The sequence below is a fragment of the Manis pentadactyla genome, chromosome 6 (assembly GCF_030020395.1).
Source record: "Manis pentadactyla isolate mManPen7 chromosome 6, mManPen7.hap1, whole genome shotgun sequence".
Lineage (NCBI taxonomy): Eukaryota > Metazoa > Chordata > Mammalia > Pholidota > Manidae > Manis > Manis pentadactyla.
The window spans coordinates 14,512,830-14,657,008 of NC_080024.1; the positions used below are offsets into that span (position 1 = coordinate 14,512,830).

Here is a 144,179-nt window from a genome sequence, read left to right on the forward strand (position 1 = left end):
TTAAATGGCCAATGAAGGAAATGTGTACAAGAGACTGACTGAGACCACTGTCATCTCCCATTTACTCAAGTTCTCAAAAAGGAACAATTCAGCAAATACTGTGTCTAATATATTCAAGGCATGAGCAGGATTCTTGCAAAGCCAATTCAAATCCTAATGCAAATATTGACGTCCTTGCTTCTGACTTAAGCTTCCTTTGACCACATCTTTCACCACAGTGAAAACCTAATTCCTACACAAGTGATCAAGCTTCACTTCTTACTGCTGCAGGCGACACTGTGAGCTCTAGGCCTTTGAAGACAGATGTCAGTAGCCTGTGTCACACAAACTTACTCTCTTCAAGAATGTCATGGCTCTTTAGTGCACCAGTGGAAGTCATCATATGACACCTTCATGAATCCTAAAAATGAGTGATGAGTCCTAAGACATAAAATAAATAGAGATGCTGGGTCTCCCTAAAAAACTATCCAAACACAGAGAGTAAATTCCAGCATTGTTCAACAAACTCTGGCAATTATCTCTGACCCCATCAACAGAAAATATTATCAACAAAAACCATACCTGGACCTCTCAAAGAGGATGCTATGGTATCTAAGGTACTGTGAGCTACAGAAGAAATGCTGGTAGCTATTAAATAATTACTTCTACCGGTAACACTGTCTTTGCTTGCACTATTTAAGAGCTGGAAGATGCTTCTCATTTTGGTTTCACTTTAACCAAATCCCTGGCTTTGGTGCAAACCCTTGATCCTCAACCAAGGGTGAGTTTACCTTCAGGGGTAAACCACCTGCTCCTATGGTGACATTCTCCACGTTGTCCCTGGGGAAGGGTTGTTACTGACATCAAGTGGATAGAGGCCAGGGATGTTACTAGGACATTTGACAACACACAGAACAGCACTCACAACAAGGAATCATCCAGTTCAAAATGTCAGTAGGGCTGAGATCGAAAGACCCTGATGTAACCCTCTTCCTCATTTCTCAATTCTCCATTCAATGGTGAGAATGCACAATGGTGAGAAATTTCAAAATCTTAAATGTTTTGCCCAAATGCATGCCACATGCCATGGAGACCTGCAGAACTCTTTTTCAGTCCCCTTTTTGGTGTGGAAGTGACACATGTCCTAAAAACTGGGTTGGTGGGAAGGACATGTCCTAAAAACTGCCCACCAGGCCCTCCTGTTTCGGGGCTTCTCTTCTCCCCATCTCTGGTTTTTACTTTTTCCTACGTCAGCATTAGGTCTCTTCTCAGAACAGGCCTAGTCAAGGCTCAAAGTAGAAGAACCCAGTTTAAAACTGCACAAAATGTACAGTTCCAGCCTCTTCACAATCACAGAGCTCAAGGAAGGAAAGAGAAAGACAGGAAGCCAATTTATCCATTTAGAGTTTGGTTTGTGTAACTCTGTAATAGTCCAAGGCCAAACTAGGGCCTCCTTGATGTCCCGCCATCACAGCCCTTCACAAAATGATATACTTTAAAAAAGTAAAAAGAGTATTACCCCAAGTCATATTTATAAAATTTGAAACTAGGAAATGAAAAGCTAGTGTTTTGTAATGAGCTTCACCTTGGATCCCTCAGACTTAAGACATGTACTACAGTCACTAGTCACATAGAGTAAAAAAATTAATTTATTTTCAAATGTCATAGAGAAGCTGGGTTTTTTTTTTTAAGACAATTCCTCCTCTTGTCTGTACACTGGTCTGTACATTCCTTGCTTTCTTTCCTTTTCCTTCAGCTTGCTTCCCATTCATTCATCCTTTCCACAAACATTCTCTCGTCCATCTTGCTGTCTTCTGCAGAGAATCTGGAGAGAAAGTGGGAACGTTTCCATCTCTTGGGAACCCAGAGAGCCATCCCCTTCCCCTTCCTTGTTTAAAGAGGGATTCTGTCTTCATAGGGTGAGGTCCAAGCTGGAGAAACAGGGGAACACAATTTCTGGTTAAGAATATCTGATCAACATCCCCTTAACCCACTACTCCTGTATTCTACTGAGCGCTCCTTCAAGAAATGCTATTTCTTGCTAATCTATTCACCTGGGTTCCTGTTAGTTAGCTTTAATAATCAGGAAGACCTGCCCCATGTTGCTCGTGGAGTGTCCCCCCCTCTACATTTGCGTGGTAAAAGTTTAAGTGCACAATGAGGGTGAGTGACGCCAGAGGCTGGCTTAAAGGTGGACTTTGAAGTTCTCTGAAAAGGTTTAACTATCACAAGTCCCCTTCGCTGCCGTTTTAAACGGCTGAGCACCAACGACGAAATAGTTACCTCCATCCCTTGTGGTGGGCGTCAGGGAGTCAGCAAGACCTGGCTGTGAGTCTCTGTCTCTGTACCTCCTTCAATCTCAGCAAGCACCATTTCAAGGGGAAAGAAGGATCCTGTTTAGTTTCAAAATTTCCTCCAATGGGTGAAAGGAAAATGCCACCTCTGCTTCCTCCCCGAGAAGAACGCTGCAAGGCTGCCTGGGCTTTGCTAGTGAAAGCGGAAAGTGTAAACGGCTTGGTGGTTACTGGCTTTCGCTCTTGGACGGAGAGATGAGATCACGGTTTTCAAGGAGGACAGGAACCGCCGCTGCCAGGCTGCTGCTTCCCCTGCCTGCGCGGGTCCCGCATTACATCACCGGTGAGCTCTGGCTGGGGGGGGGAGAGGAGGCTTCGCCGGGGACTCGGCCCAGAGTGGGGAGGATAGACACGGAATAACAAGGATAAAGGGAGAGGAGGCGGAAGGAGCAGAATCAGGGAAAGGCAGGGCCAGGTTTCCCATCACCTCCCCTTGGGTGTGTTGGGGGTTGGGGGTTGCAAGGACGCTACCACCTTAAGCAGCCGCACCCAAATCCCGTTCCCGCACCACCCCCAAGAGCCCTCAACTCCCAATTTCAAGTCCAACGACACCGATATCCAAAGACATCCAAAGGCCAGGAGCGCTGCCTTGAGAGGCCCGAAGGGGACGGCAGAGAGACGCCGGGGGACTGGGAGGGACCGCGGCGCCCGCGCCCTGAGGGGGTGGAGGAAGGCGGTCGCCGCTGCGCCCCCGCCCGGCCTGGCCCGCGGTGCCTCCCCTGCCGGGCGACGGCAGCCAGAGAGGGGAGGCAGAAGCGCCTCCTCCCCACCAGGAGCCGGGGCGGCGGCGGAGGGGCAGGAAGGCTCCTCACCTGCCCCCGATGAGGGGCGGATCATGCTATGGCAGCGCCGGCGAGCGACAGCAGCGGCGGTGGCGGCCGCGAGCGGAGCCCGACCGGCAGCTCCGGGAGCTCGACAGGAGCCGGGGGCCCCGCGACGGGAAGCCGGGACTGCGGGGACGCGAGAGCCGGGAGCGCAGCCGTGACGGTCCCCGGCCTCCCTCAGCTCGAGGACTACGAGTGCAAAATTTGCTACAACTACTTCGACGCGGACCGGCGCGCGCCCAAAATCCTGGCGTGCCTGCACACCTTCTGTCAGGAGTGCCTGAGCCAGCTGCAGCTCCGCGCCGCCGCGGCCGCCTCCACCGCCGCCGCGGCGCCTGAGCGCCCGCCGCCCTGGCACGGCCCGCCCGGCGCCATCGCGTGCCCCGTGTGCCGCCACCGCACGCCGCTGCCCGACAGCCGCGTGCACGGCCTGCCCAACAACACCAAGCTCGCCGAGGCCTTCCCGCTGGCCTTGCGCGCCGCTCACGACCCGCTGCCCCAGGACCGTCTCCCGCCGCTGCCCGCGCGCCGCCCAGCGCCCGCCGCGGCCCAGCCGCCCGCCCCGGTGCCCGCGCCGCCGCCGGCGGCGGAGGATGCAGCCCGCGGGCCCCGCGCCCGCGCCGCCCTGCGCGCCCCGGGCGCCTACGAGAGCTGCCAGAACTGCAAGCGCGCCGCGCTCACCGCCGGCTGCGTGTGCGTCGTCTTCTCCTTCCTCTCCATGGTGGTGCTGCTCTTCACCGGTCTCATCTTCGTCAACCACTACGGCAGCGGTGGCCCCCCCGGGAGTGGGGCGCCCCCTGGGGCTGCCCCAGCAGCTGGGACGCCCTCGCCGTCGCCCGTGGGGCCCATCTGCCTGTCGGTGGCCAGCATCTTAGCGCTCTTCTCGGTCGTCGTCACTTGGATCATCTGCTGGCTTAAGTACCGGCCCGAGGGCGCGGCCGCGGGCTCGGCTGGGGGCGCGGGCGGCGGTGGCCCGAGGGCACGGGCGGCAGCGGCAGGTGGAGCGCGGAGGAGCGATACGTAGCGGGGTCGACGTCAGGCCTGAAGCCCGCACCTTTAGCCCCGCGCGGCCCGAGAGGTGAGGGCCTCTGACTCCGTACGCTCGAGCTTCATCGCCCGCTCCCTACGGCCCGTGGTCGCGCACCGCTAGACGCCTGGCCACTGCGGGGCGTCGGTTTTCCACCTCTCCGGCCCTTGCCGGCCCGCCGCCTCCGCGCTGGGTCAGAGAGCTAAAAAGAGGCAGGCACGCTGGGGAGTCCCATCTCCACGGACTGTGCAAGATCAACCTCCGCTTCATGCACCACCCTCCTACCGCAGAGTGCACTGCCGCCCTCCCTAGGGTCCGAGGATTTGCAGAGAGAGGAGAAAAGAGGAATGGGACCCTGCCGCCCTGCCTGAATGCTGGTTTTCTGGTGGCTGTGACTTGAGAGTTTCTTCAAAGATAAAAGTGCACGCTCACACGTCTGCAGCAGTTGTGAACGGACTTGAATTGTCCAGAGGACGAATGACTGAGATGTCAACGGGAGAGAAGGGTCTCCCCGCTTCCTCCTGGCAGACCTGGAACGTGCGTGGGCAGAGCGACGCTTCCGGGGGGCACAGTTCGGGAGTGAGTGAGCCGCCGCACCTACCCACCTCCGGCAACTGCTCCTCATTGAGCAGGTGCGCGGCGCGCTTGCGCGCTGGGGGCCGGCGGCAGATTCAGCGGGCGGAGAGGTGGCGGCGCGCTCCAGGCACTGGTTCCTCTGCTCGCCACCCCTCCAAGTACAGAAGTCTCATTTCCTGGGAATCTGTGGTTTTATTCACGGTGTTACTAGCAGGAAGTTATTTCATCTTCTGTAACTGGACTCAGGGAGCTTAAAGAGCCCGTTCTTTCTTCCCTTCTCAAAACTGACTGACTGTTGCCCCCACCTGGAAGATATTGAAAGCTATTCGTGCAGAATACAAACTATAGACATCCCCCGCCTTCAAAACTTTTATTTTCAAGTAATTTATTTTAGAATACATAAATATGGAAATTTTGTGCATTAAAATTTCCAGTAAACTCTGACAAGCAGAAATATTTTCCCCATAGCTCCAGTCCAGGTACATTTCGAAATTAAGAGCAGAACATAAAGCCGTGCTGGTAATTGATTCAGGATTTTATACTGTCAAAGAGCTGACTCTCAATTATCTGATAAAATATAGAGCCCAAACACAAAGTTGACAAGTCTTTCTTCCTTTGATTACCAATATATATTGTATTTATCAGAAAAGAATATTATTTTGAATTTAGCTGTTAGATATTGCTGGAAATCACAGAAATGTTAACATCCCATAACATTAGATGAGAAAAAAATACATATCTGATTTTGTAACTTAAAAAATGAATTACAAGTGTGTGTTGGAAATGGATTATTCCTTTTTAAAGACAAAAGAAAACCTACTTTTCCAAATGTACTTTATATGAAAACATTCTTTATTCCATCATTTGAAATTTGGAATAAGATAGTTTTCATGCCTAAAAATCACAGAAACATCACAGAACCTACTGAAGGTATGCTGTTATTCCTCATGTATTTATGCAAGCTGTCTGCATGATATCCTGACACTATTCTATTAACTGAACTTGAATGGAGCATTTGTGTCTATCATAGAGTGAAGTAATTTATTGGACACTGATAAGTGGTATGGCTGCAGTTGAAGAACTGCAATATGGTGTGTTTTATGTCTTACATTGTCAATAAAAACAAGCATTTATAGAAAAACCTATTTGTATGAAATTTATTTCATAGGAAAGCTGCTCCAAGTTAATTTTTGTGGCACTTCTATGAAATATACATCCCCATTGAAATCCTAATTTCACATTTTGAATGGGGCTAAGAGAGAAATAACTCACATGGAAATGTATACTGCTAGGGTAAGCATTTCATGGAATTATTTCTAGAATTTAACAGGACTCCTGAAGGCCAAGTGAGTTCTGTTTTATTCTGAAGGGAGAAGCAGCTTACCCATACACTACTATAACACTCACTAAAACTAAATTCTGTTGTCAGAGTTTGTTCTCAGTTTCTGAAAAATGTCTTTGGGTTCCTATTGTTTTCAGGTTCCTAGTGCTGGGAATCACATTTCAGAGATTGGTCTTGATTATTTATACCTACAAGAAGTAACTTGTGCTATTTCTATATTCATTTTTTCCATCTATTCCTTACCTTTAGTGCTGGGATTCTCTTTGCATTCACAACTGTTGCGCAAGTGTGTCTAAACATGTATATGTGTATATGTTTGTATGTATATGTATTTATACTACTAACAGCTTGGCTTTGTGGATGTAACCATGTATACATGTGTGCACACACAGTGTTATTTCACTCCCTTAAATTGGCAGCCTGAAAGTCTGTCTAAAGTTTGCTTCTTACAGAGTTTACTTATGTTTCACAGAGAAAGGTACTCCAATGACATAAACTGAAGTATTTCTCATAAATGAGATGGATATCTTTGAACCCCCTACTCACAATACAAGCTACATATTACTTCTTTTATAGGTCACAAATGTCAATTTCTTATAATGAGAAATTCGGGTTAGAATACTTTAACATCAAATAGATAACAATTAGTAGCTCAGTATCTAAACGTACCAACATTTTTTTTCTGGGCTGACTTTGTTTCATTGCTAATTTCTAACTTCCTTATCTGGAATTGAGTGGCAGGATGGGGTGATGGTAAATACTTGGGTGGTTTCTAGTGGTTTTCTGGCATTTGGGTACTCCCCACTGCCCCCCTACAATTTTGCAGATGTGATTTAGTCACTCCTATATCATGTCAAAAGTCCTGGTACACGAGCACCTTAGACAAAGCAGGAGTTTAGGAAGCAATTGTTGAAATGGTCACTGAGTTTTCTGGAGGGCTCCTGGTGACAGTGGAGTGTTTTTCTCCTTCTCATGAAAGTTTCCATCTTCTTGGAAGAGCTTGACTCAATCCTGGATACCTCTTCATCTCATGAGTATAAACTGCCAGTAATTTTGCTGCAGAAAAGTCTGAACTGGTCTGGCCTGCACACCTGTTCAAGAATTCGTGGTTCCCATGGCCCAGGTTTGGGGGCTGCAGGTTAGAATTATCATCATGAGTCTGCAGAGTTTGAATTTCAAGTTAAAGAAACTCATCCTCTGAATGCAATAGGATTTAGGAAGCAGTGTCCAAATTCAGAGAGAACATTGGTTAGGGTTTAAAGACCAGTAACTGCACCCAGGAGATGACAGTCTGCAAGCTGGCTCTCTCTTTTCTTGGAAAGATCTTGGTAAGTCATTTAACCTCTTTGAGTCTTGGGCTTCTCATTTACAAAATGGGAACACAAAGTCTCAGCCCTGCACACCTTATGGGGTTGGCTTAAGGATTTGTACACTCAAGAGGGTTATGTGAGTGGAAATGCTTTGGAGCCTAAGGCCCTATGTGGATCCATGGACTTGTTTTCATTCAGGTTCCCAAGAGTCTAGTATCACCTTCCCAAATAGCTCTGTCCTGACCGCTCTATCCCAAGGAAACATCTATCAAAGTTTTACTTTCTTCTTAACACTTCCTACTGTCTGAGGTAGTCTTATTTGTTAACATGCTTTGTCTCAATCGCCAACAAGAAGAACGTAAAAACAAGGGCAGAATCTTGTGTGATCAACCCACTCTACCCACACTGGAAATTGCAAGTACCCACATTCGGAAATAGCCACAGAGGTTTAGCCAGTTCTCCACATACGGTAAGTGGCAGATAAAGTAGTCTGTTAAACTGGCTGAATGAGAACCCCTGGACTGAATGTTAAGCAAGTTGGCCCCCCTTATTCACACTGTCACTCAATAACTCAGATCCTCAGGGTCTGAGGTAAATAGATGCTTTTCTGGAACTCGTAAGGATTTTTGAAAGGTGAGAAAATACACCTGAAAAGCACTCTTTGAGTTTTGAGAAAAATCAGTATATCACAGTGAAACTCTTACTGCATTATATTCAGTGACAGAAGACACTTGAGAAACTAAAAGACCTCTGGCCTCCATTTCTGATAATTTTCTACATTGTAAGGTTTCAAGGTATGGTTCCTTTTGACTTCCCTCCTTTATGAGGACGTCTGCACTATTGCCTCCAAAGCTAGCAGTGTCTGCATAGATGGGATAAACTTATATTGCAGTAAAATTTCCCGTGATATTGAGATCTATTACATTTCTCAGTATTTGTTACTCCCTGTTGTATTCTCCAGTCTTTGACATTTTAAATAAATTATCCTTCATAGACCTGCTATATTTATAATCTCAACAGCTGAGTAAAAGCCCCCATTATTTCATGATCCAACTCATCCTCTTTAATCATTTATTTCCCATTAGCTAATATTAATTTTTTAAATGTCTGCTATGATACAGAAAAAGTCATATCATGGACAATGCACTGTACCCCTGCTTATGCATTTACATTTCTTTCTTTGAAATAATATGCTTTTATTGTATATGTTAGAGTGCAAATTTGAGGAATATCTAATATTCACTACAAGAATTATTTCTGAAATGAGTGTTAGAAATGACTGCAGCCACATCTTAGTTTGAAGCTAAGTGAATGAAGAAAGTATGAGATTTTATCAATCTTTGACTAGATGTCCTTTGATTGTCCATTCAATAAAAGCTTTATAATATATACCATCAGTATTGTTTCTGAAATCCATCAATCAAGCTTGAGGCTTCTCTTCTCTTGAGCATAACTAAAACATGCCAAAGAGAAGCAAGTTTGTTTCTGTGATGTATTAACCACTATTCCTGATTATAAAATACATTGGAGGAAGTAAGTGTTCAATGTCCGATTTCCAAGAATATTCCTAGGAGCTCAGGGAGAATGCGCACATTTCCTTAAAAAAAATTGTCCTTGCATGTCAAATTGGATTATCTTTGGTTTAGAAATACCACATCTCCATGGGGTGGAAGTGGGAAGAGAGAGGGTAGAAAAGACATGCTCCTAGTTCCTAATATTATAAAAATATACCCACAAAATTAACAGAAGAAAACGTGTTTAATCACTGCAAGAACAGAACTCTTATTTCAAGAGTTACTACTTCAAGAACCATGGTTTTATATATATATATAGGCAGGTCAACTCTTATCACAATAACACGAGATTCTCCACCCTATAGAAATAATACATTCATGCGATTTACATGTCTACTGTGTGCGTATTTTAGGATATTTTATAGTCAAACTTGAGCAATTGCACCTGATTTGTAGTTTTGGGAAAGGATTAGCTCCTAATGAGAAGTAGATATTTACTGCTTGCGAAAAAATTGAGGGTCAAGGTCTGGGAGGCAAACGATTTGTCCCTAGAGCCCATTTCTTATTAAATTCACTCAAAGCAAACTTACTTCCTGACGCGAGCTTTAGCGTTGGTTATCAACGCTGGCAGCAGGTTAGAATTACCTGAAGAGTTTTTTTTAAAAAATGCAGGAGCACCGGTCACGCCCCCAGAGACATATATTTAATTGGTCTGCGGTGGGAGTGGGGAGGAGAGGCGCATCAGTATTTTTAAAAGGCGCCCCAGGTGATTCTACTGCGCAGCAAGATTTAAAAGCCATTATGTTTCACAACGTTTTTATTGAAATGCGACGCTTTCTCTAATCTCACTTTAATGAACTGAACGCCGCCAGGTTTCTTAGAAACTGGGGGGAGCGTGGGGCTGTGCTTAGATTTGGAAGTGGTTGGATAACTATTTAATCGTGGCTCTGGTCTCTGACATTCACTCACACACTCGCACTCCTGTAGACTTTGTATTCCCAGAAGAGTTAAGTAAGTATTTGCATCCCCCACCCGGTGGGGAGCGCTGCTATCATTTCTGGCGGGCGGAGGGTGGAGGGGAGGTGGGGAGGCGGCGAGGGGATCGCTGCGCGTCCCCGCGTTCCGGGGCTTTTCTGTGGGCTCTCCTTGCCCCCGCAAAATTGGTGAGCGCTTTCCAAGTCCCCTGAGTCATCAAAATTCAGTGACAACGTGGGGATTTGAAGGCGGATTATGTGGATAGCCCGGAAAGTCTCGAGGTTAAATTAACAAAACCTCCTCGCCAGGGGCAGCTGTGGGTGTCATCTCCAGTGACAGCTGAAGGGGAATCTGTTGGTTGCCAACAGGTGTGGATGTGCGAACAAATCAGGCGCAGAGAGTGGTGTTTTAAAATACTCACTAGGAGAATTATTACCTTCCTTTAAAAGACCCTTCTGAATGTTCAGCGTACAAATTAATTCCACGCTCTTGGATCCAGGTGTCAATGGATTGGCGCTGAGATCCAGCCGCCCGCTGTGGGTGGGAGGCGGGGGATTACCTCGATTTCTCTCCGTTGGGACGCGGACACTAGCGGTGGCTCCAGGCCGAGCAGGCGGACTCGCAGGGCGGAGGCGGGGCGTGCGGGGCGTGGACTGCAGCCCCGCACACTCTGCTGGGACCGCCGCGGGGCGGCTCCCCGGTCCTTGTGGTGGAATCCGCATGGGGGCTGGCCTGTGTCCGCAGCCCCGGGGTCCCCTGGGCCCGACAGAACCCGAGGCCGCCCGGGGTGACAGGCTGGACCCCGCAGGGCTGGGCCAACGACTTGAGCCTGTCCTCTTCGCCGCCGCTTGCCCCGTCCCCAGCCCAGTAACCCGCGCACTGGCGATCCGGAAGGACAGGCGGGGCCCGGAGGAGAAATCCAAGTCACAGGGACGCTGGCACAGCCCACTTGCGCAAGGCGGGGACCAGCTGGCACCTTGTCTTGCCAACCCAGGCACTCAACATCACCGCCTAGCTTTGTCGTCGGTGTGTTTCGTGTGTGATGGAACCTGGTCTTCAGCCTTCATCTCCGGGCTTTGGGACGCTCTCGGATTCAGGGTGACGGCCTTTTATTTGTGGTTTGATGGTTTATTTACCGGGCTAGGATGCCCCGGACCCCTGCCAACCAAGTCAGCGAGAACACCCATATTTTAAATAGCGGGGTAAGCCCCAAAACTACGTGAAGAAGGAAAGAGACGCCAAGTGCGGTGGCTGTGGCAGGCAGCCTGTGCGCCGCGCGGAGCCGCAGTAGTTCAGGCCTTCCTTTCTCCGGTGCTGCCCGGCGAAATCCCAGCCAGTCCCAGTCCCGAGGGGCTCAGGAAAACCCCGCTCCAGCCGAGCGTTCCGCATGTCCCCCGCTGCTTTCAAAGATGCTGCAGGTGTCCTGACAAACCCAGTCGTCGTCCGAGGATGGGTCAGTGTGACGTGGACAAAAGGTGGGGGAAGCGGTGGCGGGGTGGGGGCTTGGAAATACCTCCGGAGTCTGTGGGTTTCCGCTTGTAAATTCCTCGGAGTTCCCCAGGCCTTCCAGGGCCACCTGGCAGTCCGGAAAAAGGCGAGGTTCTCCTTAGGCGCCTAAGAGAACACCAAGAAGCCCCAACGATGAAACGTCCCAAATACAGAGCTGATGCACAGGAAGACAGGAAGACTTGGATTCTTTCTGCAAATGTTCAGCCGCCTACCACGTTTCCGAACCGAATTAGAGGCGGATGGTTGATGTTAAGGTGTCTCAGGTTCTTGGCACGGAAATACAGGCTAGGAAATTCTCCCTGGAAATAAGAGAAATGATTGTTTAAAATAGCAAAATTTAAAAAGTGGGATCACATCAGTAAATGCATTTTAAAAGGGGGCTGAGGTGAAGTAAATTTATTATTTTCAATAGAGAGAAGATACATCAGTGCCTCCAGAAGCATTAATGGTAACTTGTGTTGAAATTTCCTTACAAAACCAGAACAGGGCGAACAATGCAGAGGTATTTTGGCAGCCCCCAGATCTCCTCCTTTCTGGGTTTGATCGGAGTGGTAGAAATTTAGGGCTTTATAACCAAAGAAGTTTGGCAATGTAACATTTCCTGGGGTTAAATTCTAGCTCTGCTGCTTCCTAGCTTTGTGACTAGGGCAAGTTAATTAACTTCTTTTGTACCACCCCCCGCACACACCCTTTTCTCATTCTAACTGGTTGTTTTAAGAAGTAAATCTCTGTATAGTTCTGAAAACAGTGCCAGCACCTATGAAGTGCTCAATAAATATATACTATCACTATTAATGTTATGTAACACATAATATATAACACAGTATTACACAATAGCAGTATAGTAACCACAAAGTATCAGTAACATAATGAATTACATAATATATTACTGTAAAAAATTATGTAATGATAATGTGCCAGTATCATTAAGTACTGTTGTCACCACATAATTTCCCCTGCTCTCCCAAGATAGCTTATTCAAGATGGGGAACCCAAGCAGCTAGCCCAAGAAGCACCAGGCCTTCTGAGCTCTTATGCTGTCAACCCCAGAACTCCAAACATGTTCACTGAGGAATCTTCTGAAAAGTGTGGTGTCGTTCCTGGGAGGGAGGGAGGATAGGTGGTGGGAGGGATGGCTTAGCTGCCTGCAGTGGTAAGCAGAGGAAGGTGGCATCCTTTTTGCTGATCACCCCACCCTGGCACTTCCATAACTGGTACATTAAAGAATTTGTTCCTAGTGTTGATTTTATTTATATGTCTACCCTTTCTCCCATCACCCTGCACTTCTGCAATGTGTAAGTTGGCAAAACCACGCCTCCACTTCACTTTGTTTTTAACATAAACTAATTTGAAAATCTCTAGAGCAAACCAAATAGAGTTATTCTTGGGTTACTGCTAAGGGTGTATGTGACATATATGGCATACAGTAGGATCACCTATTGTATTTTCCTTCCTAATGTCATTTTCTTCCTCAAAACTCTATACACACACACAATTATGTCCTCTATGCCCACATATTCCAGAACAATGAAATGGGGATTCAGATAATTTCTCCCAGTGCAAATGAATCCTTCAAATCAGAACCCACCTTGATTGACATCAATTAGCATTCATTTGATCAGAAATATCTTAGTCATACTGTTTCTTCAGGACTTGGCCATTCTCATTCCATAACCCCCTCTTTCAGTTTTACAGCAATCTTCTCCCTTTCATTTTCTTTTTTTCTAAAACCTCCCATTCTGACTATACTTCAGTTTGAGCTCAGAAAGCTGCTGTCGTTTCTCCCTCCCAGGGTGACCTGCTGTTTTGTTCCCAAGTGCTCCAGTGTCCGACTCCTGCCCTCCAGGGTCCTTCTCCTCCAGTGAGAACAGATAATTTGCTCTTATGAAACTGGGGCTTCCTCACCAATCAAAGCAGAGGAAGGTGGCATCCTTTTCCCTGATCACCCCACACTGGCACTTCCATAACTGGTACATTAAAGAATTTGTTCCTAGTGTTGATTTTATTTATATGTCTACCCTTTCTCCCATCACCCTGCACTTCTGCAATGTGTAAGCTGGCAAAACCACACCTCCACTTCACTTTATTTTTAACATAAAACGAATCGTTTTTCACTGCCTCCCCACCTTGGAAATGGGACCTTGTTACGGGATCATTGTTTCTATTATAGGGGTGACTCTCATGACCCCATTGTGACAGGGCAGTCTGGGCTTTCTGAGACCCTGCTCAGCCTGGAGACAGAACACTTAAGTCTGGAGATACCCTGGGGGGTTCTCTTCTCACCTGAGCCTTCTCACCTCTGCTACAGCTACAATTCTGTTTTTCTTTTTCCTCTGCTAAGTAGCTCCAAAGTCTTCTACCATTTTACTCTATTAGTTTTTGTGACAAATAAGAACAGCTCCCTTTGACTAAGCAGTATTTCTGCGTACTGTTCTGAGATGGCCTCTTTTCTTGCCTTTCTACTGCAGAGTTGCATGCAAATACCTCTGTTTATCTTGTTGGGTCCCTTGGTCCCAAATTTCCACAGAGAAAGAGGTTTGCAAAGCTTTTATGTTAATAATTTGTGAAGCCTTGTGAAGACATCCTAATTGAAAGGCCTTGCTGGTTTCTTTTCTGCTTGTCTCACAAGTGCCCTGGCTGGGGAATGATGCCTGATAATCTAGGATTTGGGGCTCCTCTGCTGTCTTTCCCTTCCCTTCCCCTAGAGGTGGTGGCGGCTGCTCAGAATCACTCAGGAGAGACATGCATGCCTGCTTCCACAGTGTGGAGCAGGGCACTTCTAGCTTGCCCAACATTTCTCCTGCCTGGAAGGAATTTCCTCCTGCTTGGGGAGTGGGAGTGACAGTTCCAGGTGAGCAGGGGTCCTAGACACCAAGAAGCTAGGCATTGTTTTTCTTTCCAAATAATGCAATTTGCAGACAATTGGGGTCAAGATGAAGGCCTCCAAGCTCACACCAGTTTTCTGAGCCACAGCCACAGGAAGTGGGGAGGCAGGGTTGCCCCAATCCCTTCACTTCCAACAGTAAGGAAGCCAGAGGTGGAGAGAAGATGGCCTCAAAGAAGGTTCCATCTGTTTGTGGGAAGATTCAGTCTCCCCATCATCCCTTCCAAAGCCTGAAGGAAGTGTCTTCAGAGACAGTGGGAAACCTCTCAAAGAACATGGAGCCCTAAGAGGACCGGAGAGCAGCTCTCTGCTCTAGTAGACCAGGCCTTCAGCATGCCCACCGGGCAGTGGATGCTCACTAAAGTGCTGTCCACCCTTCACTGTCCCCTTTGACCGTTGTCCTCCTTTACCAAATGCTCCTTCCTACCTTCTCTCGTGGAAGCTCCCTCTCTGAGCCTGTGCAGACTTCTGTGGCTGAAATGGCAATGCCGCACTGCCCCACTTCCAGGCCAGGCCCATACCTGCCTCTCCTCACTCCTCCTCCTTCCACGTCCTTCCAGCTTCTCCAGAGCGGAGCCTCATCCTTACAACTAATCTCCAACAGGGCGCATTTATACTCTTCTGGTTATGTACTGGAACCTCCGCTCTGCCAAGGAGGAGGACTTTGGTTTGTTTCCATCACTAGTGTAAACCCCGCACTTGGAACAGCATGTAGTAGAAGTTCCATAAGTATGTGCGGAATGAACAAAAGGCCACGTGTGCCAGGACTGTGATCGGGCTCTGGGGACATCGCCGGAAAACAGGCCCAGCCAACCAATCAGTGGGGAAAGTGGGGGTAGAATAAAATAATCAAAACTTTCCCCAGAGAAGGGTCTGAGGGCCAGGTTTGCAGGTGTGTCTGGCCCTGTAGGAGCCTGGGCATTTAAACAGAATTTCCAGGAGTTGGGGTTGGGGTGAGATAGAATGGGAGCATGTCGGACACCGGAGTGAGCCCAGCCGGGCAGAGGAAAGCAACAGGAAAGGGAGATGCTCGCAACATCAGACTTCTCCGCAGGCCATCGGGTTCCGCGGCTGTGCCCCGGGCTCGGCGGCTCCAGGCCTTGAGTAAAAGAGAAAAGCCCAGGGTTCCTGCTCTCAGCGGACAAAGGTGCGGTTGGGCTGCCAGGAGGAGCTGAATTCGGCGACCCCATCTTCAGCTAGCTTTCCCACACTCTACCTGCAGGCCTCGAGCTTTCCTGGGTTTCTGCCAATAACTGAGCCCTCCCCCACGCCCACCTCACCCCACCTGCGCCAAGCACTAGTCCTCTCGCACCCTGGGCGCCCGGAGGGAGTTGGCCACCTGGATGGCATGTACTGTCTTCCCCACCCCCAGGGAAGCTTTCCGGAGCGTTCTCTGGGCTACGGGACTGGGTTTTCTGCCCCGTCCACCCTCATTGCCTCGCCCCAGGAATAAACCGAGGCTCCGCGGGATAGTTGCTCAGCCAGGTTTGGGCTCTGCAGCATAAATTTTTTTTGTCCAGGTCTTTTTGGGAGCTTTCCAGGGAGGAGGAGGTGGGTCCGGCGGATGGCCAGAGCGGGGTTGGGCCAAGGAAACGCTCAGTGAGGCTTGGATGTAGGAGTCTGAGTGTGAGTTTCTCCATGTATGCGAGCGCGTGGGTCCCCCAAGGGGCGTGTAAGGGAGAGCGGGACTTCTCCGGGCTGGGTCTGGCCTTTGGGATCCGGCGGGTGCGCTGCAGGCTCTGGGCTGGGGAAAGGCGTCCTGCCGCGCGGCCCGGCGAGCAGCGTCTCTTGCCACGACTGCAACCCGAGCCTGCAAGAGTGGATGTAACCGAGAAACGCCGTCTTCTGGGCTTCTCCCGACGCGCTCTGGGAAGGGATTAGGCGCCCCCTGTACTTTCGCTTTGGGAGTGATTGATGCCAGCGGCGCACTGGGGGCTGCGTAATTAAAAAGATTACAGCCGTTTTGTCGAATCGTCCCTCTTAATTACTGGAGAGGAGGGCGCGAAGGGTGATTTATTTGCATTTGGGGAATTTCCTCGGCGGCGCGAGCTTGGAGGGAGAGGCGGCCAATGGGACCCAGGACTAATTGGCAAGCACCCGGCTGAGGCGTTCTTCTTCAGGATCGAAGTATCCCCCATCCTGTTCCCCAACCTCGCTGTCTCCGGGACCTACTCCCTGGGACTCAAATACTTTCTTCCTTACTGCACCCCCTTCCCCCATTCAGAGGGGCCTGAAGGATGGAAATCTCGGGGTCCTTGAGGCCTAGGGCGCGCAGAAAACGCTGGCAATCTCCAGCTGGGTGTGAATGTGGGTGTGTTGTGAACGTATTTCTGAGTGTATCTATGGATGGATGTTGGTGGGTCTGTGTGGCTATGTATGTGTGTGGATTTGTGTGTCTGCATGTGTGTGAATGTGTGTGCGACACGTGTATCTGCGTAGGTCCCTGTGTGGGTCTCAAGTATCTGTTTATAAGTGTCTGAATAGGTGCACTTTGCTAAAATACCACCCTTTGTCCCGTCTTGCTGTCCACCTGCTACCGCCCAGGAAAGAAGTGCCGCCTCTCCCTCCGGCGCCGAAGCCTTAAAACACTCGCTTTAGTCTTCCCCCCGGGTGGGGGAAGCAAGTGCTTCCCACCCAGCAGGGGCTGGAGGCGGGAGGGTGGGGGGAGCCGCGTGGCCGCGTGGAGGGCCTAAGAGTTGGGTCTCGGCTTCAAAGGTTTCGGTAACGACTCTTCGTCCTTTATTTATGCCCCTATTAATACAATATCCATCATGTAGATATCGATCTTTATCCTTTAAACTGATACGCTGGGAATCAATTAGCCATGCAGATTACATTTCCTACATATCCAAATGTTAATCTTTCAGACTCTGGGCCAGTGATATATATTTTTGCAGCCAGATAGTATTAGATTTCGTTTAGAAATGAAAAGAAGAAAAAAGGCTCTCTGAAGGTCATTCCTCTTGGGGCTACTTGTCTTAACTCTTGGTCGGGGTCTGGGCGTTGGGGGTCTTGGGGTCGGGATGCCTCCGCTGGCTTTTCCGGGGAAAGAAGCAAAACCGCGAGGGTGACCTGCGCGCGGGGTCCCCGAGGGGGCCGGGACAGCTTTCTGTGACAGAACTCCGGGCAGCCAGTTAGTGCCCGGTCTGCACTTCTGTCGGGGGCTCCCTCCCGCTAAACCACCCCGTCTGACCGGCTCCTTTCGATCGCTTTCTGCTTTCAGAGTGGTCAGTTTTCAGCTTTTCATAGTTTCTCTCGTTCCAGGGTTCTCCCGTCTCCAAACTTAAAAATTATTCTTCCACTCCTCGCTCAAAAACCCAAGGCTAGTTTAAAGATTCAACTCCAGAAAGAGAAACCTGACTTAAAAGAGGAAATGGGTGTTTTCCTGGGGTAAGGGATATGGAAAGTTTAAAGTCTAGTAAAGAACCTAATGAAATTCATGTCTGGAGATTGGAAAGGCTGAGGAGTCCTGCTTCGGTTGTCTCTGCCTCCCTCCGTCCCTCCTTCCTTTCTTCTTCCTCCTGCTCCCCTCCCTCTGACCCTGGTTCTCCTTGCCACCCCCCTTCTCACCTCCCCACCCCTCCAGTCTCCCTCGGCTTTGAAAGAGTGTTGGGGGCAGGAGGGAAAGTTGTCTATCCCAGGGCAGGCGGCTCTCCAGTTGTCCGTGCGCCTTGGGCTCCCAAGGGCCTCCCGGGAGCAGGGGCCACGCAGCACGCTTCCTAACGACTGTCCCTCCTGACCCCGGCCCTTTCTCCCCAGGGCCCTGGCCAGCTCCGGTTGGGCTCTCGGAGAGCGGGGCTCCTCCACCTCCCTGCGCCTGCACCTGTTGCGCTTGCTCCAGAGTTGGCTGCTCAGTCTTCCGCTCTGGGAGCGCTTTTAAATACCTGGGGACCGCGGATCCTGGGCTTCCACAGAGCTCTGCTGCTGTAGGCTCCCGTGACCCCATTGTGGCGTGCGTCCAGACTCAGCTGGAGACTTTGGGTTTGAACGAACATTCTTCTCCCAGATCTCTCCTTGTTCCTTTTGTCACCCGCTTCCCATCAGTAGTTGAAGGGATTCAGGTCAAGAAGCCGCGGCAGCTCCCCGCGCTGGCTCAGGCACTGGGGTCACCTGGAGTCAGAGAGAGACCTGCCCTCACCCAAGCCCTGCTCTGTCCACCCCAGCCACCTGGCCATTCCTCTCCCCACTCCCTTCCATTCCTGGCCCAGGGATCAAAAAACTCAGTCGGGGCTCTTTGTGTCCGGACGCGCCCCTGCTCTGGCCAGGAGTTCCTGGAGTGGTCATTTGCTTTCCTTTTTGCTTCAGACGTCAAAGAAAACCCAAACGCCCGCGCTTCCCCAGAACTCCAACCCGCGTTTTTCAGCTCTATTGCCGCTGCCACCTCGGCTCTTCCTCCTGATCTAAGCTCTTCTTTTCTTACCCAAGGCCCAGCTGTTCCCACACCAGCTAAGGCCCCTCCAGGATCCCTACAGACAGACAGACACACACACACACACACACACACACACACACACACACTCACACCGCACACACACACCAGCACTGCAGTCCCTGAATTTCTCTTCTAAACTTCAAATACCCTGGTGGACTCTAGTCGAGTTGGGCAGAACATTTTTTGAAGATTAGAGAGGACTTTTCTTTCTTTTTTTTTTTGAGACACCTTTTCCCTAGAGGATCAGCTCAGGTATTTTGTCTTCCTGACTTGCATGAAAATAATTTTGCAGAACAAAATGAATGTCTGTAGGAGACAAGCTGCCCTGAAATGTATTCTCTCCTTTCACTGCCTTTCAAAATTTCTTCTTTTCTATCTCTTCTCTCCCCTCCCTTCTTTTTTCCTTTCCTCTTCTTTTTTCCTTCTTTTCTTCTCACAAACCATATGTTCTTTATTGAGAACCCACTCACACATTCTCGGCCCGCTCCCCCGCTGCAGGGGCACTGCAGGGCAAGAGCACTGCGGCTGCCTACAGCACATTTCAGAGCGGTGCACAGAGCCCCATCCAGTCCCTAAATCCAACCTCATCCCGACTGATTTTCCAGTAGGGGAGAATGGTGGCGCCACAACTTTTGACAAACAACTGCGGGGGTCCTACTGATGGTCGCTACAGAGCGCGCAGCGATGGGCTGCCGGCTTAACCCAATTCACTATTATCGCATCCGGTCTAGAAGCGCTTGCTCAAGAACTTTTATTTCCCTGCAGGAAAGAAAGACTTTTTGCAGAATTGAGGATTTCGTGGCGTTTGCTCACGCCTTGGACTGCATTCGAGAGTGATGCCTGTCAGCCAGTGGGGGCCAGGCGCGTTCCCGTCGGGCTATGCCAGTTTGCCACAGCCTGGCGGTCAAATGGAGCAAAGAAGCCTTGAGCGGCAGACCCTACCCCACTCCCCGCACTTGTTCAGGGACATTATTTTACATAGATCGGGATTTCCTCTTAAGGCTATGTCCATCTAGAAATGAGGTCACCTCTCAGAGGCCGGGAGAGGTCCGTGGAGGCAGGACACGCTAGCTCCTGAGGTCCTCATGTGCTGGAGCTACGCGCCAAAGGGTGTCTGGCGGCCCAAGCAGACTCCACTCAACCGCGGTTGGACAGTAGATCCAAACATCCAAATGAACGCAACGCGCTCCCCCCAAGCTTTGGGCAGGCAGCTGGCCGTCTATCTCACCTGATGTGTCTGTGAAACTGGGGACAAGAAGGCAGAGGCAAGTTACTTTCCTTTTTCGTTGGTTAAAATTATCTTACTACTGTCCTCAAGCTCCAGTTGCCTTTTGCACTTGCACAGCACGGATAGACACCCACACTGTTTCACAAAGTTGTTATAGAGACTCTCTTGACTGCTTTGTGGGTACTTTGTTAGCCTGAGGAAATTACATTGCCTCCCAAACCCCTTCCAGTCCCCTTCCAGGCCCCTCTGTGGGGTCCCTTCTTTGTCAGTTAGCACCTTCCTTGCACTTAGATTTGGCGCTGGGAATCTGGCTCACAGGCTCTGAGCAAGGGAAGGAGCCTGGGTGGAGACTCCCTGCCTGTTCTGAGGAGAGACTTTGGAGAGAAGCTAAGGGAGGCCAAAGCTTCAGAGACGGGCTGGAGGATGCATGTGGCTGGAGGATGGATGTGGCTGGAGCATAGGTTTCCAGTGCATTGGAAAACAGTCTGGGAAACCTAGATCCTCCCCCTCCGCCCTTCTGAGACCAGCCTGCCCTCCCGAGACCTGTTGCAAGGCTGTCCCAGTCCCTGGCTCAGGGCCGGGTCTGGCTAGCCTGCCTGTGAGTGGCCGCCACAGGCCCGAAAGCCTCAGCCAACATTACTGGCCCACCCAGGTTGGACTTCGGGGATACCAACCTCAAGGGATTTGTACTCCTGAGTTCATTGGAAGTGGCTTCTTGGCCATACTGGCCCCGCTGCCAGGAGCCTGAGGGTGTCCTCCCACCCTGCTCTGGGTCTCCGGGGTCCTCGGTCAGCTGCCCAGGTACAGAAGGGCCGAACTTATTCTCTGGCTAAACCTCAAAGAGCTCTTACAGGGGAGAGGCCGGGAAGGAGCGACCTTGGAGCTATAGGCCGCCAACCCCCACACACTCTGGTGGCCTCCATTTGTGCACTTTTAAGCAAGAGGTGGTCGGTCGGCTTGTGGATCCACATATTGGGCAAGCACGCATGGGCACTCGAGATCCACTTCAATCAGCAGTATCTTCAGTCTAAAGTACGCCCACCGTGCCGATAGGCGAGGACGCACAACCCGGGACAACGAGTCTGCAGCCAGCACGTCCCTTCGCGGGTCCGCCAGCTCTCGGGAGAATCCCCCGCAGGAGAGTGCCGGGACAACGCAGAGTTTGGAGACGGAGCCTTCGGCTCAAAAACAAATGAGACAGCGCTGCATTTTCTTTAACTGCTCACCTCCGGTCCTGGCTTCCTTTTAGCTGCTGGTGTAGTCTGCATTTCCCCCTTAAAACACAGTTTGGGTACCTCCCGCCTCCCCAAGTGCCTAACCTTAGAAAGGGCTGTGGTCCACTCAACTTTCTGGAGACAGAAAAGTTGGAAAACGTCTAGTTCCCGAGATGCAATCCCTGAGAAGTGGCTTAGGAAATAAACACACAGCCTTTGGTAACTCCCAAATGTGCGAGAAGAAAATGAGAACATTTCCCTTTGACAAAATGAATCATTTTTTTCTAAGCAGCACCTCTCTTTTGTACTATGCACATGAGGCACTCCCCACCTTGGAGGGATGGAGGGATGTCCATAGTTTTCCGGGTGTCTCCATAGCCCTGTCTCTGTACCTCCGAGGGTCAACCACGCCTTTTGTCATTGGGCCCAGCAGAAAGCGGCCTGCTTTCCCCACTTGAGAGTGAATTTTTAAAGAGCCAATTCCAAGGCGGTTGAGCAGTTATACATTCCCCTCCCCCCACTAACCTTGCCTTTTGAGTTTGCTTTTACTAGGGAGTGGGGAAGTGGGTTTTTGGGCCACGTCAAAGGAGTTGAGGAATAAGTGATGGAAAGAGGGATGGAAAACTCCAGTGTAGGAAAAATTCAAAAATCGTAAAGGGAAAGGGGGAACTTGAAGCCCAGAAGTCATTGTTTCCTTTATTTCAAAGGGAAAAACCTGCCTGATTCTCATCCTTTTGATTGATTAAGGCCTTGAATACCTCGCAGCCCCAGAGTGACAGTCCCTGAATAGACTTGAGCGAATAAAGCGCAGAGCAGAGCGCGGGGCTGGCACTCGGGGGTGTAAAGGAGGCGAGTTCGCTGGCACTTACCAAGTTATAAATAAAAGGCTATGCACAATGGTACCTTCTCTAAGGACAGACAGTCTTTACAACACTCCTGGCGTCATATCCTGCTGGGGACACTTCAGCTCCTAGCCAAGACTTCGCTCCTTTTATTTTTCCAGCAGTTTAGTCTGAATACCATAATAAATTCCTTAGAACAAACGCTGCAACCGGGCAAAACTTTAACATATAGATGCATCTCTGCTGACGCACTGGGGATCTCTATGAGATTTAGAGCTGGGGCTTCCCAGAGCAGATTTTCAATCAAAAAGAGGAGACAGTTTTCTTGGTCCTCTCTTCCCCAGCCTTCAACTAGTGAATGAGTTCCCCCACCGCTTCCTAAGCTTCAAGCTTCCCCTGCCCCCAGTCTGAGCAGACAAAAGAACTTATCAGCACACCCTGCACTCCTCCGGGGAGGAACCCCACAGGCAAGAACCCTATAATGAGCCTAGGCCAAGGGGCATCGACCACAGGAAGGAAGGCTAAACATGTCTGGGGGCTCCCAATGACTTCTTATTAGAACTGCGCCCCCTCCAGTGGTAATAAGCTGAGAAAAATGAGAGAAATCCCTAGCTAGATGTCTACCTGGAGAGGCACGGAGAGAGAGACAGGATGAAAGGGATAGGGTCAGAGAGAAAGGAAGGAAGGCATACAGAGACACACAGAGAGACACGGAGAGAAAGTTAAGGAGAGAGACACCTACACAAAGAGGGACAGAGACAGAGATAGGGGCCCCTCTCCACTCTGCAGCTGCCACCCCCGTCGGACTGTCTCTAGCAGTTAGAGTGAATCTACCCTTCTCTCCCGGGGAAGGGGCGCCGAGCGCGAGTTTCTCTCCGGGCCGGCCGAGGCCTTGGCACCGCCGGGGATGGGAAGAGAAAGTGGCCGCTGTCGCCCAATCAGCGCGTGTCTCCGCCACCCGGGACGGTCTCCCCGTCGGCCAATCGCAGCTCAGGGCTCCTGACCAAGCTTTGGGTGAAAGAACTAATAAATGCTCCTGAGCCCCGATCCCTGCACTCCGTGTCACAACGGGAGGAGACTCAGGCTGGCCGCGCTCCCGCCCCCACTCCCCCTCCCTGGCCGGCTGCGGCGCTCGGAGCCTCCTCCCCAGCTTCCCCAGCTGCGGGGCCACTCGTGCAGACGCGTACCAAACTTTTCCGCCCTGGGCTCGGGATCCTGGCCTCCGGGGCCGCCCTGCCCGCCCCTTTCCCCGGGTTCCTTCTCGCGCCTCTCTTTGGACTAGGAGTCCTCCCTCTCTCTTAGTCTTTTTGGGGAGGGGCTCTCCACGCTTGGGGGAGTTCCCGAGGGTCACCAGCGCCGCGCTTGCCTTTCTATTTCGCCTTCACCTGGATATAATTTCCAAGCGAAGCTGCCCCCAGGATGACCACGCTGGCCGGAGCTGTGCCCAGGATGATGCGGCCGGGCCCGGGGCAGAACTACCCGCGAAGCGGGTTCCCGCTGGAAGGTAAGGGAGGGCCTCGGAGCCGCCTGGGCCGGGTAGGGGTCTTCACAGGATCTGGGCAACCCGACCCTAGGAGGTAACAGTCGGGGCGAGAGCTTCACTCATTTTCTCTCTGCAAACCCTCACGGAGCTCGGCGACCCAGGCCTGCTTCGGGCCGGTCCACTTTCCCCCGTTGTTTTGGAAATGCCGTGGCAGGGAAAGGATGAACCGCCTTCCGAGCGCCAGAAAGCGACTTCTCTGCATTTTGTCCATCCAAAAGCGTCTCAAAATTATCCCGGCTGTGCCTCTATTTGCAAAACTCTTGCTATGGAAGAAGAATTTTCTTCCTGGTGCAAAGTTGTGGAGGTGAACACCGCGAGGCATCGTGCTTGGAATTTTTCGTATTAATAGATTACTTAGAGCTCCATTCATCTCAAGTGGCATCTCGAAGTTTCCATAACCCGTCTGGGAAATTGCCTTTCAGTCCCTTGGAACATTCTGGGAATCCCAGGGAGCAGGAAGATTTGCAAGCCCGAGCCCTTCCAAGTATTTTGCTGAGTTTGGGGCGCCCAGGCGGGGATGCTGATCTCGCTGGCGCTTGCCCTTGCCCTACATCCAGAGTAGAATGTAATACCCGGAACACGAATGGAGGCAAGGGGCCTGCGAGCAGACCCGGCTGTAGTCTCTGTCCTGAGGCCTAACAGGTGACACTTGCTGCCACCTGCGGCCTCCTTTGGGGACCCTCTTTGACCTCCCGGCTGCTGCAGCCTTAGCCGGAAACCCCAAGGGCTGTCGACAACTCCGAGTTCTTTAAAAACAGAGTAGCCGCATTGGACAGGGTTTGGTGCCAGCAGCTTCAGAAGGCCAGAGCCTTGGGTGAACTTCTTTCTGACAGGAGGATGTTTCTTGAGCAAGATACGCTTTGTACCAGCCCCAGGAGCTCTCCCCACCAAAGTTGCCGCTTTTCCTGGTTCCAAAGGGAAGAGACAGTTGCCCCGGGGCAAGTTATTTTGCCCCGGTTTCTCCTTTCACACAAGATTATGTGCCCCCGATTTGCTTAATGATTTGGACAAGCGTAATTGGAAAAAGGTCTGGGGCTGGGGGTGGGATGTTCAGCAGTTTCAGTGATGAGACTGTAACATGGGGATTGGCCAAGAGTGCGAAATTAGGTGGGCTCATCTTTCCGACCGCTCACTACTCTCCCCGAATGAATTTCCCGTTGCCTCTCTTTTCGCCTTCTGCTCTCAGTGTCCACTCCCCTCGGCCAGGGCCGCGTCAACCAGCTCGGCGGTGTATTTATCAACGGCAGGCCGCTACCCAACCACATCCGCCACAAGATCGTGGAGATGGCCCACCACGGCATCCGGCCCTGCGTCATCTCCCGACAGCTGCGCGTGTCTCACGGCTGCGTCTCTAAGATCCTGTGCAGGTACCAAGAGACGGGCTCCATCCGTCCGGGGGCCATCGGCGGCAGCAAGCCCAAGGTGAGCGCGTGGGCCTGGCCCTGGAGGCCTCCGGGCCTGCGCTTTCTGGGTTTAGGGAAGATAGGCAGCAGGCAAGGGGCTGCCATCTGGGGCTTTCCAAGGTTTTATTTTTAAAGTCTGAGAAGTGTTTGTGTGGGTGCGTGTTTGTGGTGAGAGTTGAGGGCACATGGTCGCTGCCTCGGCTGAAACTCCTTGATAAGTGCTAAGGGAAATCTCAGGCCCTTTTGCAAAGGAGATACAGCATTTGTTTTTAGCGCCGGGGACTCCTGGAATCCTCATAAAATAATTTTAATAGGCAGACGAACACCTAAAGCATGCAAGCCGTGTGAGCCCACCTGTTGCTGGTTTCTTCCCCAGGCATATGTCCAGCTTTCACCCACTCAATTACCTCTTCCAAAGTGAACTGAAGAGCCACTTTGGGCTTCCAGTGCTTTCTCTCCCAACTGCAGTCCCCAGTCTCCTCCAGTCCAACTGTCTTCAAGGAGTCAAAGGTTACTGTGATCTGTTCTCTTTGTAATGAATGGATGACTTGGCTTTTAAAAAGCAATTTGGTGCTCTCCAAAAATTACTTGGTTCCCTTTAAAAGTCGAAAGACTCACCCTGGCTAGGGCTGAGATAAAGATTAACATAGGGTCTGCCTTTTCTTCTGGATGTGGGGCAAACCCAGTATAACGTCTTAGTTGCCACAGGGCAAAATCAAAAGGAGAGTTCTGCTAAATGGAAGACTTCCAAAATACCCTTTTCCATTCTCCCACCCAACTCCCTTTGCAACCTCTCTCAGAATCTCTGGAAACCATTCTTATTGGGGGCAGGGAAGAGCCAGTCTCTCAAATTTATCCATTTGTTATCCACTCTAATTTGTAAAAACCTTAATACTCACCATTTGCATTTCATTCTGCCCTTCACTTTAGTTAAAAATCTGTGCTTCTCTGGAGAGGTACAAATTGCAGGCCTAACCTGATTTTTCTGCTTCTCTTTCAAACATTCCTTTTTTTGGTTTCGTTTTCATGTTGATTCTATGTAAGGAGTTGCCTTTGTTTATTTCCAGGGATCAGAAAGTACATCCTCCCCCGCCCCCCAAAAATGTTATAACTCTTCTCAATTTATCTTGACTGTCGGATCTTATTTGGGAAGGAGGAGGGTCCCCAGGCTGCTCTGGGGTGGGCTGATTTCCTGTTTGCCTTTTCCTAAAAGGAAACTGCCTCGGAGAGTTGGGGTCCCTTTGCTAGCAAGGGGGGGACCTTCCCAGGGGGTGCAGGAAGAAGCATCAGGTCAGGCCCGGAGATGTGGGGCCATCACATGTGGCCCAGAGTACTGGGTAAAACGCTGCCTGCCTGTTCTCTTAAAGCAGGTGACAACGCCCGACGTGGAGAAGAAAATTGAGGAATACAAAAGAGAGAACCCGGGCATGTTCAGCTGGGAAATTCGAGACAAATTACTCAAGGACGCGGTCTGCGATCGAAACACCGTGCCCTCAGGTACCAGACCCATTAACTAGTCCCGAGGCGCGGCAGTCAATCGCTATTACCCAGGCGCGTCCTAATCACCCAAAGGACCGATTTGGGAGATTGGGAGGCAGCCCCTCCCAGGGTCCTGATATACTTGCAAACAGGACGTACGCGGCGTTTTAAGGAGCAGGTGGTGAGCTGCCTGTCCTGGGGTTGAGACTGCTGCTAAAGGCTCCCCAAAGATTTCTGTCGAGGAGACAGGGCAGGAAACGTGAGGCAAGGCCAACGTTTATTAATATTGATGTTCCCCTTTTTAAGAGAAACAAATGTTTCGGTAACTCCAACCGAAGTGAGATGGGGCTGCGCGGGGCCAATGCTTTGCCGGGTGCCCGAAGGAGGGAAGGCTCGGGCAAGAGTCTTTTTCCCGGAGAGTCCCAGGGACCATCCGGCGCCCCCGGCAGCCAGCGGGAGGTGGAGGGAGACAGGGGGGCGAGCGCGAAGGCGCGCGGGAGAGTTTGTTTCTAATTAGAAGGAAACTCCCTTTCCCCCCACTGCGAGAACGAGATATTTCAGAGCATGGATTTGTTTACCAGACTGGAATCTGGAAAAAATAAATGGGGGATAGTGCATTTCCTTTTGATTTTTACAATAGGAAACGATTCTGCAGTTGAAATTTAAACCCTTTTTAGCTCCCCCCCAAAAGTTGGATTGCACAGGGAACGGGTCCGCTGTGGTTCTTCCTCCCTAATCACGAACCGCCGGGGTGCAGGCTGGAAAAGGGGGAGAATTCTCGTAGATGGGCGACCTCCGAGCCCAGTCTATAGAGTCGAGAAGGGAAATGCTTCCTGCCGGGAAGAAAGGGACCGAGACGGCGGTTCCCGGCCCTAGTTTGGAGACGAGAGCTTCATAGGCTACAGTATCCCAATAGCTAGATGCCGATTACGGAGGGGTTTGAGTGGGAGGGTGAGGGGGTGGTAGAAGGACGGGGATGCCGTCAGAGACAGGCAAGCCGCGAGGGGCAGCTGCTCCGGGGCTCCAGCTGGGGTTGGAGGGCCCCCTCTTGCACCGCCCTACATGTTTCAGTCGGATGCGCCCCCTCCGTCCTTCTGCCCGCAGTGAGTTCCATCAGCCGTATCCTGAGGAGTAAATTCGGGAAAGGCGAAGAGGAGGAGGCCGACCTGGAGAGGAAGGAGGCAGAGGAGAGCGAGAAGAAAGCGAAACACAGCATCGACGGCATTCTGAGTGAGCGAGGTAAGCGTCTGCGAGCTGAGGGCCTGCGCCGGGGCGCACACCCGGAGCTCTGATGCTGTGGGCCGAGGGCGGCCCAGTCCCGGCTCGTGTCAGCGCCCCTCCTCGCTCACATTCACTCTACCCGGGTAAAAGCATTCAAGTGAAAGACCAGAGACGCACTTGCAATTAGAAAACCTACTTCTTCCTATTTTATAAATCGTTCTTCCGCACCACTCCCAACCCCTTGGCGTCCAGAGGTGCGGATTGCCGTTTAGGTGTGGGGGCTACCCTGCCCGCCCTTAGGCATATGGGACTGGGTATCTCTGAGCGTTTGGGGGCTGGGAACAGAGTGTGAGTTGAGCCTCCCGGGCTGCAGGGAGGGGGGTGGCGGGGCGTGGGGTGGGGAGCTGTTGGTTGAAGGAACTTTTGCGTCCTTAGGAAAGGCCTGGATCTCCGGAGAGTTTCCCATACCAGAGGAGGCAGGAGAGACAGAGACAGAGACTCTCAAAACTTTTTGGGCAGTGGGCAGCCGCCCTGATCTGCTGCCTTATAAATATATATATATATATATATATATATATATGTAAGTTGGCTGTTTTTTCGTTGTTTTAACTTGGTTTTCAAATGAGATGGAGTTAGATCCCTGTATGTCTTGGAAGTACAACCAACCTAAGCTCTGGATCTGGCCAGCAGTGCTGGCACCCTCTCTCTGCCCAGGGGTGCAGTCACCCTCTTGTTGGCAGAGACCTGACAACATCTGGAGAAAAATCTCTCCCTCAGAGCCATCAGTGCAGCCTGCTTCCCTTTTACCTGTTTCTCCTCCTCCTCAGACTCTAAAGGAATTCCTGCTTTGCCTGTCCGCCACCCCCCAGAGAAAGGGATTCCAGCTCCTTGGAGTTGAACTGTAAAGGGACCACCTAGCAGGAGAGTCTCAGCAGTTTTGGTCTTGGGGGTGGTTGCTCCTCTTCAAAAGCACAGAAAACTGGGAGTCACCTGGCTTCCCTGCCCACAGCTGATGGTCCCTTGTGTGGGGCTGGGACCTCAGTGGCTGAGTTGAATTGTCCCAGAGGGCAGGTGGCTCTCTAGGTGAGCTTGGAGTGGTCACTCACTGTGACCAGCTGGGTCCTTGCCCTCACCTGGTGGCGTTCAGGGTAGGACTGTGGATCAGGAAGCTTGTTACTTCTTTTAGTTCATTGCCAATCTTGAGTGGATCGCTGGTCCTTCTGAGCAGCAGGTTCACATACCAATGCCAAATCTGTACACAACTTCAGAGGGACATTCCGATTTAGATATTACAAATCCTAGTGCTGATTTCAGGGATAAACAGAAGCCTACATGCTTTGGCACACACAGGAAGTCAGGAAAAGACACCAAAACCCACAGCGGGTTGGGCAGGGTGATACATATATTGTGGCTTCTCTCCCTGTAAAGCGGGAATTTCATGTGGCTCAGTCTAAGCTCCTACTTTTAGAGGGGTGCATTTTGCCCTCATCCTCATCTTCAGGCCTAGAGGCATCATGGAGGTGCTGAGGAGGGAGGAAGGTGAGAAACCGGTCAACCCCAAACCCAATGGGCCCCTCTGGGCAGCGGGGCAAGGAGCCCGGAGCATCCGAAGGGCTGGGAAGGGGAGTGGGGGTGCCACGGCTTTGGACTGGTTGCTGCGGCCCTGGGTGCGGCAGACCAGCCGCTCCCTCGCAGCACAGGCAACCAAGGCCCAGGAGACAAAACGCCCCAAATGAGCTGGTCAAACATTTGTACAACTTTTCCAGCTTTTACAAAGAAGGCCTTCTCTACACAATCTACACTTGGAGATGAACTTGGGAGACAAAGCCTGGAGAGTCCATTGAAACTCACACTTTAGCTCGGCCCAGACAAAGCTCTGGCTCACAGCAGCTTGATGTGAACAAAGGCAGGCAACCTTTTTATAATTCAAGGAGAAAAGAAGAGAAAACAGCCCCACAAAGGCCTGAGAATAGACATTATGGGCTTGCAATGAGGGATGAATTATTCAATGAGCCCCAATAGCTGCTGTGCCAGGAAGTTTTATGGACTCTCCAGCATGGAAAAAGTGGCCATTTCACCTACAAAATGTTTCTAGTCTTTTGGGCCGGCTGCCATTCAAGGGCAATTGCTACCATTTTAAAAATCAGAGTATTCTCCCCAGCAGGGGCTGTATTGTTAAAAACACATGCACGCAGGCACACACACACCTCGGAGGCTGAAGCCTAATTTAATTTGGGGTTGTCAAGGAAGATGCAGCGGCCGTCTCTTCAGCGCCTCTAGTGCTCTTTCCAGATGCACCCTGGAGGGCAAGAGGGGCCCAGAGAAAGAACAGAGTGAAGTGTAGTTTGAAGGGAAGTCTAGAAACCTCAAAAAATTCTCTTCGTTGTTTGGGCACCCAAAGTCACAGGCTGCCCCGCTCGTAAAATGGAATGAATGTTGATAAAGGGTTTTGAGCCCCCTGGCAGAGGGGAGGAGGCTGGCTGAGGAAGGAATTTTGGGTGCCCTGATCTGGGCTGTGTGCTTTCTGGAGGTTCCAACTTTCTTGCGGGCTTGTGGGGTGCTGCTGAGACTGGCTCTCCAGGGGACAGACAGCTTTCTGCTTGTCACACGCTGGGACACGGGAAGAGAGATAACCCTGAAAGAGGTCAGAAGTGCCGTCGGTTTTCTCTGCAGGGTCTTGCCCTTTCTCCCAGATGGCCCCTTTCACCTTCCCAAATTACCCCTGTCCCTCGCCCAGTCCAAGAGCAGGGTTGAGTGTCAACCCATGGCGCACAGGCCCACGCGCCTCCGTGCGCACTGGGCGCTGAGCACCCCTGTTGAGTCGGCCCTTCCAGCTCCTTTGTCGGGGTGGAAGGAGAGGGTTGGGCCGCCAGGGACACCCCCGGCCCTACGGCCGGCACCGGGATCGGAGCAGGCGCGGCCGGAGGAGCCCAGCCCCGGCCGCGGCATCGGGGGCTGTGGGCACGGCCGGCTCGGCGGCCACTCAATGGGCGCCTGTGTTCCTCCCCCCGGCGCGGCCGAGCGGGCCCGCGGGCGCCGCCACAATGGGCCGGCCCCCACTCCTGCGCCCTGCGCCAAAGCGCCGCGCCGCCCCTCCCCTGCGCCCCGGCCGGCTCGAAGCTTAGCTCGCCGGGCTGCAGCCGACTCAATTGCCTCCTTTATGTCCTTCTCACTTTCATCTAGACACAGCCCGCCTGCCCCCCTTCTTCTCCCCTTTTTTTTTTCTCCCTTGCCTGAGGCTCACATTAGTGAAATTTCTGCAACCTCCCCCCATTTTTTTTTCTTATTTTAAAGAAAGCCCTTAACACAAAAGCAGTGACTAATCAATAGAAACTGCTCCTTCATCTCCTTCTCCAACTCCTCCTTCTCTTCCTCCTCCTCCTTCTCCAGCAGGGTGACGCTTTTCCTGTTTGTGAGTTTTGGGAAACATTTTTGCTTTGTGCCGTAATGGCATTAGAGGACAGATGAGGACTGTAAATGGACACGCGACTGCAAGACTCTCCCTTAAATATTTAGATGCAACGCTACAATTACTGACTTGTTGCAGCGGCTTTGAAGTGGCAGCTCGGGTGTGCAGGGGGAAAGAGGCCAGATTGCCAAATTGATGTTTTGATTGGGGCTGGAGATACACTTTCTTAAGACTTTCCCCCTTTTCAAAATCACTAGTGAGCGTGGGAGGTTTTGAACGATTTTAGATTGAGCTACACTCCAAGGATAGTTCGGTTGGGGCTTATACTCCATTTATGTCTCTCCCTTCCCGTTTGTCATTTATGAACAACAGTGCTGGCTTTTTATTTGAGAAAATAGAAGTGACAAAAGTTTTGCTCCAGTCCCCGTTTTGTTTGTAAACTTGTGAGCTTTTTTAAAATAACGAGGACGACGTCAGCTTTTTAGCGGGGCATGTGATAAAGCAATGAAAAACTCAGAAAAGCGTTCGGGGCTTTGAAGTATTCCATTTCCAGTGGAAACACGAAAGGAGCACGTTATCATTAACGGGAGTGCTACCGAAGTCGCGGGGGACGGAAGACCGCGCTCCCCCAAGTTAGCAGGGAAGCACATTTTGGCGCGAGGCAAAAGAGAGGCGGGGAGGAATTTTCCCACATATTAAAATCCTGGGGTGTAAAATCTTAGGTTTGTAGCATCGGAACCTTTCCTGAAGTGGAGAGTCACTCTCTTTAAGTCCATTTGTCAGAATCACGAATTCGATGTCGTCTAATAGTCTTTTGAGTAAATTTCACATTTTCTGAAGCCCTTACAAAACTCAACAAGGAATACCACTCAGTGAAAAACTGGCATTATCAGAACATGACTTAAAACACCACGCGGCGTTCTTTTAAAGGACAGAGAGGTGACAATGTTCCTTTTGGAACGATTTAAAAAGAAAACCCCAGATTCTGGATCCTAGGTCTTTCCTTTTCGCTTGTTTTTTTTTTTTTTGTTGTTGTTTGTTTCGTTGACTGCTGTATGCTTACTTTCTGGCCTTACTGAAAACATGCAGATTTTCTAATTAATGCTTTAAATCGTGTGTTTATTTTGGGGCTTGAGTTGATTGTTGATAGCACTGGAATAGGGGCGAAGGGGCTTGAAATGCGTAATAATTACTGAAGGGTCATTTAAGAGTCCCCAGGGCTGCGCAATAAAACCCACCGGAGCGGTGAGGCCGAACCAGCAAGTGCGCCTGGGTTCAGGAGAGCGGACTCGGCGGAAATCAGTCAGGTGAATAGGAGCGTTGCCACTGAGCCCAGTTTCAACATCCATGAATACATCTGTTTTAAGGGGAAAAAAACCCTTTCTAACCATGAGGTTCAGTGTTTCAATTGTGCATAAGTAAATAATGAATGAAAATTAAAAGCCGTAGCAGCAGCAACAAACGGTGAGACCGAGAGTTTACCCAGAACTAGGGCAGAGGAGGTTCAGTTCGGTGGGATTCTAGGACAGGTAACTTATTTATGCGGGTAAATAAAGATTAAAGAACCATTAAGAATGTACATATATAACTAACAAGACACTAAAAGGCAATTAAGCAGTCAGTTTAATGCCTTATCTCACTGGCTGCTCTCAGGTTGTTTTACAACCAGGAATTAAAATCTGAAAAGGAAGTTTTCAGCAGCTCTGGCCAAATATTGATTAAGTAGCTGTTTGTTGATAGCATTGTTACGCATTAAAAGGCCAGGATCCGGTCCCTCAGTGACCATCTTCTATTGTGAGGGATTCTTAACCACAGAGATCAAAGCGGGATCATTTCAACTTATCTGTCTTAGAAAATCCTCCTTTTCCTCTGAAACCTCTAAGGAGGATTGACCAAATTCTCTTTAAGAAATAGGAACCCAAACCAGTTACTTGTCGTAGGTTTGCAGAGAAGAGATTCATGGGGTGTTTTTAATTATCCTATGGTGATTTCATGTTTAGAATTTAGGCTAAGATGGTGAGTTTATCATCAAATAGATTCTCATTTTGGGGGTGGGGCTGGGGGGTGGGAGGGGAAGCATGTCCCTGAATTTCTAAATATGGAAGTTTCACTGAATTTGCTTTCCAAGCTGGAATGAGGTAAAGGAAAGATGTCAGATTTTTATGTAAAACTAGGTGGGGAATAATTAAATACACAGGAAACTGGGAGTTATGTTGACTACATTTCTCTACATGTGTTTCCATAATTTTTGTGTTTATAGATGGTTAGATGAGTCTCGTGTATGTTTTAAAACCCCCTAGAAAGTAGAAGTAGATATGTGTTTGTGTGTAGCGTTTGTGCATCGTTAGAGTTTATTTATAAGTCGATCACTATGAATTATGCTGTCAGTAAACTATACCAGTTGCACAAAATAAAGGTTTATTTGTCCTATGGATTACACTCTGGAGAGTCATCTGAATTTGAGGTATCAACACAGCCTCCCAATTCATATTCAGTACTGCTGCTGAAAACTAGGAAAAATATTTTCCGAATGATTTCATAACTTTTTTGGCTGTGAGTTTTAGATGAACTACTACACTTTGTTTGTTTGTTTAAGAATTCAGTATATTTGGATAGATTTTTCTTTTATTATGAAAGCTAAAATTACTGCAAAGGCTTTTTTTGGAAATAACCATCTCCACACTTTGAAAATCCCAACACATCACTCTCACTGAGGTTGTGAAATTTATGCCAGATTCAAGCTTTGAGTATTTAAATGCACAGCATGGATCTGCCCATGCGGGGAGATTTCTGAATCCCCTTCTTTAGGACTGTGTTCATTTGCGTTCTAAATCATTGTGCATTGGGCTTTATTTGCATTTCATTTTATTTTTTACTTTCTTATTTACTCTTGAACAAGCTGAATCTTTGACAGAGTCAGAATCACTAGTGGGATATTTTCTATTATAATCTAACAGTTAATTGATAGTCCACCTATGCTCAAGTATTCTTTGATACAGTCCCAATCATTGGTGGTGTAGACAAACTCCCTGAGATAGATTAAGGTAGGCATGTGAGTCAACTCAGATCTGTTATGGTTACCTTGTCCTGGGTCCAGACACAGCATTAGAGAGTTCCTTGTTGCGTGATCCTCACGTACATGTACAGTTCATGTACATATGGCAGTTAAAGAGACTTTTCCCCCTTGGGTATCAGGCTGTGTTTTTTTACTGCCAGGGGGACAGAAGAGCAGAGCTCCAAGTTGGGCCTGATCTCGTACCAAGGCAGAACTACTGACTCAAAAAGTGTCCTATGTCGATTCTCATCAATAAAGCTGGAAAAAAGTAAATAAAAATTTGATACTATTATTTAAAAAAGAAGTAGTTGCATTTAGCTAGGGAACTGTGAAAGAGAAGAGTGATCACAGAAAGTGAAAGAGAATTTCCCAAGTTGCTCTTCTCTTGGAAGGTGCACAGCAAAGCAGGAGCAGAGGGCCAACCTCTGCCCTGTTGGGAAAGGTTTCCTTGCCCCACACATGCAGCCTGTGATAGAGTGTGGCATTACCCAGGGTTCAGCTCCATGTTGCAGTGTTGGACCAAACACTTGAAGAAAAAGGAAGCTTCATTTAATGCTTCATAGGTAGAATTTATATTTATAGACCAATGTATATTTTGAAACTAACTTTCAGGTGTGGGGAGTTAAAGCAGAAGAGAGAGGGGTGAGTATGAAGGGGCAAATGAAAGCTTTAATTTTAAAAAAAGCTTGAGTAAAGGATATTATTTTGATTAAATATATTTTATTTGATCTGGGTATTTTTGGACCACATTATAAATTAATTATTAAGCTGCAGTTCAGTCATTCAAGTGAGAGTTTTGATAAACCATGTATGGACCACATTGTGAATCCCTTGACAGTTGTACTTTATGGAGCTCATTTTATATTTAAAATACTGTACTGTACATAGGAGGTATGTTATCTTCTCCTTATTTGTATGTTTACCATGTACTTTGATGTTTGAAATGTTATGTCCTGGGAAGGCCACTTATATTTCTAGAACAGATTGGATTTTATGCATCTTTTTTCCTTGAATTAACAGCAATAAAAAAATGGAAAAAAAAGGATTGAAAGAGAGGAAATACCACTCTTTCTTCAAAGAAAGCTCAGATTATCTGGGTTGGGATTCTACTCCCAAATGAGCAGAATATATATAATTTCCAATTTGTAACCAGAACATGCATAGTTATCATAATGCCTATTAACATTATAAAGAATCTATTCAAGAGAGATGAGTTAGCGCTATGCCATTGTCAAAAGGGGAAATATGAAAATCATGGGAAATAGTTGTTGAAGACACTTGAGCAATAACAGCTTTTACGAATTCTTACCTTCAGTGTCTGTTTTCCTTCTTCCCTGATAAAAACTAAGAAAAGACTAAGATAATTTCTGCTATGGAAGTGGTCATTTCTCTTTAAGAAATAAATTGTATTATAAGAAAGGGCAATGTAAACTTTAGAATTTGATTGGATGCACAAATCTCCTAGAAAGGAAAACTGTGAGAAAGTGGTTTACCTGGCACATTGCATGTAGCAAAGTTTTGTAGCATTTAAGTTTTTGCTGCAGGATTTTAAGTAAAACAGCACAACAAAGAACCCTTTCTCTTGCGATGAACCAATTTGATCAAAGTAGTCTGAGGTTTTATGTCCTCCTTACTGCAGTGATTGGGAAATGAATCTTTCTCAATAAAACAAATGAGAACTTAAGACAGGCCATATAGCGAACTAGCTGTATATTTTTGTCCTTAAACCTGGTTAGTGATTTCCTGACTCTTATGTACATTTGTTTGGCCAGATTTACTGCATCTGTAACAGTGTATTAATATAAACTCTTGATTCTAAGAGCCAGTTTCCTACTCACCCTGGACCTAATTTTGGTGGATTTCATTTTAAAATAGCTGACCAAAATGCTTTGTGAGAAGGATGGGAGAATCTTCTTGGCTGACCAACATAGGATTGAAACAGAGGAAATACCACTGTTTTTCAGCATTTAAACATTTCCAAGATCGTATTGAGAATTCACACAGTATAGTTTCATGGAGATGTAAATGTAAATTTTGAAAATTTTCATAACCGGGTGGTAAGTGTTATTTCTGAAAACAACTGCAGAATTAAATGTACTTGGCCTTATGTCATTAGATGGAAACAATAAGTCAGGCTGGAATAGTTAGAAAGGAAAATTAATTGCAACATGAAATTGGTTTTGTTTTTGTGTACTCTCATAGTAAATATTTTTATGGTCACATAACAAATTTGCATTTTTAACAGAGAGCCTACATTTGTAGGCTTCAGATTTTTACGGGTACACAGGTATGCTAAAAGTAAACCATCATACCCACCTTATCTTATTTTTGTGGCTAACCCTAGTATAGGCACAACTTACCCAGTTATCAAGCATTTGAACATTATATAGGGGTATTAATCCTTACTTATTTACTTCAAAGGGTCCATTTTCTAAAAGAAAATATTTAATAATTTAAAAATGATTGTAAACTCATAGAGTCTATCTTCAAACATGTATCTTAAAATTCTCCCAAGATTCATATATAATATCATGATTAAGAAAATCTTGGCCAAAGAGTGTGTGTGTGTCTCCGTTACCATGGTTGAGCTTAACCTGAACTAAAGAAAATTAATTGGTTCAATTCATTTTATTATAGTAAAAGCAACAGGTTCCTTCCTTCTGAATACCCATTTGGCCCATTTCCTGATTGAGGTTCATGAAAGCAATTGGGTATTTCTACTTTGACTTAAACATACCTCAAAGTTCTTTTTTGTGTCTTTGCTTGCTTTTTAAAGAACACAGTACCCAAGATAAAGGTGGCCCGTTCTTGCTTCACGAATTTTGCCCCAGAATTGAAACCAAGCCCATTTCAGGTGTGACCCCTTGAACTTTACTTTTGCGTCTGTAAGATAGATTCCTTACATCATCCTACTAACTTCCTGGGGTGATATGAAGATAAAATGAGAAGATGCAAGTTATGTGCAAATTATAGGAAAACTCAAAATCTGTGGGGTGTGTGTGCAAAATCTTCTGAATGTGCAGAAAGTGACCAGCCTACTGGCAGATGGGCTCTGCCCAAAGGCAGATAAAAGCTTAATTCAGGGCTTAGGAGCAACAATGAAGACCAACACACACACACACACATATACACCCCCCCACACAAAGTCCACTTTCACTGAGTCAGAAAATGTTTGAATTTATATGCAACTATTTCATGTAATAGACCTTATTGATTTAATAGATATGAAAAACAATAACATTCTGAGACCATTCACTCAGATGTCAAAAGATATTTAGTTTTTCTCCCAGTTCTATAAAGATTACTTTTCTCTCTTAGATTAACTTGCTTTTTAACACTCCTCCAGATCAAACTTTCCTTTTTGTTACTTGGCACAAGTACTTTTCGTTCCATCAGAGATTGACAAACAAGTTGCTTTTTGAAAATAGTCTCATACAGACATTCTTAACTCCTTTAATCCTGTCATAATCCTTTGTTTTGTGGAATTGTCGTGGTGCAGTTTCTCAATACGTCTCCGCTTTGGCCCACTTCATTGTTCTTAAACGTCTTCATAGCTCCACACCGTGAGATGGTGGCCGTTCTTTCTTTGTGCGTTCTTACTCCCTCTCCTTTAAAGTTGAGTTCAGAAATATTAAGACTTTCCAAAACAGCGCTTTGTAAGCTGGGGGTTCCTTTGCAATGGCCTCTCTCTATCCAGTCGCCAAAGCCTGGGACTTCTGTGTTATCTGGGAGTGGAAAGAAAAGTAGCCTGGCTTGTAAGGTGTGGGGAGCTGGAAAGTGCCTGCCCCATGTGCGTCCCGCTGGTGCAGCTTGCCAGTGCAGCCACCGGAGAGAAGGAGGTTGTTTTCTTATCCCCGCATGCACTGGTCTGACCTGTCTCCGAAATAGGTCAGGCTGGGGCACAGCCAGTTTATGCAGCTGCTGCGGCTTAGGCGTCGCGGCAGGCAGCCGGGGCTTCTTGGCCGGCCGGCCCCCAGTGAACTGATAAAAATTCGCCGGCCAGTCATGAGGCCTTCCTTCTGGACTGTGCGGCCCCCTGAAGGCTTTTAGATGCAAGGAGACTCCTGGATTATGGGGGCCAACTCGCATCCTCAAAAGAGAAGCGTTCTTTTATTCCGAGATTGCCTTCTCGTCCATCGGAACAGTCATGTGAAATAAACGCTTTGTCAATTATTATTTTTGAATCATCATATTTAATTTTGACCGGGGAAAACATTCACTCTGGTCATAATTCAAAAAATATATAAGGATGTACAGTGAAAAGTGTCCCTCCCATCCATCTCCCTAAGTATCTTGGCTATCTTTCTAGAGAGTCTATGCGTAAACAAGCAATTACATTCCTCTGTCTTTTAAAAATGTCCTCTCCTCCCCTTAGGCACAAATGGTAGCCTACTGTAGAAACTATTCTGTGCCTTGCTTTCTTTTTTTTCCCCCACTTTTGAATATATCTCAGCAATTACTGCACATCAGGGTCTGATGAGGTCCTCAGCCTGTTTGTATAGCTGCATAGTATTCCACCGTTTTGGCAAATGATGATTTACTGAACATTAGATTGTTTGCAATCCAACAGCACCATTTGGTACAGGTGTGAGTTTATTTGTAAAATAATTCCTGCATGGTAGAGACAAAGGGAATGGCTTGTAATTTTGAACGCTCTGGTGTTGTTTGGTTCTGTGTTGAGAACAAATGGTGGTGTGCTTGGAAAAGCATGGAGCAGGAGCACGGGTGCCTCTGGCTGCTTGCACAAGAAAAACGAAACACTTTGCTTTACCACGGTATGCGTGCAAGAGCATAGGTTTTAAAGTCTCTGCTTAGGAAGTTGTTCTGTTAACAGTGATGACCCTCTGGAAATTCCTCTACTATTTTGTTACTTTTCCAAATGAAGCATTCTCTAAATCCAAGGAAAGCTTTTTTTTTTGAAGTGTTGGTTCCTCTTTTTATTCTTCCTCTCTTGTTGACTGCTTATTTCATTTCATCCCTACCAAAGATGCCTATTTATGTTAAGCATTCTTATTTTTCTTTCTAGTTTAAAAATGATGGGTGGTTTTTAAAACAATTTAGAGGCAACTCATCTTGATTGTTTAGTTAACAAAAGAGAAATTGCTTTTCAGGGCCACGAAATTAGGTTTGAACTAGCCAGAGAGTAGATTATGAGTAATAAAACAGGGTCCTGTATTTCTAATTTTTGAAAAGTGCTGGCCTGATGCTCTAGGGGTTTCTGGAGCTTGGTAAAGGCTGATTTTTAATTTCATGAACTTTTAGAGGGTTTGTATCCATTCCCTTCTGTGCACAAAAGACTTTTTATGTTTTTGCACATACCTTGCCTCCCCCAAATCACTTTGGCCTATTTTTCCTTAAATCTGATGCTCGGGAATTCAGTTTGTTGATGCTGAGTACCTGGCTTACCTAAGCTGGAAGCCCGGGTCTGCGACATGAGCCAGAAAGAACTGTGCTCCAACTCTATGAGAAAAACAACCCTCTCCCAACCCTCCTGAGATGTGAACGCCAATTAATATTATAAAGTAAATGTTTCAAGTCTGTCCTCTTTAGGAATGGGCCTTTCAGAAACTAGAGAAGGAGTTGAGGCTAAGGATTTATTTTTGAAAATCAAAATCTTGATTCAACTTAAAAAAAAAAAATAACACAAACACAAGTCTTCTTTCTGGACTGTTCCTGCCGCCAGCCCCAGAGGGTATAGCAAAGCTCTGCCAGGCAGGAAGGTGTGTTCTCCTAGTGCTAGAACTTTTGTTTGTGCTTAGATAGAAGGCGGTTGGCTGGCTGCTCTGGGTTCTTTCTGCCTGCCCTCCGACTTACTTGTGGAAATCGAAAGGAGTCTGTTCGGGGAGGTAAACAACCTGGTGTTAAAATTATCTGCGAAGAGACGAGAAGCATGAAATGCAGCTATTCCCCCCTTCCCTGCTCTGTGTGTAATATGGATTGAATCAGACCCATCATTGGTAACATCTGATTACTACCTATGAAAGTATGCAGCTCCCCACATAGGAAGGAGGGCCTAGGGAGGGTTAAACCCAATGAGGAGACTTTTGGTTTGTTTGTCAGGTTGCTGTGATGTTCTCGACAGAAGTTTAGACCATAGAACGTAAGTGTTTTTCAGACCCTGCATCGGCAGAACAACCAAACTTTAGATTCTCGACACATCCTCACCTGTTTCTCACTCACACAGGTATAGCAAACAAAGGCATTCTCCAGGAGAGTGGTTCTTTATTAGCAACAGAGGGTTTTGGTGGGAGAGCTGTCCCCTCTCTTCTGGTCTGTGGATTTGTAGCTTTTCGAAATAAAAAGATACCCTGAATTCATCTAGGGGAAATACTTCAACTTTCCATTGAATGATCCCCAGATGAGTGGGAGCTCAGTGTCTGGAATTGTTGGTTGTATTTTGGAAAATGGTGGAACTTCTAACCTCTTCCCAGACCATTTCTAAAGGGGGCTAGGAGTCCATTTCAGGGAGCTGAGCAAATAAATGGGATCTCCTCACAGCATATCCAACAGACTAGCAATATGCCAGAGCAAGATATGATTCGGGAAGCCATCCAGCATGGAAACTTTCCAGGTGCTGGATTTGGTTGGCTTTTAAGCAGACAGGGAACATCCGGGGCTTGGGTGAGCATGACACACATTTATCAGAGTGCAGCAGAAAGGCAACTTTTATGGTTTCTTACTAGAAGCCAATGTCTGCTTGTGGTCACTGACCCTGCCAAGCTCTGAATACTTACTGAATTTTTGTCTGAAAGAAGAAGGCAGATAGAGAACTGGGATTTAGCATCAGGTCAGAAAGTGCAAAGAGCCAGGCTTAAGAGAACAGGGACTGGGGGCTGCCCCATAGGACAAGGGAATTGTCCCCAGGTAGAAGGCCAGAGGGGAAGCTCCAGACCTGACCTATTTGGGATTCAGCTTCTGGGCTTTTCTTAGTGAACTTTTTGGGCCTTGGCTTCTCTCTGTCTTCTTCTTGCCTGTGGAAGGTGCCAGCTGGTATTTCTCAGGGAATTCCTGAGTACAGGGAGCCGGGAAGGCCATCTCATCTTATTTCCTCAGTGAGTGCCCAGTAGTGTAGGGACATACAGATCTTGAGCAGGTCAAAGCTAGTACTCGGCATCTGCCACACCCTTGTGTCATGTTACCTGTCCTTTGTAGGATAATTGAAACTAAGCCACCGAACCAGCTTTCATTTCGAATGGGGTATTAGCATATATCTTGGGCAGATAAGAAGAGGAACAGTTTCCTTATTACAAAATACAAATGACACAGAGAACCAAATTTTGTCTGAATCTTTGTTTGCTGGCTAACTTTCATCATTTTATTGAATTACTGTAATTTAATGTTAGTAGTTTAAAAATTTTTTCCCCTGAAATGAATCCTCTTTATTTTTTAAAAAATGGAAAATGCAAATTAAATTCATTAGGAAAGACAATGACTATCTTTCACATTGAAATTTCTGGTTCTTCAAAGATTCTTTCCGGGAGACTTTAGGAAGAATCGAACTGTCACTGAAACTGTAGTTTATAGGAAATGATGTTACCAGAACAAGTCTGGGCTGTCATAGGGATGTTTGAAAATCTCCCTACCCCCAATGCTTCTTTCAAGTCTGTTGAAAATGTTTTTCCCCTGCTCCCTGTGTAAAGACCTTGCATAAAAAGAGGGAGGTCCATCTCAGATGTTGTCCCCTTGTCTTTCCTGTCTCCTCCACCTGCTTATCCTACTTCCCTCTGGCTTGCTGTTCCCTTGCGTACCCCTACTACACACACACACACACACACACACACACACACACACACACACACACACACATTTCCACTAAGCTCCACTGCATTCACACTGAGACTCAATCAGTTACCCCTCCTAGGGATGTTTGTAGTTTCCAGAAGGACCCTGGGAGCTCATAATTAGCATGGAGGAAGGGATACCTAATGTTATCCATATAGGAAAGACTTTTGGCAGGAGCAAAGGGGTAAGTTTCTGATGCCTCTCAAGTCACACCCCCAGGATCCTATCTTCCCTGAGAGAGGGCAGGACCAGTTGTGCAATGAAGGACCTCCTAGCTGACAGGCACAGTCTGCCAGGGCATGGTGCACCTTGGAGCTAGCCAGAGGAGGCAGGGCCAGGTGGGAATAAGATCATCTTCCACCCACACTTCCTGGTGCCAGGGAAGGACCTTGGCTGGTATCCTCTGGCTTTCTGGCATAGAGCAGGGCTGGAAAGACATGAAGGGTCTGTTCTGGCTTGGAGCCAGAGACAGGGCACTGTGGGGACCATCTTGCCTCAGCGCTCAAGACCCTTTCCATGAAGCAAACATCTGATCTGAGTTCTTACATTTCTGGGGCTGCCTGGACAGTGTTTAGAGGTCAGAAGTGAGATTCCCTCCTCAAGACAACTAGGGCCCAAGGGGCATCCATCATGGATCCACTGGTTGGGAGAGCCTTTGGGAAGGGTTCTGAAGCACCTGTGGAGTCCAGAGAATCCTATACTCTCAGTGCTGTGGCCCCGAAGAGCCTCAGAAGCACGTTGTTTGGGAGATGTAAGCCACGAGGGTCCCAGTGGAACAGCTAGGATTTATTCTACCTGCAAAATATCGGGTTTGGAAAAAGCCTGTCTTGTTTGAGGACTGTTAAATGATCTTGGATTCCTTCTGAGCCCTCAAAGTTAGGACTTAGACTTGATCGATGTGTTACAAGTATTAGGTAATGACAATGGCTACAAGCATCTAGAAACAGCCCCCACCCCAGACCCCCAGGACCTCTCAACTGGAGGTGAACCTTGCCAGAGGCGGGTTCACCATGGAGCTAATGAACTTCAGCTCCAGGGCTCCTTACCTGTGTGGGCCCCTTGCAGGCTCTGGGAACAGTTCACACAAGGTCTTCATGCCTTTAGATTTTGCAACTGTTGCAAAATTAACATATTGGTATTTATTTCTCAGGAGGGGGTTCCTAAAGTATAAGAGCTTCTACCTTGTCCTAAGTCAGTGAAGGGTGGGGAAGTAGAGGTGAGGAGAGATGGGGTCCCTGTTCATGGAGGGTGGCCTGTCACATCCAAGTGTGAGAGCAAAATAATAATAACAATAACAATAATAAATGCTACTGTTATTATAAATTGGTTAATAATAAATACACTTGTTGGACTTTAGAGTTTCCGGAATGCTTCCTCATTTCTTACATCTCATCGTATTTACTCACGGAGCCCAAGTCTGTGTTTGGCAGTCTAGAGCAGCTGGGAATTTACTGGTGTGGCCCTTACACCCCACGGCATCCCTCAGTCCTGGCAAGGAACTCCTTAGAGGGGTCCTGGACGGCCTCCTCACAAGACAATGAGGAATCTCTGTCCACTCACTGGCTATGGGCAGGTGGGCAAGGCTCTTAAATTTGGGGGGCCTTAGTTCCCTGAGCTATAAGGTTGCTTTAGGCAATTTTTAGATGTTTCTTGGAGGACTTCAATACTATTACTGTGACCAGGTTGCTTTCCTTCTCTGGTCCTCATTCTACCTTCCTTTGGAAAACAAGACGCCGCCGTCCCTCCCAGCTCTGGCAGGCTGTGGCAGCTGCGGCCGTGTCCTGCTCACGTACCCTCAGCAGACTCCTAGAGACCCCAGTCAGCTGTCTGAGGAGACAGCGGGGCCTCCAGGCAGCCGGGGAACCAGAGCAAGGACGGAGAGACCTGCGGCCACTCGATATCCTAGAAGGTGAGCACCTCCTCCTCGTGTCTTTGGAGGGAGACCCTAGGTGCCGGGAGAGTGAGGGTGGGGTGGAAGCGTGCTGCGCCGTGTAACAGGTGGATGCTCCGGCTCCTCTCTTCCTCACCCTCGGGGAAGGGCCTGCTTTCTTGTACTTCCTGGCAAGACTGCGGCTCCTAGGAGAAGCTGGAAAGACTTGGAGGTATTGTTTAGAGAGCTTTCCCTTAAGTTAGAGTTGCTTAAGCAGGATGGTGACGTTCCCTCTTTCAAAAATGCTACATTTTCCTTGTAACCAGAGAGAGACACATAAGATTTCTGATAACTGACTCAGTCAAAGCTAGAAACCGTCTGGATTTGAGGATGAGAATCAGACAAAGTTACCTTCACGCCCTCTGATTCTGCTGTCATATCTTAAACTTAAATGAACTCCTTCGTTAATAGTTGTCACAAACTAAATTGGATAGACAAGACTTTTTTTTTTGGCCCATGGGTTAAAATACAGGTATATTCACAACTACACATATAATCACGAATTTTAAAATATCTTATTTGAATCAGTTATTTGTTTTCCTGAAAAACAGAATTTGAGAGTAAACTGGTGAAGATTAAACAGTAGATAATTTCAAATCCGAAAAACTGTATTGCTTTTGCAAGGATTTTGCTATGAACCATTTTAGAAACATGAGAAGAATGTGAGAAATATTTTTGTTACATGAAAACAATTCAAGGCAAGATGTCATAACCTATCAAGAGGAGATTTTAATAATATTTTCTACTCACTTTTTTACTTTTGAGGAAGAAAATTATTTCAACATTGACTACATATTGACTTTTTAGGTATATATTCTGAAAACAGAAAATAATTCATTCAAATGCTGCAATCTTTAATTGCAAAGACCAAATGATGAAATTAATTATATAAAATACATTGTGAAAATTTGTGGGTGGTGGTGGCTTGAAGAATTTTTAAAGCATGTGATAGCTAAACTAATATTTGCGTGCATAATTTTTCTCACATATCTGATATCTATAGTTCAAGAGTTGCTTTCTTTCTCAAACACAGATTTGTGAATCATATGTAAATAAATATTGCTACAAAATATCTACTAATCTTTTAAAATAGAAAGTGAACAGTTATAAAATGAGAGCATCAAGTAGAGGAACTATACCCCTTTATACATTCAGAATAATAAGTACTACTGTTTACCCTACGAAAGAGTTTGTTTCTATTTTTCTTAGTGATTATCCTGTCCTCAGATCAAATGTATTGCGATTTTGAACTTTGAATCACAAATTTATATTTGTATTTGATAAAAGAGAAAGCCCCTGCTTGACCTGCAGATTAAATAAGAAATCTGATCTTAGCTACTTTTAGCCAACATTAGAACTTTTGTTGAGTAACTCCATACAAATCAAAACAATTCAAGTTATCGACTCCCCATATCCATAAGCAAACCTCTGACTTATGCCCACATGAATTGGGTTCCAACAGGTTTGAAGAAGATGAATTTGTGAGAGTTATGGCATACATTTATTTAATATAGTTTGAATGGCAAGATAACCATGTAACTTTTAAAACAGCAGGCATTTATAATGCTTTGCTAAGTTTGGGGTGGTGAGCAGCATGCTATCTGAGTATTTGATTTCCTCTAGTTATTTTTTTTTCATGTTTTCTTAGGGAAGTGCTAGTCGAGATCCGAAGAAGAGTTGTTATTCTGTTTAACTATATAAAAACACTAAAGCAGTTTAGGGAATGCAAAAATACATATGTTTCAGGTTAAAATATTGAGCCATCTTGGATATTTTAATAACATTTCCACTATAAAGTAGCAAGAGCAAACTTATTTTTTAACTTCCTTTATACAGGAGGTTACACTTGCTGATTAAAGTAATTCGAGCACTTTGGAAGTAGACTTCCAACTTTCTAGTAGCCAGACATTTACTGTTTTCCACTGCTATTAAAAGAAGTATATTTTATTTATAAGATGGGTACTATTATGATTATTTTTGCAATTTTTCACAGGGATTTTAAAGTCAATATGAATACAAATTTATACACATTGGAGAAAACAGATTTGGATGCTAAAGTGAAACTACAGAATGACATTCTATAATATAAGGTAAATATAACTGAAACTAGTTATATTAATAACACTTAAAGACTCTGGAGAAAATGAAACTGTTGCTATTTGCCAGAAGAGGGACCAGCAGAGCAGAACACATTCTAGAAGGGACTTATTACAAACATTCTTCAAACGCAAATGTGATGGATCCTGTATATTTTAGTTCACAAGTCCTCTGTGAAATTAATTTTGCACATTAGGAAGAAAAAGATAATTTCCCTAGGAACCAAATAAATGCCAAACTCCAAATTCACTTGCAGGGCAGATTACAATTGAGACTTGTTTTTATTCGAATGAAGTAATTTTTTAATGAAGGAAATGGATTGAGGAAAGACTTTATGAAATTATAGCACCTACTTTGTTATATTGTGATTTAATTTTAATTCACTTGTAGTCCCAAGAGCTGCCCAATTACCTAAAGGGAATAAGGGGTTTTTCAACATTAAAGAAAAAAAAGAAAAAGAAAGAAAGACAAAGAAATTACCCAGAGGTGCTGTGACTTACAAAACAATTGTCTCTGCTAAGCTTTGTGCAGCTTTAAATACAATTGAATATTAATTCTATCAATCCTAGTTGACTTAAAAGCAAGGATGGATCAGGAGCTGATTTTTTTGGCATTCCTTCATTTTTCCACCCTTTTGTTCACTCAACACACAACTTTGTCCATTGGCTTTGTGGGAACTACTGGCATGATCTTGGGACAATCTGTTCGGGGAGGAAAGGGCTCCTCCAACCAGCAGCCAGAGTTTTAATTAAATACTGTTCATCCTGTCTGTCTCAAACAGCTGAAGAAATAGCTGTTGGCATAAAGGTACCAATAAACGTATGTTCTCTGGTGTTAATAGGCAGGGAATCTTCTTGGTGGTTAACCCCCTCCCCCATCATATGATTATTATTTTTTAAGTTAAGAAGAATCGCATTGAAGCAACAGTCCCATTCTGTGGAGCTAGACTCCGTATCATATTGTAAGGGACATGCAGGTTGAAGAAATTATTTTGTTTATTAATTCAGGGTACATGTCCTGTCAGGCTGGCTGGAGGAGAAAGGAAAGAGAGGTGTAATTTTAAGCACACACTGATTTGTTCTTATTACATAACAAAAGTCTATTTCTTTATCATGTTATCATTCAGTTAATAAAAATTAGCTACAATAACAGCATCAACTTAAAAACCCCTCAAAGTCCAGGGGATTTTCTTTCACAATGAACATGAATACTGTTCAGAAATACAAACAGTCAAAGGATAACTTTAGGTCTGAAAGAGAAACCTGGCAAGGGTAATTGAATAAGCCTGGGTCCCTTGACTGTGTCATGGTGAGGGCAGTCAACATGTCATAATTAGGTTTATTGAGGGCCAGTCCAACAATCTGCTTCTATTCTTCCTGCCTTATTGTCCACAGCTAGGCAAATAGCCAAGGGACAAAAGGAATCAAGTGCTGACAAAACATGAAAGAGGAAAAAGATTTAGCTGCTTTTATCAAAGAAACTGAGAAGGACTTTGTGTAAATAAAATAAGTGACTGGCCATCCTGCATTTAGGCAATGCCGTTTTCATTAGAATTAATTCTTGACATATTGGAAGAATTCCAAGGGAAGGATTTCTACTTCTGACAAGTTTAATTTGTAAATTAAAAACAGTTGGTTAAACATGAGCCTCCATCAACAAAAAACTTAACCAAAGCCATACACGGCAAAGACCTAAGCAGGTGAAAAAGAGAATTACTTTGAAAACAGTCTTCCCCAAAATTATGCAAATTCTTATTACTTCATAGCAAATGTTTCCCATTGAAGCCTACAGCAGGATGTCTGCTCTGAGAGGTATGTTTAGATCACATTTTCTTCCCCTTTAAGCCTCTTTTGTTGACATAACACTTACTCCGGCGCTGGTTCTTGGGAGAAGCGGCAGCAAGAGCAGAAAATGTAGACTCACACTTTTTAAGAAGTCAGGCTAGTTCAACTTTTCTAAGTCCACAGATTTCAGGACTGCCTTCTCCACTCTTTCTTCACTGAAAGTGAGAGCTTCGTCCAAGTGTGCTTCTGATTCCAAATGGGGATAAACAGGGGACGCTACCAAGCAGTGCTTCCTGAGCTCAGTATCTGTCAGATCCCACGTCCGTGCTGTCAGGTTGGAGGGTTACTCGCAGCGCCAGCGGCTTTGTGGTTATGACTTGGTGACACAGCGACAGCGAAAACCTTCAGGAGATAAGTTCAGCTGGCAACTGGATAAGGCTTTCATTTGAGTCTAGGAAAACCCTTTAATAAAACAGCTCTTTGTGAGGTTGGAACCTTTCCTGTTGTGTTTTTGCTGTTTTGCAGGTTAAACTTCAGTGAAGGGTCATTCACCTGAATTTGAATTTCAGAAGCACTTTTTTTCCAGCTGCAAATGGGAAGAGAGCTAGAGAACAGAATGTAGTCATGAGCGATTTGGCCTTCGGAAATATAAATTTTATTTGGGTATCAAATGCCCCATAGTTTTATTGACAGTTACATAGGAAATAAGAAACCTATTACTGGGGTAGCTTCAGTGGCGAGGCTGTTTAGGTGTAAAAACTTCACATTGCTTTATTTTACCTGATGCTAAGGCATCTTAGAGACTAAACATTGTCTTATTTCTTGGCACTTGAAATTACAGTGAAAACTATTATTATTATTATTATTTTTGCTCATCATAAAGAATCATATAATTGTATCAGGTGTGAAAAAGAAGTGTAAAGCTCTAGACAGATGCAAGTTATAACCATTATCATCAATAGCATCATTACCATCAGCATCACTCTTATTGCTGTGTTTGAATGGAGCTTATGGATGTTTGTGTTTATATGGCTGTAGCATCCCAGGGAAGCCCTAAAATATAGGGTCCAAACACTTTCTTGTGGCTCATTAGGCTGGATTTGCAGCGTCTTGAAGTTTATTCCACTCATGGATACTCGTAAAGAAACACAGCACATCAGACTGCCCCAGTCCAATTCTACACCAGATGTAACTGTGGTTTTATGAAAGGTTTGGGGGTTAAACTACTGCTTTTTGTCCCAGTTTACTCTCTAGCTGTGTGATCAAGGGAAACTCACCAGCCATTCTGAGCTGGATTCTTCTGAAGTTTGGCTGGTAATACTTGCTCCACTCCCTCAAAGGATTGTTGGAATGTATTAGTTGTCCTTAATACTTTTGAAGGTCTAAATGAACATCCAGTGTCATTTACTTATAATCTTCTCATTACTTTTGTATTCATTGAAACAAGATTTGGTAGCTGATACTGATTTGTCTCAAGCTTTTTCAGAGTACAATTTAACAAAAATTAAGTGGATCTTCTTGTGATCAGTGCAAAATACACCAGAATCCTTCTGTGTATACAGGACATAAACGGTACCTTGTTGCTGGGATAGCAATGCTTCACTGCAAAGCAGCACATTGGTGCATATGTAGTGGAAAATGTACAGGAGAATCTGTTTTTAGGGTTTTGGATTTGGGCAAAATAAGTCTTGATTTCCACATTGTTCCAATGCCTGTTGGCTCATGTCACGAAACTGGAAGGCCCAGCAGGCCAGGAAGGAGTTTCTCTGGAAGGAGCTGGAGATTTATGCAGATTGGCTGACTCTCTGACATTTATTCGCTGCCCTTTTCTCAGTCTATGTTGGCAGCTATGCCCAGATGGACAAGCTCATGGAAAATGAGGCCAGTGAAGGGAAGATGCTGTTCATTTCTTCAAAGATAAGGGAGAACTCTTTACTTCTCCTTTTCTCTTAACAGAGCAGTGGCAATTTTATGTGCACAATTCAAAACTGGGAACTCACTTTTGGAGACTGCTGGAAACACAGGAACAACGACCTTCCTTGTTAACGTCATTGACAGTAACATAAACTCTGTTCGCCAGGCATCTGCTAAAGAGAGGTGTCCAGGTGATGGTCTGAATGTTATGTCTACCAGAGGCCAGCCATCCACTTTGTCGCTGGGCACCGAGGATGTTGTCTGAGCTTTAGCTAAGATGGTAATTCACTAGGATTGAAATCCTTGCTTAATCATCAACCTCTCAGAAGGGAGAATGATAATGAGGGGAAGCATGGCTTACTATTTCACTCTGTAATCATTTATGATTTGAGCTGTATTTTACCTCACCTTGACCTCTGGTGCTCATTCTATAGTTGCAGCTACAGTATCACAAGGGGACAATAAGGATAGTGGCCACTAAATGGTGATTTCTCTGGGAAAAATGGAAAATATGGCCCACAGGTGTAAGAGAGAGAGAGAGAGAGAGAGAGAGAGAGAGAGAGAGAGAGAGAGAGAGATAAGTTTTACTATTTTAGGCTCAGACTAAGTTCTCTGTACTGAAAAAGTTAGTGAAGTATCAGTAATTTAAACACAAATGTTCTCATGAAAAGTATGTCTTGAGCACTGGAGCCTTTTTTTTTTTTTTGGCGAAATTTACACTTTTTTTCCTGCATTTTAAAGTCATAATATTTTCCCTCTGTGTTGCTCATGTCACAAAATTTCAGACTGAAAATACTTCATCTCTAGTCTGCTGTTGAATCCTGCCCTTGGAATTTCAATGATGAAATATGGGATTAAAAATGTGAATGGGTTTGCTAATTACATGCAGCTTTTTTTCCTTTTTTCAAAGGGAAGTATGGGAGGAGAAATGTGTGGCTCACGAATTTAGCCTTATTATTTATTTTATGTTGTCGCTTTTGTAGACTTTTTTTTTTTTATTTGTTTACTCTTGTTTGTTTGAACTAATCACTGCTTAAGGAAAAGTCCTCTCTGGACAGCCTCCTCTTCCCGAAGCCTTAGCTGTGGTGACCATTCAGGCATAAAAACGTGCTTATCTGCAAATGAATGGCAGCTCTTTGCTTCATTAAAGCCCCTTTCTCTTTTGGCACTCGCATTGTGACCCTTTGATATTAATTCAAAGGGCAATTAAAGAATGCGGCCCATCTTTGAAGTAAGGCATTCAGGGCAAGGGTAGGGATGAACCTGGGCCTCTGATGGACTGTGTGTATTCAACAGGCCTTTTCAAGGCAGTTTGAAGTGAGTCAAAGAAAATGGGCAGGAGAAGGTCAAAGAGAAAAAAGGGGCTAAAGAAACAGTCTGTATTTGTTCGGAGTATTAGCCAAGCAAACTGCAAATAGCAACAAAATGAAACAGTTAATAGAGCAGCCAGACAGAGCCATGTCAATCACTTAACTTGAACAGCATTAGGCCTAAGGAGGTTCCCTCCACTGTGTTACCTAATTATCTTGGGAAAGGCAGTAACTGGAAGTAATGGTATTGTATTTCTTTCTGCTTACTGCCCAGAAAAGGTGATAAATACTCACTGCACCATAATTATGCAACATATATACATAAAGGAGTGGGGGGGGGGGGGCGGGAGGGGAATGGTGGTGATGGTGGGGTTGTACTGAAGCCAAGTTCCTAGTAAAAGGTCCAAATATGGCACGAATATGGCATTTTCAAACATTAGCACGCTGGAGAATCACTTAACTCGTTTCATCTGGAGCTGGCTGAAATATGCATGATTTCTCCTTTAACAACCCTTAAAGACAAACATGTTTACCCATCTAGGGAAGTTCTTTTATAGAAAAAAAAAAAAGCCAGCAAAAGCCATGTTCAAATAATATGTAGGATTTGGCTAACACTCCCCTGTGCCTCTCCCCCGCCCGCCCCCGCACCCCGGAAAAGAGTTGATGCAGAGTGAAGTCCGCAACTGGCCTCTTAGCTTGTCCCACGGTGCCTGGCTGTTGACACACCCGGGGAGTCGGGGAAGGCAGCCGGAAAACCTTCCTCGGTGCCGGGCTAGGAGCTGCAGACGGCCCCTGGAGGGGCCAGGGGAGAGGTGGAACCGGGGTCTGATTGGAAGCTGATAGGCTTCTGTTGAAGTGAGGACGGAGATTTTTGGATTCTACTTTTATGGATCCTTAGAAAAACAAAAGAACAGCGTCAGTCGAGCGCCTCTTTGAGAGTGTGAACAAAACTGATTTCGAAGCAATTGGTAGACTCCCTCTGTGTATGGATAAGACGGGGAAGACCCCAAGCACCTGTGGAAATGTCTGCAGATAGGTTAGACGGCGTCTCCGAATTGCAAAATATGGTTGGCTTTTAAAGAGGCCCCTCAAGACTCCGTTCAGATTATTTACATGGGCCATTGCATTTTGTTGTTTGAAGTTGCTGTTTGTGCATAATGGGTTTTGTTTGGAGGGACAGCAAGAGATCCAAAGGATCTGTCGTGCAACTTTTTGACATCCTCTCCAGAATGTAGCTATTAATATAAAAGTTTCTGCCTTTGGAAAAAGTCCATTACTGAACTAAGTACTTAACTGCTCTGTCTTTTAATACACCAACCATACATTGGTGCTTGAAAACTTTCCTCTTCTTAAAACAAAATTTCCTGATTTGGGGGTGACCCAGGGTGATTTGTATACAAAACTAGGAAAACAAAATCTGTGGCTAATTTTGGATCATATTAATAATTTCAGCTTTGTAGGAGAGCCAACCCCTCAATTCTCTCTCCCATGCTGTTTAATGCTAAAACAGAACAATTGAGGGGTTAAGAGGTGTTTTTCCTCTACAGTGAAAAAAGCAGTAGCTACTTAATAGGAATCGACTATGTGGATTTGCAGATTTCCTTAGAAGTCTTTGGAGAAAAGTAACCACATTATACTCCCAAATAATAATAAAAACATAATTAAACAATAATTGTAAAATTAGGGGAAACTAAGATAACAGAAACAGAACAAGCGAGGACATTTCATCAATGTTAACTATGGAACTTTACAGTTTCTAGAGAGAGGACAGTTCTTTTTTCACAGTGATTTTGAAAACTTATTTTAGTTTTAGAAACTGAAAACTCATTTAAAATTTTAAAATTAAAAACTCAGTTTGATGACCTTTTTCGGGATGACTAAAGCCATAGTATCTGGAGATACGAGGAAATGTTCATGATCGCAGAATACTGACAATCTTGACATACCTTTCAGATCAAAATCAGCTCCAAGTGGGAAGAAAGACTGGGAGCTTTTTGCTTCTCACGAGCTCTCTGGGCTGCTTGTGATTTGCAAATTTCCACCCTTCTAGCTCTAGGTGAGATTGGTTCTGAAGTCAAGATAAATTTTACCATTTTCTCTGCCTCTCCCTTGGTGAGTTTGGATTGAAATGGCTGCATCTAGCTTAACAGAGCAGAGTTACAGTTAACTTGAAACCCCTGCTGCATACATGTTCAAAGCCTTATGCTTACAGTGTAACAAACCCGGTTCTGTCATTTCCCCAGGCTGCTTCCTAGAGGCACATGAGGAATTCCTGGAATCTGTGTGACTGGGGGGATCTTGTGGGTGTAGTGGTTCCCCCAAATCACAATTTTCCTCTGATTGACAATCAGTCCTCCAAGGACCAGAAGGACGACACCAAAATGACAATAATAATGTACTTCCTGTTTTATAGCTAAGATGCAGGAAGTATAGAGAGGTTGAGCAGCACAGCTTGTAAAGGTGGAGCTGGCTTTGATATACTGGTTCACTTTATCCAGACCTTGTACTCTTAACTACCACACTGTGTAACTGGTTTGTGGCTTCTGGGGGAGAAAAGCTGCATGAAGAAAGTATTGAGGAGAGGGTCTAGTGCCCCTGCAGCTGGGACGTCTATAAAATGGTGCCAGTACTAGGATTTGCCTTAAAAAATTGTAATAAAAATTATGTGAGAGGATGCACAGGGACACAAAATGCCCCTCTATAAACATCAGGTATTGTTCTTGTTAATCTTATTTGTGGGGTGTGCCTTAGAGGTAGGGTTTCCCAGCCAAGGGTTTCCCAGGAAGCTAATAAAGCTTAAATTTTAGTTCTTATGTGCATGAACCCCTGAGAGTGTTGATAGTTTACTGAGTTTGCTGTAGAGTGTTCTAGGTGGCAAGAGGAAACCAGGATACAATCAGGATGTGTTTCTATGTAAGCATTCCTAGTAAATTGCCTTGAAAGATACACACAAAAGGAGGCTGCAGGCAATTTACCATGATCTCCATACCCCCCAGTTCTAAACATGTATTCACATTGTACCTGGATTTGTGTTTGTACAGCTATATATATTTTTAAAAGAGTCCCCCAAAGCTTGAATCAGCTACAGGATGCTTCCAGCACTATTGGGTTGGTCCTGCTTTTAAATCCTTAGAGGGATATGCTCTGCAGGCACCCACGAGTCAGTTTCTGGCTTGAGGTAGATCTGTTACTTTACTGATTGGTTGGTTTGATTCATTCACAGGCATTGCATGATCATTCTAGCTGTTTGGTCAGACTCTATGCACATGCATGTGCATGAACTAAAGAAGTCAAAACCACCATCATATTGTGGAATTGTTTGAAAGCTGGCTTGCCCAATGTGCTAACTCCCAAAATTCTGAAAGAGCTTAGAGGAAAAATCTTGCTCCAAGTATTAAGAATCCACAAGAGGCTAACTACTGGCAAAGCACAGAACCTGGGAAATTGGAATTCATTTTAAAGCAAGGTTAACAACCTGTGTAGATAAGGGGAAACTTGAACTTGTCAAGAAGTTAATTCAGACACTGTTCTGTGAGAAATACACAACAATCAGCACGAACTAACTACACTTATTGAGTGCCTATTATAATGCTGGTTACTGGAGAGAATAATAATTAGTAAGATATGCCCCCTCCTCTTCAGGAGCCTATAGCCTGGGAGGAAGATGGTCACATGAGCAGATCCTGCCAATCTAATGTGTTGAAGGGCTGTGACAGTCCAGGGCACTGTGGGGATGTGGGGGAAGGTGGTCTGGCCACCCTCAGGTTCAGGGATGCTTCTTGGTAGAAAAGTTCCCAGAGCTAAAGGATGACTAGGTGTGACCAGCACAAAAAAACTACAGGAGAAAGGCATTACAGGCAGAGGGAACAGCATGAGCAAAGGCACAGAGCAGCCAAACACGCAGTATATGTGGGACTTGCCAAGGAGCTGAAGGCACAAAAGAATCCCATCACCAGAAAGAATTCGTCAGTCTTAAAAGGCAAAGTAAGTCCCTCTCTTTCGCTCTGTCAGAAATGAACAAGTGATACTCTCTAAAACAACCACATTTTCAAAGCCCAGGGAGTCACCTTTTTTCTCACTTTTATTGAGATACAATTGGCTTATAACCTTGTATAAGTTTAAGGTGTACAACGTGATAATTTGATACACTTACATATTACAAAATGATTGCCACCATAACATTAGCTAACACCTGCATCATATCACATAATTAATACTTCTTTTTTTTGTGGTGAGAACATTGATGATCTATTCTCTTAGCAACTTTCAAGTATATAATACAGTATGATGAACTATAATCACTGTGCTGTACAATAGATTCCCATTCCCAGGGCTTGTTCATTTTATAACTGGGAGTTTGTACCCTTTGACCATGATCTCCCCATTTCCCCATTCTGGTCTCTGTTTCTATGACTTTGGCTATTTTAGATCCCACATAGAAGTGAGATCATTCAGTATTTGTCTTTCTCCGACTTACTGTACTTAGCATAATGCCCTCAAGGTCTATCTATGCTGTTTTAATAGGCAGGTCACTTCAACATTTGTTCTTAGGTGTTGTGTGAAAAGGAAATGAATTCTTCATACGTGGAATTTTTTTTTTCTTCTAATTCTCCCACTATGAGTGACTACTTCACAGGAGTATTTTTGGGAGGAGCAGAATGCCCAGAAAACGGGAAGTCCACTGGATGTAACAACTTAACTCTAACTCTTCCTTTAGGCTTTGTTCAAGGAGGTAATCTAAGCACGGAGTTACAAACTCCTACTGATTTTTTTCTAGTTTCCTTCTTTTTGTGATTTATTTTTTTTTACATCACATAGTAAAATAGATTTCTTTGTAATTTTTTTTGTATTTGTGAAATTTCATATAACATGGAACTAACCATTTTAAAGTAAACAATCCAGTGGCATTTAGTACATTCACAATGTAGTGCAACCACCAGCTCCATCTATTTCTAAAATATTTTCATCATCACAAAAGGAAACCTTGTACCCATTAAGCAGTTGCTCTCCGTTGCCCCCACCCTCCCTGCAGCACAGTGATTGTAGTTCACAGCGTTCTAGTAACCACCCATCTGTGTTTTGTCTCTATGGATTTAACTATTCTGCTTATTTTATGTAAATGGAATCATGTGATAGATGATCTTTTGTGTTTGGCCTCTTTCACTTAGCATAGTGTTTTAGAGGTTAATCCATGTAGTAGCCCAAATCAGTACTTCATTTTTCTTTATGGCTAAATAATATTCTGTTACATGCACAGACCAAAGTTTGTTTAGGCTATATTCCCCTTTTTGCTTTTATTAATAATGCAGCTATGAACATGTGTGTACAGGTATTTGTTCTTTTTGGAATTTTAACACACATATAAATTCACGTGACCACCATCACCATCAGAATATGGAATAGTATCATCATCCCCCCCAAATCCTTGTGCTATCCCTTTGAAAGTGCACCGTCCTCCCATTCCCAGCTCTTGGAAATCACTGATCTGTTCTCCATCAGTGTCAATTTGTTCTTTTAAGAATATCATATAAATTGAATCATACCATGCACAACTTTTTGAGATTGGCTTTTTTCACTTGGTATAATCATTTTGAGATTCATCCAAGTTGTTGCACATGTCAACATTTCATTCCTTTTTATTGCTGAATAGTATTCCATTGAATGGATGTGTCACAGTTTGTTTATCCATTCACCTGTTGAAGAACATTTGGGTTATTTCCAGTTTTCTGTTCCTTATGACTAGAGCTGCTATAAACATTTGTGTAAAGGTGTTGTGTAGACACAAGTTTTCATTTCTCTTGAGTAAATGCCTAGGAGTGGGATTACTGGGTCACATTATGGGTATGTTTACCTTTATAAGGAACTGCCAAACTTTTCCCACTAATGGTGTGTCATTCTATATTCCATTAGCAATGAATGAGCATTCCAGTGCTTGGCATCCGTGCCAGTCAGTATTGGTATTGTCAGTATTTTTAATTTTAGCTCTTCTAATATATGTGCAGTGATATCTAATCATGGTTTTAATTCACATTTCTCTAATGGCTAATGATACTGAGCATCTTTACATGTGCTTATTTGTCATCCCTATATCCTCTTTGTGAGTGTCTTTTCAACTCTTGTTCATTTTTTAATTATTTATTTTGTTTTCTTACTGTTGAATTCTGAGAGTTCTTTTTATTTTACTTTTGTTTTAAATAAGCTCTCATTGATATATGCTCTTATGAAGGTTTCACAAGAAAAACAATGTGGTTATTACATTCACCCTTATTATTGAGTCCCCCCCACACACCCTATTGCATTCACTATCCATCAGTGTATTAAGATGCCACAGAGTCCCTATTTGTCTTCTCTGAGCTACACTGTCTTCCCTGTGACCCCACATACACCATGTGCACCAATCATGATACCCCACAATCCCCTTCTCCCTCCCTTCCCACCCACCCTCCCCAACCTCTCCCCTTTCGTAAACACTAGTCCTTTCTTGGAGTCTGTGAGTCTGCTGCTATTTTGTTTCTTCAGTTTTGCTTTGTTGTTATACTCCACAAATGAGGGAAATCATTTGGTATTTGTCTTTCTCTGCCTGACTTATTTCGCTGAGCATAATACCCTCTAGCTCCATCCATGTTGTTGCAAATGGTAGGATTTCTTCCTTTCTTATGGCTGAATAGTATTCTATTGTGTATATGTACCACTTTTTCTTTATCGATTCATTTACTAATGGACACTTAGGTTGCTTCCATATCTTGGCTATTGTAAGTAGTGCTGTGATAAACATAGGAGTGCATATGTCTTTTTGAATCTGAGAAATTGTTTTCTTTGGGTAAATTCCTAGGAGTGGAGAGAGAGTTCTTTTTAATATTCTGGGTACAAATCCTTTGTCAGATATAGGACTTGCAAATATTTTCTCTCATCTTTAGCTTGTCTGTTCATTCTCATAATAGTGTCTTTAGCAGAAGAGATTTTTATTTCAGTGAAGTTCAATGTGTCATTTAAAAAATTTTTGGTTGTTGCTTTTTAGTATCATGTCTAAGAACTTTTTGCATACCTTCTGGTCATGTAGACCTTCTCCTATGGAGCTTAGATTTTCATTTAGGTCTGTGATACATTTTCACTTAATTTTTTGTATGTGGCTTTATGTTTAGGGCAAGGTTTGTTTATTTATGTTTTGCATATAGATGTCCAATTGCTCCAGTACCATTTGTTGGAAAGACTAAACTTTTTTCATCGAACTGCATTTGCTCCTCTGTCTAAATCAACTAGCTATATTCATGTGGATCTGTGTCTGAACTCTTTTCTGTTCCATTGATTGATGTGCTTATCACTTTGCTAATTCCACAATGTCATGATCACTGTAGTTTTGTAGTAATTCTTAAAATCCTATAATATGATTCCTCCAACCTTATTCTTTTTCAAAATTGTTTTTAGCTATTCTATTACTTTTCCACACACGTTTGTTTATATCTAAAACATTCCTGCTAGGAACAATTTAATTTTTGAAAGGTATTCTGTTTTGGTTTTGAAGAGTTTGGGAAATCAGATAGTGATCACAAAATGAATCTATTTCTATTACATGCAAAATTAATAAAATAACCTACCAAATTGGGGGGTGCAATTCTGCAAATTCTACTCCTATGTAAGTGCTGGGTTTTAGTGAAATGGTTGGGTATAAGTCAGAGAGGTTGAGCAAAGTCATGTCTACACCAGAGATAAACTTTGAATCGCCACGCATGTTTAACCTGCTTTCCGCATTTGTCATGCAATGCTCAGAATCAGTCTCAGAGAACAAGGAAGGCATACATGAAACGTTTAATGTATGTTCATGAAGAACAGGTCAACCTGCCCTTGGCTTTTGTATCATTTATTTAATTTATATACTTTTAAGCCTTTGGGTCCTTTCAAAAACATTTGCAAATGTGCAGTATTATAGGGTTTCCAGGCCAGTGCTCCTGAATTAAGAACTAGAATACCAGAAACTCAGGGAGGGAAGTAGAAGGTAGGAAGTTTTGCTTTCTTTTTCTGCTTTGAGCTAAGAAAGAAACCCACACTTTGCTTTGCGTCAGAAGGGGATAACTAGAAAGATGTTACAACCTTCTTGATATCTTTTCCTCCTGGCCTAGAATTTCAGTGCAGAGTTCCACTGAACTATGAAAGCTGTCCTAAGGTTTTATACAAATTGACATGTATGCCAGGTATTTGGCATGTTTTTTCTACCCATTTTCTAACGTTTAGAATAGAACTAACATTTAACACTTAACAAAGTCAGTGTGACCAGTATGAAAATGAGCTTAACATGTCATCAAGGATTCAACAAGCAAGTCTTAACTTTGGCAGAGAATGCTGTAAAACTCTTGGTTTTTCTAGGGAGGCTGTTAAAAGTCAGTCATCCTGGACATCTTGGCAGCTTGCTATGTGCATGCCAGGTCTGCCAGAATAGCTCAGCTTGTCAATCTAATTTTGGAAACTTTGGGTTAGATAAAGTCTGCTTGTTTCAGGTTACTCCTTAACAACTGTATATTGAGCTATCCAATCCAAAGTTAAAGTTTATCAGTTAAGTAATTTTAGGAATTTTGCATTGAGGCTGCAGTGCTTGGAAGGATGTGGAGCTGAACATTTGTGGCTACTTGAGTTCATTTTAATTATTTATACAAAGTCTAGGTGGTTTTATGTGCTTCTTCAGTGGGTCCAAGGAAAGCATTATTTTTTAAATTTATGTTGCCAGAAATACTTTTTTTTTGTCCGTCAACCAAAATTGTATGGTGTTTGAAATATAGCCACATGTAAATGAAAGGTAGTTGTTCGATATCTTAAAGAACAAATAGAAATATGGTTCTGTAAAACTATCACAATCCAGCGATGATGATTATAATGCTTTATTTTTCTGTAGTTTTTTTACATGCAGTTCTTATTTGCCATTTCAGTATTCTGATGTGCTGTGCGTAGAAGGGCACTGTTTTCCCCTCCTCAGAGATGAAGACAGTGAGACTCAGGAAATTTAAGTGACTGATCCAATATTGAACCAGAGTAAGGAGCAGAATCAGGATGAGAACCTCAGTGTCCTGAGGCCAGTCTGAAGTGGCACTTTACTTTTAGCTGGAACAAATTCCTGCCATAAATCTAAAAGAAAACGGAAAGGATGACTCCAAGTACTGAACTTCTGATTTGAAGGAAAAGATATTTTTTAAACAAATTTTCTATTAACGCAAGAATGTTGAACACCGTAGCACCAGCTCTGGCTTTGAAATATTTCAGAGAATGCAGGCAGTGGGTATTTTTCTAAGTGCCATGAGTGCTATTACCCAGTGTAATTTCTGTGTTTGCACTAGGAGTTATAAACCCTTTATTTTAACGTTTTTCATAGATGTTGATTGGTATAATATTATGCCTAGTCTTTGCATTTGATATATGTTACCTGCAAAGTGCTTGTTTGCTTTCTGCAATCTTCTTGTCTTACCTTTTGATCTAGATATCAGTCAGGCAGAAGCAATGTGATTCCAGCCTTTAACGTAATACAGTTCCAGGAATTAGGAATTTCCAACTCAGAATGTATCAGGAAGTGGGGAACAGGCTTATTCAACAATGATGTTCTGTTGGATAAAGTGTGTTGGTTACTTCTAAATGTGTGCGTGTGTGCGTGTGTCTTTGTGCTTGTTTAGATGCAGTAAGGGCTGGTTTTTCCTCTCCCAACAAAACACTCCTGAAAGGTAGATCTCGGCTGCTGTAAAATATATCAGGTAAAATGTAGAATAATTTAGTTTAGGAAAATTTAAATTTTCAGATTGTTTAAAAAAGGAAGCCACAGAGGCACAAATCTGCAGGAACAAGTTTCTTTACTCCAATTCCAACTCAGGGCAGTTTAGCAGCTCACTTCACAGAATGCCTCAGGGTTTGAGATTTTTATAGCGTGTGTTAAATCAGTGCCATGCAGTCAATCCCAGATTTGACCCAAGAGAATATAAGGCTCTGGAAAAAAAGTCTCAGTGTTACCAAGAAGAGACCTTTTTTTTGAAGAACTGAATATTTCAGATCCACGCTTTAGGAAGATATAGTAAACATGCAATAAAACTCAGAGTAAAAAAAAAAAATCCCCCCATGTGCCCAAAAATTCTCATATTGCAAACAATATACAAGGTTTTGAATCAAGTCCAAAGGTTAGAGGTTCTTGCTGGTAAGCCAAGGAGGGAAAGGAGGTGTATGGATGCATGTCAGTTTTCAGATTCTGGGGTCAAGCTGACATTCCTAAAAGGAACAAGGCATCTTCAGAAAAAGTGTGATTATCAAACACAGGTCAAAGTTTATCTCTAGGTCAATGCAAAGGAGGAGGAGGGAGGGCCGTCATTCAGGCTCTGAATATAAGCTTTGTATTTAAATAAGTTTGTGTCAAGGTACTCACTTAAAAAAAATTACTGTCTTAGGTTGATTAAATATTACTTAATAATAGAATCAGAAAATTATTCTCACTTTTAATTAGTATGGAGTAATAATAATAATAGTAATTGTAAAGCTTCACATACCTTACATAATTTAATCTGCAAAACAATGCTAAGGTAAATGTTATTATTCCCACTTTGCAGATGGAAACCTCTTTTAAGGTTGTACTAAAGGGCAGATAAATATGCAAAGAATTTTATGATTCCCCTCAAAAACATTGGATGGTGTGACATGAATTAATCCTACTTTGATTTAACAAAAAATGCAAGTGGGCTTGCGTGCACTCCAGAAACTCAAGTCGGTTTTAGGATGGAAGGGTGTCTGTCTCTCAAGGATTTCTCTTACTTAAGCGCTTCTTGTGTTTTTTCCTTACTCTTTCCCCAGAAGGGTTCGCCGTCCCTCCCGTCACAAAGCGCCCTCTGTGCCCGGCCAGCCCGGTGCTGTGGGAACTCGGAGCCGACGGCGGGGCCGGCGGTGGCCGGGGACGCGGGGAGGCCCCGGGGCGCAAAAGGGCCCGTTTCCTGCCGCCCGGCCTGCGGGGCCCCGGGTGCGCGGGGCCCAGGGGCCCTCCGTACTCCTCATTGTCCTTTAGGTAGCGCGGGAGGCCACCTCCACCGCATACAGACGCACCCGCTTTCAGACATCAATCGAGGCAGGTGTTGTTCATTTGATCACTTTTTGCTGCACAAAATGAAGGATGAGTTTGCAACAGGGTATGGAAAATAGGCAGTTTCTCAGCGGAAGTCAGTCGAGAACAGGAGTCTCCACAATGAGCGTGCTAAAACCACAAATAATAATTTTTTTTGAATTCGCAAGCTTTGCAGGTTTTAATTTTTCTGCTTGCTGTTGAGGCAGAAAAATAATTGTTCTAGCCTCCTACGAATGCTTCGAACATGAAAGCCTATCGTTAATTGGCCATTTATGTTCGGCTGTGTAAGTTAAAAGCAAAGGCAAACAAAATACATCTTGAATTACTATGATGTGAGAACTTAAATAAGTCGGGCCAGGAGTGTGAGGAATTAGATGCTATCTGAAGGCCTACAAATGCGGAGCCATTTATTCAACAAATATTTATGTGTCCCTGTTACGAAAAGGCACCTGGAGACATTTAAGCAAAGTGTAGACAGTTTAAAATCAATGTGGAAGTTTTCGTTCCCTATTTAGGGGTATGTTTCTCACCAAAAAAAGAGCCTGTGGCGTGGTGTGCCTGTGGGCCCATCTGTGAATATTTTCCAGGTCTCACCAGCATATTATAACCATTACTAGTTGTATTTACTATCTCCAACTTGTCTTACTCAACAAAAGTCATCACCGCAGGGTCCACTTCAACGACGCAGATTGAGCCGAAGTTTCGAGTTTAGCGTCTGGTGGCCACATCTGTACATTTAGAGGGAGAGTCGGGCTGGGGACAGTGTAAAATCTTAAAATGGAGAGCCAGTTATCAGATGCTTTCTGAGATGGAGTCGGGTTACCCTCCCTAAACAGGTTGTGCAGTTGAACCGTAGCATTAAAAATACCGTATTGGCATTCACTTTCTGATTCTTAGGAAAAGAGAATTTAAAAGATTGTTCGAGTCAGCACCACTGTTATATAACAGTATTTTATTTTGTGTTTATGAGAAAATGAGACTTCCAGGCTACTAGTGAAGAAAAGTTAATTCCTTGCAGTAGAGAAATCAAAGAGCACTTTCCCAGTCTCCCGGGCTGAGGGCCTGGAGGAGGTTAGGGGGTCTTTGTGCCTGGGGGATTGTCTCAGTGGGAGAGGAGAGGGGAGGGATGGATCAGGAAGTGCTGCCTCGGAGTGAGCCTGAGGGATCAAGGGAGGACCGCAGGGGGCTCTGAGGGGGCGGGATGGCATTAGCTGAAGTGAGGAGGTCCCTGGGATCAGGCCTCTTGCAGGGGATGCTGAGTGAAGTCCTCAGGGCAGGTTGGAGGGAAGAATGGTTTTCTGTGAGCAGAGGAAGTCCTTCATGGAAACTCTGCAAACACTTGGGGGGATCCGCCTGCCAGCCAGTTTGCCCCCTGGGAGTGTGATTGGTTCTAGCACAGCCCTAATTCTAGAAGGAAGAGGAATCTGGCTTCCGAGGACGGGGTCTGGCATCAGCCACGGGGAAGTGGCGGCTCATCTGAAGGTGGGCTCTCACAGCTTCATGTAAAGAACATGAGTGGGCATGTTATTACTGGTGATGATGAATGTTTTCTTAGCACTTGAGTGCCCGCTGTGTAAGAGGGCATGCCTTCCAGTTCATGGAGGGGTTGTAGTGCACATCTATTTGGTGCTTTATGTGTTTCAGAAATTCCAAAGTTATGACACCAGAGTCATTACTCCTGTTTTAAACATGAGTTTCTGGGGTTGGCGGAGGTTAAAGACCTTGTCAGTGCCACGCTGCTAGAATAATGATAGATCCAGGATTTGACTCATTGTGGTTCTTACTCGCAAAATCTAGCCCAGTGATTCACTGACTTCACAGAACCTAAGAGTCATGCATAAAAGAACATGGGTTAGTATATGTAAAATGCTCAGAACATTGCAGACATGGCAAATGCACAAGAGAAGTGTTAGTATTATTACAATTAATTTCTGGGTTCCTTGCCTAAAAGAATATGTCTGGGATCACCTTCAGGTGTGATCTTGATTTTGCAGATCTGAGGAGGAGCTCCCAAAGCATCATTTTAAACAAACACCTGAGGTGATTTGCACAATAACCTCATTTAATAGGGGCACTAAGACTTTATCACCTCTGGGGACTCTCCACTAGCCGATCTTGATAACCTTCTCCCCACTTCCTTGAGCCCTTGACCATATTTAGGCGGGGCAGACATTTTCTACGACACATCCTGAGAATAGGACTTCTTCACTCATTCTCAGTATTAAAATCAGATCCCATGACTCACTCATGTGTTTGAAGACTGTACATTCCCTCTCTTTACAATGAGATCTGTAAATGAGATCAGCTTTGAACAAAATAAAATCTCTATTTCTATTAATGTTGCAACATGTCTGAGTTGAGAATAGAAAGTTCAGTAGTAAACCTTAAGTATATGAGATTCTATGATAACTGTATATTGATACTAACTGATATGTTTGACATGCTTATACTGTAGAGTGATATGAAAATAATACAGAAATAAGATCTCCAAAAGATCTTTGAGTGGTCTCAGCTGGCCACGATATTCTCGAGCATCTTAAGTCACCATGGCATCGATGGAGACGTCAGCTTAGGGGCAGACCCAGCGATGGGTCTCAGAGATGCCTTCGTGATAAAATAATCCTCCAAGACTCCCGGAAATCCAGATTTCCAAAGGTCTTTATGGACACATAAGAGACCTTGAGTTTCAGACCTTCAGAGTAACCTTATATGTCTGAAGCATTGGACAATGCTTATTGCAGGAGGAAGCATGTCAGAACAGACAAGCATATTTCAGTACAAGAAAACCAATCTAAATGTAAAGTGAGAAAAAACTGACAAAATGCAAGGTAGAAAAAGACTGTGACAGCTCCCCTCCCTCCCCTACAGGCAAAAAACATATCCACTGAACACAAAATGGGATTAGAAGTCCAACTATTATCTGGTTACCCATCTAACATGTCTGACTGAAAACTTAAAGTGAAATTCTCCATTAAAAAAAAAATTTGCAATTGGCATTTCCTGGAGATTGGATGTCAGATATATTTTTTTAATTTGCTATTTGCTAGATTGTGAGCTCTGTTCTGTTTACCTTTCTGCATGTACTGCTTCGCACATAATTGGACATAGAGTAGACCTTAATAGGCATTTGGTGACCAAATAAGTGTGGAATTAGAGAAAAATTTTGTGATTAATTTATTAAAAACTTGGACTCTTTTTTCCAGGAAAGAAAACATATGTCTAGACATATGTATGGTGTAGATTGTCCCATCATCTGAAATTTGGTTTTATCTTTGACAACTTGTTTCATGGACATTTGTGGTCGTTCATCATCTTGGTTGATTCATACAGACAGGGTCTCTTTTGCATGAGGTTTTGGATCTTGAACCACACCCCAAAATGTCTTTAGTGTTTAGGAGAGTGAGCATATTAATGTCAAACCAGAATATATATACATGTTGTACTTCAACACTCTGATTTACTTTTGTTTTATATTTCTACAGTACTGTACATTTCCCATCTGTTTATACCCCTGTAAATCTGCTCCTTGCAATCACTGTGGCTTGTTACTACTCCTTTACAGATGGGGAATCTGAGCCATGCAGTTTAGGCAACTTGCTCAACTGACTGTCTGGGTTGATGATAGAATCCTGGGAACAGAATACCAGTTCTTAGATTTGTGCTGCCTTTAGCTTTCTTTGTTTATCATGTAGGTAAATTTGCCTCCCTAGTGGTGGCCATTTAGATGAAAAGGATGGGAATGGTGGACGGCACATCAGGGCGTAGGATAGGGGAGGGAGGCAGTAGCTATGGTTCTAGCATTTCTGCGGTTGTAGTCGGTGGTTCATGTAGAGGTCACTGAGTTCATGGCATGAAGATCTCAGGCAATCCAAGAGTCTGAATTCAAAGCAAAGGTCAACATTAAGCTAAGTACCCACAGCAGCAAGACTTCAGACCCCCTGGAAAATTGTCCAGGAAAAAGAGATCCCTGGTTCTCTATCTCCTTGTGAACTGGGCAGTAGCTTAGTTCTTGGGTGTAATTAATCCATGGATTATGTTTGGTGCCTGCTCTATAGAGCTGAGTGATATCACAGAGAGTCCACAATTCTGGCTCCATTCATGCCTCGACATGGGATAATGACAGTTGTAGGAGTTAGGACAAGGTGTCCCTCCATCTGCCCTGCAGAGAGATCGGGGCTTGCATCATGCTATGGAAAAATGAGAATTTTGGCTCTATATTTCACCTGCCCTTGGATGATGATAGTGATGCTGGGCTCTAGTGGTGACAGGGAACTTGGGGATGAAGTGAGGCACAGAATTTGTAAACATGAGTGTGTACATGAGAAAGGTATGTCAAATGCACCTCTACTCCATACTAGCTATGTAATACTAGCTCTGTGCCTCAGTCTTTTCATCTGTCAAATGTGAGGTCATAATACTGTTAATTTGAGGATTAGAGGAGTGGCAGCAAGTAAAGATGCTTAACCCAGTGTGTGGTGCTGAGTAAGTATCAATGTTGGCTATTGTATAGACCAGGGAGGTTTTTCTGTAAAGGGCTATGTCCTGAATATTTTTGGACTTGCAACATTGGTCTCTGTTACAGCTACTCAGCTTGCCTTTGTAGCAGCAGGTAGCCATAAAAAATACACAAATGAATATGTTGTAATAAACCTTATTTATGGACACTAAGATTTTATTTAATTTTCAAGTTACTCTTCTTTTGATTTTTTCCAACCATTTAAAAATGTAAAAACCATCCTGAGATCATAGGATATACCAAGACAGGCCATGGGTCATACTTAGCTGACCCCAGTGGAGATCTTCACATCTTCAATTTGGAAGTACTATTTCCTTGTGCCTTGTGTTTGTAGCGATAGCCTTTATCAGAGTTCTGTTGGCAACTTCTGGTTATGCAGCAGAGCGTGATGGGGTGTTAACAGTTCCTCATTCACCCAAGATTGGCCATACCCACAAAGTAGAACACTTCTAGAAGACAACTGAAGTGCAGGGATGGGTGGCCCTCTAAGTGCAAATGGGCGTTTTTCCATTTTGTGGAGTCTTGGCAAAGTCAGCTCACAATTTCATGTGTAATAATTCTTTCTCAAGTGATAATGTGTTAGAACTGCTGAGAGACTGAAAATTAGTGGTGGACCTATTTAAAAGTGTAAAGAAATTTAGTCCCAAATGAGTCATCTGGGGATAAAAGTGTGTGAGAACCTGTATCATATTCAGAATTTTAGAAATCTCAGATGAGAATAAAGCCCCATCTTCTGAAGCAAGTAAAGGAGACAAGGTAATATTTCGGTAAGTGAAAGTATAACACCTTTGTGCCTGAACTAACCAATCAATGAAAGCGAAAGCATTATTTTCCCTTGTAACTTAACTTTGTCCCATTTATTTCTCTTCAATTTCTAGGATATTATATCTGACCAAAGTCTGGCACAAGTTCCCTTTTGGATAGTAATTTTTTCCAAGTTCCTGTGGTGCAAGAATTTCTTACGCAAGATGTTACGAAGTTAATTAACATGCATAATATTTTGAGTGGCATTTATAATTTTTACTCTTTGACTTTTTTTCAAGTTTAGGAGGGTGCTAGCAGTGTCATCTTTTAGGTACAAATAGATTTCACACACTGGCTAAAATTTTAGTTAAATTGACTGAAGCACGTTCTGGAGCTATTTCCATTAATACAGAAGTGATACATATTCATGGCATAAAAAATAATATTTAAAATAGAATTTACTGAGTAGTCTTCAAATGCATTTCTTTTGAGGCCTAATTAGTGTAAGGAACATGGATGTGAAGGAGCCACAGTCATGAGAGTGATTTCATGAGGCTATCCCGTACTCATGAGATCTCTATGTAAGATGTGTAGGAGGCTCCCCAGATATTTCTTTGGGGTTAGAGAGCAAAACAAATGGCTTTCCATCTTTATCATGAGTTTCTCTGAAACTCGCATGACCTGCATGTCTCCATTACTACAGTTTATAGGATGGGCTTTACTCCTAGACTGAAGAAGTAGTGTCCTCTGAGGGTTGATTTCAGTGGAATTGGGGAAGAAACGCCATGAAAGATTCTAGGCAGTTCATAATCATGAGTCTTGGTTGACTTGTCTGTCCCTGCTGTCATCGCTGTTGCTGAGGGATTCTTACACTGTGTTCATGGCAGGCAGTGCGGAGGCAGAGTGCCCTTTCTCTTGTGCATGAGACTTAGGGACTCTTGTTTTACCAGAGGTTTATAAGCAGAGATGGATTTACAATGAGGTGAACTTTTGAGCTCTTCCAGGGAGGGAATCCTTCCTAATCTCTGTAAAGGGCTCCACATGGTCATGTGCTGTTGCAGCCATGGCACCATCAGTCAGATTCTCTTCTTTCTTTTTTAAAAGAGGAACTCCTTCCCACCAAAACTATAAAAGCTTCAGGCCCCACAGGAGGAACATGGATCTGTTCTGGCTCTGCATTTTCAGTTGGGGACTCACTCAGAGCTTTTGGAAGGAGAAAAGAACACCTTTACTGATAGATAGGTAGCATTCCGGGAGTCGAGAGTCAATTTTCCTGAAAGCCTAAGACAGAAGAAGAAATTGTGAAAAGGAAAGATTTTTTGGGGGAAAGGAGCGTAAGGCTGAGAGAGGAATGTCACCATCGCTGTCTTCCTGCAGTTAAGGAAAATTGGATGTTTGGGGGAAAAGAGGGGCAAATGTCTTTAGCTGATCAGAGAAGAGCTTCACACATGCATATTATTTTCTGTAGAAAGTGCAAGGCTTACTGTAATGCCTCAATTTAGATTCAGCTAACACAGCTTGTTTAATTGGTGTTGCACTACCTACTGTAATAAGAACCACAGTATGGTGGGGATGATGAAGTAAAACGATGTATATTACATGAATGTTACAGTTTACTACACCCTTTCACATATTTTCTTGCATTGGTGATTATTGAAGCCAAGGAGGGGTCTCTATCTTTCCTGCAGATGCCTCCAAAATCAACTTGAATCTTATGAAAATTGAGGTAGAATGGGCTTCGTGCTGCTTTCAATTATTCTTTCCTTATTTTATGATGCAGCCATGGCACCATCAGTCAGATTCTCTTCTTTTGTGACTTCTTCAGCATCATGGCAGTCAAAACAACCACTGAACTTGGACACACAAAGCCATTTCTCTTGGAATGGCATCTACTTTCTCGCTTGCAAAACTACTCAACTGGCAAGATTAGAACCAAGTTCCCTCAAAACTTGCCCTTAGTAAGGCAGTGTGCACATTCGTTAGATTTGTCTGTATGAACTTACTAGTTGCATTGCTGACCTCTGACTGTTTGACCCTTTAAATGAAAAAACACCACTAGGACACAGCTAAATTTATATAAATTCGAGGAAATGTGCAATCAGAGAAACATGTGGTTGTGAGAGAGCTGAACTGAAAGTTTAGTTGCTAGTTCAATTAAGAAGTAAATGTGCTGAATGTATGGGAAGTATGAAGTTCTCTTTCAGTAAAGGAAAAGGAGGGGCATTTATATTTGGGAGGTTCAGGGATGGTTTCCTGCAACTGGGTTTTGAGACCTATATGTGACATTGTGTAAAAATGGGAAGAAGGGGCATTCTAGGTAGATAGTGAATTATGGTAGGGAAGTCAAGATATAACAAATCCTTGGTCCATTTTGGCAAGTACATGGGATTCTGGAAAACAGGTTTTTTTCCAGTTCAATGAAAACTTTAAATTTCACTCAATAAACTCTTGAGTACATGCTCAATTTCCCATTAGTTAACAGTTTTCTACATTTTAAAGCTTATTTGTTCGGGACTATATTGGCCATCATTTCTTACAAAAATTTGTTTTAAGTGATGATATTTGAATATACAAATATTAAGTTGAAGAATACGTTGAGAAATGTTGAGTGAAGCAATTTGTGAATGATACTAAGAAATACATGATTTAGAAATCATTTTTATGCATTTTTCAAGTGAGGACTGGTCATTATCTTCTTAACTAGGACACTGAGTAGGTTTGCTGAGAGTTTGGGCAAGTCATTTTAAACATCCTGAGTGTCAAGCTCATTTTAAGAACAAGGAAAGGATATTAATATGTAACTCACAGTTGTTATAAAGATATAATGAAGTAAACTTTAAAAATCAGAATCAAAGGCAACCTCATATAATGGTTAGATGTACACACAGGTTTGAGATGCTAAACACTTGATTTTTACCTCTAGGCCCAATTGGAATGCAAAGTGCTTCATCTCATTTCATTCATTTTTGGAATCAGTGGATCTGGGAGCAAGACTTGAGCTACCACAGCTTGTAGGAAAATAGAAGTCAATTTACCTACTAACCCACAGAAAATTATGAGTCGATAATGTGAGAGGAAAGAACCAGAATTTAGAATTTGAAGGAACAGGTTTGGGATTTAACTCTGGCACTAACAGGTCAGGTGATGATAGAAGTATCATGTCTTTGATTTGAAACTCAGATCTTACTATTTTTTGTCTGTAGGGCAAAGCATGGTCCGATGACCTTTAAAGTGATTTCCAGCTTTAAAATTCTATGTGAAGCAGCACATCTAACACAAAGCACGGACATCTTTAGCAAGAAGTGGGAAAAAAATATTTTAAACAGTGACACATTCCCATTTTTCTTCTGCACTTTGCTTTGTTCATTTCCTGGGTGTTGTCTTCCTGTGCTTCAGTGGGTTTTCTTCTGTTGGCTTTCTGCACGAGCCACTGTCTCTCTCTATGCACAGTGTCTTGTCCTTTCACGCACTGATTCTGCTCTGGCTTCTATCAGGGAGAGGAAAGCGTTTTAAGGGTCCCCTCTTAGTTGCAGCCTGGTTAGAAATGGGATGATGCTTTGGGAGGAATGGTCAGCAAGAACAATCACCTGTGATGTCTCAGGCCTTTGACAAGCTTCCGTAAAACTGCAGGTTATTTATAGTGAGAGTGGAAAGAAAGAGGTGTGGGCGTGGCTTCCATGTCTGTTTGGATGAAATGTGTGTCTGTGTTAGGTGGATGCAATGCAAACACATGTCATTTATCTGTGTCCTCATGGGTAGAGGTGGGCAAGTGCCTGTATTTGCACTCTGAAATGTATCCACAGGTACATATGAGCAAATCAAAAGGTGTAGTGCTCTGTAACTTCAGAACTCAAGCTCAATTCCCAGATATCAACAGTATTATCAACCAATTTTGTTCTTAAGCAACACCAATAAATTCATTTGAATACTTGCTGAGGAAAGAGTGTTACTTACATTTTCAGTGTGTAGGTAATCAAGAAAGAGTTTTAAAAAACTCCTATTTTGTTAGTAATATACACAGAACAAAATGGAAAGAAACAGTGAAAGCCTTTGGTCAGTCTATATCTGTCTCTATCTCTTGATTCATCCATCATCCATCCATCCACCCCTCTACCCACCCAGGTATATAACCTAATTCCCTAATTTAAAATAAAAAGGTGATGGTTTTGGATTCTGGAACTATCATTGTTTTTTACTTTTAGATACTGCCCCAATTTTATTTGATAATGTAATGTACTTTTATAATGTAAAAACAAAAGTGCACACACACCAAATATGTATTTGACCCAAGAAACTCTTCTGAGCAATCAACTTATGATTGGGTGGTGAAGAGTAGGGCTTGAGTTTAAAGTGAATTGACAACACATTCTTTAGATGTTGGCATTGTCCTGACATATTGATGAGGTGACTTCTAATGAAAGCCATCGGCTGGTGTTGGGGGACAGGTGAGCAGGACTATACCTTTGGTATGCATCCAGGAGGTCCTTCATTTAGTCCGAGCTGCTAAGGATCAGGACACATTTCAGACCCTCACCCTGCCACTCTGGTCCCTCAGAGCAGGGTTTCCTGACTCACAAAGACTTGTCATCAGAGTCTTTTGGAGAGAGGGTCAACCCACTGACTCTGAAATTATGTACTACCTTTGCAAGGAAAGAAAGCAGAGCGTCTTCTGTTCTTTTTTCTTCTCTCCTCCCCTCCCCTTGTTCTCTCCTAACTAGCCCTTCCTTATTCACTTCCCTCCAGGTCTGCATGATCGTTCCTGAAGGGGCAATGAGGAGAGGCAAGGCAATTGTCCAGTAATTCATGTCCAATAATTCCAATAATTTCTGCCACTGAAGAAATTCTTGATATAAATATTTTTTTCTGGAGTTGGGTGCCTGTCCTATTCACATTGGCTGTGGACACACATCAAAATGATCAGATAGTGAATGGCTCAAAACAATACTTCATTTTGCCTATATAGATCCACATGTGTAGACATAAGAGAAGATGAGAATTTGTCTCCAAGCAAGCACAGTCAAGGTTCTTCCCCATGGAAGCCAAGTGACCATTGGCATAAAGGAAAGGCGAAGTGCACTAAATTTCTTCTGGGCTGATGGCCTGATTTTTGTTAAGCTCAGCCTTCTTGTTTAGGCCCTGAGGTATTTGTGAGCACGGAATCTATTTGCTTTCGTAGCTACATCAATTATCGGTCCCACAGCGCAGACATGTGTCCTGGGCCAGGAGGAGCAGAGTACCCTGGTCTACATTTTGGATGCCTAAGGGAATTAGATATGGAGCAAGAGCTGAATATCCTTTGTAAGTGGATACATAGAGAGTGGCCGGTTCTGGGCAGGGCCTTCAGAAAAGAAGCAGATGGGAGATTAGACAATTCTCTTATTTCACAAAGTCAGAAACTTCTACAGATATCTTCAAAGTCTGGGTGATCATTTTTCACTCTCCGTCTTAGAATATAGAGAACGCTTTTCTCAGGCTGTTCCGTTATACCTTGTGGGTTTGAGTACTGTAGAAGGGACTAGATTTGCTGAGGACACTTTGTATATAAGGTCTCGTTCTGAGCTTTACAAACTACCTCCTTTCCTTAAAACCTGCCTTTGAAGCAGGTATTTTAAACCCCATTTTACTAATGAAAAAACTGGTTCAGAGAGTTAAGGAGCTTGCCTCAAAATCAGAGAGAAAGTGGCTAAGTGGGCGTTTGAAATAGGTCGGTCTGTCTGCAGAGCTGAAACTTTCCGCCATGACATGCAGCTTCATTTGCCCAGACCCTTGAATGGTAACTCTTCTGAGTTCAAAGGGAACCCTTGCTTAGACACAAAGAAAAGAAAACAAAATAACAAAAAAGCAGCTGTCCATATTTAAGGACAGTGATAAATGCACATCATCTGATTTGTTTGACAATTCCTCTCGCGTTTTACCTCTCGCGGTCTGCTGGTGGGATATGCTACTGATCTGAAATCCAATCTTTCAGACCTAAGCTTCATACCTTTGCAGGATGGAGGAGAGCAATGACACTCTCTTCTTCGTTATTCCTTTCTCCCCAGCCTCTAGTGAAGTATTTCACCCACAGTAAGTAGCCCATGAACAATTTCTGATGATGACCTTGATGTTGCTTCTAATTCATTTGCCAGCTAGAATTAAGCTCAGCCTTCTTTGTTGCCTCCAGGAAAAGGGTTTCCTCTTTCATGTACATTTAGTTATTACCTCTTTCTATCTTCCAACAAGCAATAATTGGCCCAGATAAGATAGGAATTTTCAAAACAAGCTTCCTTGTGCATCCCCCTCTTCTTCCTAATGGAACCCAGTAGAAAACGAAAAGCAAAGGAACAATCTGGAAATGCCATATGGGAGGTGTCAGTGAAAGCAGTTATGTATGAATTTGATCTCTGTATTAAAGATCACAGGCTCACAGAATCTGTGGCTCTGTTATTTAGTAAACTAACATATCTAGGTTTTTCAGCCTGGACAGGCCATTTAATCTTTCTGTTGCTGTAGGGCACGGCTGGATTATCTTCTTCGTCTCTCTCGCTATACTGGTACTTTCCTTTGCTTCAGTGGAAAAAGCCCTGGAGTGGGAGTTAGGTGGTTTGAGTTTTACTTTCCTAGTTTAAGCTCTATACGTCATTCTTATTTGGGTCCCTGGTGCTAAGCACAGTATCAGTCACATCTCAGGCATTTGTTAAAAGTGTATTGAAAGCTGTGTGGCTTGGGGCAGCCCCACTTGCTCTCTTTGGGCTTCAGCTATGAAATGAAAGGGTTGGCTTGGGGTTTCTTTGGATGATCCTGCAATTTTGTCAGAGCGCTTTGCCCTGGTATTTCTGGTCTCTGTCATTTATCTTCATACCTCCTCACATGGGTTTCTGGCACAAAAAGCATAGTATTTAACTTTCTTCTTAAACCCGCCTTTCTTCTGTTTCCCTAACGTCTCCTGTCATGCTAATCCTGGCAAAATTTAGTCGTGGGTAAAGCTGTTTAGGTTTTGTGTGTCACTGGGTAGGCTTGTCTTAATGAAGGCAGCAAAAGCATTCTTTTGTTTTCTACCCTCTGAAAAGCTCTCTGTGTAACTTGTTACCTCTTACATATTTAGCCTTAGTTTGTTGACTTTAAAATGACGGATGCGCACAATAGCAAAAATATGCGGTGATAGTGGAAAATAAAGATGAGGAAGGCAGGGTGGGTCTTTGTTTCTGTCGATTGTGTCACAGATCTAATTGTGTCTGGTTTAAAGCTCTGTAAATAGAGCTAAAGTTTAAGATTCTCAGCCAGAATTCTTTCTTAGTCACTGTCTATAGCATAATTTTCACATATACTAACACAACCACCACTGAAAAGATCACTCCACCTTCTCTGGCCATGTTTTCACAATTGTTTGGCAGGGTTGACTGTGACATCTGAGTCCTGGCACTGTAGTAGACCAGGAAGGAAAAAAAAAGTGATATTGGCCACGGTTTTCTTCCAATCAATCCTCCTGACAATGTTAATAAGACTTTTTTTTGATATATTTGGTGTATATAGTTTTATATTTGAGTAGCTTCTCTGAGTTCTCACAGGTCAGGTAGGTTACAAAACTCTCCAGACCTAATTTTTTCTCATCTGTAAGATGGGTATGACAAACCACATAGGGTTCTAGTAAAGATAAAAGAAAATGAACATAAAGGACAAAGGAAGAGGGGTCGGCTACATAGTAAGCTGACAGTGAGTCGCTGCTTTTCTTATATTATTATTGCAATGATTGAGTTGATTTTGCTCTGAAAGTTGAAGGAACCATCATAAAAAGGGCTTTCAGAGATCCATGTTCTGCCTCTGGTTAGCCAGTTTACGCAGAAGTGATTTCAGAGGGAAATTGTACCACACGGCAGTGGATGAACCAGACTGGGACAAAAAAATGTGGTTTCAATTCAGATGCAGTAACAAACACATAAGCTAAATGTCCTCATGAAGCACATCTTTTGCAACAGTTTTTCCTTCTTTATTAAAGGATATATTTCCGAAGGAGGAAGGTGAGTTTAGGACAGTAAAGTAGCCAGACAGTTGTTTCTTAAACTGATTTTTTGTTCTGATATCACTGATGAAATTAGTGGTAACCCAGAATGAGAGCCTTTCTAATATTGTACAGTTCTGAATAAATAAGGTGTGAATGGAAGAATGATACTTAATTACCACATGGAATGTGATCTTAAGTTCTGTTTCACCAGGTGTTTTCATTCATAACATTTTAGAAATGCATATTTAGTCGTGAGAAATGAAAACTGCCTCTTGTTCTTTCAAATTACAGTGTTCTGATTTTTTTTCCTAACTCTATTCCATTGAATATCTGTGAGTTGTCACAGTTTTAGTAAGAAATAACTGTGTCAAGCTGTGCTGACAAAATGTCCCGACATAACTGTTAATAAGCATTGTCATTTTAAGCATGAAACAGTTTAGTTACTGATTTATCTCTTCTAATGCAGCACTTGGGGCAGCTGTATGATTTGTCTCTTTAGCAAGTCAACTAATTTCTTTTAACAAAATGTTAAGCACAGATGGGCCATAAGCTGTCAGTTAACTATTATTGTGTCTGCATCTGCCTGCTTTCAATGCACTGTTTTATGTATTCAGTAAGTTACTTAGCTGCAGCTCTGTGAAAAGCTGAACCTACTCTGATTGGCAAATAAAATGTTCATTTGTCTCTTCTTCCTATTGTTTTGTTTTCGTAACACATGTCAGCAGCTCAATTACCCAGTTCATTAACAGCTCCCAAAGGACATGATGGCCAGCCCACGATAAGAGGGCAATTGTGGTACATATGGTCAGTAATGGCCTCTCTCTTGGCAATTGTAAATAAAAGGCACTTGGCCCTTTTCCTTTCAGGAGAACTACTGTTTTCCTGTTCCCCTTCAGTGTGCAAATTACCTTTCTTTGCGCCATGCAACGTAATCCAAGTAAACCAGAACCTAGCTCACTGCTTTGGACGCATGGAGACTTACCTTGGGTAGAATTCTGGCTCTAATATTATGACTGACTTTTAAGCTCTTCAGGGGGAAAGTTCTCATTATGGGAGACTATTCTTAGAAAGCTGTTAGCTGGTTAATTAATCAGTTTTCCCAAGTGAAGAGCAACACATTTCTTGGGGTTTTCCTCTCTTTTCCCCTTTGAAATGCCCTGGTGGCGGTTACTATGGAGTTTTAAAAAGCCATTTAAAAAATATCACAAATAGAAATCATTTGCAGGGGTGGGGTAGGGAAGTGTGACTTCATCTTTGGTTGATGAGAGAGGCACATTTTGTAAAAGGAATTCTTGTTACACACGTAAGCCTCAAAACGAAGGGTTTAAGAAACCGCCGGGTCGATTTGGGTCAGTGTCTGGGTCCCTGAGCTTGGTGATGAGCCCTCCTTCACTTTAAGCCTTTGGGAGGAGGTGCTGAGCCAGTGTAGTCGAGATTTTGTGTCTCCCTTAAGCAAAATGTTGTTTGTGTCAGGGGAAGAGGAAGGGCACAAGCACGTTTTTACTTAAACATCAGGGAATACATCTACTAAATACTAAAAATAATCCCTAGCAGGGCTGTGATCAGTGAAGGAGAAATAAGGCGTTCTTTGCAGCTTCCTTGTTACAAAGGAGGCCTTTTAAGGGACTAACGGTGAGCTGATGGCTGTAGGGAGAGAACTCCACCCAGAGTAAGCTTTCTGGTTGCGTCATGGATGGAAATCCTGCACGCACCTGAAATTCAAAGGTGTTGGGACCTGAGGATACGGGGGTCTTTGGGGCCACGTAGCTCAACGCCTCAGAGCAGCTGTTTTGCCAGCCTCTGCACGTCAGCCCTAATCTTAACAAACACCCAAAGGTCCTTGTGCATTTGAAGTGACTCAGGGGCCAGAGCGCAGGGCAACAGTGCCTCCTGGACCGTCGTGCGGCCAGCCATTCTCATAACCAATCTGTACTCTCCTCCCAGGGCAGCAGGCACTCGGGGAGTTGTTGAGTGTCAGAGTTTATTTGTGCTATTTTGATTAGCACCAACCTGGCAGGAGCTTATTTTCCTTTTAATGACCCCGTGCTGTGAGAAGGCGGCTTCCGAGAGAAGAACGTGGGTCAGAGGGGGAGGGAAGAGCGTTACATTTCTGTAGCCCCAAAACGCGGACTGCAGGGGCAGGGACCAGAGTCGGTAAGTGGCTGGAGGATCTTAATTAGATTTGGTGTTCTTAAAAGAGCCTTTCCACCAGAAAGTCCAGCATATCCTTACCGTAAACTGTCGTTGAAGATTCTGGGGCTGGCACCTTTTGGGGGAGAAAGTGTAGAGGCAATAAAAAGACAAGACCCCCTCTCACTCCCAAATAGACCACTGATGAGGTTATAAACCATCTCTCCTAGTTTCTCAACTAACAAAATAACAATGACTCAAATCCTCTTCGGGCTGGAAGTGTGGGAGGTTCCATTTATCGCTTTGGTGGTTTGTTAGGTCATACACTTTCTAGATCTACCTTTGGATTTTGCTGGAAATCTGATTTGTGCCTTTCATCTGTGTACCTTTTCTTTTCTCCACATACACATTTTAAAAACACGTGAAAAAAATAACATCGCCGATTACTTCTTCGCTCATGAATTAATGTGGAAGAGAAGCTTCCAGGTGCTGAAGCCTCTCAACTGGCTTGGATTAACCCCTACTGTGCATCCATTTCAACCTCCCCCACCTCCTCCCTCCTCTGGAAAAAAAAAAAACAGAAGCCAACCTCCCCTTTCTCATCCACCCCAGCTTCCTTTGTGTCTGCTGCTCCCTGCCAGGCAGGTGTCAGGAGCCCTGAATGAGGGTAAATGCCCCGTTGATGGATTCCACAGATGGAGCGTGGAAATCGGTAGAATAGGCTTCAGCCACAGGCCATTTCTTGGGATCCAACAAAAGCCTCCAAATAAGTCAACAGAAATCCCAAAGATCACAAAGGGAAAACGTCATTTGTCATTTACTCTGGGTCTGTGAGGGAATATCAGTCTTGCCTCACTCCTCCAGGCTTTCACCCGAGTAAACACGAGAGAGGCCATTCACATCTCTCTCCATGTAAAAGGGCCACTTGAGATCAGAAAACAGTTCGTTGTCCCACTGTCCCCTTCATGTTGAGTGGTAAGACTCACAAACACAGGAGGCATTCTGCAACTCGCCAAGAAAGTGAATCTAACTTCCAGCTGAATGGCTGAAGACCTTACGGAATATACCTGTGCCGTACCCTTCAACTGTCAGACCCAGGGGAAGGTGATCTCGTGCAGCTGTCAGAAACTATTTTTGTTTGTATTATTTCCTAATCAGTGAAACACAGCTTTGAGTACAAATGCTGGCAGGTCTAGCTTGGAAAGAGCAGTAGGGACAGAAGACCATCTGTTTGGGTCTGAGACCATCTTAGAGTAAATGACAGAAGACTAAGGAAGTTCACCCTCAAAGCCCACAGAGGGAGCTCCCCCCTCCTCCACCTTATTCCATGTCTGTAAATGGCATTGTATTATATCTGGGGCAAACATAAACTTTAAATGGTTGTCATGTTTTGATTCTTTAATTATTCAAATGAAAGGTCTTGCTGAGAAGAAAGACAGTGTGCCAAATTCATGCTTGTGCATTATTTTGTTTCTCCATTTTTTGCCTGTCTCCCATCTCTGAGTTATATTGGTCTGGAAACCAGTAATTATAGAATTCCATGTGACTAAATCCCTATAAAATTGAGGTAAGATCTCATGTATAATGGTGTTAACGAGGATGAAATATTTCCTCAGGCTACAGAAGAGGTCACCAGGGGTTAACGGACACAGACATACTTTCTAATTCTGTAATTCCTTCTTTAATTAAACTTCATGGTTGGGCCGCTGGTGGTAATACTGTGGCCTTCTCTTCCCGGTTGATTTGTTTCCGAAGGAAAAATTTGTAATCCTGTGGGGTATGATTGTTGACTATGCGTGATCCTCTTTTTTTTTTTTTTCTTTTGAAACAGACAATATCCATTTTCTCAAAGTTCATCTTGGGAGTTCATGCGAAGTCACTGAGAGAACTAAAAATTTGGCTCCTAAGACCTAAACTTAGCTTGAGATATAAAGCACAGAGTTGAAACACTCAAGCCCCTGGTGAGAGGTAACATTTTCCTGTGACCACTCTGGGGTTTCTGCTGAATAACTTTTGAATATTCTAACAGATTTCAGGTTATTTATTTCTACATTTTTTTCTAAAAAGAATTTGAGGTTACTTTAATGCTCTTGATACCCTTTCACTAAGATGTCTTTAATACCAAAAGAGAAGGCTTTAAAAAAGATACAAGATGAGTGATCAGTTTGACTGCTTGTGATCAATAGTACATTCTAGACTGACCCTGGATCTTAGGACCAAGGGTCTGTGATCATTCTTAAGGGAGACTGCAAATGGTCAGACTGACTGGCTTGATTTCTTAAACAATCCATTTAATATCTTGGCAAATTTATTAATTTCTTAATACTTTATCCTTTATACTGGAGTATATAAAGAGTTCAATAAGTGTTTGTTGAATTAAATTCAGTTTGAAAATTGTCTTTGATTTGGTGTATGATATTGATCAAACTGTTGTATTTCTGTAAATTTCATTTGAAAATGAAGTTTTTGAAAATTTGGGACAAATGAGAGCAGCCGCAATCAGTTGAATGGAATTCCTGGATTGGAATTCCTGTTTTGATTTGTTTTTGGTATTCCTTTTCAAAAGAACTGTGTGTGTGTGTGTGTGTGTGAGAGTGTGTGAGATGAAGGAGCTCAGTGCTTATAGATCACATCAGCTAGAAGAGAGAAAGAGAGTGTGTCCTCTGAAGTCCCATAGTCCTGGGTCAAATCCTTGCTTCCCTAGCTGTGATCTGAATAACTTCTCCGGGTCTCTGCTGTGCATTATGCACTGATATGGATTTTCTTGTGGGAGCTATTCTGGAATTTCAAATTGGGGGTCAATATCTTTATTTAATGAATAATAAAGCAAACTTTGTGAAGGCTTGTGTAGAATATGATAAGAGCATCTTCAATGGAATTGAAAATCTCCCCTTAATTTTAAGGCTGAACCATAGAAATAGTCCAAAGAGATTGTGTTATTGAAGACATTATATTTAATTTAGTTGCTATATTTATTAAGTCATCTAGATAACTGTCTTGCTAATGCTACTTACAGTTTCCAAGTCATAGCATTAGATACTTTTTACAGAAAAAAATTTCATTCTGTTGTGCTGTCTGAAAAGAATCTTGTTTTTACTTTGGTGTAGTATTTAGCAAGATTAGATACTTTGTGTATTGTATCTAATTTGTTCTATTATGAGTAAGGTTGAGTATGTAAAATAGATAACCGTTCCACAAAATGATTTCTTTTCTGCATTAAAATGGTATTTACATTTTAGATTTGCTTTTGGCAAAAACAGTGATTCAAGTTGAAGACATTATTGTAAATCATATTCTGTGTAAATAATGAATTTTATTTCTATTGTGTGTTGTAAGAAATAGTAGTACTTCTATTTTTAGAAATAGCTAGGATTTCTTAGCTAGTAGATTAATCTTGGGTTGCTGACTTCAGATATTTTAAAGCCCACACCACATCCTTTTGGGCTTTACAGATGGGGGAAAGTTAAAATTAACTTGTAAGAATGCAGCTTCATATTGCCAAAAATGATCAGTTGGTTCGGATAATTTTCCAGCATAAAGATCAGGCAAATCACTTCCTCAGTGTCTTTTGAAATGATACTGTATGGAGGTTTTCCTAGTTAACCTGCAACCTTGGGATTGCTGGCTTTTTTTGAATAAAAAGCCTAGAAATAAAAGTAGTGATTTGTTAGCTTGTTAAATAAAATTTTATTTTTGATGATAAAGGCTGTCTTATTGAACTCTGAGAAATCCAGAATCTTTTTAACCAGTAGCTGTTGTTTATTTTTCATCTTTTTAAAAAAATCACAATCCTTTTGGAAAAGATGGATGATTATTCCCCAGAAATATACAGGTATGCGAGTACTTGCAACATTTTCTAAATAGATGTTGGGAGGCTCTTAAGAGCAGGATTTCCATGTAAAGATGTAAAGTGGTGGCAGAGAAATCACTGTTAATTCGAAAGTTAAGTTTTACCTGGCTCTTTCAGTCTCTTGAAATATTTGGAGTGTATTTATTGAGCACCTACTGTGTTCCAAGGCTTCCAACAGTGAGCAAGGCAGAGAAAGGCCTTGAGCTCTGTGAGTTTAAATTCTGGGGGATATTGATTGTTAAGGTGAAACATAGTGGTCTTGACCCTCAAAATTAACTCTCACTGGTCCTTGTAAATCTAAGTGGCCCTTTTGCTTCAGATACCAGAGATGATTTTGATTAATTGACCTGACAGTGCATAGCACATCATATTTACTTGGGAGGATTTAATAACCCCAGAGACTCCCAAAGGAAACACGAACATTTCCACATACTTTTATCCTAATGGGATCATGGTAAGAGAAAGTGCAAGCCAGGATTTAAGGTTCTCACAGGCAGAGGATGCTTTCCGTCAGCCCTTGGTGCTGTTGAGTTTTTCACCTGAATTCACATTAGACAGAAGAGTCAGGGCAACTGGAAACTGGAGTATGGAAGGAAAGCATTTCGTAGAGATGCATTGTTTCGTTAGGGGAATAAGTACTCTGTTTTTTGGGGAAAAATATTATTTATAATTAAAAAATATATATGTGGAAGCAAGTGTTTTGATAAATTGTGTAGGAAGTATTTTATAATGTGGGGAATCCTGAGAGGGAAACGAAAAATTAATCTGGAATATTCTATAGAGGAGGTTCTCCAAATGTCATCCAGGATCAGTAAAATTAGCATCAATCACCAGGGAATGTATTATTAATGCAAATTCTCAGGGTCCACCTAAAACGTACAGAATCAGAAACTGTGCAAGGGGGGACAGCAATTTATGTTTGAGAACCACTGTTCTACAATTATGCACAAATGGCTGCTCTTTTAATTTGGCTCATGTTTAGCAAACATTTACACATGTAAGTTGTATTGGGAGTGTTTGAAGTTTATAATGCAATGCATGGCATATTTCTTAGCATGTTAATATTCCTTTAAAATGTTCCCATATTTAAAGAAAGTCTAGTTTTCTTTTTTCAAGTTAATATTAAAATATCCTAAAATAAGATTTATATTAAATTAGACCATTTTATATTAAATTAGATAACTTAATTGAAAACTAAGCATAAAGGCTAACATACAGTAGATGTGTTGTATATTATAGTTTCCTTTTGCTTTTATGTTCAATTATTTGTTTTCTTTAATTTGTCCCATGTATTGCTCACTCTCTTAATTTCACAGTTTGAATGTGAATAAAATGCAGACATTAAAATAATAGAAAACAACGTTATATTTATAGGTTATTTTGGATGTGCACATTTTGGGGGCAGCTTCTAATTTATACTGATATAGAATGAAATTTTAGATTTCTGTAGGGCAGAGTTAAGTGTGAGCTTAAGATAAAAGAATTAGTAATATAGGAGAGACTACATTCTGATGCCATCTGCATTTCCCCAGATCCTACTAGACTGAGTGTGCAAATGCGATACCTTGATGTTGACATTAATAATTTAGTTTTCTGGCTGTCCTCTCTCATTTGTGAACAGTACACTCTAGCTGTTCCTCCAGAGGATCCCCAGTTATCTGGGGGAATTTTCAGAGTGTGTTTGGATGTGCTCAGGTGCAAGGGCGCTTGGCCTGTGCTGTGCGTGGTCTGGGGCCTGACAGCACTCTGCTGGCTTCGTGTCCAGGAACTCTGAGAGCAGGCTGCCCTCCTGCCCAGAGCCCTGTGCCTGGTATGTGCGCAAACAGCAGAAGACCCTCTAGGCCAACAGGTGCTCTGTTAACTGTCAAAGCTCACAGACGCTATATCGTATCATTAATGCAAATTCCCATTAACTTCCCAGCTCCTCCTTCTCTTTTCTAGATTCTCATACACTAAATTTGGAAGGTCTCTTTCCCTGGTACATGCTAAGACAGGCAAATTCAAGCTTTGGTGGGGAGGGAGCTGTGGCAGCCTGGCTTCGGGGTCGTGTGACCTGTGCAGTGGGTCAGGGCCCCATGCTCAGAAGGGCCCTGTGTTGGGTTTAATGCTCTGTGGTTACCGTCTTGAATAATTTTTTAACATGGGGCCCCACGTTTTCACTTTGCACTGGGTTCATCAAATAGGGCAGCTATCCTGGGAAAGTGCCTACCCATTTAGTAGAAACCCAGATTCTGAACTTCAGTTTAGAGACAGTTTACTAGACTATGTTTGCTTTTTCTTGAGTCTGTTTTCGAGATTTGCATTAACAGTATCTAAACTCTCCTTAAAAACATTTCCCCGTAACTGGTAGTAATATACTAAATTTAAACATGATTTTTATTTTAGGCTCAGTAGAGTCTATAAATTTATAAGAATTCTGCAATAATTTACTATGATTGCCTTTTTAGATACTAAGACAATTTTGGAATTAAAAAAAAAGTCACATCTATGAACAGATGTCTTGGTATAAAAGTTGGTGAAAATTTATAAGGAACCAAATTAAAGGTGATTCATTTATTAGACACGAATGGAATACTCAGTAAGTGCTAAGCATGAGGGCCATAAAAATGGAATAATGCTTGCTTGCCCCTGTTTTCTAAGAGCTCATGAGCCGAAAATGCAGATGCAGAGAACAATCATTTCTGCCTTGGAGGGCTTGAAGGCAGGGTGGGGTAGAGATTAAATGTCATGTAATTATGTAATCCTGCACAGAAGGGCTTGGTGCTCCCAGGAAGACGCTGGGAAGGGCCTCTGGGCTGGGATGTGAGTGTGAAGGCGTGGTCAGACTTGGCTTTTGATTCTTATCTACCACTTTGTCTCCTGTGCTTGCAGCCTCGGCACCCCAGTCAGATGAAGGCTCTGACATCGACTCTGAGCCAGATTTGCCGCTAAAGAGGAAACAGCGCAGGAGCCGAACCACCTTCACAGCGGAACAGCTTGAAGAACTAGAACGAGCTTTTGAAAGGACCCATTATCCAGACATCTACACCAGGGAGGAGCTGGCTCAGAGGGCGAAGCTCACCGAGGCCCGAGTACAGGTACTGCCTCCCAAACGCCCACCATCTGCTTCAATCCAGACAAGGAAACAAAAAGCGACCTCTCATGTAAAGCTTATTTTAAAACCAAGAAAATAAATGCAGGAGGGATGGGGCTTCATTGTGAACTGTAGCCTCCAGCATTAAAAAATTCCCACCTTTCTCTCTAATGCCTTTAAGAAAAATACTTTGCTTTGTCGTAACACTATCACGAACTTTTCTTCCTTTCTATTTTCATTTGCCTGATCCAAACTCCCTCTTCCCCACCGTGCCCCATCCGGAGACACTTCTTTTTGAGGAACGTCTGTTGTATAGCAGTATCTTACTTGGCTAGCCAGTCAGAAAGGCATTGTTTTTTTTCTCTTTTATTAGGTTGGTAAGTCCAATTAAATTTATTGATGGGATAGATCAGTTTGGCTTCTTTTCTATGTTGTTCCACACAAGTCTTTTTTTTTTTTTTATCTGTACAGATTTTTAAAATGGGATCTATTGGCCTTCTTTGTATTCTTGAACTTTTTTGTTATTTATGAAAATGTACATTCTTATTTTAGACTTCGGTTATCGTTGCTTGGAAAATGCAATTATATAGGACGTAACATACAGAAGTGTGTCAACTCATGTTATTCACTCATCATTTCAGAGATCCTTATGATGTATCAGAAACTATATATGGGCTTTGGGGGTGGAACACAGGTAATGGTAAATAAATTTTGAGTGGTTCCCCTGTGCCAGGCACGGTTGTAAGCGCTTCACATGAATTAGCCCATTTATTTGTCACTAAAATCCTAGGTTGGTCCCCAATTTATCCCCAATGTATATCCTCAATTTATCAATCAGACGATTTAAGTAACTATCTAAGGTCATATAGCTAATAAATGATAGAGAAAAGAAGATTCATATACTTCCTCTCTGGCCGTTCAATTATGAAACGTGCTTAGGCGTGTAAGGTAAAATCCCTACCTTTGAGGGTTTTGTAGTCTAGAAGCATTTCAAGTAACTATATTACTTTAAGAACAGTGCAGATTATCTTTTGAACTCTTAGAAGTACTGTGAACCCTCTGAAATAGTCTAAGTTGGTGTAACCTGTTTCTATCACGTGCTAGAGTAAGTTCCCTCTGTTAATGATGAGCTTTCCCTTCAAGGCAGTAAAGCACTGTTTGAAAGGTTATAAATGTCGTAGGGTATCCTGGAGCTTGTTACTACTCCAAAGTTAAGTTGTTTTTTTCTGGAAATGTTGTGTTATTCTCAGATTCTTGACTTTCATAGGGAGAGGCTGGGGACTCAGCAATGAACTAGTCTGGTGACATGGTCTCCAGATTGATTACGCTTTCGCATATGCAGCTCATCTCCTCTCCTATTATAGAAATAGCCAGCTTCTCCCAGGCTGCAGAGCCTCGTCAGAGGGATTGTCTTACTCAGCTTGACTTTCCATATGATGACCATCCTATGCTGGGAGAGCTGAGGAATGCTAAGGTGAATTAAGTCAAGTCTCTCAAGGAGCTGTGGTGTAATATGGGCAATAAAATAAACACAAATGATTTTAAAAATGAAGCCGACATAGTAAGTACTGTAGGATAGAGACAAAGTGCTCTGGGAGTTGAGAAGAAGGAGTGAGGTTTTGCTGGAGTACATGAGAGGCTCATAAAAATGGCAGAGTTAAGATGGACTTTCGAAGCTAAATATTTTTTGGACAGGGAGGGTTGGATATTGGTAGAGGGAAGAATGTGAACGTAAGCCCAGAGTGGGAGGCACGCGAGTTACATTTCAAGGGCTCTTTCATTTCCACTCATGTTGAAGGAAGAGTGAGTAGGTCACTTTGATTGGAGCATAGGGAGGGATAGTGTGGGAGGAAGGAGTGAGTGGAAATTTAGGCTCAGGACATCCTGTGCAGGCCTTGGGTTTCAGGCTAGGACACGGACACACACACACTCACTGCAATTGGCAGTGGAGGCTGTGGGCGTGAAACAGGTCAGTGGCAGGAGGGGCAGAAAGGAAAGGATGGTGGTGACAGGTAGTCAGAGGTGGAGTACAGGCAACTGATTGTGGAAGCCGGAGGTGGGTGGAAGGGTAAGTGAACAGAGTCACAGAGACTCTGATGTTCATAGGGCAGGTGTTTTACAGGTGGAGCTCTTGAATCCCTCTTCTTACTACACTGGGATACAGTGTTCCTCTCTATAAATGACCACCACTTACCACAAATCATAATAATATGTATACATAAATATTATATCATTATTGAATAATATATATAGTGTACATATTATAATATACATAACAGTGTGACAAATATGGATATTTTTGGATCAGTTCTGTTTGCTTTTATTAGAGTTATATGATTACCTGGTGTAAGTGTGAAGTAAAGTCCATTCCTTCCTCCATTTTTTCTGCAAACCTTTATTGAATACCCGCCGTATTTCAGGATTTGGCCCCTTGTATTTCCTGGATGGCCAAGCCTGCAGACTGGGCCTGTCTTTAAGACAGATCAAAGATCAGCTCTAAACTCAGAGTCAAAATTTACACATCGATTTTAAAGAAATCAAACAGAGTGATAGAAAACAGAAAAGAGTGTCCGGCGTTGTTCTGTCTCATTCCCACCTTGACCGACATGGAGATGGGGGGAAAAATAAAGCTCAGACCCAAGCAGCTTGTACAGGGCCCAGCATTCGGGTCTGGCTCAGTGACCGTCAAAGGAGAATAAGAATAGCCCATTAACTTTCAGAGGACATGGGATCAAGCCAATAAAGACCGGTTCATATTTTTCTATACAGTGACCTCCTCTCCAAAGCAGGGCCCTCATTAACCTAGCAGCTGTCCTAATGTGGCTTTAACCCGGTGACTCTTTACATTCCTTATGGCTTCATTACTTCCCTTGAGACACATCATGTCTTGCACCACAGCTATGATCTACAGCCTGACAAATTCCCTACAACACCCGGCATATGGATCTTTTACTTAACCCAGCAGGAAAAAGAAGGGAGTAGTTAATCACTGATTAAAATGCCAGAACAAAATCCTTTAGTTTTTAGAAGATCTGGGAAAGCAGTAGCAAAGTCACCTCAGTTTGAGTGATAGCCAGAAAGTGTGAGTTAGTTTAATTTGGGGCACCTGGGAAAGTCAAACACCAGGTGAAAAAAAAAAAAACCCCAAATATGTCTACATTCCATTTTTTTTTTTCCCTGAGGAAGAATATTTCTAAGGAGGTCTGGAGAGAGATGAGACTAAAGCTATAATAACTTAGGTCTTTGTCAGTATTCCATAAAAATTTGTTTGGACAGTAGCTATGTCGTGTTGATCACAGCCAGATCTGAGTTCACTATCTAAGAATTATTGGACACCAAACACTGACGTGCCTAATTCCCCTGCTGGGTAGCTGATATTATGTAAACGATGGCAAGCATGAAAGTTTTGTGGGGAAGAATGACTTGCAAAAATGCATGGTGTGCAAGTCAGTAAATATTCCATCCAAGAACTCCCCAAGTTGGGCATGTGTCATTCTTGTCTACTATCAAGATAAAGGGAGACAGCAGAGGAAGCTCTTGGGGGGTACAGCATTTAACTAGGATTCAGAAATGTGGGTTTTGGTTTTAGTATTTGATTGAGCAAGTCACTTAATTCGGCTGTACTCTGCTGGGCTTCAGGATTTTTTTTTTTTTAAGTTAAAAAATACGGTTGGGTTAGGTTTGGGTCTATGGACGACCAGGATGATTGTGAGTGGGCTTGAAGAGACCTGGGGACTTGAGATTTGTACAACAGTTTTGTGCCTTTGTCGTGTGTGTGTGTATAGATATGTGTACACACCAGTGTGAACCTGCAAGAGGGTCCCTGGCTTCCATCATATTCTTAAATATCACCTCCTCCTATTTTGCCCCCCAGTTAAAGACAACTAGGATACAGGATCGCTCAGGACTTTCCAAGCATCAGTAATTTGGGATTGATTTAAAGCCAACCAACAAATCTGTGGAGTTCAGAAGTTAAGATAGGTATGGACTATTCAGCCCCGAGCATCATAATGAAGCAAAAATAGGGTTATCCTGCCAGTTTGTGCTGTTTGCTCTTGGGCTGTGTCTGATGCAGGTGAGGGGCCTTTATGCGTGTGTGTGATCCCCTGACATTCATGGGAACATGATGGCGTTTCTGCTCGTCAACCTCACCCACGCTCTCTCCCCTCTGCTGTCCATCCTATGGTCAGAGCCGGGGTGGCAGTGATGACAGGAGGGCTGGGAGAGCGTGGGATGGAGGAGAGGGCTTGGCATGAAGGAGAAGGTTCTGGCTGACAGGCAGCGTGTCCCGAATTTACCTACTTGGAAAGCACTGTATTTTGTGGTGTCTCATTAGACGTCACAGAATCTAGTGCTCAGCCAAACACTTTATAAATTTGTGAATTCTCTTTCTAAGGACTACCATTTTTCAAATTGCATTTGAAATAACCCATCTGGAATAATGTTAGATTGCCTTTAAGGACCACACCAAAAGTGTGAACCAGTGATTTACTGATGGGCAAAATTAGGCTTACGGCCATGGGGTAATTAGCACTAATCCATGAAACTTGGAAGCAAATTTGACCTAAGTCTTCATTCAAGCCAAACTGGCTTTCAGTGACTTAAGGTATTATTTGGGCACTTCCTGTTTGCTCATGGGCACAAAAGGCCTTGGCTGTAGACCACAGAGCAAGGAAAACAGAGCAAGGCTCTAATTCTTTGTTTTTTTTTAGACAGAGGTGACAATGTGATCTCTGAATAATTTTTACTTATTAGCTAACGTTTATTGAACACTTAATATCTCTTAGGTATTCTTGTAAGGGCTTTGAGTGCTTCGTGTCATTTGACTGTCACACAATCTTGTGAGGTAGTTTTTCATTTCTCCTATTTAGCAGATGAGAAAACAGAGGCCCACAGATACTGAGCAAATTGTTCAAAGTCATAGAGATAATACAGGATGGAGGGAGCTGGGATTCGTTCAACTTTTGCCTGGTCTGCATTGCACACCTGTGAATAAAGAGTATTACTGTGTCTTTTAAAGTACTAAGTTTTCTCCTACTTATATTGTTGAGAGTTTGAACAAGTTGGTTACTTATTTTGCCCATGAAGAGAAACATTTGTGAAATTTTTATTCTTCTTTTGTGTTTCATTATCTTTTTTAATATAATTTTTTATTAATGTATCATTGATATACACTCTTATGAAGGTTTCACATGAAAAACAATGTGGTTACTACATTCACCCATATTATCGAGTCACCCCCATGCCCCAATGCAGTCACTGTCCATCAGTGTAGTAAGATGCCACAGAGTCCCTATTTGCCTTCTCTGTGCTACACTGTCTTCCCCGTGATCCCCCCACTCACCATGTGTACTAATCATAATACCCCTCAATCCCCGTCTCCCTCCCTCCCCACCCGCCCTCCCACACCCCTCCCCTTTGTTAACCACTAGTTCCTTCTTAGAGTCTGTGAGGCTGCTGCTGTGTGGCTCCTTCAGTTTTGCTTCACTGTTATACTCCACAAATGAGGGAAATCATTTGGCATTTGTCTTTCTCTGCCTGGCTTATTTCACTGAGCATAATACCCTCTAGCTCCATCCATGTTGTTGCAAATGGTAAGATTTGTTTCTTTCTTATGGCTGAATAGCATTCCATTGTGTATATGTACCACCTCTTCTTTATCCATTAACCTACTGATGGACACTTAGGTTGCTTCCATATCTTGGCTGTTGTAAATAGTGCTGCAGTAAACATAGGGGTGGCATTTCATTATCTTTTATTTCCTTTGTTATCATGATGTTATGATGATCTTTCTTTTTTTTGATGATCTTTCAATCAGTTTAATTTTGCTTCAAAAAAACAAAATCGCTGGACATTATATAACTCCAGAAATGGATCTAAAGATCATTTCCAAAAGACATGACTATATCTTTGTGGAAGGGCTCTGCAGAAAGACATCCATGTAGGGGAAAATCCCAGGGGCAGATTTAAATGAACCAGGCTGCAGTTCATCAAATGAAAACAAACTTGCTGTGAGGGAGGGTTTTGCTGTGGTGTGATACCATACCAGCGATTATAAGCAATTAGCTGTAGATAATAGTAGTTATCAACCAGTGTATGCCTCCTGCCCCAACTTGTTTAGCATTCTAGGTGTGATGTGGAAGGCTGGGTAATGTGTAGGAAGAGTGGAATTACACTGACTTGTAGTTCACAGAATTACATAGAATTACACGTAACAGTGCACAGCTAACTTTGTAAAACTTGTTCTTTCTGCCCTACTGGCTAAGAAATGGGTGGAACACTCATACTCTGCTCTAGAACACCACAGACCCGTTTGGCTCTATTGCTGTTGGTACTCTTTTCAAAACAAAGGGGGGAGTTTCTAGTAACTGTAGAGTCAAACATGACTCTGAGTCATACGTGCCTTCCACCCATTTTAAATGAAATTATTCAGTGTTATATACTCACATATGTCCTTCGGTAGATGGTTCATTGATTGTTGGGAATTAGTGGTGCCTATTGAAAGGGTTATCTCAGACTTCTGAGTCCTAAGGGGTTGACTTTTAGTTGAAGGTGAGGCCATAGACTATCCCAGGATCACTGTACTTGGTCAGTTTGGGTATTTAAAATGAAGGTTACTTCAAGGACACCTTTTTTCCTATTAAAAATTAGAGATACGTCTTTTACGAATTTAAAAGCAGAAAGAAGGCTAAGACGGCTTCCCAATTTGTAACTTCAGTACATTTTTCCTTTAATGCTTCTTTTGGCAGTCACAGCTGGCTCTAGGCGGTGCAGAAGGCAATGGCATGATGATAAAAAATCTGGCTAAATGGCCAGAGACATGATGGCCAGTCCTTAGTAAGCCCTGGTTCTCTCAGAAGTAGCCCCCTGGATGTATTTAACCTAAATTTAAACACTTAAGTTCCTTCCTTTGGCAAACTCTTGAGTATCCTATTGAAGGTTTGTTTTTCAGTAAAGATTTGCTTCTCTACTATTTCTTTTCATCTTTTATTGTAAATGTAATACATATTGTATTGTAAATATAAGAATTTCTCAATCCAACTCCTGGTGGGTTTACTCAGTGTCTTCTTACTCGGTGTCACCCCTAGTCTTTTGGATTTGACGTTCTGAAGGTATTTGTAGAAAATTACGATGTTTTTAAACATAGTATATGAGCAAATACATTTTTGCTTTTTAAAAAACTGGGTTGTGTAGGAGTGAGAATGATCTTGAATCAAAAGTAGGTTGAGATTTATGGAGTGATGAGGCATAGCCACCCACTGGATAAATTAAACTTTGTTTACTTATTGAAAGGTTACAGAAGGAAGTTGGCACAGAGAGACTGACAGCATGTTCTGACAGCCACAGCTGTGTAAGCCTCTGAGTTCTTCATAAAGGATCTCACCAGTAGAATGGAGGATAGTAAGTCTGGATGAATGAAGTCACATCGGCATGTTTGGAAATGTACCTCTCCTCCCAGGACAGCATGTAAGGCTGGAGATAGATTGGTCTAGATAGGTGACCTGAGCCAGCTGTCCTTCACTGATCTCAATGTTTTAGAATATGAAATAGGACCACAGTGTGTGGTAGAGTACAGCATACTCAGGCATGTCTTCTGCCCTAATTTCTTACCCTCAGCCTCCCAGGCCAACACAGCTTGTTGCAAGCACTTCTCTGAAAACAGTTTTTTTTAACCCTGATACCTCTGGGAGGCATGGTAACAGATGCTCAGACTTTGCAGTGAGAGAACTCAGGGATGCAGCCCTGAGACCGAGCCCTTGGTGTTCATGGTTCTATTATCGCAGGTGGCAATTTATTAAGTTAAGTAAAACTCTAATTCAATTATGTATCAACATGGGAAAATATTGACTTACCTTTTTTTCCTGTTGGAAACTTAAGGAGTAGTCAGTGTTAGTATTTTGAGGAAGTTCAAACAGCTTTTCTTTCCAGTATCTCACAACGTGCCTCAGAGGCCAGACTGTTTCAGACACATGCTTGGGTGAATAGCAAAAGTTTAAGCAGATGCCTGGCAAAGTATATGTTACATTGGGCTTTCTCACTCCAGGAGGGAGAAATTTCTCCCTCCACTCTTCTTTAAAATGTATGACTTAAAAAATTACAAAGAAGTTGTAGAATTGTTGACTTTGCTCTATAAAGAAATGAAGCCTTACCTTTTCTCAGACCCTCTGGCTTCCTGTACCGGTTGGTTTCAAACTTGTTGAAGTCATAGCCACACTTGCAGATGAGTTGAAACTCTGTCTCCATTCCAAACTTTTCCTCATTCTCTTCATTTTCAAACATGGGGTTTCTGCCTCTCTGGAGCCATTATTTTGGTGGCCTGGACAGCTCTGTGAATTCCGTGAGAACAAGCCTGGAGCTCCGACTACTGCAGGGGGGAGTCCCATCTCACCCTATCATCTTACACCCCTTTATCCCTCCAACTCCACACTGCCTCCAGATTAAGTTTTCAATGACCTTTTTTTTTTTTATTAAAGTATCATTGTCAATGAACTTTTGATATAAGAATTAGAATATCTTTAGTAATCCTCTCTCACTTTGGGGGAAACATCACATGGACACTTTGGAAAAAAAAATCACTCGAAGTTCTACTTTTAAATTCTGCAGCTGTAAGAGTTGGGCAAGATCATGGGGTCTGTGAAAGGCCCCATATCACAGTTTCTCAACATTCGAGATGCTCAGTTTCATTGGTGGCCCCCATTATTGCCATTTCTCTGCAGCTACTCACACAACATACTTGGGCTTTGAATTCCTTGAAGGCATTTTGTTCTATTACATCAAGTTTTTCTGAATATACCTGTGTAGCACAGGGCCTGGCACAGAGTATTATAGGTGCTTAAAGCTGTTGGAAGAAGTAATCAACAAACTAATTATTTAAGGAAGCTTCTTAGATAAAATACTTTTATTCCTTGAAATCCCGACCTCTTCAGCACTTGTTTCCATTAAGCCCGTAAATGTCTCACACTTTGAAAGGGATGGTAAAATGTCCCCATGTATCCTCCTGGTCAATGTATGTGTCTATCTGGAACTATGCCCACAGAAATGCCGAGACAGACTGATAAGAATGTAAAGTGCAAGGGTTAGTGTAATAGGCAAGGCTAAGTGAGGACGTATGTTGCGGTGGGGCCGAGGAGACGTATCGGTCCTGCCTAGAAATGCTCTAACACATGAAGATGGGAGGGTGTTGATGGTGAGTGCGGGAAGCTCTGCGGTTCCCACTCCTGCTCAGCCGTCCCTCCCTGTGGTCATCCCCGGGCTCCGGGGGGCTCTGCAAGACCATGGAAGGCCCTTAAAGCCCCTCTCCTGACTGCTGATGTGTAATTCTCCTTTCTTCCTTGACAAAGCAACTCAGAAGGTAGAAGGCTCCTGCATCTATTTGGCCTGTCAGTAAGGGGACTTTAATCTGTTTTAGCATGAAAAATTCATTAAGAATGTACTATTATTTCATCAGTGAAATCCTCAAATTTTAAATTAAATCCATAGGTTTGGTTTAGCAACCGCCGTGCAAGATGGAGGAAGCAAGCTGGGGCCAATCAACTGATGGCTTTCAACCACCTCATTCCGGGGGGATTCCCTCCCACTGCCATGCCCACTCTGCCAACGTACCAGCTGTCGGAGACCTCTTACCAGCCCACAGCTATTCCACAAGGTATGCAGCGAGGGAGCCCAGGGCTTAAAATGTAACTCCCAATTGCTTTCCCTGTTGCTTAGCTTATACAGCGAGTGGTCTGTGATGCTGACATTGGTGCTGTTTGTATGCTAATTACATTCCATCAGGTTGTTCTGAATGTACCAGGCACATTTCAGAAACAGTTCGTCCTATGACATATCTGAATCTCTCTAGATAAACTGTGTATTATGTAGTAGTATTTCAGTGTTTTAAAACAAAACAACCGTCCTAAATAAATATGTGATTTGCTTTTCTTTTCTTAAAATTTTACCTTTGTATTTTTGGTTCAGTCTGCAATTAGCTGAAGTTCTACGACGGTTCCTGGCTGCAATAGTTAATAGAGGGAAGTAGTAAAAAAGTAGTATAGAAGGAATTTAATTTTGATGAAGTCACTATTTGTTAGCATATGGAGGTGAATGGGATAAATGATAAGACTAAATTATTTTGGATTATGAAAGATAGCATTCCAGGCACTTGAAACTATAGCTCTACACTAATATTTAAGTGCTTTGAAAGTATATTTGATAAGAAATGTGAGTCTTGCTATTCTTAGGTTGGTCAATTCTTATGTTGATTACTAACATTCACAACCAAAATAGGTGTGTCAGCATTGCTAATGTGATTTCCGCATTCATATTCTGGGTGAGTGTGCCATGAAGTTATATAAGGAAGTTACGTGCTTGCACATCTGTTGCAGAGATGTGGCTCTGTTTGTTATGTGTGTTCTGAGCTGGCATGTTTAAGAACTGCCGTTGTAAATCAACATTCGGTTTGGCCAGGAGATATCACTGATGGCTTGCGAGGGTGAACTTTTGCACTAACTGCCCTTTTTCTGCTGTGGCCCATGAAGGAGCTTTCAGGCTGACAGTCTTCTTCATTGCAGCTGTGTCGGACCCCAGCAGCACTGTTCACAGACCCCAGCCGCTTCCTCCGAGCACTGTACACCAAAGCACTCTTCCTTCCAACCCAGACAGCAGCTCTGCCTACTGCCTCCCCAGCACCAGGCATGGATTTTCCAGCTATACAGACAGCTTTGTGCCTCCGTCCGGACCTTCCAATCCCATGAACCCCGCCATTGGCAATGGCCTTTCACCTCAGGTCAGTCCCGTGTTTCCAGACAGACGATTTGCTGTATACCAGAACCAAACAGCCAGTTCCCTGAGGCAGTCATATAATGAATTGCCAAATTTAAACCATAATGTATTCTTTATACAAGCCACATGATTTCAGTTTTCTAGTTTCCTTTCTCTCCACCCTTCTTATGGGCTGTATCAAAGGTTGTAGCTTAGACTTAAAATTCAAGTGAATTTTCACGTCATCACAGAGATTTGATGTTTATACTTAGTTGTCAAGGCACTGGCCATCTCCACTCCTAGTTCTGGGCTTTGGGTAAGAAACTCACACACCTCTTTTTTAAAAAGAACTATTTGGTCAGCTGATAGGGTTGTAAGCACCGTCACCTAATAGAAAACACCAAAGCCTTTATGGAACGGTTGCAGAAGCAGCAAACAAGTTGTGTGGAGGCAACCCAGCTAATGGCTGCAGAACTCTGGGGTAAACGAGTTATAAATGCACAAATTAGGAGAGTTGCTGCTCTTTGGGAATATATAGATATTTGAATGTTGTAATTGTTTTTCTAATTTGCATTGGACTATGAGCCTTTCTTGAGAGATCATATTAATAAATTGCCTTGGTAATTGCATGTCAGAGGGTTGGTTAAATTTCCTACATGTGGCATCTGTCTGAGGTTGACATTATTAGCAGTTGTTTAAATACAGATCTCTTGATTTTATTAGAGAGCTCTTGGCCCAGGTGGCAAGGATAGCTGCCCGCTAAATTTGGAGAAATGTCACAAAGGGGTTGCAATCTATAATTGCAATCGGGAATCTCTTCAGGGCCGAGAGTGAGAGTTGTAACAGCTTTATCTTTTCTTAACCCCCTTTTTCCTCTTGGTGGGTAGAAAAACAGAGAGAAGCTTAGAATGACACAAATGAAAAGTGAAAAGACAATTATACTCAATTACACACTAATCACTGACTCTCACCGCTGCCTAAGCACCAAGAGGGCATCCTAATAGGCAGAAAATGAGATTTTAATGGCACAAAGGGTGGCCAAAATAACGACTCATATATCTCTGCCTTCTTCGTTTTCTTCAACTTGTGGTTTGCGTCTTTGGAGTGGAGTTCCTGGGCTCTGCACAACGGTGATAACTCTGAGCAGCTGAAAAGTTCAAAGCCGTGGGAGTTAAAAAGAATGAATAGCAAAGGCAATGAAATAAACATTTCTGCCTAAAGGCAAAAGTTCATAAATCCTTTTTTGTAACAGTAAATGTAATTAAGTGTCATAGATTCATCTAGCACATCCTGGGATAAAAAATAAGAGGTGGCTTTAAACCTCAGCCGAGAAATAACAACATGAAAACAATGAACGTGCTTCCTACAGGACTTTAGTAAATTTAATTTCCAAGTGCTGGCATTTGTGTGATTTTTGCATAAACATCATGGACTTAGTAGATTCGTCTTTAAAATGCCCGGATTTATGGCACAAAACTTCTTCCACAGTTTAGAAGGATCATCAGAAGTAGTTCTCTCTGCATACATAGTTTTGGGCCATATGCTTTTTTACGAACATGATCTGGCTGGCAGTTTTAATAAAAGTAAATCCAACTCTGACTGCTTCTGTAAGGTGAGACCCGGGATTTCTTTAGTGTTCAGTCATAATAAAAATAACACCATGACTCTGTATTCTATAAAGCGAAACTCCTAGTTTCTTGAAGTATAAGTGTATGATCGTGTATGTTATAATAAGTGTATTATATAAGTATTAAATAAGTGGAATTACTAGATCCTGAAACTGTTAGTTCTTGAGTTTTAAGAAGCCTGGCTATGATTCCAAAGTTGGCAGTAGGGCAGGAATCATTCCAATATCAAGCAATGGAAAATTCCACAGGCAACTTTTCCTCTATTTGTTTACTATGCTCTTCCATGTTATGCTAATTCCTTACTTATTACATTGCATATATCCAGGATATTTTGCATTTCTTCTGTATATTTCCTCTTCAAACCACCACCAGGAATCCATGTTGTCTTAGTTCTTGCAGCATCCCCAGTGAGTTAGACAAAGAGACAAATCATAGGAAATTTCCTCCTATTTCCTTAGGCAAACTTGGAGAAGGAAGGACATCAGGACAGCGAGCGAATCAGTGTCTTGTCAAACATATTTACAAAACAATGGGGTAGGAGATTTGGGAATTGGAACTTAAATTTCCATAATCTTGGGATTTATTACTCAGGAACACCTCTGTTTAAGCAAGGGGAGGGCTACCCTGCTTTTGGTTGTCTGGCTTTATTAAAAATATTATAAACAAAATTTGAAGAGCCCACTTCTAACAGCCTGGTTGAGTAAATAAAGAAGACTAAAGAAACGGTTGGTGACCCTTTAGTTTTTCTGCCTATTATGTAGAAATGCTTATTAACATAGTGCATTATATAATATTAAAAATAGAAGTAGTCTTAGTTACCAGTTCTCTTTCTCTCCTCCTACCCTTCCATAGCCTCTTCCTCTAAGTGGACACCTAACAGGCAGACAAATCCATCAGAGAGCCTGTGACCTGCAAAAGGCCACAGGGCCTGTAGTAAAAGAATTGGCATCAAAACCTGGGATTCTTAGCTACTAGTCTAAGATCTTGTCTGAAAGCACACAGTGCGTGAAAACGAAACAGGTTTCATGCAAAATACAGGCAGAGGCTTTAGTCCTATTTTAAAAATCATTTAGTAAAGACTTGTTTTCTCAACTTTTGAGTTCAGATTAATTTACCTCTTTTTGTTAATACACTCTTTACACATTATTTCACCTTGAAAATTTTTTCTATCAGTCTTTTCACTTCTCCCAATGATAAGAGTACTGCATAGTTACTGTAGAAAACATAGAAAACTTTAAAACATGTGTTCAGAGTCGAAAAAAAATCCCCTGGGCAACCACTGTTAATATAATGTTTTTGCACGTTGCCTTCCAGCTCTTTTTGGGTCTTATGCCTTTTAAAAAAATACAATTGAGATAGTCATATATATAACTCTGGGTCTTGCCCTTCCACTACCTCTGCATTTTATCACTTGGCCTTTCCCCACCTATTCATTTATGTTCAATTGGAGCTAATGTTTTTTGAGTCACCATGATCAATTCATTGTAGATGTCTTCAGTGGAGGCTATTAGAAATGTCAAAAATATTTGTGTATTTTATTTGACTTTTTCCTAGCGTTACTGAAATTGAGGTATTGTTTGCCTTTCAAGCCGGGAAGTCATGAGTTAGAACGTGTGTGAACTGTTGTAGAATGGGCTTTCTAGTTTCTTGCCAAGGAATTAGTAGACACCAAATGATAGGCAAATTGTTTCTCTCTCTGTGTGTGGGCTCTGGTTGGCTTTCTTTTGGGGTCTCTAACATACTTGCTTCCTCAAGCAAAGATGCTTTTAAAGCTTGGAATCAGAGCCCTTTGCCAATTGGTGTGAGGTGGCTCAGTCTTTCTTCTCAGGTCTCAGTTTCCTGAGGGATGGTGTGAAGCACTGATTTGGGAAGGTCACACATGTCCAGCTGGTCAGATGAGAGGAACAGTGGACTGACATGTATTTGTGACATTCAAAATCTCAGAACACCGATACACACTTGGAAACTTCGGTCATATCCTTCCTCAAGTTGTTGAGAGGGTCTGTGCACTACTTAGTCACTGGCCATTTAATTTTGTTCTGAGAGTATCAGGAACTTCACCTGGGGATTATTCCCATTTTACCTATTGAAAAACTGAGGCCAGTGTGACACAGTCATCTAAATGACAGAGTTACCGGCAGAGTTAAGAGCCAAATCTCTCTTGCTTCCAGTTGCTACTGATTCTTGTATAAACACAAATTACCCATGTCACTTGCTGAAGAAGCACAATGCCCTAGGGAATTTCCCATGGGCCTTGGCGTTGATGATTGACCTGACTTTCCTGTAGGCACGGTCTAAAGGTTTCCCCAGTGGAGGGTTTGGCTTCACATTCCCTCAAAGACTGGATCCATCAGGTCACTTTAGGTGACAGAGGGGATAGGCCAATGACCTCGAAATTTTCTGCTTTCTCCGAATTCCATCTCATTTTTAGGAGCTAGGGGCTTATACCAAGAGTAATAGAAACACCCTCTGAGAAGAAAATCATTCTACTCACTCTAGCAAGGGCTACCCCTGCAGAAGGAGCCTTCTTTGAAAAGCTCGTGTTCTCTTGGTGTGGGGACAACACAGAAAGAACACAGGGAAATAGAGACCATGTATCTCCCCTCCAAATCCAGATGGCATGTTACCAACACCTTCCTGAGTGTGCAGGAGACGAATGCTGACTCGGACTATGGAGTGGGAAGGAAGTACTACCAGATGCACAAGATGTGAGACTAATTACCATTGGGCCCATGTTCTTCTAATTAACTTTCCTTTGCAAGAAACTCTACCCTCCCCGCTCCCCCACCTCTAAAACACGTAGCCAATCCCCCAAAACAAGGCCAATTAAATTAACAAACTTTTATCATTTCACGCCCCACCCCCATCCTACTTCTACAAACTCCACCGGTTTTGGTGACAGCTTCTAATGATTTCTTGAGTGAAAAAAAGTATTAGTGGGTGACATGGTTTCTAGGAAGTTTTTTTTTTAATGTTATGTAGTATACAAAAATGGGCCAACTTGGCTGCATTTTGGGTTCATCAGCCATTGCAAATGATTCTTCAAATGTTTTGGGTTTGGTAAAACCTGAAACACATTTTGCCAAGCACTTTTCCTCCTTAATTTTTCAAACTGTGTATTTTAGGGAAAATTTGATCCATATGGTTTTGATTCATTTACTCTTATATCATTGGCATTTTTTTTTTCCTGTGGAGCTATTTGATATCCAAGAAGTTTTCTGAGCCTCTCCTATGTTCATTTTAAGCATTTTCCTCCCTAAAAAGAGGAAGTCCTCTTTGCAACCTCAGAGGCCATAAATTTTGAGTACTCTTTTAATTCAGCAATACTTAAAAATACATTTGGTATAAATCTGGATTTACTATGAACACATTTTATGTTTAGAGCAGATGGGCAGATTTTCATTTCTGGTTTATGAGTGAAACCAATGGTAAAATAAGAAAATAGGTTTAAATTACAAAAAAACTTTTGTTTTAGTGAATGTTTAACTGGTATTAATAAATCCCCATGGCAAAAGCTATGCTCAGAGGCCTCATTTCAAATTTTGTCCAGGTCCTGGGTAAGGTGTAATTGAATAACCAGTACACCTGTCCTATTTCATGGATAATCGACTGAGGAAAGAAGAAATTCTCATAAAGATTTGTGTACCAGGCTTAAAAGTGCTTGAACGTTTGCTCGCCACTCAGCACCTCGGGAACAAAGAGGAGGTCTGCAGATCTCATCAAGTTTATCGGCCATTCATCTGTTAAGTCTGGTCAGATCATCACCAGCCTTGTGGGTCTGAGATACTGTCCCTGAGACAGATCCAAGCAAGAGCAGATAGATCTTTATTCTAACAAGATTGTGGTTAATGGCATTGAGATGCCAGGATCAACTTCAGTGCTTACTCGCGTTTTACAAAACAAAACCTTTTACTCTACCACCCGTCCATTTGCTTTTAAAGAATAATATTAAAATTGAGATTATTAGTGTGTAATGTATGTAAATTGCCTATTTGGTGTCAGCTACGCTCATTAGGCAGCTTCTCCATTTCATGCATATATGTATTAGACTGGCGTGGTTCCATTTCAAATTAGATTTCAATTGCTCAGCACAGTGTCTTTTGACAAACATTTGTTAATCCTGAAACTTATTAGGGAGGGGGAAGCATTTAAGTGTTAATATGTGTACACAAAACTCAAGACTGCTTTTGATTTTGCTTGTCAGTTTTTGGACCACAGTGTTCACAATTATCTCAAATTCCTTAGCTGCAAGGCAAGAGGATGGTTCTTATCCATGATACATGAAAAAACAGTAAGATTTACCCTGGTCTCAGGGCCAGTTCCTGTTTCAGGAGAGCTATTTTTCTGGCTTTTTCAGACATACATCCAGTAGCCACCTTGATGCCAGGCCATTTCACACACAGCTTGCAGATCCTGAGCTCTCTGCCTACCTTTGTCATCATGAAGAACCAGACAAGCAGGTGGCCTGCCACCAAACTATTTCTCAACAGAGGCACTTCCTTCCTTTTACACTTTCCAGAAATTCATCTGTAGAAGAAAAGGAGTGATTTTGATTAAAGAGATTGGTTGGGTGTCAAACAAAGCTTGGGTAGAGACTTTCCGTCCCTATGAAAGTTGCAGGCGGCCTCTCCAAACTTGAGCCTCTTTCTGTTTCATTTCTAAAGCAGTTTCTGAGCTCAAAACCAGGGCTGCAGAAACCTCACATGTTTATGAAGGCTCGAGGATGTTTATGATCATAAATGAGCCCATTTCAGCTACACCAGAATAACCATTGACCATTTGCTTGTTTCCATTCTGCCATATTAGTTTTTTGAGACATTCTGCTCCATGGTGCAAACATTGCTGCTAATCCATTTGTTGAATCAATGCAGGCTGTAATTGACCTGGTGCCTTTGGTTTTTCTCCGAGGGCTGTGGTTGCTACCCTTCAAGAATATGAGGGGAGCCCTGGCTTATGTCAGCTCTGCCCACAGCCTCTTGACTTAGTTACAGATTTGGAGACCTGTGAGAGAAACATGTACTTGGCCAAAATCTCCTTTTTAAAGAAAAGGAGGGAGCAGCAGCCAATGACTGAATCTTACATCATGTCGCTGAAATGAGCAAAAAAACCTTTTTTGCTGCATTAAATTTTTTTGTCTGCTGAATTGATTGAAATAGAAACTTCTTTCTCCTGTACATTGGAGAAATCAAATGCAACAACCCCTTGGTTTTTGGACCCATTTGAATTCCTGTAGCCATTGAGGAGAAAAAAATCCAGTGTGATTGCTTGGTCTATAACCAAACTACTAGAATTAAAAGTTTTTCTTTGTAGTCGGTAAAACACAGGAAAACCATGCTGGATTCTAGTGTGAGGCCAGTGGTCTGAATCAGCCCTTTATATGTGGTTGGAATGCAATGTAAGGCTTTTAATTTATTACTGCATTTGCAAAATGGCAATATCTGCAGAAATCTGAATACTTGCATATTTATTCAATTAGGGGCTGAATGTATGCTTTGTACTGCAGACACAGAAGACTGGATTCAGTCATTATTTGTATACTATTTTTTGTTTTTTTTTTCCTAAAGAATCTGTCTCTGTAAAACAGAGGCTGGGCTTCATCAAAGGTGTATATTTTTCAATGTACAGTATAGTATTTAAAAATTACTTTTGACATTTAGCTAGACTTCAGTAGAGTTTCCGAGATTAGTGAGTGCATTGTTCCTGCTGATCAATGGAAAAGTTGGCAAATTGAGAAACTCTTTGTGACAGTGCATTTTGTAGGATCAGAGGGTAGAAATCCCACCTTATAGGGAATATTTCTTAGCTGTGAGAAGATTGTGCAGCCAGTCCACAGCACTGAACTGAAGTTTATGTAGGCATTATTTAAATATTAAATACTTCAATATCTGCTGAAGGAGGTAGCATTATTTCAAGAAATAACTTACCTTTTATCACACTGATGTCTCATTTTTTTGCAGCTTGCATTAAAAATCTAATGAAACTATTGCATCTGTTGTATCTATAGAGAGATACAAAAACTCTCTATAGAGCTGATCTTTTATTTGTAGGACTCCATTGGCAATTTTCTAGTTCAATGTCAACCTTTCCATGACTCTTCCATGCAGAATTTCTTATTTTAGCTTTTGTTGATGCCACATTAGTGTGTTTATATCTTGTTAAAACAATGGCACACTATTATATTGTAATGTGTCCACTGGCCCCTTTGACTGTGAGCGTCTAGAGGAATGGTACTAGGTCATAATCTTTGGACATCCAAAAACCAAGTAATGCCTCATAATAAAGGCTTGTTTCCCCAAACTAGCTCTTTGGAACAGTGGTTTAGGGAAAAAGGGTTCTGAATCAACAGTTTGGTAAATGCTACAAATTATATCCCTCTATCTTTCAGAGTCCCAGTGCACATTAGCCTACTAAGGGCTCTGACAAGTCCTGCAGTATGGAAACATGTTTGTTTAACACACTGAGCCTTTAATTGAACTATGGAGCCCTTTTGCAGAGTATTTAGCTACCAAGTTGTGAGGTTTCCTGGGAGGTCCTGAATGAAAGAAAACAGGGCTAGAGACCCAATTCATGATTCATGCATTTCTAAAATGGTTCCCTTGATTTTTTTCACATGTGAATGTTTCTTTCTGTTTAACATCTAATCTGCTTTAATGCATTATCAACCCTCTGTATAAGAACTTGGTAAGAAAAGGAGTAATTTGAAAGAAGCAGCTGTAAATTGCTTCATAAAGTTTAGCTAAGGAAGAGAATGGAGTAAAGAAAGAGAATTCCTGTTTTGATTTATTGAAATACAATATCGACATGAATGCACTTAAGAAATCTACAGTCCAGCTTCTGTGATACCAGGTACTTATCTCAAAGGCAGGAGGATCTGATAAATGCTATGCTTCTCTCTTACCAGCAAAGGATAAAGATACTAAAGCAGTGGTGCAATAGAAGTCTTTTGAAGGTAAGGGACAATCTAGCCCAGTAATTTTGAGTTAATGGGTTGGGAAGCATTCTTTTTAATCACAGAATTACAAAAAAAGACTATTTTGTCAAGATCTGTAGGAGCAGATTTAATTTCTGTAGATCAAAGAGCTATGCAAGCCTCTTTACTGTGGGCTTTCTGTCGCCAGCCTACATCAAGTTGCCTATACAATAGGAGGCAAAGCCACTGTTCAATATATGATCAAGGACACAAGTAAATTTGTAGGTGGAAAAGCAACACAATGCCCTTACTGGTCCAGTGTCCCTAGAACCGGGGAAGGGAGGGAATTAATAAGGTAGACAGGATTTTAGCTTAGTGGCATAGTAGTTTCTGGTTCTTGGAAGACTGTATTTTCCTATGTTGTCCCATATCTGTAGAATTGTCACGCGTTTCCAGGCATGTTAGATGAATGCTTATAATCTGCCTTACCACAAAGCCTATGAAACAGGCCAGGAAACATTTCCTGAAGGGTCTGTTCATTCCTAGACTTTTGCAAGGCTGCCCTCTGCTTTCCCATGGTTAATAGAGATAGTTTTCCCAAAATCTATTTATTGCATCAGTACCACCCAGTCATTTCAGTCGGCTCTTTTCTCTAACCTGAGCACATAACCTTCCTTCACATGACAAGAAGGGCAGGAAAGCTGCTATTCTGGAAGCCTAGGCTTTCAGTAGATGGAGTCTTAGGACACGGACTTTGAGCAGCCCCAGGAATATTTACCTACATCAGGCATGGTTAGGAAGAAAAAAGAAATTTCCTTTTTGAGTTGGGCGACGAGTTTCCTCCTTTAGTAGGCTGGGAGGTCTGCCCTCCACATGTTAGGGTATTGGGTAGAAGGGAAACTTTTAGGGGAATGGGAATACAGTTCAGCCCAACACCTCTCTTCTTCAGAGGGCAGAGTTGAACCCCTTCTTTCTAAAAGGTCATGTGGACTTCTAGTTTATTATTAAGTTTTTCAGTGAATCTCAGCCTGAGCTGGGCAGTTGAGGTTCAGCAAGTTTCGCATTTCTGATGGGTTATTAGGGTGATTCAGCCCTGCATTTTGTCAAATGCAGGTCCGGGTTATGGATTAGAGATGAAGTTTCAGACACCGTCCCATCCAATCGTGTTGCATTGTGAGATGCCCAAGTGTGGAGCTTTTCTTTATTTGGAATCCTCGGTCCCACAGGGTCAATTAATATTTAGTAAACATGTCCTGAAGTAGTCATGAAATTAAACTGAGATATATGTTTGATTTTCCACAGTCATGGTTTCAGACAGGTTTTTGAAAGAGTGGTAGGTTTGAGTGCTTACCCTTGAGAGGGCTACCGTGGCTGTGAGAACTTTCCCGAAATGAGAAGCGTTAACAGCAGGTAATGTCATTCCTCCCAGAAAGAGTTTGAGACTCTGTGTGAAGTGATGAATGAGGGTATCTGACCCACATCTGTTTTACATTAGAATGGAACATTGCCCTGACATCGTTAGGAGCATTTGTCAAGATTCCCTGGACAGAGCTTCTGTAAATTACATGCTGCAAATGTGTCAGGGTCAGATAAGAGGATATCGTTAGCTCCCCCAAGTTTACTCAGGACTCTGTCCGGTCCAACTTAATAGGCTAACGGCTGACAACTTTCCTTGAGCCGTTTGTTATATTTTTCATTCATAGAAGAAAAAAAATAGGTATGCTATCCCCCTAATATTGCACATGTCCTTTTCTCATAAATCATATTAATTGTAGACATGGTCACCAAGCATATTAAATGCAGGCATGCGTAAATGAATTAAAACATATGAGAATTTTATTACAGCCCATGGTGGGTCTAACATAGTCAAACACCAAGTGTATTAACTGGCATACTTTTTCATTTAGGTAGAGTAAGTTTTTCTTAATGGGCTTTATTTTATTTACAATAGATATGATTGTTCATCATTAGCTAGAAGTAAACTACACACACACATGCCTGTCATTACTATGAGCCATTTCTAGGCTAATTCCTTGCCTAGATTTATATTTTAGTTATGAGTCCCTAAAGAATATTGCTGTCAGTTCAACAGCTTAGCTCTATTGAGAAATAGGCATTCTAAAGAACTGATAAAGTGTCATTCTGTAATTGGCCATTGGACTGGAGACTGAAGCATGTATATCACTTAGAGTACTTGCTGTGCCCTTTACTAATACAACTTGGAAATATTTGCAACATATGAACCACACTTGTCTGGCACTCACACTCTTTCATGATGCATTAAACATAACTACTTGGAAAATGTAAGCTAAAGATTAAAATAAAAAATAAGGATGTATTTAGCTGGACATTTTTCGTGCACTGGTTTTCTCTCTGGTTAGGGAAAGGTCAGCCATGCCTTTCCCATAACTCTAGGTGTGGGTGAGAAGGTCACTCTACTTACCTTAAGAGAAACTTCTGCCTTCAGGCAACTTCCCTCTTACAGCTTTCAAACAAACAGGGTCAAAAATCTAATTATTTAGATGCTAATCAACTGCAGGATAATTCCTAAGGCGTTTGAATCTGAAAACCATGTTTTCAGGAAAGCCTCCCCTGTTCAAATGTAGGCTTTTCAGCCTTTGGAGATAGAGTCGCTGAAATTTAACCATTAGATGACATCAGTAGCATTTAGATAAACATTTGGATATTTTTGTTTAGTTCTGAAAGTAAATGATATCCAAATTAAAAAATATATATAGTCAGTAGATTTTGGAGGAAAAGGCAGACTCTACAAAAAGTCCCTTTATATCATACAGAGCTGTAATTCATAATGGTTTTCTAAAAAGCAACTAAAAGTATATTATTAAATGTTAAATCAGAAGAACCTCTGATTACTTACGAAGAAAAGAAAACGAAGACATGAACCAGGATTCCTATTAAGGAAAACAGGTGCCTAGATGTATACCATAATTTGCTAAATAATTTAAGATGGCTGATAAGCTCTGAGTACTTTCAACTGATAACAAAACCATAATACTTATGCTGAGACCAATATTTTCCAGACACATTGTTTTAAATGTAAATCTTAATTTGGCCTATAGTTTTTATCTTTTATATTTAATCTTACAATAGGAAAACTGATTCAAGAGAAATATGGCATGAAGCAATTGTAAAGAGTTAGTTTTTCCTGAACCGTATGATCTTTCAATCAAGATATAAACAATCTATTTGGAATTTTGAAACTTGAGAATGAACTCAGAGCATTAGAAAATGCCTCTAATAGTGGGAATGACTGCGGAAGCTGCCGATGAAGCGTCCACTCACTGTTCTAAGGCTTTGTTTTTAAAGGTTACTCATAAAACAATTTAGCAACAGTGTCTGGGAAATGGTTTTGGAGGTAACAGTTTAGAAATATGCTTAATAAGATTTTTTCAGACACTTCAACTAGGAGTTCTGCTCAACTAAAAGTAAAAAAGGAGGTCCTCCCGCTGCATCCATTCCCAATAGCACAGAACTGAGATCTTTCTTAAAGGAAAACTCTTTTCTCGGTCGCATTTCAAAACTATGTGATTGATGTTCAGTAGACAAAACTGAATAGCCCTGAGTTTATTTCTTTTCCTTTGAAATTGTGAAAACCTGGCAAATGTGCTTCCCCCTCGCCCCCACCCCCCAAAAATCAGGCAGAAAAGCCAGGCCTGTAGTAGAAAAAAAAAAAGCTTACCAATGGTGGTAAGGGGGGAAAAAAGCCCCCTTTGCAACAAATGGAGATTTATTTTAGGCTTTGAATTAATTACAAATTACTGTAGGAAAAGCATGTATAAAAAAACACTGACGATACTCTTAAGGAGAGATTATGCCTGGAAGACATTCCATAACCATATTGGGGAGTTCTAGAAAGTTTGTTTACCAACTTTCTTTGTGCAGCAAAAAGAAATTTCCATAGCTTCCCTTGAGCCACATGAGATACAAAATAGCTTTTAAAGAAACGTACATAAAAGTGTAATAGGACCCTTCCGTGGACATATGAGGTTTTAAGTATTAGGGGAAAGGCATGTGTTTTATACTGATACATTCATTATTTTTTTTTTCCATCACAGACTTTCTTTTTAATTTTTAAATTAGAAAGTTATTAAAAAGACATATATTTCCTACATGCTCTCAATGTGAAATACTGAAATCACTCTCGTTAGTTAATAATTATTTATGAACTTCTATTTCAGACCAGGAAAATATTAGTGCCTCTTTCCCCATCCTTACGATTCTTGAGAAAGAAGTTAGGAAAGTCAGAGAGATCAGAGATAATTGGTCTCTGGTCCTCTTCATTTCTACACATTAGCCACCCAGTACTGCCAGGTATTGGGCTGCGGAGCGAAGGGCTCCTGCTGAAGCAGGAGGCCAGAGGCAATGCTGACAGGAAGAGCCAGCCAGCCCCCCTCTGGTTGCATGCACTCCGCTGCTGTCCCTCCTGATCGGACACTGTGCCCTGGAGCCTGGAGGAAATATCTTTCTGTTGCCCTAGAATATGGCCCTGGCAGATAAGAACTGTATCTTCTCCATCTTCCAGTAGATATATTTCAGGGTCTTAGATTTAAATCCTGTCCTCAAGTATTTTCTAATTTAGCAACTGCCACAAGTTGCTCTGTGAACATCAGAAGTTGAATTTTTACCTAGAGGAAAGACTCATTTCTTCTCTTTTAGGATCTTCATATTTTTTTTTATTTTCCCACAGACACAGTTACTGTTGCCTTCAAAGTTATGCAAACAAGAAATGTCTGGCAGAGGATTACAAAAAAATTTATCACAAAAATGTACATATAGCTCATGGGAGAGTGTGCATGTTTTGAATAAAATTTTGCTCTTACTCTTCAATTCTAACTGTATACAGAGAATTCCATTTATGCCTGCAAGTGATATACCATTAGCTGAGTTTCAAATGCAGGATGCTATTAATTGAAAATATATTTCCTTTTTATCCACTACTACTGGATGTTTTTCTTTTCTGGATCGAAACAGTTACAAAACAGCTATTGCTAGGTGCTTGTGTTTTACTTAGCACAGTTTATTTAAACTAAAATATCTGTGCCCTGTATCGTTATCACCCTTTCATTAAAACAATCACATTTTTCATATTTTTATCTTCCCTATCCATATTTGCTTAGCAGACCAGTACATAAATAGGTACCCTTGATTTGAAGGGAGTGTATTTTGTTCTGAACAACCTCTATTTTCAAGACCCTCTTCTAATAGACATGAGTAATTTAGGCTGGCATAAAATATTCAATAAATTAGTATATCAATAGGAGTTTATGAATTTTCCAAAAATATACTGTAAAATCAGTTATGTAAGCTCAAAGAAAGGCAAACGAGAAAAAATATATAGGTGGGAGAATATTCAGGAAGTTAAGTGTGTTGTATGTTATGTTCGAGTTTTTAAAAATGAGAAAATGAAGTCATTAACTTGCTATAAACAGCCTTGGGTAGGGCCTTCTAACAGCTCCATGTTCTGGTGACTTTCTGTCCCCCAGAAGCTGTGAATCCTATTGATTCTTATTTTATTTTGTGACTTTGATTTTCCCCAAATCCCAAAGCAAACAAAACGATGCTCAGTCACATGGGATTGTTTTTTAGAAAGTAAGTAATTTTTAGAGACTTAAAAAAGGACTTTATCACATAGCTCAAGAAAATTTAGATTCCTTGGGATGTCTTTAAAAATATGGGTATTAACTGTGTTCTCCTCACCCTGGCCCACCTGCCTGCGTGCTCACGCACAGTGACTCAGTGCTTCCAGGAAAGGCAAGGGAAATCAGGGGCTTGTTAAAATGGAGGAAGAAAGGGTGATCCCGGAGGGGTGGCGATCAAATGTTCCGCCAGTCTCTCTCTTTTGTATCTTGGGACTGATTGAAGATAGATCAGTTTAAAGCTTTATTTCAAGATTTTATTTGGCTGTGAGGATCATGCAAACCTTTCCCAAAGGGGGCTGTAGCATTGTTGGTGCTCGAATCTAATTTAGGATGCTTTGTGAGATGCAAGTCTAGTCCTTCCCCCACCTGCTGGACCCCCAGCATCCAGGATGGCAGGGCCTGAATTATTTCCTCGGTGGATAGCCCAAGGCCTGGAATCCGGTCTGGGGTCTCACTGCTGCCTTTTCCTCTTGCTCTTATTTGTACCCTTTTATCTCCACATGCCTCAAACTTCCTAAAATACGACAGGAATATTATGGCCCCTGCATTTTAATACTTTGTGGGCAGATGATGTTTCCTGGCAGCTCTTCACCCAGTGCCCCATTTCTTCCACAATTGCTTTTTGAGCCCTGCCACTGAATTGTATGAAGTTGAGAAAAATCACTTCCTCTCTCGGGTGGCAGTTTTCCAGCTGCAAAATTAATTATCCACTTACTTCCATCACACGGTGCTGCAAGGGTCAGTGAGCCTGGGTTTGTGAACCACTTCCCCAAGCTAATCTGAAAGTTGTTCCGTTACCACAGTTGTTGTTGTTGTTTTTTTAAACTTCTCTTGCTCTCCAGGGATACTTATGACATTGAAGGGAATTTTTAGAGCATGTTTGCATTTCAGGCTTTTCTTTCCTTTTAACGAACACTTCTGCTGTATGAACTTAGAGAAGGGATGAATGAATAGTCAATGAAGACAGTTACTCAGGAATCGTCTGCCATTCACACCTGCCTCCCTCCCCCCCTCCCTCTCTTCTTCCCTCCTCCCCCCTCCCTCCCTCAGGGCTCTGTATAGAGAGCACTATGTGGTGCTGGGGATATAAATAAAGGTGGGTGTTTATTCCCCTCAAAGCTCTCACAATTCAAAGCCGGTGACAGAAGTAATGATTCCACGGTGGGGGCATGAGTAGGACACCAGGTCATCTGGGAAGGCGTAATTATGTCTAATCACTGCAGGATGACCACAATAGGGAGAGACACTTTCTGAAGAGGGAACACTATGAAAAAGGACTTATCAATCTTCAAATACACAAAAAAATTCCATTTGAATTCATTTAGCTTTTAAAGACATAAGCAAATGCCTGCCTAAAATCACATGTGAAACTTCCATATGTAATGTGTGATTAGCCATCATTCTATGTGAACAGACATAATTTCTCCCTCCCTTTTTCCCTGTGTCCCTCTTTCCTTTCCCCTTCTTTGAAGTTCCAGTCCGGTTTTATCACTTTTTCTCGTCTCTTCCTCTCCCTCCCTACCCCCTTTCCTTTTTCTGAAACTGCAGTCAGATGTTATCATTGGGCATGATGTAAATCTCTGCTGCTTGGCATTTAGGTGACTGTCTTCTGGACAGCTCTGTAACCGTAGATTTCTAAAGAAACAAACATTGCATGTTTCCAGCGATTCTTCAAGTTTATAGGCTGTGATCTGCATCCTCACTTCATCTCCATCTGCCTGTTTCTTTTAGGTAATGGGACTCCTGACCAACCACGGTGGGGTACCGCATCAGCCCCAGACCGACTATGCTCTCTCGCCTCTCACTGGGGGTCTGGAACCTACCACCACAGTGTCGGCCAGCTGCAGTCAGAGACTAGACCATATGAAGAGCTTGGACAGTCTGCCAACATCTCAGTCGTATTGTCCACCCACCTATAGCACCACGGGCTACAGTATGGACCCTGTCACAGGCTACCAATATGGGCAGTATGGACAAAGTAAGCCTTGGACTTTGCAGAGGGTTGTAACTCTGGAAGGGTAAAAAAATATCAACTCTTCCTTAGGAAAAGGGAGGTAGTGGCATGATAAGCCTGACATCCCAGTATTAGTTCTGTGGCAAAGCCACCTGATTGTTCCAGCAAGGGCTCCCTTGAATAATTATTTTCCTAGCTGATGTCAACAACATCTTGCGGTCATTAATTGCTGAGATGTGTAACCCGATTGCCACTAGGAGAAACACAAGGGTTGGCCAAAATGAAATAACCCCTGGCATTAGAAACACATGTTCTTAATGAGGTCAGCTCAAGGATCATATGGGATATAATCCCAGGGACACGGAGTTGTGTCAAACTTGTCTCAGGAATAAAAATATTAGTCTCGATCCTTTGATACCATGGTATTAAATATGACATTGTCAGCCTGTAGCTGATTTTGCCCCTTGCTGTGCATTGTCCCAGCATGACCTGAAAAGCTGTGTGTTTCCTTACAGGTGCCTTTCATTATCTCAAGCCAGATATCGCCTGAGCAAACTGTACACTTGGAGCTAAAACTGGCCCTGTTTCCGGTCTTCACTGTCTGGACATGAAGAATCTTCTCAGAAAAAAAAAAAAATCATCATCTTTTTGGGGGGCAGTTTTGGCAGAAGGATTGATTTTCTTTCTCCGGTAGTTGGTTTCAAATTCTTTTGAACATACCGGACAGAAGCAGGAAAGGAAGACCCGGGACAATAAAAAGACAAATGCAACATTTTAAAGCAATGATTTAACATGGCTACAGATCAGATATCCCAACTGTTTTGTTCTGATGATCAAGGAGCTAAAACATTCCATTTGCGTTGTGTGTGTGTGATTGTGTGTGATTAATCTGGACTGGTTTGGGAAAACAGAGTATTCTGAAGTTTAATCGGAGAATACTCTGAAGCATAACACGCTTGATGTCCAATCTGACACTTATGGTACAACTCAAAACTGCTCACTTGATGAAGCAGGAATGGAGGAACCCTTGACTTTACACACTGGAAATTGATATACAAGCAAATGCCACCATTTTTAGGAAGTTAGACTAGATGTAAAGGGCCTCCCAAATAAATTATTTGTTATCTTTCCCTTATTTGTAATCCAGGTGTCAGTAGATGTCCCAGATGGATGGACATGTCTTGCTAACATGGGATAACAGGAAGAAAAGTTTGTTTTTCTTGTGGAGTGTGGGGAGAGGTGTGTGACATTTTCCCAATCCATATTCATCTGGAAGACAACCCGGGCAGGGGGGAGGGCGAGGTGGAGAACTGATGTGCATTCCCACAGCTGCTTATCAGTGTGCAATACTGTGTACCTCATGGATGCTTTGGCAATGGCCAGGGCCACATAAACAGAATCAGAACTATATTTTTGCAGGTGCTTTATTTCTGCAACCCATGATTCATTGTGGTAGAATGCATCAATGTTCGCCATTTAATGGACAACCGACATCCAGTTTACTCTTTTTGATTAGAGACCATATTCGAGGATAACGCTTTTTAAATGACTACGTTTACATTCTTCTTTTTTCCTTCTAAGGCAGGGCAAGAACAGAAATGTCCATGTGGCTCTCATGTATTTTTAAATTATACAAGGATACCCAATATTGAAAGATTATAGGAACTGAGGTTTACATATGTTTGTGTGGTGACATTTTAGAATGTCAATAAATTTGTTCTTGAGATGTTAAGAGCAACAAGAAGGTGGAAGGCAGTGTTATTTATTTCTTTCTATTCTTGGAACCGTGAACGAGGTAGGCACAAATACATTCCTTTTAGAGTTAAGCACTAGGATGTAGTGAGTTAGTGAGACTAGGCATAGTACCGAGTTTAGTTCGCACGTTGGTCCTAGAGGGTGACGGATCAGGAGAAGACTTTACCCTCATGTGGCAGCCTCAGCCAACAGCAATGTGTTGTAAAAATGTCTTTCATGTAAAAAGTGCAGTAAATATTTACTATTTATAATGAATAAACAGTTATGAAAACTTGCTCCACACTGTTTTTCTGGGGGAACCGGTGAATGCAGTATTCATAAAAATGCGGAAATGGGGAACTGATGAAACAGTAAGTTGGCTTCTAGAGGTACCTTCGATTAGACTCCACAGAGACAAATGAGGGAACATACCTCACAGTGGTACTGGGAGAAGAAGATGCTTGGCTAAACACACTATTCAGGATTGACGTTTGTATTTTTATAGATGTGGAATCTCAAAAAAGCCCTCAAGCCCGCCTTTCTCTCTCCTTGGTTCTCTCAGAGCTACCAAACCCCTTCACTGTCACTTGAGAGCGTGTTGTCCCCAGAGGACCTATTCCATCTTGAGCCTCAACAGTTATCGCCACTGAAATTTTTACTGAAAACGCTCATATTTGGTTATTTATTTTATTTTAGAAGCTTTCTTCACTGTTCATTAACATTACTGCCTGTTTGGTTCATTCATTCTCCTTTCCTTTCCCCGCCCTAGCTCCCTTCCTTCAACACTGATTTAATCACTCAGTTAATGTGATTAATGTGCCAGTCATGGTGTTTTATGACCTAGTAGGTAAGGCAGAGGAGTAAATACTTAGTTACAATAAAGCATGAGGACTGTTATTTTCTTATTTATAGAGCAAATTATCATAATGCCCTTGAGGCTTTTACTAGTATTAACTTATTTATTCCTTGCAACATTTTATATGAGGCAGGTGATGTCATTAGCATTCCCTTTTCACAGATGAGGAAACTGGGGCACGAGGTGCTTATGCAAGACTGTCCAGTGGCAGAGCTGGGATTTGAGCCCAGGCTTTCTCATTCTAGAGCCCGTGTGCTTAAACTTATAGCTGTAAGTTTGCCCAAGTCTAGACTGGGTTGAAAGAACTTTATATTCAGAAAGATCTTAAGGAGCACTGTTCAATTCAGTAGCAACTAGCTAGGTATATAGCTACTTAAAGTAATCAAAAGTAAACAAAATTAAAAAGTCAGCTCCTCGGTTACCCTAGCCACATCTCAAATGTGCAATAGCCACACACGGACAGAAGCTACGGTAATGGGCAGTGTAGATCCAACACTCTTCTTCATTATCGCAGAAAGTTCTATTGGGCAGTGCTGATCTAAAGTGTGTGAGTGCATCCTTTAAAAACCCCAGACATGAAGAGCAATAGGTAAAAATCTTCAAGTTCTTCAGATGCCTTAGATCTACTCAGTTCATATGCTCATGCTTTCAGTCAAATATGTTGCTTTTTTTTTGGACAATTATCTATTCCAAAAATATTTAAAGAAGAGGAAAATAAGGTAATCTTTACTGAACACTTTTCTTATCCTATTTAATTCTCACAAAATACTATGAAGTGGGCATTCTTAGCCCCAATTTACAGAAAAATGGACTAAGGTCCAAGGTTGTTCATTAGTTTGGCCAAGGTCACACATAGAAATAACAGAAGCGTGCTTGACTTCTGCTCAGCTTGTTGGCAGAACCTGGTTTTGTTTACCTCTCCAAATCCTGTTTGGAATGCTCATTTCATTATGTCAGTTGCCTTATGCTATAGTCAAGTTGAAAACAGGCACTGGAAAAACTTCTTCACTCTCAATATGGAAGAGAAATTCTACCAGTATACGGGATTACACAACAGAAACTGATTTTACGTGTCACTCTCCCTTCTCTCCTGATTTCAGAATTTGCCACATATGACTCATACCTCTTTTTGATAGACTTGATGCCTTTTCTTATTTCTGCATGTCTCTGAGCTTTGTTTCTCTGTTCATGTCTCTCATGTGGGAAGTCTCTGTAGATCATTTTTCCCCTGACTTAAAAATTTAATCCACTTCCAGGGGAATAGGGATCTGACATTCCCCAGTCCTAATCCCAACTGGGGTCCCTAAGACAAGCAGCCCTAAGGACTTGAGCCCTTGGCATTCATCTGAGCTTGAACCTGATTGTGGGTGGAGGGGTTCCTCTTTGTCCATAGAGTTATCCAATTTAATTTGAGAACATGAAAGTAAAAACTAAAAATCAGAACTTAAAATTGTTAAATAATGGGTAAAAAAAATTACTAAATATTTAATTTAATTTATTATTCAATAAATACTAATGTCAGCTGTTGAGTCATTCCTTGGCAGCAGTATTCCTAGGAATAGATATTATTTTTCACATCTGTGATGGAAACAAACTGTTTTAAACTTTTAATTAGCCCAATTTGGAAATGTATTTTCACATACACTGGGATGTTTGGAGAACATCCTATGTCAAAAAGGAATCTCCATTAGTGTTAGTGTATAGAAACGATTTAATGGACAAGGTCACTCGCTCATGGGTGTGAGTTTAGAAAGAGTATTAAATGGGGAAGGGGTTGGATTAATTCATCCCCTTTGTGGGGACATGCCATGGAAGAATCCATCATCCAACTACATAATTACCACACGGAACCAGAACCTAGATTTCTATAGGAAGGAAATTTATCTTGGGGATGAAGACTTCAGCGTGTAATCACTTATGGATAAGGAGAGCTTGGGTCAAACCCCGAGGAGAACAAATGATGAGTGGCAACATTTATGCAAAGATCTTCAAGGCCAGCCCCAGCCCTAGACAAGTAGTCATGTATCTGGAATTGGTGTTAGGAGATGTGTGAGAGGAAAGGAAGAAACAAAGCTAGACTCAGGCTTCTTCCAAATGCCAGTGATATAAGCTGGTTCTATCATTTTCTTAGATCCACTCTTCCATGTTGCTGAACATTGTATCCCAAGTGCCTGGCACCATGTGTGACCCATAATGAGTACTCAGTCAGTACCTGCCTGTTGAATAAATGAATGAACGAATGAATGAAGAGTGACTGCCTTATATTGTCCTGACATGATCTTCTGAAGTTGCTCAACCTCCGGGGTGTGTGAATCAGAGCAAATGAGTTTGTTATTACAATAATCCCTGGGGTATCAGAGACTGGCCAGTTGGCTTGTCAGACCAAAGGCACACAGACTGTCTTGGGATTGGATTGGTGCAAAGCCTTAGGGAAGCAGTGGGACACATGAGGCCTAACAGATCACTTGAGAGCTGTATTTCTGGTGTGTCTGACTGTGCAGATGGCACAGGGAGGTGAAAAAGTCAGTTGGTTGATTGCCTAGAGCACTGGTTCTCAGCCTTGGAAGATGGAGACACGTTGGCCTCATCTTCCCCCAAACCCTGCCACCAGCTCTTGAACCAGAGGGAAAGATGTGACGAGGCAGCAGTTCCAGTGATGCTGTGTGAGGGTGAGCTGTGGAATCACTGCGTGATTGGCACTGTGCTGTGACCTTGTTGTGCCCCAGATGGGGGTCTACAAAGCCCCACCACCAAAAAATCAGTAGTGCTTGGGTTTTTCCCCAAAAGGTGTGTTGACATCTTGTTCCTGGATCTTGTGATCATGTGGCGTTCAGGGGAATTTTAATCATCAAACTGAAAACATTAACGTTTTTTGATCCTGCTCATCTGGCACCCCCAACTCTGTGAAGCTGAGCATTCACACAGCTCCCGAGCCTTGAACATACTCACCACAAATGCCAGCTCTTTTCACTACTTGAAGACTGAAGAAAATAGGCAGTCGTTTTTGTTTCTTAATTAATTAATTTCTTGGATACTTACTGGGCTCCTACTGTATGCTGGGCAGTGGGGTTATAATGATGAATAGAACAATTCCTACTGTCAAAGGGTCTCAGCTCTGAATGAGCTGTATCAGTAAACAAAGAGTTGGAGCACAAAGTAATACGTGAAGAAAAGTTAGTGTGGGAACCCAAGGAAAGAGGACATCAACTCTACCCAGCAATGAATTGCTTCAGAGGAAGTGATCTTGGAGCTGAATCTTTAAGGATAAATAGAAAAATACTGGGCAGCCGCAGTGGCATAGGGGATGTACATTCCACTTTTATATGATGCCAGCTGTGGGGCTGCCAGACAAAAGAAGCCAGGGAGGTCAGACAGGGGCTGGTCTTCTCAGATTCTCTAGTTAAAGCAGGTCCACAGCCAGAGCCTTCTCGGAACCTCCAGTTTATAGGGTCAAAGGATATGAGAATAGGCAAAATGCGGCAATTATTTTTTCTTAAAAAATGGACAGAGACTTTCAGTCTCAGAGGCCTGATAAGAAACTCATGGGAGAAGGACATACATCTGCCATGATCATTACCTTTCTAAGCGGACCCCTAAAAGCTTGATAAGGTTGTAATGCCAATTCTTAGTGGCCCAGCTGCATGTACATCAGTGGAGAGCTCTTTGTTGGAGGTCTGCAAGCTGCAAAGTCCTTCATTACAGGCTGACTGGGATGATCCTTTCTCACTCGCTATCCCATTGGGTGTTCTGGTGAGGATGGACTTTGAGCTCTCTTTGGTTGACCTTGATGGGCAAGGATGGGAAGAACTATCTTCCTTCTGTTTCAAGTTCCAAGTTTAAATTCTTCTTTGGGGCAAACTGTATCCCTCTCCCCTTCCCAAATGCATTCTAGTGGTCTCTTGGTTATATAAAGGGGGAGCAAATATCTTACTCTGAGAATGGAGAGTAAATAACATGTAGGTGTCTGTACAGTTGATGAGAAACTAAGCAACTCTGCAAGAGGATGTCAAAGACTATCTCTGTAGATGGTGTTTTATGTTTGCATATTATATTTGCTCGTAGGAAACCAATTACTTCTTTCTGGTCTTGGGAGAGTAGAGACCTGCTCAAGAAAAACGAACTGTTCCCAAAAGCACAGTAGCAAACTGAGAGCCCTTGAAGAAGCATTTGGGCCTGGATGTATGGTACCCAATCATGGTTGATGTCAGTTAGAGTCAACAGAAAATAGTAACCACATTTGAATTTGGAAATTTAGAGAAGGGTGTTTAATAAAGAGGCTGTTACAAAATTGGAGGGGTGTTTGGAAATCACAAGGGATTATGCAAAAATCTGGGGAGAGTAGGAGGGCTGCTATGGATTGGGGAGGGAGAGCTTACTGAATCCTGGAAAGAGGGAGTCGTGTAGAACAGTTGGCCCTGACTCTGGCCTCTGATGAAGGGACATAGGCATTCAGAATCAGCTGCAGGGAGAGGGAGCCAAGGGAGAAAAACCCTGGCTTCACTTTCTTCCCTTCTCCCAACTCCTTTCAGGCTTGTTGGCTGAACCCAGTTAGAAGCCGGAAGACACAGAAGCCAAGCACCTGGGTCCCCTACACGGAGAACAGGATGGCAAAGGGTGGAGAATTATTTGAGAAGGCCCACAGACCATACCTAGATTTAAGCTTTCTGCTTTTCAGTCTCTTTCTGTTATTCCCAACCCTTCAGAACAGTCAGGCTTAGCTATTGTCCTAAAGAATTAAGGGAAGGGTCCATACCCAAGTTGGGGAGCAGTGGTGCAGCACTTTGTCTTTCTCTCCAGCTATAACATTGGAAATAAGACATTATCTTGAGAATTGATGTAAGAAAATGTCTCCATACGCATTTCCATATTTGTAGATTTTTCTCTTTAGTTGTAAATGTCCAAGGGTTTGAAGAGTAGCACATATATCTGCGATCGTCTGTATAACACTTGAGAATTTCACTGAATATTCCCATAGATTATATTGATCTTCCCAATATCTTCATGAGGAAGGCAGATCAGGAACACTCCTCATTTTCCAACAAGAATGTTAAGCAACAGAAAGGTCAAGTGATTGTCCAAAATTCACAGTCAGCTAGTAAGGGTAGTGTCAGCAAGACAAGTCAAGTTTTCTGATTCTCAGTTTAGTTCTCTCTCCACATGTTGCAGTTAGAATATGTCCTCAATGGATTCTTAAATACACAACTAACATTATTGACTGTTAGACTTCAGCTCACAGTATTTAAACTTATAAGAGAAAGTGGCTTTCTAAGTTTGACAAAGCATTATGACTCCCTGGCTATTCTACAGTATAAATCAGCCTGTTTTTAAGATACTACCGGCTGGCTGAGCATAGACGGTGAAATGAACATAAGCCACCCAACCCCTAAAGTACTGACAGCTCTAGAGTTACTATGTAAGTGCAGATGGCGGGGGGTGGGGTGGGTGGGATAGAGATGATAATGAGAATGGGAGAAAGGGCAGTCTAAGCTGTATTTGAAACTTACTTTTACTTTACATTTCAAATGCAGCATCAGTTGTCCATATGGTGGAATGGTGAGTTTGGAGTGGTAGCCAGGGCCCAAGTCCAGAGGGCCTTGTGTTATATCATATGAATGCATGTGTGTTTTATTCTAAAGGAAGAAAGAACTCTTAAGTAGAAAACTGACTTCTTAGATTAGTGACTTAGAAAGTATAATTATAGTAATTATATTTTATTGAGCATTTGCAAAATGTATTATCTAAAAATCCTCACAGCAGCTTAGCAACTTTCTGATACTCAGAAAATTTAGGTGCCTTTCCTAAAGCCGTGTGGGGAGACTTGTTGCCCAGGGAGGTGCTGAAGATATAGGAGGAGGAGGTCAGTGGTGGTCCTGACGGAAGCAGGCAAGTCCTTGCAAAGTATGAAGGGAACGAGTGACACATAGAGCACATTCACTGGGACTGGCTTTATCCACGAGAAAGAGCATCTTTTTAAACCTTTTCTACTTAAGCTAGGGAAGTAGGCAAGAACACAGACATGTTTGCACGTGGAAAAGAAGGCCAAGGAGCTGTGGGCTTTACCTTTGCTGCCTCTGTTTTCTTGGAAGCTAAAGTCAGTGAGGAGGAGGCAACATTTAAAGTGGCCTCAGTGGAGCAGTGAGGGCTCTGTTTTGGGACACAGAGAGGGTACGGAGCAGGCCTGAAGCCAACGCAAGGGTGGAGTTATTTTCTTTAGCTGCGTCATGGCTCAGGTCTAGGGATGGAGTGGGCAGGAGAGAGGACTGATCCTTCGGGGGATTTGTGGAGCTGTGGGCTAGGACCTAGGGAGGGTGGAAAATCCATTGGAAAGGACGCCAGGGCTGGGTCTTGCAGGTAGCACCCCCTACCTCTTGAGGCCACTGCTAGGGTTTCCCCCTAAGTACATGTGGGGCTGCTAGACTAGTCTTTAAAGCAGGGGAAACACAACCTATGATAGAGTGTTGGAAAGATCAGGTTGGAGAGCTGCTTTTTGGTTATCTTGCTATTCCTGGTGGATAGTAAGCAATCAGTCCATGTTAAACATTAATATTATTATTTAATCACATTAATCATAATATGCAGATTATAAAACATGTTCCCGGGCTTTTAAACTTGCACATTCATCTATCCAAGTTACTCAAATAATGGAGGGATTATTTTTAATAACCATGAGTGGAGAAGTCACAGAATGGAGAAGTTGTAGTTCTATTTGAATAACATTTATTGAGAAGATGTATACATTGTTTCTTCTTTTGCCAAATATAGTCACAGTTTTTAAATGACTCTCTCTTTCCACTGAGAACTGTGAAGGTAAAGGGACTGAAGTTACCAAGAAAATACTAAGCTGACCTCCACTCCAAAGATTCTCCACTCATGGTGGCTCGTTTATCATTGCAACCTTAGGCATGAAAACTTTAGGTTTCTAGGACCCAACAGAACTATGGTAGGGTTAGGTCTCCACTGTCCCCCCACCCACTATGCTTAGACCCTGAAAAATGTCCCACTGCAAGATGGTTCCCAACTGCAGCATGGAGCTCCTGGGGAAGCAGTTATTAGGGGCATCAGAAATCTCTTTGGCAGATAAGGGGGGTTGGGGTGGGAAACTGTGATATTTTGCAGGTCCAAATCTTCAGGCTTTGAGCCTCATGGTCCAACGCAGGAGGTAGCCTATCATTTGGCCCCCCAATGATCATTCCTGTCTTCTTCATTGCTGGAAGAGCCCCGTTTTTATTCAGTTATGTGGCAGCCATGTGCTCAGGTCAGATGGGCCCAGTGGAATCCCTGGAAAGGGTCGGGAGGGAAGGCAGGATTGTGTCCCAATAATACCGTTGACATGCTCTTGAAGATGAGAGTGAGACAGACGCTCACTGATGGCAGAGATGGATCCATGCAGTCCACATGAACTTTAAAATAAATGCTAAAAATTATGTGAACAATTAGAATATGAATCAGAAGTCACTGAGACCTGCCATCTAACTCTTTTGTTCATTTATTCGGTAAATGTTTTTTGAGAATCTTCTGCCAGCTAGGAATTATTTGAGTGTCTTTGATGTTTCGGTCAACAAACCAGACTTGGTTCCTAGCTTCTGAAGCTCACATACCTCATGAATAAAGAAGCAGACATATAATTAGCAGTTGTGCTGAGTGTCGAGAAGGAAAAGAATAGGATACAAAGACAAAAAGGGGAACTGCTTTAGTTCCTGTGTGGTGATCTCCAATAAGTTCTTCACAATGGTATAAAGGGCACATTAAAGTGTGGGCAAAGGGTTTGTTTGTGTTTATACAGAGGATCAAAGCCTAATTTGGCTACCCAGAAAACGAATTAAGATACGATATGAAGAAGAACTTCCAACATCAACATTCTCAGGAAGAGTCATACCAGAAGATGATCATTAAAAAACTTCAACAAAGATCCTGGCGCTGTTGCAGTTGTAGCTGCACTCATCCCACCGGTTCCTGGACTTGCCATTGGAATGAAGAAGGAGATATCTAAGCTGGCCTGTGCATACAGTAAAACAACAAATTTTACTGGATCTATACTGTTGGAACTCAACCAAGAATTAGGAGAAGTGCAAGTTGCAGCGCTCCAAAATTTTGCGACTATAGACTATCTACTGTTAAAAGAACATATGGGATGTGAACAGTTCCCAGGAATGTGTTGTTTTAATTTGTCTGATTTTTCTCAAACTATTCAAATTCAGTTAGACAATATCCATCATATCATTGATAAGTTTTCACAAATGCCTAGGGTGCCTAACTGGTTTTCTTGGTTTCACTGAATATGGCTGGTAATTGTAGGTCTGCTTTGGTTATGTAGCTGTATTCCTATTATGTTAATGTGTGTGCACAATTTAATTAGTAGTTTAAAACCTATACACGCTTATGTTACTCTACAAGAAGATATGTCAAAGAAATAATCAATCTTCCCATGTTTTCTTCTGTCTGCTACTTCTATAGCTTTTCTTCTTCCTTCCTAATTACAACCCTTAAGTAGAATTAGTGCCTCATATCGAAATTACCAAGTATCATAATTCTTCCAAGTGGTAAAGATACCTCAAGACAAATGCTGGGCATAGAAGCCACAGGGCATAAATCTGCAAAGAAGTAAAAAGCTAACCTTTTCAAACAATATTGCTTCTCTCTCACTTACCAACTTTACATTTCCCTGTATGGCCCCGGAAGATGACTGGTTAGCCAGAGACGGGTAAGATTCCTCAAGGGAGGAACAACCTAAGACAGGCACAGTTGCAGGGGGGCCATCAGGAGAGAAATTGGGGATCAACAGAGGTGAGGCTTAGAACCTCTCCCCCCCTGTTTTGAGAGAAATCTTCTGTATCTGTGGATGTTTTGTTGCCCTTGTCTAGCTTGGATTAACACATAGTCTACAGGCACACACCTGAACATCTACGTTTGCCCTCTTACAGCACTAAACTATGTTTTCTACCTTTATCTTGCATCTACCTACCACTTCAGCATTTTATTAAAAAAAATAATAATAATAATAAGGGAGAAATGTGGGATTCACATATAAATCAAGTATAAAAATCAAACAAATATTCATATTTGACCTGATTGTTTATAGTTCATAATGCATGATCAAAACCGAAAGTTTCTGTGATGACTGCCCTTGCGCTGTTCACCATGTAAGAACTTATTCACTATGTAAGAATTTGTTCACCATGTAAGAACTTGTTCATTATGCTTCAGAAGATTGGAGACTGTTGAGAATTAGGCTTGGGGTTGATTAATGATTGTGCATTGAGTCCCCTATACAGAATTTTATTGTTGTTAACAACCATTTGATCAATAAATATGAGAGATGCCCTCTCAAAAAAAAAAAAAGGGGGAACTGTTTTGACTGAGTTATCAGGGATGGCCTGGCAGAAAAAGAGAAGAAATGAGCCTTGGGAAGTGAATAGAGAGGTTATTTAAACAGAGGAAACAGCGTGTGTGATGGCTCGGATTTGAGACAGACCTTTGCTTGTCTGAAGCACTGAAATTAGGTCCTTATGTGTGGTGTGCAGAGTTGGGAGCATGACATAAGATGAACTGGCCTGGGCTGGGTCATGCTGGACTATAGGCCCAGTAAGGAGCTGGGATTTGGTTCTGACTGTGCAATTGGAAGTGACTGGGGTCTTGCAAGCAGAGGAGGGACCTTGTCTAATTACTACCCCCTCTGGAGGATGTGTTGGAGGGAAACAGGCCTGGAAATGCCAGGAGGGTGCTTGGTGAGACTTACACTGTATGTGTTGTCCTGGGAGTCAGATACTGTGAGAGTATCTGGGTGACCAAATATGTATTTCTTATAACTCTTTGTATATCACAGACATTAATCCTTACCATATGGGGTCTATTTTGGGGGTAGCCATATCTGTTGGTATTTACTTCAAAATGTTAAAAATTCAGCTTTCATTGTAAAAATAATAAAGGCCTATTAAGAAAAAATTGAAAACACAGAAAAGTAGAAAGATGGAAGAAAAACAACTCAGCTAAAGAGCCACAACCCAGACACAACCGCTGATAACAAAAATTTGTGTGTTTTTTGCCTCGTTTGTACTAAGGAAAACAACACAAGACAGTGGCTACTTGTTAGGGATGCTGAAAGGAAAATAACAATATTTGTGAAAAATTTTTCAAAATTTTGGATAAAAGATACTACATAAATATAGCGCACTGTTTTTCCTTGTCACTTTCTGAGTGGGTCATCACAGTGATGCAATAACAATTTAAATAGAAGGCCCCTCTTTTGGATGGTTACCCTCTCCTTGTCTCAAGCATTGCCCCAACATTTGGCCAAAGAAGACATCTTGACTAAGAGAACTTGGGGTCTCATATTACTGTCCTAGCAGTTAAATGGATTTTATATCTTTTGAGTAACTTATTTCATTTAAGAAAAAGTGTTGATTATGGCAACCTAATCATTCCGTATTGCTGTAGAGATGAATTGGAACTGGTTTCTTTTTCTAACGATAAGAAGCCAAACTGTATTTTGACAGCTGGTAACTGGAAGAATTTCGGGCCCCAGAAAAGCAATTGTCTGAGTTACTGTACATGCACAGCTCCGTATAAATCCCCATTGTCTAAATGACTAATATCACAGCACAGGAAATCAATGCTGGGCATAAATGTCTTCCAGTCTTTGGAAATACAGTGTATATTATCCAGTTACTCAGTCTGTGTCATGAAATCTGAAAGTAGTCTAGGAAAGACACATCCCACTTGACCTTTGCAGAATGATTTAATAAAGTTAGCTTGATACAAAAATATGAAAGAGAAATTGCTGATAAAAGCGGGATTGTGGCTTCCTTCTTTCAGATCCTCCTTTCTTTGGAAACACTTCACAGGCTTTATTAACTTTTTACTGTCTTTGTAATTGGTGGCATTTGTCCCTGAGGCCATGTTACCAGCTCTGGAGTTGGGTTCCATTAAAGCGGAGGTTCCGCCCTCTCCTAGGTTTTCATCTGCTTTCAGCACCTCATCTTGATATCTGTGTCTGTATAATTAGGCAAATATGTTTTCAATTGTTTTTATGTGTGTACACATTTCACCCCTTTTACTGGTCTCTTGACTGATGTTTTATGGGATACATTTTCAATGGGTGGCCTCCCCCCCAGAGAGGTGCCCGCGTTTGTTGCTGTATCCACTTATGACTCTATTGGTTCCATGTGCAGGTGGATCTGAATATGGCCCCTTACTTTTCAGGTGCAGACTGGACCTCCTGGGCTTTCTAACTAAGGACTCAACACCATCATTTTATTTGTTTATTTTATGGCATTTCTTGGGTTTAAAATGAAATATTGGCCTCCTCAAGATGATTTGGAGACCATGCAGAAATCAAAAGAAACTTCTTTGTGGCATTAGAACTGTCATCATTGCAGCCATCAGCTGAAGTGGTTTCTTCCTAGAGGTCTTTCTGATTTCCCCAACTGGTCTCCTGGCCCCTGTTGATGACATTAGGCAGCTTTAGTTTCATCAGAGCAAACATCATTGAACGGTATCTTCTTGCTCATTTATTTGTGTATAATGAGTAATAATGACAGTGGGGATCTTATCTATCTTCTTTCATGGTACCTCCCCTGTGTCTATGATTACCTGGGACATTTGGTCCCCAATTAAAATTCTCCTAATGAATGAATGAAACAATTTATTATTTTAAAACAAATAGTTTCCCTTAACATTAAAAAATACTAAAAATTTCTAATATATTTGCCAGTTATATTTCTCTGTATATCAACATTTCTTTTGTGTGTTGTTTCAGACAGAATAGGCTGGGCGTGGCTCCAAACAGTGAAGGTTTATTTCCTGCCCTCCCTCCCTGACTGATGTGGGTTGGCAGGAGAGCTCTGCCCACCATGGTCACTCAGGGACCTTGACTGATGTTATCTCTGCACATGCTTTCAGTGTGGCTAGGACAGGAGAAGGGAACTCGGGAAATATTGACAGGATGAGTTGGCACTGGCTCTTAAGACTCCACCCAGACTTGACATCTTCTGTATCTGCTCACATTTTATTGACCAAACCAAGCCGCACAGCCTGATGTCAAAAAGGGTGGGGGAAATGTATTCCCACCTCGTGCCTGGCAGGAGATCTAGAATTATTCTAACTACAGCATGCATGACAAACATGTAGGTTAATAGCGCACTTGGTAAACAGTGAAAGGTAATGTGATTTCTTACTCTAGACCCCCAGTCCTTCTCTCCAGGGGCAGCCACTCTTCACAGGCTCTGGTATGTCATGCTCAAAATTTTCTCTTCATATGTAAACATATGTGGTGTGTATATGGATATACGTATATATCCCTTCTATGGTGCTCAAATAAGAATATTCAATAAACACTATTCTGTCTTTTTTTCTTGGCTTTTCGATTGTTTTATTTCTATGTAATATGCGTCGGAAACCTTTCTGTGTATATCACACAGTCCTCCTGCACTGGTCCTCTTGGCCAAATCACCACAGTACACTGTTCCTTTTTTGATGGGGAAGCAGGGTGTTTCCAATCCCTTCCTTTGACAATGGCGCTAACCACTCGCTCAGATAAAGCTGCTGTGCTGTTGTCGTGCAACAAGAACTGGCTTGTTTTGGCTTCAGAAAGATCTGGTTTGTAATCCCAAATCCCACTGATTAGGTGAATAGTCAACTCACTGGACCTCCTGGGTCTTGGCTTTCTCGGCAACAAAATGAAGATATTAAGTCATCTCTCATGGAGTTGTCATGCGAAATAAGTGAGATAGTTTTCCTGCAACCTAATGGCTGTTCAATAAATATTTGAGGGTGAATGTTTCAAGTCACTGAAGCTGAATTTAAGGGATTGCTCATACTGAGTCTTAGTATAATAGTAAATAACAGTTTACCCTCAAATGTTTGACACCGTGGAGATTGTCTCATTCTTTTCTCAATTCTCATGGATGTTAAAGAGTAGGAAGGAAACCAGGATTTATTAATTTTGCAATCTTCAATTTCCAAGGCACACAGTGTGAATAGAGGCTTGGACATAAACACACATAATGACACCATCATCAAGATCCTTGAGTATACATGGAAGGAGTGGTCGTGACCCAGGCCCTTCAGTGCTTTTAAAATTATGTATCTCATATGAGTTATAACCTGCTCTAAAGAATGAGAATAAGGTGGGAAAGGGTCAGTGGTGGCAGGCCCAGCACTAGGTTGTGACCTGAGGATTCTACTGCTGACTTACTTTCACTTCCTATTGTTATAAGTGAAATTATGTACAATGTTAACTGTTCTGTTACAGTAAATGTGACCTACTGAATAGTTACACGGGCTTCAGGTGAGCAAAAGATAGACTATTGTTTGCCAGTTGGGCCATTTATTGTGTCTTCCTTACTCTCAGGTGGCTCATCAGAACAGCTGCCGTCTTTTGCCAAGTGTACATGTGGTGTCCATTGATGTTTTCTGTTTTGTTCTATTCAATGTGATCTGATCCTGTTCTATCCTGGTTTATCTTATCCTGTCCTATTATATTCTACTAATTTCATTTTATTAAACTGATTCTGGTCATGACTCCTAGATTCATTTCACGACCCATTCATTTCATGGCCAAGATTCACAGTTTAAAAAATCCTGTGTTCAAAGATTTCCTTTTGCTCTGTGGCTTTACGAGCTAGCCATGCGTGATGTCACCCAAATCTACGTCTTCGCCAGAGTGACGTACTTCACTTCTGCTCAAATTTCATTAGCCAAAGCAAGACACTCTGCCATTCTAACCTCAAACTTAGTGTATCCAAGTAGAACTCTTTATTCTCCCTTTGCCACAATATAATTGTGTCATATTGCTCCTCATCTTAAGTAAATGGCATCACCACCCACACAGTGGATTATTCCAAAAACTGGGACTCATTCTGACTCCTCTGTCTCTCATGCTGCACATACGAATTACCAGCACATTCTTGTAGCTTTGCATTAAAAATATATCCTAAATCAAATCCTCTATTTCTGTTGCTAGCATTCTAGTGTAGCCACCTCCCTCTCTTACCTACGCCACTACATCAATGCCCCCCAAATGTAATCTTTGCTCCCACTCTTGCTACCCCACCCCCAAGTCTGATTCCACACAGCAGCCAGAGTGATCCTTTTAAACGTAGGTCAAATCTTCTAACTACTTTTTTCACACAAATAAAATTCAATCAGTGGTTTTCAAGCTGTTTGTGATCTGTGGGTCTGACTGTATGTGTGTGTGTGTGTGTGTACATAAATATCTACTGGTTGTAATGCAAAAGTGTTTCCTTATTCTGAATTGCAGTAAAAAGGTATGAAAACCCTGTTTAAAAAATATGCCCCCTGGCTCCCTTCATAACTCCTTTTGTTCTAATCCTCTTATTTACTCAGCCCTAATCCTCCTTGCTTTTTCTTGATACTCCAAGTATGGGCTACCTCAGGGCCTTTGCACTTGGTGTTTATTCTCCCTGAAACATTTTTCCTGCAGATATTCATCAACCTCAGCTTCTTTACCTACTTAGAACACCTGCCTTCATTCTTTGTCTTCTTAAGAAACCTAAAGGTTGTTTCAAGAAATTAGATTCTAGAACAAAGATTCCTCTCCCCAAAATGGGTAGGGGATAAAACTTATGTATTTTTTTCCTTATGATCCTTTATTAGAATGATCTTTGAGTCTTTATTATATGACTATATATATATATATATATATATATATATATATATGTAAAATTGATTCTCTGCTTTTTATAACCAAACCAGAAAAAGGCATATAAGTCAAAGTTAAGAGTCTGCATATCTCCCCCCATTCTCCTAATTTAACAGGTCCTTCCATTTATTCCTTTTGCTCATACAAATTTATACAACCTATATTTGCACATAGGGAATTGCTTTTTGTTTTGTTTTGAGCACATTACTCTGTGCTTTATTTTTCACATAACAGATGCTATAATGGACCTCCTGTTACATAACCCTGTAGAAGGAGAATCTGTCATAATTCATTACAGCATTTCCTGATGGGTGGACCTTCAGATTTCTTTCTGCTAGTAAATATACGGCAGTAAACTTTACATATATCTATATTCCTTGTGGGCACTTTTGTTTCCACCGGATGGATTTCCAGAAGGGATCACCGTGGCAGGCACCTGTATTTTCAGTCAGCATCCCACTGCTGCAGTAACCTATCACCCTTCTTGCCTTAGCTTCAGTCATGGTCCCCACCCTCCACACCATCCCACCCAAGTGGGCACAAGATGGGGATGGCAGGAGGTAAAGTAGCTTTTGTGGCTCCTGACCTAAGTTGTTTGTTTATCGTGACCTGCCTCAGAAGCAGACAGTATCTCCTTTTGACCACTGACAAAAGGGGCAATTAATATAAAATTCATGAGTTTTTCTGGGTTGTAGTCTCTGCTACCTGCCTGTAAGAGGCATTTGAATAAAATGAAAAGCACCTGGGGTTTAGAAAAAAACATAGCTCATAAAAGAGGAGGGCAAAAATGAGAGGCTGCTAAATGCTCTTCAAAGTTCCATGAAATTGAATTGCTGGTGCATTTACCTCTGAGTGTTTGAGGAAGAACATATTAAATATACCATTAGAGCACCTAAATGCCATAAGTTTTTATGTAATTCCACCACATCATTAGAATGTACATCTGTATTTTTATTAGAATTTATTTGACATTAGTGTAATATAACAACTTTTTGATTCCTCCACCTCATTCTAGCTTTCCTTTTCATGATTTGCTGTTTATCTGTTTTATCTTTTAGAGCTTCTAAAGTACTTGATTTTCTTATTTTTCAAACAATATTTGGCAATTTAAAAAAATGTGGTTCAAACAACCCACCAAAACATCTTTACTTTTAGGTTAACTGGAGGAAAGCCAGCAAAAACAAAAAAAGAAATCCAAAAGGAAATACGTAGACCAGAAAAAAGAAGAAAAAAATTGCTACAAGTTAACCAGGAATAAAATAAACTAGATGGTTTATATATACATGCACATAGTTAATGATACAGTGTACATTCTTAGGATGTGCAAACCATCTATTTTATCAAATTGATTAATATATACAACCTGAAACACTAATGACTAATATCTGATATCAAAATAACACAATAAAAAAGCCAGAAGGTAATAATATACAAAGACCATTATTAAGTGACTCTTCCTGGCAATGTTGGCTACCTGGTTTTACTCTATCAGAGATCTACTCTGAATCCAAGGCACTGATCAAATAAAAATCAAGAAATGAAAGGGAATTTCATGACTTCATTATTGTTGACTATGTTCTGTTAGCCTGAGGGTTTCTTTTCCATGAGAAAATGAAGAATTTGATTCTCAAAAGCAGTGGGGGTGTTGCTGAAAACATGCAACTACAGCGCTATCGCTTCTATTCTGATCTTGCTCAAGTTCATCAGGGAAAATTAACCTTGGCAGCTTATTCAGTGACTAAATCTTGATATTTTTCTGGCTTAATTCATAACATAACTGTAAGCTATTGCTCCATGTTTATATTTCCCATCCATTTCTCACATTTCCAAAGCATGCTGATATATGATCCGGGCAGTTTAGCTACCATAATTGGCATTTTTCTTGGGCCAAAAGGAAACAAATTCCTTATCCTCCATACTTTTTTAATTTCTGAAAAACAACAAGTAACATGCTTAATCCTCTTTTTGATCTTTTTTCCTTTTGAATTTTCCTTATATTCTTTCCCTCTTTTAATCTTTTACTCTCTTTTTAATCTTCTCATTTTGCCCCACCCCTTTTATGTGACTTCTCGTTATGTGTTTCTTTAAAAGAATCGGTCCAGTCTATGGAAATGGGTCTTTAGAGTTGGTTCAAAGACCCATTATCCACATTTTGAGGCCCCATTATTTCTTTCAAGAATTTCATTGCAACGTTTGCCAAGATGTTCCAAAGGCTATCTTTCACAGTATTAATAGGACATAAATCTTATGGACAAAATGATGCTTCATGACATTATTTCTTGCAATGAAAATTTTAAAAAATTTAGATTTTTCATCTTCCACCTATAAGACAAAAGGTTATCTTAACAACTCAGAAAAACTAGTAATTGATTTAACAAGTCACTTAGCTTTTTCAATCAGAAGCATCTGCATAAACTTTTTTCTTTAATTTCTGTTAGATATTTTTGGTGACAGTAATGGTGGCAGAAGGACAGGTTAGTTTCAGACGCAGGCACTGTTGAAGAACTGACATTCACTTTCTTGTGTAATTTTGAAACTCACATAGTAGTGATGTTCATGTATAAAGTAGACTTTGAGCAGTAGCCCAGTTTGGGAAAGAAAGGAATGAAAGTTAAGGAAGTGAAGAATAAAAACATATAGGTCTTCTGGATAAGTTGAAAGACTTATTTAAAATGAGTTGCCTATTTCTCTTATAAGTCACATTTTCAAAACACACTCATAAGACGTTTGACTGCGGGTCTAATATTACACCTTTCTCTTTCATCTTTCTTTTTACTACAAGCCCTTAATGACAAACGCAGGCCGGCCAGTGATACTGATATACCGCGAGCTTAGCATGTGAATTAGTCATCAGACAATCAGTTCAGGGGTCAGGCTTAGAGAAACAGTGCAAAGTTTGCAAAATGCAGGTTGGCAGAGGCGCTCTCCACTTCAAAGGGGGCGTGCTTGGCCGGGAGAATTCGGACCCCAGGCAGAAACAGCTGGGATTGTCGTTTGTCCAGAGATGGAAGGTTTGTGTGCGTTTGAGCATGTTTGTCGCTGAGCTAGGGTTTCACTACTTTGTAAAACAACAATTTACTTTAGATGGCTGTGCTGGTAAAACACAATAGGAAGTTAGAGTCCACAGAAGCCCAGGTTACTAATTTCAAGCCAGGGGACCCGGTCCAGGACAAAGTGCACCAGAAAGACATCTGAAATTTCCTCCCTCTGGTGCTTTGCCCAAGACAGTTAAGGATTTTACTTTCTGAGAAATTTATGAAAGCATTTCCTTTTCTTGGGTGTGAAGTTAGCAGAGGGTTTTCTTTGGGAAACTGAAATGAAAACAGTACATTTTAAGTCTATTCTGAAGACTTTAGGATATGCTTTTTAAAATCTCCTTTTTGTTCAAGGGCAAATATATGAAACGAAAGGTAGGATTCAGATTTTTATTTGAAGATAATATATACAAAGCCAATGTGTCCTTTACTTTTATTTACTTTCCAATTTATTTTTCCTGGAAAAAAAAAGGAATTCAAGGCCATATATGTTACCCTAATATTAAAACTTGTGTTAATTAAAGTTGGAATGAACCTTTTTATTTGTACACACTCTGTAAGTGTACGTTAGTTTCAGTTTTAGAAATTAGTTTTCTTGTTGGCCTACTTAGGGTTTTAGGGAAAAATCATCCGTGGTCAAGTAGCTAAAATTCAGTGAGTAAGAGAAACCTCTGTCTTACAAAGAAGGACATGGATGGGACACCAGCTTGGTGTCCCACTGAAGACACCCGTTTTTATTCTCGAGAAAGGCTATAGCATGATTCAAGAGAACGGGTTTCTCACATTTCTGTGTTTTTTAACTACTGGAAAGAAAACTGGAAAGTGAAGAAGAAAATGCTACAGAAGAGAAAAAAAAATCCCAAATCCAAACCAGATGAAAATGCCTATTTCTTCCTTTTCTTTGTCATGTTGTTTTATTCTTTCTGAGCACTAACTGTCTTTTTAGGTTATGGGGGCTCCAAGAAAGCCATTTCAAAGAAAGATCTTCACAGGAGTTCAACTGGAGGAAGCCCTGAAGCAGACGCGGGGCCCATCCGTGGCAGAGAAGTATTACTTTGAAGACGAAAGTAGTCTTTGAACACTGAAACAAGGGGTGCTGTGCTACATACTTGAAGACCTGGCTCCTATCTTGGGGCAGGGGGAGGGGATGCGGCCACCTTATCAGCTAATTCTAGGTTGATAAGCCAAAAACTTATTGCCCAAATGTAGATGATGTTGGAAGCAAAAGAACAAACACCAATTTTCTAAAAAACTGATTTGTTTGTGAAAGAGCTTTCAAGAACCAGCATAACTTATAATGATTATCTCTCCCTTTATGTGTTGGGAGAGAATGCCACTAATTTATTACGCGGCATCGGTAACGGAATTTTTTGGGATTGTGCTCTTTTGAATTATGGGCTGAAGAAGAAAAATCATTTGAATCAAGAATGGTGAATAGTTCGAAGGAATTTGTCACTTAAGATATTGTATGGCTGTGAAGATCATGGGTTTTTGCTTTCACTGGGAATTAGTGCTGGAGATGTGGTGTGGCAAAACATGTCTTACTCTCCTTTCTGAACTAATACCACTGAATCTGGAAATACATTGGTTCCCTCTCCCCAACCCAGCTGAGTTCATAGGCAATGGGAACATTATTAGTACAACATCTGCAGAACATAATTATAGCACTGTTTTATGTCCGCTTACTGGAAAGCTAAGAGTTGAAAGCTGACATTTTTTCCTTTCCATGACTTAAAAATATTCATAAATCTTGTAACACAAGTGTTTTTCTGATTTTCATTGGTGGTCATGAATGGTCATTTATTTCCACAGACTGTGCCCATAAATATATTTTTTTAAAGTATATTTTTAATACTGATTAAGTTAATGCAAAGGTGAAGTGTATTTACTGTGTGCTTTTTTACAATGTATCTAATTCTTTTTGCCAGTGATTTCTTTAATGTTACCGACTGATTTAAAGACACTTTATGTTTGTCTTGAATATCAAAATTTTCAGAGGCCCTCTTGAAGGGGTTATAAAAATGATGACACATCTATATTTACAAACATTGCATTTGCAAACATTACTAATAAAACAGGAAGGCTCCCAGTACCTACAAAAACATCACAACTATTGTGGTGTGGCCAACTTACCCCGCTGTGCTGTGTATTCATTAATTGAGTCTCTATTATGTAACAGACACCCTCTAGGAGCTGGGGTTCGAGAGATGTGCAACACAAAGTGCTTACTTGATGGAGCTTACATTCTCATGGAGAAGACAGACACTAAATACATGCCAGGTCACACTGTACTGGTAAGAAGAAAATTGGCGCAGGGTAAGAGGCTGGGTGGGAGGCATTGTTTTAGGTAGGGGGTTAGTCTCCGTATGTCTGCGCAGGGGAAATTTGAGTAGACTTGAATGACAAGAAAGAGTTAGATGATAATCTGTGGGAAGAAGATTCTAGGTAGAGGGGTCAGAAGGCAATGCACAAGAGAAGCATTGGCATGTTGGAGGAAAAAAATTCAGCTGGGGAGGAGTGGGAGTAGGGAGATTGGCAGACATGAGTAAGGGAGAATTGAAAAGGCCCAGATCAGGCAAGGTCTTGTTGGTCATAGTAAGAACATTGGATTTTATTCTAAGCATGAAGGGGAGGCCCTGGAGGGTTTTGATTTTTGTTTTTAAAAATCATTCTGGCAGTTGTGTGAAGGACTGACTCTAGGGAGGCAGAACTGGAGTCTGGGAGATCAGTTAGGAAGCTCGGAATGGTTCAGGTAAGAAGTGATGTGTCTTGGACCCATGGCTGCTCAATACAGCTGTGCAGTTTGGGTGCAGGCCAGAATCACCCCAAACTGCTCTGCTCCAGCATTCCTCCGTGGATCAGTTCGGTTCACGATCCAAAATCCAGTTTTGCTTAATTTTAGTGCGAACTTGAGCCACACATAATTAAGATGTGAAATCATCCACATTAACAAGAAGTATCATTTTAGATCACCAAATTGTTATTGTTAGTGCAGTAAAGTTACAACAGGTTGGATCTTTGGCACATCAACTTAAATATTCTTCTTTCAGATGTGACAAACTCATTTAAGGGAAAAATAGATCAAATAGATGGATAAAATTAAGATAAGGAGTAATGGATAGATAGCTAAGTACTAATTTAGGAGAAGAGTTCCCAGTGGATCGATTAAATCACTGCTATTGCAGAAAAAAATCCCCCAATTTCACCATGTGGGGGTGGGTGGTGATACTCTGCAATTGCAGCATGAAGATTTTGTTAGCACAGATCAAATTCCTGGAAAAAAGGTGAAAATGAAAGTTAACCCTTATTGAAGGCTTCCTTTGTGCCAGGCATTTTGGTAAACACATCACTTGCCCTATTTTATTTAATCATCACAATGATTCTACGGGGTAGATACTATCAACTCCCATTTTAATGAGTCAAAGAGAGATTTAAAAATTTGTCCAATGTTATGCAGATGGTAAATAAAGATGAACTAGATTTCGAACCCCTATTTGTTTGACTACAAAGCACCAATTTTTAAAAATAAATCATTAGTTATAGGGCCTTATGCCTGGCTCTTAAGGACTTACTGGAAACAGGAAGCTTAGAGTGGGTTCAGAGGAAGTTGTATGACAAGGCTGATGACACTTAGGCTTTTGTGTTATGGTTCTGAAATTCACCCTGAGTCCTAGAAGGATGTGTTGACAGCCTCCACAGTATCCTTTCCTCCTCCTTCCTAGTAGAACTTTGCTGTTAATGAGGTAGTTAGTCAACCCCAGGCAGCCTTGTGTCCAGGGGTGGGGTGGAGTGGGGTGGGGGTGGGATGGGGGGGTGGGAACTGACCAGCTCCAGGGGTGGGTGTGACTACTCTGTGGGGAATCACATTCCTCTTGATGAATTGTTCAAAACTGGGCATGTGACTGAATGAGGGGGTGTCTACAGGCTAGTTTCTGGGAAGTTTCGCTTCCCCTGAAAAAGTCAAAAGAAGAGACAGATATTATTTTCCTCCTTCTGACAGTGGTTCACGATGTGGTAGTATTTGGTTCTCACATGGCCGTTTTGAATCCAACTTTGGGAGGCGTCTGGTGTGAGCAGAAGAGAGGAAAGGACCTAGGGTCCTTCTGACATGGTTGGTCGGCTGAATTAATGAACCCGGAGGTTGGTTCAGCTCGGGTCTCTCTGTTATGTGTGAGATTAAAGTTCCTTTTTTGCTCGTGCCAGTTTGAATGTGGTTCTGCGGCTTATAGCCAAATAACCATCTCACTGATAGAATCTGCTTTTACTACCAGGGTTCCAGAAAAGTTTTGATGCAGCTTTATTCCATCCCCACATGGCTGCTCAGGTAATACAGATAATACCTACATGGTTTTTGACCTCAATTACTCCAAACAAAGAGAACTTCTTAATTGGAAGTTACCACTGGACACCACTTTTTCAACTTGCCTCTACTAGAATATAATGTTTGAAATTGGGAGACGCCCTGCTCATTCTTTCCTGCTCACTCTTTCTTTACTGAAATTGTCTACTTGCTAAAAGCCCTGCTAATACAGGGGCTTAGGTGCTGTGGTTTTACAGTTGATCTTGTTAGATTCTCAAGCCACCACTGGATTCAAGAGACTGGACAGTTGTCTCAGCTGGATTAATGATATTTTTATCATGGGATTTTTTTTTTCTTTGGGTTTAAAATAAAATACAAATACAAAAAAGAATACAAAACAAATGCGTAGCTTAGTGCATTATGATAAGGCAAGCACCTTTCTAACCAAGCCCCATCAAGTAATAGAACTTTGCCAGCCAACTCTGAAGCCCCTTCATCTGCACAGTCCTGATAACTAACCTGACTTTTTTATCTATTACATCCTTGAGCTTCTTTTTGATTTTATCACCAAACTGTGCATTTCTAGACACTATAGTTTAGTCTTGCCCATTTTTAAAATTAGAAGTCTCTAAGACCTAGAAGTCTCTCCTAATTTACAGATCACCCCTTGGAGTAGACATTGAGTTGGCCCCTCCAGGGGCCCCTCTAAACTGAGGCACTCATGCATCCATCTCCCAAGGGCACTGGAGGACCTCATATGATGGGCCTGGCTCTCCTGTCCATACTTTGTATAATCCTCTCTTCTGAGTGTAGACGGAGTCTATGACTTCTTTCTAACCAGTAAAATATGGCCAAGGTGATGGAATGTCTCTTCTGCGATTATGTTATATTGTGCAAGCCTTTGTCTTGTCAGCAGACCTGCTGTAGGTTTGACGAAGTGACCGTACTGGGGAAGTCCACATGGCCAGGAACTATGGGTGGTCTCTGGGACATCTTTTCCCTTCTTGGGAGCAAACTGCTTCCACCGACTGGTCGATGTAAAGCTTGACTCAACCTGCCCCTCTTCTGTCAATTCAAATAACTCTGAAGGGCCACCCATCTCCGGCCCGCCCCTGTGCATCAGCTGTGTGTTGGTTGTAACGAAGTGGTAACTCAGCCTCCCCTCTGCCCGGCTCTGTTCCTCCTCTCACTTTTTTATAGGTATTGCTCCTTAGTTCACTCTCCCATAAACCTTCTGCATGCAAATCTCTGTTTCAGAGGCTGTTTCCAGGGAAACCCTTCAACCCTATCTCTTCCTTACGATTCATCTTTTGACGAGCCCAGCCTATTTGACCTGTTTCCCTCTATTTGGATTTTGCTGATTGCATACTTCTGGCACAATTCAGCATGCTCCCTTGTCCTCCATCTTTCCTACAAACTAGCAGCTGGGTGCAAAGGATGGCTCAGACACAAGCTCCATCCCTTCGAAGACTCTAGATGGTGATATTTCATTCACAAGAAAGCCCCTCTCCTATTTACCTTTCTTTTGGATGTTAGGAGCTATTGATACTCAGTGCCTAAGTGCATTAATTTATTGGGGTTGAAAAAATGTCTTATTATAATTTTATTAATTTGTTTTTATTTAATATCTAGAATAGTTTTATAGACACGCTTGTCCTCATCTACCCAGTGGTATAGTTCATATAGGAAAAACAAGATAAATATGGGCTTTTATATACTCAGTTTTTAAGACAGTGAATTTGATTCCTGTCATCCTCAGATAACTCATTATTAGTATGAGTTTTAAACATTGTAATCTCATGGATTTAGACATATTTGATCAGTTTTAAATCATTGCAGTTCATATTTTTGCTGAAGTTGAAGTCAGCCTGTCTTTGGCGAGTAGGAGCCTCTTCAAATTGGCTCCTGATTCTTCTGGCGTGACTCCAACGGTCTTTGAGAACTTCCTCATTCTCTGGTCCCCAGCTCATCTTCTGTATGTCTTGCTGCAGGCCAGGAATAGGCCATTTCACCAAGGAGCCCTGGTTTCCTTTAGTGTGAAACAGTATTTCAAGATCACAATCTGGGTATGAGAGATCTTTACTGATCTTGGGTTGATTATTGTTTCACAGTCTTTTCAGTGTCCAGAGCTAAAGGAGAGAAAGAGAAGAAGAAGAAGAAGAGAAGAAGGAGAAGGAGAAGAAACACATACACACACACACAACCTTGTGAATTCATATAGCAATTTCAGATTCAAATTTAGGAACACAGAGTCTTTGCTTAACTTCCCCTATATTAAATCTTTATCTCCTTTCTTTTTCTTTCTGAAGGTCATAGAGGGTGATAGACTTAGAATGTGATAATTAATTATTTGCTTTACCCTGTTATTTATATGATGGCCTCAGAATAATAATACTAATAATACTGGGACCAATTCTGATTACTGAAAATAGTTATTATGAAAATAGTTATAAAAATATGCTACTATATTTTTATTAAGCATATACTATCATCACTCTCCCACTTTATGGTTGCACTGTATCTTCACTGTCGTATGAGGCCATATACTTATTAGACTTTCTCTCTTCTAATGCTCTTTTAATCTGTTTTCTTTAGATACTCTGTGTTTGCTCCTTAACAGACCTTATGTTGACGTCTTTCTTGTCGTTTTGATTGTCTTAAACTCATTTTTAATAGATTCCTTAGGAAGGGCTCCTGGGAACCGTTCTCTGAGTTGTAGGTAATAGTTGTTCTGTACCCTTTACACTTGAAAATAAGTTTTCCTCCATACAGGAGCCACTAACACACAGGTCTAAAAGCTGCTGGTAGTTTGGCCCCATCCACTTATATTTTGGGGTTTGTAGAAATGCCTTGTCACTTTGTGTTTTTTTAATCGAGGTGAAATTCACATAACATAAAACTAACCACTTTCAAATGTGAATTCAATGTCATTTAGGACACTCACAGTGTGGTACAATCATCACCTCTATTTCCAAGTTATTTTGTAGGCATTAGGCAGTCTTTCCCTATTCCCCTTTCAGCCCATCATTCCAGCCCTCTGTCTCTATGGATTCACCTAATTTGGACCTTTCATATGAATGGAATCATACAGTATGTGACCTTTTGTGTCTGGCTTCTCTCACTTAGCATGCTTCCAACCTTCACCCACTTTGTAGCATGTGCAGCATGTAGCACTCCTTTTTATGGCTGAGTGACAGTCCGTTGCATGTTCATACCACAGTTTGTATATCCATTCATTCTTCTTGCTTAATTTAATTGTAAATGCCCACGGGCTTTTTGTTTTGCTTTCTAGTTGCTCTGCTGGTTGTTGTGTAGGGATTTAGGAAGATCCCCAAATTGCTGCTACCAATTCAGCCATCTCCCCAGAATTCTATGAGAAGTTTTACTTGTGATTTTAAATGCCTGACTCATACGTGATTAGAGGTGAAAGAAATAGATTCTGGTGGTGCATGAAAGGAAAGGTCCACAAAATCTTGCCTTTTCTTGATTCTTCTTGAGGCTGGTAGTCAGGCTTTTCCTTGGATCCTATAAAGTCTGCACCTTTATTTCTACCATCACCATTTCCATTAATTTTAGCCAGCTTGAGTAGGTTTTTGTCCGTTAAAACTCAGCACGCCATGACAATACCCTCCTCTGACCCAACCGAATGCTTGTGTTTCCTCTACCGTTCTACCCTAGGCTCAGTTCCTTCTTGGGGACAATAGCAGAAATTCCTTTCAGTGTGTGATTTGTCTCCAACTGAAATGCTCTTTAACAAACTCTCAACATAACAGATCACTTCGTATGTATGGGCTCATATTCTTCCTCCTGATGTTGTATTTGGTCATTTCCTCTGCTGCTTCCTGGCTTTGATTGGGCTTCCTAGATGCTGAACCTGGGACAAGGATTCCTGAACAGCTAGTTTACTGAGGCAGTGCTGTCAAGTGAACCGCGTCGGGGAGCAGGAGTAACAGGGTGAAAGAGAAGCCAGGCAGAACGCCGCTTAGCTGAAGCCTAGCCTCAGTCCGACCCCATGCGGATGTCTGGAATGTGCATGACACCAAGAATTGCCCCATTTTGAGGAAAGGGGGCAGGACTTTTGTCCAGGACTCTAATAATCTGGCATCTTTGGACAGTGCATCTCCTCTAGCTAAAGGTAATTTGATAGAGAAAGCATAGATTATTAGCCCTCATGTCAACTGGGGAGTGGGAGCACCAGTTCAGTAAGGGGGACCTGCGTGGGGCACCAGTCATGCCTCTTTTACTCTTATCTGGCTTCGCGTACCAAGTATTTTCCTTCCCTATGCATTTATATGTGCGTATCTATAAATTACATGTGGGTATGGTATGCATACGGGCATACAGGTGTACCTAAGTATTAATGTACACATGTATATTTAAAATGTGTATATATTGTGCATTTGTATATTTATAAACATATGCCTCTTAATTTGATGCTATTCTGGTCCCACTTTTGGTTTATGTGGATCAAGTTGGGGTTGATGGGGGGAGTCAGGTACAGGCTTGAAGACAGAGCAGGGAAGAGGTCTGGCACCTGGGAATAGGGTCTGGGCACTCCAGTCTCTTCTACTAGTATTGCTGGGGGCGGCTTGTGGGATGGTAGGGTCTTCTGGGGAGGGTTGAGGGAGCAGAAGGAGAAGCCCTGCTACCTGTGGGTGTGGAATCAAAAGGGCCAGGAAGGGGCCATTGATATGCACAGGTCACTTGTAAGTCAAATTTTCTTTAAGAGGCAGTTGCTTGTTTTGGAAATTTGTGGTATCTATTGTGAGGCTAAAATGAAAGATAGTCTTTGGGTTGTGGTGTGGGGTAAATGTGGAGGCAGCCCGAGCAGCTGAGTGATGGAGTAATTAATGTCTCAAGGTCAATTTCATCTTTAAGTTTTGTGGTTCTGTGGTTTCTCTTTGATTTCTTTTTATTTCTGTAGTAAAACTTGGTATAGAAGTGATGGAGTTCTAAGGACCCTTTTATGAGAACTTTGAGTCAATAAAAAGCACCACTGAAGGTCTTTTGATAGTTTACATTATTTAGTTCGAATGTGTATTTAAAATTTTTGTGGTGGGAAATTATACATTTTGCCCTTTTGAAGAGATGTTGTATGGATGCTCGTGACATGTTAAGTCCCCCATAATACTTGGATGTATTAATAAATTACCTATAACTTGCTATGTATGGAATCTGATGTTCTCTGTTCAAATGGGTGAAAAGAGAAAAACAGGCAAAGGAGTAGCTTCTTGCGTTTTCTACTTCTTAAGAATTGTCAAAACCTCTTTGTTTCTTTCCCCAGCGTGGACCCTGCAGGCAGACAGGGGTAATTTTAGAAATGGGTGGTACATAAGGAGGTCCAAACCCGAGAGGGCATGACCTATGGCTTCTATGAGTGAAGAGTTTCTATTTTGGGAGAGCAGTGTTTGTGATGTTCCCTGGTTATCTGCAGATCTGACAGTACGGGTGTCACAACTGACCTCCAACCTCATTTTCCTACTGGGTTTCTTGAGACAAAACACTAGCAAGTTCCATCCCATGTGGCCTTTCTCTTTCTGCACTTCTGCATTCCTATTTCTCTCATAGTCTGACACATTTTCGGATATTTTGTGGATATGCAATAAAAACCCCCTCATTGGAGAATGCTGAAAATTTCTAGCTCATTTCAATAGTGCTTTTTTTTTTTCCTTACCATTTGATGCAGATCCTGATTTTTTAATTTCCTGAGAGGACCTTGCTTGAATCCTAAGGATCTAGATCAAGGGCATCATCTCTGCAATTTCTTCTCTTCAGGCTTCAAAGCCCCAGAGTTTTAACTTACTGGCTACTGGGCAAAAGTTGTCTTCCCCTAATAGGGAATCAGCAAATGTTTCTCTTTAACAAACTTTCGATGTTTGAAGCTTGGAATGATAAACTCTCATTATTTAAGAAATGTCAACAGCCAGAATCTTAATCTTAAGCCATCACAAAATTGAGGTAGAGTGTGCACTTTTAAGGGCTCTTGGGAAAAGGTGACATTTTAGACAAATAAGTGAAAGAAAGTGTATCTTCCGGAACCGTAATAGAGGTTCCTAGAGATTAACTTTTAATCATGTGATAGGAGAGAGCTTCTTCTCAAAGAATGGGTCCATTTAGGCAACAGGATGACCCTGTTTCCCACGGTCAGCAAACACCAGGCAATGTTCCTGATCACATGGCTTTACAAATATATCTCATGGCTAAGTGTGTGGGACTGGAATTGGGTGGGTAAAATTTTCTTAGTTTAACACTGTCAAGGCATAGACCTTGTTTTTTCCTGTGGTTTAAGAAGTGTTGTGAGACAGCAATACACTCCCTCTTCTCAAAGCTAACGCACTCATCAGCAAGAGCTTATGGTTCGTAGTGACCAGCTGTTGGGGATGGAAAGTCACAAATCAGATTCTCTGAGACAGAGACTGGCAAGCTTTTCTTTCCCCCAAAGGGGCAGAGAATAAATATCCTAGGTTTTGCAGGTTTAGCGGTAAAACTGAGGATATTATACAGGTATAATATATAACAAGAGAGAAATAGTTGTAATAAGAGAGAAAGCAATTTTTAAAAATGTTCTATTGACAAAATGAAAATATAATTATCCTTTTGTACAATTTTTTGCAATTTTTGTAATGCAGGTATACTGATGGGATGAATGGGATTTTTTTGGAGGGGGAATAATGTTTCACTTAATTGGGGTTCAAAATTAGTTATCTGTCATCGAATCAGTTGTAAATGGTCATTTGTAAAAGCCATTCTTAGCTAGTGGGTCATATGCAAACAGGTGACAAACTGCGTTTGGCCTGAGGGCCGTATGCTAAGAGAACCTATACTAACCACTCTTTGCGTCTGTGTTTGGGTTTATTTCTGCTATCCAAGGAGGCATAACAAAAAAACACATAAAAATATATGTTTAAGAATTTGTATGTATGCATGAAGCAAAAATAGTAATTTATCTCCAAATTTTTTTTAAATATAAGAAGTATGGAGCTCTGCATATGCTCATAGTGATAGATTCTATTTCTCTTTCTTTTCCAATCATGGGGTGAATCCCAGGACACCATTCTGCTAGGCATGGTCTTTGGTTATAGGTAATATTAAGTGCCTTTCTTGAAGTTTTAAATTGCTAACCACGTGTCAGGTGGTGGAGACACAGTGGTGAGGAGGGGTGACAAGTCCCACTTTTTGGAACTTGCATTTGAATGGACAGCTAATCTTTGCTGGACTTTTGCCAGTGAGCCATGACCAGGCTAAGCTCTCCAACTCATTGTATTTAGTTCCCACAATAACCCTTGACATCCTGTTTTTACCCTCATTTTTCAGATTGGAAGTAGAATTTTAGAGTAATAGCTAATGATAACTGGGTGCTTGCTGTGTCCAAGACTCAGCTCTACACGAATTGTCTCATTTAACCCCAACCTTAATTCAGTTGTCTTCATTTTATGGATGTGAAAACTTTGCATAAAGATGTGAGGAGCTGCCCAGAGTTGCTCAGAGGCAGAGCTGAGATTCTTCAGACCCAAGCAGTCTGTGCTCCAGCACCCAGGAGTTAACATTAGGTTGTTTTAATCTTAGAAAGATGACGTTATTTGCTCAAGATCACACAGGGAGTAAATGGGAAAACTGAGATTTGAACTTCAAGTGTCTGACTCCACAGCCTCTTTTAATCACTGTCTTTACCCCAAGGGTCCTGCATCTACTGGTTTGTCAATGGAATTGAGCCTCATTCATGAACAATTTGGTTCCAAAGTAAAAGAGGGAAGTGAGGCAATTTGACCAGTTGATACACATAGAAGCAGGGGTGGCAGAGTCCATTTCCACACTGTTCCCAGTCAACAGAGAAGAGGGACTCACACAGGATGGACTTGCTCCTGGGATCATGAGCTGGAATCAGGGAGGCTTGGCTTACCTGCTTATTTCCTCACTGATGGCAGGCAAATCACTTAACCTCTCTAATCCTTAATTTATCTTATTATCTGTAAAATGGATCTCATAACACTTCCCTGGAAGGGAATTTAATTAGAAAATATTTCTTCTTGTCTTCTGTGGTGCTGAGTTTTCAGTATCAGCTTGGCAGGTCTATAATACCCAGTGAGTTGATCAAATATTAATCCAGATGTTTGTGTGAAGTTAGTTTCTAGATGTGGTTAACATTTACCATCGGTTGACCACACGTAAAGGACATCACTCTTAATAATGTGGGTGGGCTTTTTCTAATCAGTTGAAGGCCTTTAAGAGCAAAAAATTGGAGTTCCCCAAAGAAGAATTTCTACCTCAAGAGCGCAACATAGAAATCTTGCCTCATTTTCTAGCCTGCTTATCTGCGCTGCAGAGTTCTGGAGAACTCCGGCTGATTCATTCTCTGACAGGCCCTGCACACCCACTCACTAGGTAACTGTAGCTA

General features: G+C 42.5%; 2 protein-coding genes across 3 annotated transcripts; both read left to right on the forward strand.

The window, feature by feature from the left end:
* The first annotated feature begins 3,057 nt into the window (after positions 1–3,057).
* Positions 3,058–6,080, forward strand: LOC118926694 (RING finger protein 223). The gene has a single exon (XM_036914024.2). It carries the CDS (start codon positions 3,174–3,176, stop codon positions 4,179–4,181), a length of 1,008 nt encoding a protein of 335 aa, XP_036769919.1. The 5' UTR covers positions 3,058–3,173; the 3' UTR covers positions 4,182–6,080.
* A 16,997-nt stretch (positions 6,081–23,077) lies between these two features.
* On the forward strand, positions 23,078–111,820 carry PAX3 (paired box 3). Of its 2 annotated transcripts, none has more exons than XM_036914035.2 (9): positions 23,078–23,514; positions 24,740–24,975; positions 26,324–26,453; positions 27,540–27,674; positions 84,107–84,312; positions 93,789–93,954; positions 94,859–95,073; positions 110,978–111,224; positions 111,716–111,820. In XM_036914035.2, the coding sequence occupies exons 1-9, from the start codon at positions 23,430–23,432 to the stop codon at positions 111,748–111,750; spliced, it is 1,455 nt and encodes a 484-aa protein (XP_036769930.1). In that variant the 5' UTR covers positions 23,078–23,429; the 3' UTR covers positions 111,751–111,820. The 2 variants fall into 2 exon arrangements, with proteins under 2 accessions (XP_036769930.1, XP_036769935.1); XM_036914040.2 differs by having other exon boundaries at positions 26,327–26,453.
* The last annotated feature ends 32,359 nt before the right edge of the window (positions 111,821–144,179 follow it).

Coding starts and splice junctions, on each gene's coding strand:
- LOC118926694 (XM_036914024.2), top strand. CDS start 3,174: ATGGCAGCGCCGGCGAGCGACAGCAGCGGCGGTGGCGGCCGCGAGCGG.
- PAX3 (XM_036914035.2), top strand. CDS start 23,430: ATGACCACGCTGGCCGGAGCTGTGCCCAGGATGATGCGGCCGGGCCCG. Junction 26,454..27,539: donor TCGAAACACCGTGCCCTCAG/GTACCAGACCCA, acceptor TTCTGCCCGCAG/TGAGTTCCATCAGCCGTATC. Junction 27,675..84,106: donor CGGCATTCTGAGTGAGCGAG/GTAAGCGTCTGC, acceptor CTGTGCTTGCAG/CCTCGGCACCCCAGTCAGAT.